At 49.1% G+C, this 140317-nt stretch overlaps 6 protein-coding genes across 8 annotated transcripts; 4 read left to right on the top strand and 2 right to left on the bottom strand.

The window, feature by feature from the left end:
• Window positions 1–37901: 37901 nt before the first annotated feature.
• On the top strand, window positions 37902–52501 carry RSPO1 (R-spondin 1). The gene is made up of 5 exons (XM_056846041.1): window positions 37902–38010; window positions 44554–44745; window positions 47544–47693; window positions 49449–49637; window positions 52353–52501. Exons 1-5 carry the CDS (start codon window positions 37914–37916, stop codon window positions 52499–52501), a joined length of 777 nt encoding a protein of 258 aa, XP_056702019.1. The 5' UTR covers window positions 37902–37913.
• Window positions 52502–61528: 9027 nt separating this feature from the next.
• GNL2 (G protein nucleolar 2) lies at window positions 61529–81197 on the top strand. The gene is made up of 16 exons (XM_056846034.1): window positions 61529–61597; window positions 61698–61782; window positions 65959–66053; window positions 66288–66427; window positions 68420–68604; window positions 70234–70300; window positions 71746–71904; window positions 72217–72330; window positions 75389–75517; window positions 76178–76282; window positions 76583–76741; window positions 77172–77279; window positions 78371–78804; window positions 79301–79371; window positions 80672–80775; window positions 81042–81197. The coding sequence occupies exons 1-16, from the start codon at window positions 61534–61536 to the stop codon at window positions 81189–81191; spliced, it is 2169 nt and encodes a 722-aa protein (XP_056702012.1). The 5' UTR covers window positions 61529–61533; the 3' UTR covers window positions 81192–81197.
• A 2245-nt stretch (window positions 81198–83442) lies between these two features.
• Window positions 83443–87281, bottom strand: DNALI1 (dynein axonemal light intermediate chain 1). Its single transcript, XM_056846048.1, has 6 exons — window positions 87183–87281; window positions 86957–87093; window positions 86680–86849; window positions 86064–86242; window positions 84317–84481; window positions 83443–83542 (listed from the first exon to the last, which is right to left on the bottom strand). Exons 1-6 carry the CDS (start codon window positions 87261–87263, stop codon window positions 83507–83509), a joined length of 768 nt encoding a protein of 255 aa, XP_056702026.1. The 5' UTR covers window positions 87264–87281; the 3' UTR covers window positions 83443–83506.
• A 441-nt stretch (window positions 87282–87722) lies between these two features.
• Window positions 87723–91713, top strand: SNIP1 (Smad nuclear interacting protein 1). Its single transcript, XM_056846039.1, has 4 exons — window positions 87723–87870; window positions 88108–88195; window positions 89379–89956; window positions 91452–91713. Exons 1-4 carry the CDS (start codon window positions 87788–87790, stop codon window positions 91711–91713), a joined length of 1011 nt encoding a protein of 336 aa, XP_056702017.1. The 5' UTR covers window positions 87723–87787.
• A 5015-nt stretch (window positions 91714–96728) lies between these two features.
• On the top strand, window positions 96729–104542 carry MEAF6 (MYST/Esa1 associated factor 6). Of its 3 annotated transcripts, none has more exons than XM_056846044.1 (8): window positions 96729–96851; window positions 97034–97149; window positions 98716–98803; window positions 100491–100536; window positions 101173–101365; window positions 102988–103017; window positions 103720–103753; window positions 104498–104542. In XM_056846044.1, exons 1-8 carry the CDS (start codon window positions 96747–96749, stop codon window positions 104504–104506), a joined length of 621 nt encoding a protein of 206 aa, XP_056702022.1. In that variant the 5' UTR covers window positions 96729–96746; the 3' UTR covers window positions 104507–104542. The 3 variants fall into 3 exon arrangements, with proteins under 3 accessions (XP_056702022.1, XP_056702021.1, XP_056702023.1); XM_056846043.1 differs by having other exon boundaries at window positions 98701–98803; XM_056846045.1 differs by lacking the exon at window positions 102988–103017.
• Window positions 104543–120657: 16115 nt separating this feature from the next.
• On the bottom strand, window positions 120658–134757 carry ZC3H12A (zinc finger CCCH-type containing 12A). The gene is made up of 5 exons (XM_056846035.1): window positions 134255–134757; window positions 124453–124592; window positions 123397–123631; window positions 121769–121875; window positions 120658–121650 (listed from the first exon to the last, which is right to left on the bottom strand). The coding sequence occupies exons 1-5, from the start codon at window positions 134755–134757 to the stop codon at window positions 120662–120664; spliced, it is 1974 nt and encodes a 657-aa protein (XP_056702013.1). The 3' UTR covers window positions 120658–120661.
• Between the last annotated feature and the right edge of the window lie 5560 nt (window positions 134758–140317).

Here is a 140317-nt window from a genome sequence, read left to right as displayed (position 1 = left end):
TCGGTCAGAAGGCCATGATGACCACAGCTTACACAAAATGTCACCGTTTGCCCTCGTTCAAGAAGCCACACTGGGGTGTCCCAATTTCTCCTCCACTATGTCTATCTTGATGGAATCGGCTGCCAAGTTCTTAACTCAAGCCATGTAACGGGCACATTCCGAAACGAATGGCAAGGAAAACACAAAATCAAGATGGTTTTGCTTTGATCCTAATTTCAGGCATGTTGCTGTTTTGCCGCATAAGGTAAAAACACCCAGAGGCCAAACTGTTTGGAGACATTCCGCCACACGGCTTGCTACAATGGCAACCAGTCTGCCATGACAGGCCAGATGGAGCTGGAATGGATGCATGCCTTTGCATTTATTTATTTAAATCGTGCTTCTCTCCCTAGTTGGGACTCAAAGAGGCTTAGAACATCATTTGCACCTCCTTCATTTTCTCATAATAACAACCCTGTGATGTAGGTCAGGCTGAAATGGGCCCAAGGTCCACTAGCAAGTTTCCATTGTAGAAGTGGAGATTTAAACCCAGTTCTCCCAGGATCCCAGTCCAACATTCCATCCTCTACACCTAGGGTTGCCAGCTCTGGGCTGGGAAATACCTGGAGATTTTGGGGGCGGGGCCTGAGGAGGGCGGGCTTGGGGAGGGGAGGAACTTCAATGCTATCGGTTCCAATTACCAAAGCAGCCATTTTCTCCAGGTGAACTGATCTCTGTCAGCTGGAGATCAATTGTAATAGCGGGAGATCTCCTGCTAGTACCTGGAGGTTGGCAACCCTAACTACACCAGACCAGCTCTTGGAAGCAGGATGGCCAGAAGCAGGACACATGCAAGGCCGGTGATTGATTGGGACTCAGGGCTAGACTTAGACAATACCATGACCCCAAGTCAATTTAGACCCTTCAAAACAGCATGGGGGAAGGAGGAGGCCGGAGTCCATCAGCTCCCTGCTGTGCAGTCCCCAACAAGATTAGGCTCCTGTGGCATTGGGAAAAGTAAAAAATCAAGGCTCTAAAATGGCAGAGTACCCCCGCAATGGAATTGGGGATGCTGTATTATCTAGCCAATGTGGTGTAGTGGTTAAGAGCGGTGGTTTGGAGCAGTGGACTCTGATCTGGAGAACCAGGTTTGATTCCCCACTCCTCCACACGAGCGGCGGAGGCTAATCTGGTGAACCAGGTTGGTTTCCCCACTCCTCCACATGAAGCCAGCTGGGTGACCTTGGGCTAGTCACAGCTCTCTCAGCCCCAACTACCTCACATGGTGTCTGTTGTGGGGAGGGGAAGGGAAGGTGATTGAAAGCCGGTTTGATTCTTCCTTAAATTGTAGAGGAAGTCGGCATATAAAAACCAGCTCTTCTTCTTCTTCTAGTTTGGCCCTCTGTCACTAGCAGAAATGGGACAGCATCTCTTAACTTCTGTGTTGCTTCAGGATAATTCTCTGCTCGCCGTCAGCAGGCATGGACACTTTTGCTTAATTTGGGCCTGAGCATCAATGCAGGTATGAACGCAATCAAACTGGGGAGTGGGGAGAAAGGCAATTTTTGCTGTTCTCTTTTCAGACTGTGCCTCAGCAAACTTTCTGGACAGTATGGCCACACATCCAGGCCTAGCCACCCTCCAGGGGCTGCCTGCGTCTGTCAAGCTGCTGCTTAGAGGGACTCCAATCCCCCCAAGGGGACCTCATTGTTGGGCTTGGGGACGTCTGTCCTAGGAAGCCCCCTTCCTGACCAGCTACAAGCTGTTCCCTTGTTTATGAAAGAGCATTCTGGTGGGCTGGACCCCTTCAGAAAGACCCGGAATATTTTCTGTCTGCAAGGGGAGATAACGCCGAGATGGATATGGAAGGTGTCTGAGGTTAACTGGAGGGAGGAGAAGGGAAGATGTAAAGGCAAGGCACGGAGTGGGTGGTCTTTCCCTTTCCAAAAGCAATGGGTGGTCAGCGCAGGGAAGACGGGCGCTTTCTGGGGAGAGGATAGTGTGTGTGTGGGGAGAAACTGTTGCCCACCATGCCACAGTGTATTGCTTTCTTCATCCCTGCCTCTGGGGCTGAGGTCTTTTTTTTCCCTGCACAGATGACTGCAGGTTGGGCCCAACAAACCAGCCTTACCAAAACCAGTGTCCCACTTCCAGTTAAGCTTGCTATGCTCATGTGTGCCTAATGTTGCCAGCTCTGAGTGGGAAATTCCTGGAGATATGAAGGCAGAGCCTGGGGAGAGTGGGGTTCGGGGACAGAGTTGCCAGGTCCCTCTTCGCCACTAGCGGGAGGTTTTTTGGGGTTGAGCCTGAGGAGGGTGGGGTTTGGAGAGGTGCTTCAATGCCATAGAGTCCAATTGCCAAAGCAGCCATTTTCTCCAGGTGAACTGCTCTCTATCGGCTGGAGATCAGTTGTAATAGCAGGAGATCTCCAGCTAGTACCTGGAGGTTTGCAACCCCATTCGGGAAGGAGAGATTGTAGTACCATAGAATCCACCCTCCAACGTTGCCATTTTCTCTGGGGGAAATGAACACATGAACACATGAAGCTGCCTTATACTGAATCAGACCCCTGGTCCAGCCCCACCCCCGCAGGCTGGCAACCCTTCTCCACATACATATACAAGCACATATTTATGCACTTGCTTGAAGATCACAATTGAGATCTCCACAGGCAATGTTTTGCTATGGAGTCAGTGGGTTGTGTCTCACTTGCCTGTTCATGGATGATGGTCATGGGACTTTCCCCTCCAAGCCCGGTATCGCTCATTTCCATGCCTGGGAATGGGGTTATTTTGGTTTCTCGTCCACCACAAGCTCATCTATTCCAGCACTCTGTGATATTTCTCCCACAGCAGTCTCTGCATTTGTTCATCTTTGCCCCTCACTTCCTGTCTCTTCTCCCCCTACCCATTATCAATTTTAGAATGCCATCAACTTGGGGAGGGGGATCAAAAACTGTTTGTTTACAAAGCTCCATAAGCGATCCCTCCAACTGCAGAATAATGTGGCCTCTTCGCTCTTATGGAGATAGTGGTATCTCCCCCCCCCCGCCGCACCCCCGGTGTTCCAACACCCTAAGACAGGGGGGTCGAACTAATTAGTTATGAGGGCCGGATATGAGATAAATGTCAATTGGTCGGGGCGGGCCATGTGTACCATAAAATTTAATGCCAGATATCGGAGATACAAACTTGACAGAAGACACAGACAAAGCCCATTAATGATTTAAAAAAAAAAACTTTACTGTTTACTTCAAATACAAACAGGCTTAAAACAATAAAACTCTTACAGTATTTTCTTTTATTTAACAGTCTTTGATCATTGATACCTCCGGAGGGGAGGGGTGGCTGGCTCGCGGGCCTTATAAGAGCTCTCACGGGGCCCGACCCCCGGGCCTTATGTGTGACACCTCCGCCCTAAGAGAATTCAACCCAGAGAGAGTTCATGCAACATTTCCTAGGACGAACGTAGCCCGCCAGAGGCTCCTGAAAAAGAGAACGGCGAACGTCATGCTAGGCCGCATGGAAGCATCCCCTATGCTACTGAGTCATCCCGAAACCCCTCAGTCATCTCGGCTGTGGAGGGCTGCTGCCGACTGAGCTCAGCAGCCAAGGGAAATGGGTCCAGCTTTTTTCTTGTCCGGCCTCCTGTCTCCTCCTTCCCCGTCACCGTGCAGCTCCTGGCCCGGCTCACAGACGCAGGCAGGGCGGCCCTGCTTGTGTTCCCTTCCAAAGCGGTATTACAGAACTTCCGATGCTGCCTTCCTCGTGGCGGGAGGCACGTCAGCTGATTCCGCACATCGTCGGGATAATATAATAGGGGGATCAGGCTGCTGCCCAGACACGTTAATCCTCCAGCAATTGTGTGGTGTTCCTGGTGGGGTTAGGAAGCTCAATGGAGGCTCTGCAACTGTCGCACAAATTGTAATCTATGCAGAAGGAAACAAATTAAGTCCTCTTCCCCCCACCCCTCATCCTGTAAGGGTTCGTGACAAAATGCGATGGCGTTTTGTCACAGTAGATGGAAAATATTCTCCAAGATGTGTGGGGGGATCTGATAGGGGGGTGTCTTTGCTAGTGAGAGTCTTTGACCCTGAATAACCCTGAATAATGATGCTGTTTTATGCTCCCTGCTCTCCAGATATCCCAGGGGTAATGCTGCCTTGGTTTGGTATCCTCTGGGTCAAAGAGTACTGGCACTAGAATGCTAGGACAAATATTTACACACACACACACCCTTCAGTAGGGTTGCCAACCGCCAGGTAGTAGCTGTAGATCTCTTGCTATTACAACTGATCTCCAGCCAATAGAGATCAGTTCACCTGGAGAAAATGGCAGCTTTGGCAATTGGACTCTGTGGCACTGAAGTCCCTCCCCTCCCCAAACCCCGCCCTCCTCAGGCTCCGTCACAAAACCTCCCACCGGTGGCAAAGAGGGACCTGGCAACCCTGCCCTTCAGGACAGAAGAAGTGCTCATTAAGGATTGATTCACAAATGCTAGCCTGTCCTGGAGAACAGGAAGGAATTAATGGAGCTGGGAACAGAAGGGAGGGGTCAAAATTTCAAGGGCCGGTAGGCCCCAAGAAAGGTCAATGGCACTTGGGCTTTCACACAGGACAGGCCGGTATTACAAATGAATCTGAAGTTTTAAAGCTAGCCATCAACAATGTCTGAAAAAAGATGAGAGGATAACAGGGAACACAATGGAATGTAACAGGAGAGTGACCATATTCTGGATTCTAGGGGTGGTGTCTGGCTGGCTAGGGAAACAAATTGAACGGGGGAACGGTGCAGAGTGGTAAGTTGCAGTACTGCAGTCCAATCTCTGCTCATGACCTGAGTTTGATCGCGACAGAAGTTGGTTTCAGGTAGCCGGCTCAAGGTTGACTCAGCCTTCCATCCTTCCGAGGTCGGTCAAATGAATACCCAGCTTGCTGGGGGTAAAGAGATCACTGGGGAAGGCACTGGCAAACCACCCCGTAAGCATAGTCTGCCTAGTAAACGTCATAATGTGATGTCACCCCATGGGTCGGTAAAGACCTGGTGCTTGCACAGGAGACTACCTTGACCTTGACCTCCACGTGGCCAGCTTCTTTTGGTTTCTCTTTACAGCTCCCAGCTCATAACATACAGGAAGTTAGTGCTCTGGATCCCGCCCTTTATAGACAGGCTGCACAGCCTGTGTTATGCCGTCTCGGGGAACTTGAATTAGAAGACTTCACAGGCTGAGGCTGTTGCCAAACCATTTCACCATGTTAGGATGATACTTGTTGGGAAAGCTTTGATCCTGTGGTTGGTACAGATCTGGACTACTACTCCAGCTTGAACCAGAGCCTATTCCGGTAAAGAGATAAATGTTCCTCTTTGTGTCCCACCTCTAAGCCTTGGATAGGGTTGCCAACTTCCAGGTAATAGTTGGAGATCTCCGGCCATTAAAAACTGATCTCCAGCTGACAGAGATCAGTTCACCTGGAGAAAATTGGGCAATTGGACTCTATGGCATTGAAGTCCCTCCCCTCCCCAAACCCCACCCTCCCCAGGCTCCGCCCCAAAAACCTCCTGCTGGTGGAGAAGAGGGACCAGCCAACCCTAGCCTCGGAAGGCAACAGGACTTGAACAACAGCCCCCCCCCTTGCCATGGCACCACCCTGCTGGACAGCTAGGCAAAGTGCAATGAAGGGTTAAGTGCCCTCCCATTCAAGGTGGTCCTGTACACTGCAGAGGCAGCAGCTGGTTCCTCAGTCTGAGGTAATTTTGCCTCAGGGCTGCTTGGCAGAGGTGGTTCTCTTTTGGTTAGCCACATCCCCAACACACACCCAGTTGAAGGGGGGAAATTCAATGTATGGCATTCCAGTAGGGTGGGGCCTGGAGATCTCCTGGAATTACAACGGATCTCCAAACGAAGAGATCAATTCCCAAGGAGAAAATGGCTACGTTGGAGAGGAGACTCTATGGCATTATACTCCACTGAGGTCCCTTCCCTCCTCATACCTTGCCGTCCCTAGGCTCCATCCCCAAATCTCCAAGAATTTCCCAACTCCAAGTTGGCAACCCTATCAAGGCCTTTGGCCAGAAGCATGGAAACATCAGTACGTTGGCTTTTGCCCCAGTTCTAGAACATTCCGACAGCTTGGTCTGTGCATATGGAGTCCAAAGTGATGACTGCGTGACGCTTGTTTGGAGAACGGCAATGGCCTGTTTCTTCCGCACATCCTTCCTTCCATCAGCTACTGTCAGAATTTGCTCCAGATGGCTTTGCTCTGCCATCTTTGAAGTCATCTGGACACTTTTGTGTTTATTTTCGGTGGAATATCCACTTAAGCAGAAGCTGTAACTCTTCTGTAATGAGCAGCAGCCCATTTCTGCCTCCAGGGCTGGTGACGGAATGCTGAGGCCAAGCCCGGTGACTCACCCGCCAGAAGCTCACTCAGGGAGAGGAACGAAAGTGGGAAAGGAAGGGGTGTGTGGACTCACAAGTGGCGGTGGAGTGGCTACTAAGGTGTTGCTTATGCTCACTGTGGCATACAAGGGAGAACCACAGCCAGCTGGCCATTTGCCCCTTCTCCCTCACACCTGATAGTGATGTAGGGTTGCCAACCTCCAGGTACTAGCTGGAGATCTCCAGCTATTACAACTGCTCTCCAGCCAATAGAGATATGTTCACCTGGAGAAAATGGCCGCTTCGGCAATTGGACTCTATGGCATTGAAGTCCCTCCCCTCCCCAAACCCCGCCCTCCTCAGGCTCTGCCCCCAAAACCTCCCGCCGGTGGCGAAGAGGGACCTGGCAACCCTATAGTGCTGTGATGGTCAGGGATTGCCTTGGGCAATCCCCTGACAGACTGGATGTCCGCCTACATGCAGTCTACATGCAAAGTCAGTTGGGTGGGAAGCATGAGGCCAAAGTCTCCTGCACAATCCAGCAGACACCAAATCCTCACATACCTAAAATGAGAACCAGATCTTGGAGCCAAAAAGACGGTTGCCCAGGCAACGCCTAAATCTAACCCCGAAGCATTTCAGAGCATACCAGAAGGAGATGCAAAGTCACTCTGAAGTTACTCTGAAGCCTCCAGGGTGGGGCCTGGAGATTTCCCTGCATTACAACAGATTTCCAGAAGACAGAGATCAGTTTTCCTGAAGAAAATGGCTGCTTCGGAGGGTTGACTCCATAACATTATACCCCACTGAAGTCTCTCCTTGCTCTAAACTGCACCCTCTCCAGGGTCCACCCCCCCAATCCCAGGTCTCTTTTGGCCACTGGCGGGAGGATTTTGGGGCAGAGCCTGAGGAGGGCGGGGTTTGGGGAGGGGAAGGACTTCAATGCCATAGAATCCAATTGCCCAAGCGGCTAGTTTCTCCAGGTGAACTGATCTCTATCGGCTGGAGATCTGTTGTAATAAGCAGGAGATTTCCAACCAGTACCTGGAGGTTGGCAACCCTATAATCCCAAGGAATTTCCCAGCCTGGATTTGGCAACCCTACTCTGAAGCCAAGGAGGCAGGATGCATAGCCATGAGAACGGTTTCCTTTGAAGCCCTGACTGCAAGCCACTTTGGAGCTTTCCCAAATGGAGCCCCCAAACGTCTTAGTTGGGGAGAGGCCTGGAGGGCCAGTAAGTCCAGCTTCCTTTATAATCAGCTTGCCAACCTCCAAGTGGGGCCCAGAGATTTGCCAGAATTACAGCTGATCTCCAGATGACAGAGATCAGTTCCACTGGAAAAAAATGGCTCCTTTGGATGGGTGCCTCTATGGCATTATGCTGAGGCATTATGCTGACACTGCTGAGGTCTTCCCCTTCCCAAAGTCCTCTATCCCCAGGTTCCACCCCCAAATCTCCAGGAATGGCAACCCTACAACCTAGCAAAGCACTTATTATTTCACAAAGCTACGTGTATGTTTGACCTGCATGTGCACTTTAAATTCCACCTGTCAGGCTCTGAAAGCAATGAAATCCTCCTCTTTATTAGTCGGTGCCAAACTGCATGGAGGTACGACTCCGCTAGTTTCCCCTCTGTGTTTGCAAACCAGAGCTGCCATTTGGCTGCCCAGCTCCTACTACTGACAGAGATCCCCTTGTAACTTCTCATAATCTCGAATAACTTAAAAAATCTTTTAAAATAAAACACATGATGCTGATATTATCTTACTGTTTCTCCACTATTAAATAACAGTTTACCAAGAAAAGCTGTACCAAGAAACATCTGGAGTATCCTGCTGTTTGCCTCTTTCCTTTGCTCCTTCCTTGGTGCCTGATCCAGCTGAAATGCAACAGTGTAAAGGCCTGCTGATATCTGTAGGACACCTAAGCATGCATGGATCATGCCCATGCTGCTGGTTCCTGATCCTCCACAAGACATTCCTTTCTTGTCTTTTTAATGGGAGATGTTTAGAGAGTTCCTTTTAAAACCTCTGTTACCCTTTTACATATGCAATGAAATATAGAATAAACTGTCAATGTACAGCTGGAAAGTTACAATCCCCTCCACCCCTCAGATTCTAGCATATTTCACCTTCTTTTTGGGAGAGCAGCAGGCACTCCAACTGACCAAATATTCACATCTCCTTCTGCCCTGACTCCATACTATGTCACAACTAACTTATGGTGACCCCAGCAAGGGGCTTCCGAGGCAAGCGGTTTGCCATTGCCTTCTTCTGCAGAGCATTCCTAGGTGGCCTCCCATCCAAGTACCGACCTTGCTTAGAAGATCTGATGAGCTCAGGCTATACTAATTAGGGTTGCCAGCTTTGGGTTGGTAAATACCCAGAGATTTGGGGGGTAGAGCCTTGGGAGGGCTGGGTTAGGGAGGGGAGGGACCTCAGCAGAATATAATGCCATAGAGTCCACCCTCCAAAGCAGCCATTTTCTCCAGGGGAACTGATCTTGGTCATCTGGAGATCAACTGTAATAGCGGGAGATCTCCAGGTGCCACTTGGAGGTTGGCAACCCTAATATCAATCCACCTGCTCTCCCCCAACTCCATTGAGCAGCACAAACTGGAACTGCAGAAGAGCTTGTGTGTGCAGGTTGCAAAGGCAAGGTGTACCCCACCCAGCAATGCAGACTATGAGCAAGAACAACAGCTGTGGGGACCAGCATGCAGCCAAGCATGCATGCTTAAGGTTTGCCAGCTCTCTGATCCAACAGGGCTCCTGTACCTCTGCAAGCTGCTTAATGGGCAGTACTGTTGTTATCCTACTGACTAGAGGTGGGGCCATGGCCCAACGGTAGGGCATCTGTCTGGCATGCAGTTTCAATGCCCAGCAGCTCCAGTTTATGATTACTCCGGCACAACAGTTTAAAGAGGATCTTGTAGCAGGTGATGTGAAAGGCCTCTGTTTGAGAACCTGGAGAGCCGCTGCTTGTCAGGCTGGACAGAACGGCCCTTGATAGACCAAGGAAAGTTTGATTCAGTAGAGGGCAGCTTCATGTGGCTTCTCCTGATATCACTTCCTACAACTGGTTCTTCCGTCACATTCCTCATTCAAGCTCCCTTCCACCTGTCTTACTTCCTGCTAGGAGGGCTGCTTGCTCATCCCTTTTAAGGATTCAGGCCTGGGAAGGGGGGTTGGGGCAGCTTCCTCTTTTCCCATGGCCATCTCCTCTACTGCCTGGTCTATCCTCATTGGCCTCTCTCTGACTTTTAAAGGCCAGCCTGGAGTGGGGGCGGGTCTCTCCACAGCTTCCTGTCACTGCTGAGAACTGGAAGCCTGATTGGTTGATAGAACCACATCCCTTTCTGTTTAACCCCATAATTGCCTTCCAGATGCCTGTCCATTTACTGGGTAACGTTTGGGTGGGTGGTCCCCTGCTGAGTGGACAACTGGGTTCCTGCCATGGCCAGAACACTGCCACCTAGTGGAGAAAGTGTCTGCCCCCCTCAGCAGCTGAACCTCCACCCCTAGTGGTGCTCTGTGAACTCCACCAGCACCCTCAGATTGGAACGGACTAGGGTTGCCAGGTCCCTCTTTGCCACCGATGGGAGGTTTTGGGGGTGGAGCCTGAGGAGGGTGGGGTTTGGGGAGGGGAGGGACTTCAATGCCATAGAGTCTAATTGCCAAAGCGGCCATTTTCTCCAGCTGAACTGATCTCTATCGGCTGGAGATCAGTTGAAATAGCAGGAGATCTCCAGGTAGTACCTGGAGGCTGGCAACCCTAGAATGGACTGCTTTGCAACATGTGTGTGTCTTCTGTGAGTTAAATTATCCATCTCCATCCCTGGCCAGCAACATGGCCCAGGGCAAATTACACATGTAGAGCACCAGTCCAGGAAGCCCACGGCCACATGGAGTTCAGCCCGGCACCCTGCAGAGCTTGCCATGGAAAGAGACAAGAGGACTACAGGTGCTTGAAATCGGAGCTTATTTTTCATGGTCAGTGGGGAAGTGATCATATAAAATATGTTCAAGTTTGGTTTTATGCATTTCAGTGTTCTAGATGGAGGGGGGAAGATGTTTTATCTACATTTGGGTTGCTAAAACAAGGAAAGCAGAATTGTTTTTAAAATGTTTAGGTTAAAATTAAGCGCTCCACAAAAGTCACTTTTCACACATCAGAAATCTCCAGCACAAGCTATATGACTTGTTATTACTGAACAGGAATCAGAAGAGGGCATTTGTAATACAAATAAGCATTCGGGCCAATGTAAGTTTTATACTCACATTAGAAAGCAATTAGGGGTGAGGGGGAAAAGAAAGACGTAAGCCTCTTGCATGTAATACTCAAGGGGAGGGGGTAGATCGGAATGTTGTTTTGCTGTGCAGTTCATTCCTGATCTTGTCAGAGCTTGGAAGCTAAGCAGGGTCGGCCACAGGGTACTTGGATGGGAGACTATCAAGAAAGACGGGTTGATATGCAGAGGCAGGCAATGGCAAACTATCTTTGCTCATCTCTTGCCTGGAATGCCCTGTGAATGGGGTCGCCATGAGTTAAATTGAGGAACTCCCTGCCCCAGGATGTGGTGATGGCTGCCAACTTGGAAGGCTTTAAGAGGGAAGTGGACATGTTCATGGAGGAGAGGGGTATTGATGGCTACTACGGTAGTTAAAATGGATACTAGTCATGATGCATACCTATTCTCTCCAGGATCAGAGGAGTATGCCTATTATATTAGGTGCTGTGGCACACAGGCAGGATGGTGCTGCTGCAGTCATCTTGTTTGGGGGCTTCCTAGAGGCACCTGGTTGGCCACTGTGTGAACAGACTGCTGGACTTGATGGACCTTGGTCTGATCCAGCATGGCTTTTCTTGTGTTCTTATGTTCTTTGGAGTTGATTGTGAATTGACGGAACCTTCTTTAGTCAAAGCATGTGCACATTTCTTCTCATTTCCATTTTGTGCTTCACGGGTAACTGAGCCTGGACTGACGGCGGGTAAATCTTCGGCTCTTCTTTATCAAGGGTGATATATAGAGTCACTATTAAGGGCCAGCTGCTTAGCTAAGATTGGTCACAGAGCTTTATGGCAAAGTGGGGGTTGAAGCCTGGCTCTCTGCTGGTGCCGAGTCCTTTTTCAGCTGGTCTGAAGTGCATTACTCACGAGGGACAATAAGGATTTGATTTTGCTACTTGATACTGCCGTTTCTTCAGGCAATTTGTGGGTTGTAAAGATAGCTCTCTCTCACACACACATGCACACACAAGACGATGAAATGTCAAGAGATGTGGAATGTTGGTTGGTAGCCTGCTAAGCATTCTCTCCACTTTGTTACCATTTAAGAAGTTGATGTGGTAAGATTTATTGGCTACTATGCTAAAGTAAATCGTTTCCTCACACTGTAAACATTTTAAAATCCTTTGTCTGAAAGGAACTCAGCTTGTACGTCCCACTTGCAGTGGAATGTCAACTTGGTTGTTGCTTGCTCCTCTCATTTTAACCTCCTCCCCTTCTGTTGAGATGGGAAGGGAGGACTGTTGCTTACAGCTCAGTAGCCAGAGGTATGCCACTGCCATCAACCAGTTTCTAGATGCCGGGTGCTGTCCCAGGGAGAATCAGAGGGTGGGCCTTCCAGTCCAGAGGCAGCCCAGAAAACCTGAGAGGCACTCAACTTGCTCCCTTCCTGCTTCCCATTCTAGCCTCCTGCTTCTAGTATCTGCAGCCCTGCCTGCCTGCCTGCCAGCAAGTGCAAGAAACACCTTTGTATCTAGGGTTGCCAACCTCCAGGTACTAGCTGGAGATCTCCTGATCTCCAGCCAATAGAGATCAATTCACCTGTAGGAAATGGCCACGTTGGCAATTGGACTCTATGGCATTTATGTCCCTCCCCTCTCCAAACCCCACCCTCCTCAGGCTCCGCCCCAAAAATCTCCAGGTATTTCCCAATCTGGAGCTGGCAACCCATCGTCTGCAGGGCAGGGCAGAACAGGACAAAGGGGCTCTCTGTTGTGAGGGGAAACCCTAGCCTCTGCCTTGATCCCTCTCTCTTAGTTTTCAGTCATGGTATCTGTTGTGGGTGGGGATGGGCAGGTTAAACCTTCTGACTCTATTCCTTCCTCAGTCATTCTACCAGTGGGTACAAGCAAGTGTTGACTTGTCCTAGAAGGTGTGCAAAAAAATGGCTCCTTCAAGCAGAGGACACATGCTTATGGAGAATCTGAAACAAGTGAAACAATGGCTTCTAACAAAGCATCCATGTATGGAAAACACACAGAACTTCCCTCCGTTCATCTCCATTACTGAAGCTCCTTCCACCCCCCCCCCAAAGGATCGTATCTGGGGCTATAGAACACACGCAGAGGAATAGCCACACATAGGGTTGCCAACCTCCAGGTACTAGCTGGAGATCTCCTGCTATTACAACTGATTTCCAGCCGATAGAGGTCAGTTCATCTGGAGAAAATGGCCACTTTGGCAATTGGACTTTATGGCATTGAAGTCCCTCTTGTCCCCAAACACTGCCCTCCTCAGGCTCCACCCCAAAAACCTCCCGCCAGTGGCAAAGGGGGACCTGGCAACCCTCGCCACACATGCTGGAGGCTGGAATGAGAAGAGGGGATGAGATTGCCTGCTCTTCTTAGCAGACTTGTGTTTGTAGAAGACATTACAGGAGTGATTTCACCCCCTTGTCCCTCCTCCCTCCAGCCTTTGGCCCATCTGGCTGTTCTTTTGCGTGGGTTCTACAGTCCCAGACATGACCTTTCTATCAGGGCTCAGAATGGCGGCAGGAATGGAGAAGAATGCAGGGAAATGCCACGTTCCACGCACAGATGGTTAGATACAGGCCAGCACAATGATTGATAGAAAGTAGAAAGTCTCCACAGAAATGCCAATCAGAATAAATCCTGTTTGGCAAGAAGATTGGCAAATTATTCTCATTGGATGACATCCTAGTCTTCTCTTCTTGATGCCCCTCCCGGTTTCCGCTGCCTGGGAAAATGAAATCAGACAGTGGGGTGCCAGAATACACAGCATCTGGGAGCCAGCGCTGGACAAAGCCTGAGATAACACCAGAAGTAGAGTGTGCCTCAATAGCAACAAACCAAAAGAACCTCCAGCAAGCAAGTGACACTGATCTCAAAGCCATAGGGTTGCCAACCTCCAGGTAGTAGCTGGAGATCTCCTGTTATTACAACTGATCTCCAGTTGATAGAGATCAGTTCACCTGGAGAAAATGGCCCCTTTGGCAATTGGACTCTATGGCATTGAAGTCCTTCCCCTCCCCAAACCCCACCCTCCTCAGGCTCCGCCCTCAAAACCTCCCACTGGTTGCGAAGAGGGAAGCTGGCAACCCTACAAAGCCAGCAAATGCCAAGCCATGTCTCCAGCAATGATAAGAAATGGCACACACCTAAGGACTTGGCAGGCCCTGGGCCAGGCTGGCAACACTTATGATTAGGGTTGCCAGTTCCAGGTTGGGAAATACCTGGAGATTTTGGGGGCAGAGCCTGAGGAGGGCGGGGTTTGGGGAGGGGAGGGACTTACAATGCCATAGAGTCCAATTGCCAAAGCGGCTGTTTTCTCCAGATGAACTGATCTCTATTGGCTGGAGATCTGTTTTAATAGCGGGAGATCTCCATCCACCACCTGGAGGCTGGCAACCCTACTGATGATGCTCAGCTGGCTGTGGGTCTCACAGGAAGATGGGGTGGCTGGATGGGATGGCAGGAGTGTGGGGAGGCATTCAAGCAATGGCAGGGCTAGGTGGAGGAAGACTCTTTGAATGTGGGTGCCCAAAGAAGCAGCAAGGAGAAGAGGAGGATACAGGGTAGTAGCGCAGGCCTCTTCCATGCCCATAGGTGAGAGGGAATATCCAACCAGGGGTCATCTGAGAGCCCCAGAAAGGGCTTTGTGAGGCCTCCAAGATAGGCTAGTAACCCTCCAAGTGAATGCAGGTGATACTATTCACTGGCAATTGAGATAATCATCTCATGCCCCTTGACAGCCCGACGGACAAAGCCTCAGCGAAATAGGACTTTTACCGGAAGCCTATCTCGGGCTATAAATTAATTTCCAAGAAATAGAACTTCTGAAGGATCTTCCAATTATGACCTTCTTACAAAAATATAATTTCAGCCAGGAATCGGCTTGCAATTTATTTAATTTCAACCTCAAATCGGCTTGCAACTTATTTTGCTTCACTGATGCTGAATCGACACGCGGCTACTCAAGCCTGCTGGTGACGTGATGCTCCTTGCCAGCACACATCGGGATCCTTTACCCGGTGTCGGTTTCATTATATAGGACTTTTTGTATCCTGCTTTATGAATGTATTCAGTTTAACCAACTGGGAAGATTTATTTTATAGATAAAGTGTAAGCTGATATGTTATATAGCCATCAGTACTTGCGTTTTTCTTCTAATCTCCATATAACAGCTGGAGATCTCCTGCTATTACAACTGATCCCCAGTCTATACAGATCATTTCACCTGGAAAAATGGCCGCTTTGGCAATTGGACTCTATGGCAATGAAGTCACTCCCCTTCCCAAACCCTGCCCTCCTCAGGCTCCGCCCCAAAAACCTCCTGCCAGCAGCGAAGAGGGACCTTTCAACCCTAGCCACCACTCTGGGTTGCAGCAGGAGAAAAATAATTTTTAAAACCAATTCCAGCTGCATTGCTATTTCATTTCAGGCTATAGTGGGAGACCTCCTAGCCTGGACCCATCTTCCCCACCACTACTCATCAGGGTGGTGGAGAAAAAATGTGGTGGACGGCATTGCACCAGTGTGCTATGTCACTTCTGGCACAGAACTTGAAGTGACATCATTGTTTCAGGATGATGCTCCAAGATTCACCCCAAAAATCTATGGTTTAACCATAGTGTTTTGGGTGAACACTAGAGTGGTGCAATGACATCACTTCTGGTTTCATGCCGGAAGTGATGTTGTGCATTGGCACAACACCACATCCTTTTACCCTGTTCCCCAAGGTGCCTGCTAGCCAGCCCTATTCTAGGATGATCAGACACTCGAGAACCAGCATGGCATAATGGTTAAGAGCAGAGGACTCTAATCTGGAGAACCAGGTTTGATTCTCCGACTCCTCCACATGCTGCGTGTGACTTGAGCTAGTCACAGTTCTCTCAGAACTCTCTCAGCCTCACCTACCTCACAAGGTGCCTGTTGAGGGGGAAGGGAAGGTGATTGTGAGCCGCTTTGAGACTCCTTTTGGTAGAGAAAAGTGGAGTATAAAAATGTCTTCTTCATGATAGGCAACATGGGTCAGTGTAACCACAGTGGTAGTACCAATTTTGGGTTGTCCATGGTAATGCACGCCCTGCCCTGTTGTTCGCTTTTACTTCTTCCCTCTGTTGGGACAGGCTCGGCAGGACTTTCTCTCTGCCCTGTCCTTGAGGTCATTTTATGGACCTCAGCCTTATTTGGTTCCAGATTCTCATCAGGCTGTCCCAGTTTTCCGTTCTTTTCTTCCCTGCCCTGCTCATGTCAGACCGCTTGCCTGAAATTTGGTTTCTCTCTCATTCTGGTTGGAAATGACTGATTTCTTCCAGCAGTTGGGCAACTTGGTACAGCCTGATCAATGGGAACAGATTCCTGGCCTTCTTGGCCACAGTGGCATCTTGCCTGGAAGCTGTTCCTTTTGATTTGACTTGAACCCTGTGTGGAGTACCAGGTCTGGCGCAGTGCCTGCCAAGCAGAAGGAGAAAGTGCCATCCCATCGTAAGACAGAAAGGCATCGACTGTCTTGGGTACAAGCCAGAGCGAGATAGAAAATAAAGGCACCCTGACGATCAAACCACTGTCTCACGCAACAGGGTAATATCAATTAATTAAATACCATTGTGATAACACCATGACGCCTTCAGAAAAGCCTCCTGAGCTCTTTCTGGAAATTAATCTGATACCCGAGCCCCCGCAGCAACATCCAAACGGGAACAAATGAGTTGGCCAGACACCTACTGAAAGTCCCAGCACAAAACCCCTTTTGTTATTCTGAGAACCAGCAAAATCTGGGGCGCACTCCAAAATCCATATCAATTAGATTGCATGCGCTCCCTGTTGCTGTGCGGTCATATCCACATTCCTATTCAAACGAGATGTTTTTGACAATTTGTCTGGAACGAGTTAAGCGGTTTGGTGCCAAAAAATGAATGAATGGCTAGATGAAGGAAGATGAAGGAAGACAGAGACATCATTCCAGGGAGCGGGGAGAGGACATAGGAATTAAATTCCCCTACCTCCATTTTTTTGATGGAAATCCTTTCTATTTTTAAAAAAGTCTGTGTGCAATTCAGACACACCCCATACCCCTGCATCCTACACAAATAATTGGAAAAGCCTAGCTGGGTCAGACTATCTAGTTTAGCATCTTGTTTCCAGCAACGAGCAGGCAGATGTGAGGACCTCACAGGACATGACAGTAACCCCCCCCCCACTTGTTTACTCTCAGGAGATGATATCTGCTATACAGGAGATGCCCATCCCGTCTGTTTATTTAAATACTTAATAAATAATTGTTTGCTGTCAAGTCACAACCGACTCATGGCTGCTTAGCTTCCAAGCTCTGACAATATCGGGCAAGCCTGGGCCATCCACGTCAGGGCACACAGAGGTGGTTTGTCATTGCCTGCCTCTGCACAGCAACCCTGGTCTTCCTTGGCGGTCTCCCATCCAAGAACTACCCAGGGGCAATCCTGCTTTGCTTCGAAGCTCCAATGAGATCGGGCTAGCCTGGGCCATCCAGGTCAGGGCACACAGAGGTGGTTTGCCATCGCCTGCCCCTGCATAGCAATCTCACTCTTCCTTGGTGGCCTCCCATCTAAGTACTAACCAGGGTTGACCCAGCTTAGCTTCCAAGCTCTGACAAGAGGAGGCTATTCAGGATGCTATTTAAATACTTATATCTAATTTTTCTTGCTGACAGCAGTAACTCAAGGTGACTTATAAGGCCAGCAATCGCTTGCACTAGATTATATTTAAATGCCTTAAAAATCAGCTACAAATTACCGGTAACAACAGTTCTGCTGCTGCAGAGATCTACACGCCCATCACAAAGGCACTTTTTACTATACTTGCAAAGCTTTCCGAAGTGGGCCAGTGAAAGACGACTCCTAGCCTCCTCTGCAGGCTGTTCCTGAGGGCCGACTGCACAGCTCAGAAAGACCAATTTGTCTGTAGGTGGGCAGCTGTATTGGTTCACAATAGAAGAGCAAGATTTGGGTCCAGTAGTACCTTAAAGATGAACAGAATTTCCAGGGTATAAGCCTTAGAGAGTAACTGACGAAGGGAACTTGGACTCTTGAAGCTTATACCCTAGAAATCTTGTTGATCTTTAAGGTGCTACTGGACTCAGATCTAGCTCAAGTTAGTTGTGTAGTAGATGATCTAATCATAATCACTCCGAGGGAGGGAGCAGACAGGAGGGACCTCTGAGGGTCTCACATGAGTTCATACAAGGAGAGATAGCTTCCCAAAGATGTAGGTCCTAGGTCTGTGTTGGCGAACCTATGGCACGCATGCCAAGTCCGGCACACCGAGCCCTCTCTGTGGGCACGCGCGGGGGCAGCGGGGGCTTTGAAGGGAGCGCAGAGCCATTCAAAGCCCCCCTTCCCTGGACTCCCCACTGCCGCCCCCTTGCCGAGCTGGGAGGAAACCTCAGTATTCAGGTTAAATTGCCGTGTTGGCACAAGAATACAAGCAGATATGTCAAACAAGAGGATGGAAGAGATGTTACTCAAACAAATGGACATGTTTGCAGTGCAACAAGATTTAGTCTTTGAAAAACAACAAGCGCTCTCACATCAAGTATTTCAACTAGCTGAGGTGATGAATATCCTATTTAAATCAATTAATGGAAAACTGGACGCAATTATTGAGGAGATCCACGATATGAAGACCCAAGATACGACAACAATTATGTCAATGGAAAAAAAAGATTCTACTGAGGAGATGACGATTGAATGCTATGTGGAAATGGTGATAAAATCTGGAAAAAATGACAATGAATTAGAACAATTTATTTTTAAAGAGGTAGCTGCAATTGACCAGCTGGCAATGAGAGAGAGCAACATGAGAGAATTCAATACCTCTACAATCTACTTGTCTGAGTTACTGCTGACAGGAGGAACATTATTATCCCAAGAAAACACTTCCTGGCAGCCAGCGATGGAGGGAGACATGACGAAGGATTTTACCAAGAAGCTGCTGGAAATTTTAACAAGAAGCCAATGGATACAATCACTGGGATCTTCTTTTGCATTTTCAGAGGCCAGAATTGCAGCTACTATCCTGAAAAACGGGGGGTGGGGATTGGGAAATAAAGAAGGACTGGCAGATCCCCTCCCAAAACAAGATAATGGCTAAGATGATGCTTATTTTTGGGGTGTAAGGGAAGCACGGTGGATTTACTTTGATGAATTTCTAATGGGAAAATTTGTTTATGTATTGATCTAATCCCTTTATTATAGAATAATAGAATGTTATATAGAGACAATGATGATAATATTATAACTAGGTAGGACTTGAAATTGCTTATAGAAGTAGTATAGATAGCTTAAAGCAAGTCTGTATGAGAGAAAATAAGGATTAGAAATTAATTTGAAATGCAAAAGTGTTAACCAGTAGAATTAGTGACTGAAGAAGATGCGGGGAAGTCATATATAGCAGATAGCATTGAATACTATAGATAACATATTCTCAGTAATAGCAATGAGCTTTTTTGTTACAAGTAGTTACAACTGAATATATTGTTGAGATATGTTTATTTTTGTTGAATTGTAGAAAATAATAAAAATAATTTTAAAAAAAATTGCCGTGTTGGCACTTTGCGATAAATAAGTGGGTTTTGGGTTGCAGTTTGGGCACTCGGTCTCTAAAAGGTTCGCCATCACTGTCCTAGGTCATATATGGCTTTAAAGGGAAGCACCAACAATTTGAATTTAACCTGGAAGAATCCGGGGAACCAGTGTGTGTGTGTGCACTGTCAAGTCACAGCCGATTTATGGTGACCCCATAGGGTTTTCAATGCAAGAGATGTTCAGAGGTAGTTTGCCATTGCCTGCCTCCTTGTGGGCTGAGAAAGTTCTGAGAGAACTGTGACTGGCCTGAGGTCACCCGGCTGGCTTCATGTGGAGGAGTGGGGAATCAAACCTGGTTCTCTAGAGTCCACTGGTCTTAACCACTACACCATTGTAGTGGTTCTTGGGGAACCAATACCATTGTTTTAAATGGGGATTGACGCTGGTCTTTCCCTGCTTCCACACAGTTTTGTTGTTCACCTTTCTGCATTGTTTGCAAATCTTTTTTTAAAAAATAAGATCATAGCTAAACGAATGGGTGGATATTTCGTGTTCCTGCTCATATTGGTGCCCTTTTCCTTGCCCCAAACCCTTGCGGTGGCCATTCCCTCTCCCACAACACAGGGGAGATTTTTTTAAAAAAATCTGCAATTGCTACCTTGCTATGTAATGTTTTTACAATCTCTCTACTAGGTCCTATGATTTCCCAGCTTTGATTTTTTTTAAAGTTAAGTCCCTTTGTTTTGGGAAAGGCATATGTCCACAACAAAAGGGCTAGAGGTAGAAAGAAAGAAAGAAAGAAAGAAAGAAAGAAAGAAAGAAAGAAAGAAAGAAAGAAAGAAAGAAAGAAAGAAAGAAAGAAAGAAAGAAAGAAAGAAAGAGGATCTAGTAGATAGATTGTAATAACATTTTAATGATATAGTGATGTAGCAATTGCCTATTTAAAACACACACACACACACACACACACACAAAGGCCTCCCCCAGGTGGCTGGAATGGGGGGAGCAGAAATAGCTTGGCTGTGACAGAGAAAATGAAGGAAGGAAGCAAGGAAACCTATCATGTGGAAGTCCTGTTGCCACTGTATTTATTTGGCAGCCGCAACAGCAACAAGAAAACTCTGGGAAATGGTTGCCATGTGGAAAACCCCGTGGTCACACCTGCAGGCTCTAGTCACCAGGCAAGCAGCTCCATTTTGTATCAACGGAGGCTTCTGGATTACCTTCAAGGTCAGCCCCACATAGAATGCATGGCAGTAATCCAGCCTCAGGGTTCCAAAAGTATGATAAGCATGCCTAGAGGAACAGAGTCTAAGGCCATTAATGCATGGTCTATTTTAGGAAGTGTTTGTCCTTCCTCTGTAGGGCCCCTTTGGATCGCGTGTTCAAAAAATTGAATGCAAGGACCAATAAGGCGCGCTGCCGGGGAGAGAGAGAGGCACGGTGTCTAGTGGTGGGTGGAGACGGGTGGCATGGCTCCGCGCACCTCCAACTCGCTGTCCCACCGAAAGTGCGTTAATGGCCTAAGAAGGAAGGCATTTTCCCTCACAAGATTCAGTTTAAAGAAAGATGTCTTCGCTCCTGCATTTATTTGGTTTTCAAACAACCAAGAAGGATCTAGTAAAATCCCCAAACTCTTCACAAATTCTCTAAAATTTTCTACCACTCTGTCCAAAGTGGCCAAAATCTTCTTTCCTCTTTATCTGTTGAAAAGATTTTGACCATACTTGAAGCACCCTACCAAATCAGTAAGACAAGATAACAATAGGATGATATCAATTTTTTTTTAAAGACCGAACAAACAGTCCCAGTCAACATGTGAAAACAACCCCAGGAGGCAGAAGAATCCCCAAAGCAAACATCAGATAAAACGACCAGCACTTAGATGAACTGAGAAAAGCCTCTTGAAAGGAGGCGCCTTACAAAGTTTGCAGAATATTAACAAAGAGGAAGCTTTACATACCCATTGCGGTGGGTGGAAGCCATACCAAAAAATGCCACGGATCTAATTAAGGCCAATTGATCCTCTTGGAAGAAAGGAACTTCTAACAATAATTGTTGGGCTTAGCTGAGTGGGAGAATGGGTCAATGGAGAGAGGCAGGCCTTCAAATATGAGGGTCCCAGATCATGGAGTGCCAGATCGTGGAGAGCCATGATCACGGAGGGCCAGATCATGGAAAGCAAGCATGGTGTAGTGGTTAAGAGCGGTGGTTTGGAGCAATGGACTCTGCTCTTGAGAACCGGGTTTGATTCCCCGCTCTTCCACATGAACGGCGGAGGCTAATCTGGTGAACTGGATTTGTTTCCCCACTCCTCTACATGAAGCCAGCTGGGTGACCTTAGGCAAGTGACTCTCTCTCTCAGCCCCACCTACTGAAGATCACTTGTCTGAGAACTGGGCCTTGTGGGACACCTCATAATAGTTCCCAAGTAGCTTCTCCCAGGGAAACTTTTTGCCAACAGTCTGACTGACAGGGAAAAGGGAGTCACAGAGAAGAGACTCCTGATTTGGCTTCCCATCTGCCCAGATTGCTTTGTTTTCTACTACAAAGCGGAACTTCAGCTAAAGTAGGCTTGCCAACTCCAGGCTGGGAAATTCCTGGAGATTTGAGGGTGGAGCCTGGGGAGGGTGGAGTTTGGGGACAGCAGGGAGCTCAGCAGGGGTGTGATGCCATAGAACTCCGCTCTCCAAAGGTGCCATCCCCGCCCCCTGGAAACTGATCTCTGTAGCCTGGAGACAAGTTATAATTCCAGGAGAAATCCAGGCCACACCTGGGTGTTGGCAAGTCTAGCTAATGGGCCACTTGAAAATTAAACACCTACAAATGAGGAAATTGAAATTGTTCAAGTCTGTTCCTTGGCTCCACCATCAACCAAACGGGAGACTGCAGCCAAGAAATCAGAAGGAGATTGAGACTGGGAAGGGCAGCCATGAAGGAGCTAGAAAAGATTTTGAAGTGTAAGGATGTGTCACTGGCCACCAAGACTAGAATAATTCATGCCATCATATTCCCTATTACTATGTATGGGTGTGAAAGCTGGACAGTAAAGAAAGTTGATTGGAAGAAAATAGATTCTTTTGAAATGTGGTGTTGGAGGAGAGTGTTACGGATACCGTGGACTGCCAAAAAAACAAATCAGTGGGTTATAGATCAAACCAAACCTGAACTGACCCTAGAAGCTAAAATGACTAAACTGAGGCTATAATATTTTGGTCATGTCGTGAGACGACAAGAGTCACTAGAAAAGACAGTCATGCTAGGAAAAGTTGAGGGCAGCAGGAAAAGAGGAAGACCCAACAAGAGATGGATTGACTAAATAAAGGAAGCCACAGCCTTCAATTTGCAAGATCTGAGCAAGGCTGTCAAAGATAGGACATTTTGGAGGACTTTCATTCATAGGGTCGCCATGAGTCGGAAGCGACTTGACGGCACTTAACACACACACAAATGAGTATTAGTGCAGCAGCATTAGTGCAGTCGAGAGATGGGCTGCGGCCTCCCGCATGCCGCCACAGTGTTTCCAGGTCAGCCCATGTGCTGATCTCTCAGACTAATTTGCCAAGGATCTCTTCCCTTTATAAGTATGAGCCTTGTTCCCCTCCCTCCCTTCCAAGTAGGCAACAATCCTCATTGAAAGAGTGACAAGTTTATTAACAGTTGCGGCAGTGGTCAAGTCACACTGTGCCGGGTTACTACTGAAATATTAGCACCCACTCCTTGGCAGCTGGCTCCAAAGGGGACTGTGCAGGCTCCCCCATCCCTCTGTGGAGATCGACTGAGTTCCTGCTGGCTCTGGGCAGAACTCTGCAAGCTCCAGTCCAGGTTTTGCAACAGTCGCAATATTTTGGCAGGATATTGTCTTAGGAGGTGGTACGAGTGGGGTGGGATTCCCTCCTGCTGGAGTTTGCACTGGATGCCTTTTTTGCAAAAGCGGAATAATAGATATGTATGAAGGAGCGATAACGGAGATGCAAGGACAACTGCCCAGGTGAACAGAGGCTGGGATCCACAGCCCCGCAGCTGGGAGTTGATGAATAGTACAAATGGCTCAGATATGATCACATTCTTGTTTTGCTTAACCTACACCGAGAGCAGTGTGGGCTGATGGAGTACGAACGAGCCCAGACAGTCTTTGCAAGCTGCAATCTGGCAGATCGGAGACGGGATCACTTCTGTCTGCAAAGCTGGGGGAATCTTTAGTTTGCCTGGTTTTGGAAGGGGAAAGGCGAATCTCCCCTTTTTGTTTTTTTGCAACCCAAACTGAAGGTACATCGAAAACGAGCAGAGAAGAAAAAAACAGTGGCGCTGGATTACTTTTTTCCTGGAGGAGTTGCGATGGCCGTGCGATTTGGAGGCTAGCTAGCATAGCCGAGAGGACTGTTTCGGGCAAGCCGGGAACAACTGACAGTTCAGAGGTAAGGGTTTCGCAATGTGCGCTTGTTTGGAGGGGCCTGATGCAATCAGGCTGGCAGGGGTGTGTGCTTGAGGGGAACATGCCTTGGGAAACAGGATCACACCTCTGGTAAGAGTGAGAAGCTACCGCGGCATGCAGGATTCATCTCCTTGCCGGCAAACTAAGGGAAGAGAGGTTTTCTGTTTGGAAATGATTGGGAAATCCTGTCCATGCTCCTTGACGTGGGAACTCCAGTGGGAACCACATAAACGGTACACTTTCCAGGAACAGTGGCTTTGACACGCTTTATTCAATTTGCTTATCTAAGGAATACGTTCAGGCTGACAAACTGTATCTTTAGGTGTGTGAGCGATAGTGGTGGTAATTGCATGTTGCATCTAATTAAATTCTCCACACTGACCCCCCAAGCCCAGGGCTGACTTCTTGGAAAGGTTTCTTTTATCTCTCAAGCTAAAGCTCAACAGGTTGCCATCAAAGGGTGGTGACAGACAGTTGTTCGGAAGAGAACTTAAAGGGCTCCCGGAGTACAAACTCATTTTCCTTTCACCTTTGATCGGAACTTACCGTTGCTGTACTGAGACAGGTGTGTTCCTCACTGTTACCCCCCCCCCCAACCCCTGGCCACAATGATCCATCAGGCCACAGTCCACTTCCTCCAGTCAGAGGTGGGCAGGGAAGTACCCTTCCCCAAGGGGGTGACACTTGTTTCTATTTTTCCACTGTAATCTCTGGTTGAAGAGGTTTTTGTAGGATCACACTGGTGGGAGAAAGTGCACACTGAATTACTGATGCCGCCCTGCCTTCCTTCTCTCTCTCAAAAAAACCAAGAACCCTATCCTGTATCTCCAGTCCTGTCTTGACCTGGATGGTCCAGGCTAGCTTGATCTTGAAAGATCTTGGAAGCTAAGCAGGGTCAGCCCTGGTTAGTACTTAGATGGGAGACCACCAAGGAAGATCAGGGTTGCTGTGCAGAGGAAGGCAATGGCAAAACCACCTTTGTTTGTCTCTTGCCTTGAAAACTCTACTGGGCTGCCATAAGTCGGCTGGGACTTGACAGCACTTCCCACCACTGTCTCCAGGTAAAATTGGAGAGAGTCTTCAAACAAATGCTGTGTGGGTCTCCTGGGCTGTAAACAAGAGGGCAGACGGTGTGGATAAAAATCACTCTACAAATGCTGAAAATCCACCACACCTGTGCTCACAGATGTGGTGTGAATCACAGCAAGGTGAAAGAGACACTTTTGCCCCCAGATGAATAGCAGGTGTGCGCCTGGCACCAAAGACCCAGCTCAACCTCTTCCCCAAGGGCTGATCTTGCAAAGGATCTTGCTGAATCCCCACCTGCTGTATCCTAGAACCCAGGGTGATGAGTGAAGACGGAATCCAGCCCCAAAGCAAGATCTTCCACACCCAAAGAACCACACCTTGGAATCTGGGGGCGGGTGGTGAAATATCAGCAGGAACTGTTTGCAATTCCTCAGCACTTCTCACACAGAGATTCTCTGGCTGCCTGGAAAGAGGCAATCTGGTATTAGGGATGGGGATAAGGGGACCATGGGGAATGAGGGGGGGGGATACCAAATAGTGAGAAAAATCAACGGAAATGCAAGAATAGTTACTGGGGACATACAAGGAAAATGAACACTTTTATTACTTTAAAAAAAGAAAGATTGTGTGTGTGTGTGTGTGTGTGTGTGTGTGTGTAAGTGCCAACAAGTCGCTTCAGACTCATGGCGACCCTATGAATCAGGGTTCTCCAAAAGTACTGCCCTTAATAGCATTGCTCGTATCTTGCAAACTGAGGGCCATGGCTTCCTTTATAGAGTCAATCCGTCTCTTGTTGGGTTTTCCTCTTTTCCTGCTGCCTTCAACTTTTCCTAGCATGATTGTCTTTTCCAGTGACTCATGTCTTCTTGTCTTAAGAAAGACTATCAGCAATGAGTGGCATTGAAATTGGTGGATGGAAAGTGGTGGGACAGTGGCATCAGGTCACAGAGTTTTCAAGCCAAATGACAAACAGAGGTGGTTTGCCATTGCCTGACTCTGTGTAGCAACCTCAGACTTCCTTAGTGGTTTCCCATGCAAGTACCAACCAGGGCTGACCCTCCTTAGCTGCTGAGATTTGATGAGATCGGGCTAGACAAATGTATCAACAGCCAGCTCCCCCTCCTTAATGCCTCAAATCTAAACTGGTGGACTACACCCACTTGGCTTGAACACATGAACACATGAAGCTGCCTTATACCCTTGGTCCATCAAAGTCCGTATTGTCTATTCAGACCAGCAATGGCTCTCCTGGGTCTCAGGCAGAGGTCTTTCACATCACCTACTTGCCTAGCCCCTTTAACTGGGGAAGCCAGGGATTGAACCTGGGACCTTCTGCATGCCAAGCAGATGCTCTACCACTGAGCCACAGCCCCACCCCATCCAATGACAGCAAACACAAACTACCTGTAAACCCTTAACGCAGGGATGGGGAACCTCAGGCCTGGGGGCCGTACGCGGCCCCCAAGGACATTTTTTGTGGCCCTCGGGAGCTCCGGGGCCCCGCCGCGAAGGCGTGGCATAGGGCGGCCCTCCCTGAGGGTGTTCCTGGGGCCACGGCTTACAGGGGTGCTGCAGCGCCCTTTGGACCTCCTCTCACCGACTGACGGCTGTTGGTCGGCAAGAGGAGGGAGAGGGACGCTTTCCCCCAAGGTTGCCTCCTATAGCCGCAGCATGCAGGAATGCCGGGGCACACTCTTGCTGCCTGTTGGCTGTTGAGCAGTGAGGGGGGGAAACAGGCAGAGCATGCGCGCAGGAGCCAATCGGGCTTCAGGGGGCCTTTTGTGGACTCTGGAGCAGGGAGGGCATGGAGCCTGGGGCCAGGTCGCGTGGGGCTGGCGGGTGTGTGTGTGTGGGAGGAAGGCTTCTCTCTCTCCCTCTCTTTCTGTCTCTCTGTCTCCCTCCGTCCTTTTCTTTCTCCCCACTTTCCATTTCTTTTTCCCTCTCTCCCTTTCCCTCTTTCTCTGTTTTCCTTCCTTCCTTCCTTGCCGATTGACCGCGGGTTGCGCCTCCCTGGCGCCTCGTTTGCTTGGGCCCACCGCTGGCTGCCCTCCTGCCTGGAAGGGGTGGAGGACTGGGGGAGCCCTCTAGGCCTTCTCTGCGTGGCCTCCCCTGGGGTTGCCAACCTCCAGGTGGTGGCTGGAGACCTGGCAACCCTAGCCTCTCCCCCCCCTACACCTGGTATGGCCCCCAAATGATGTTATAAATGTGCAAATGGCCCTTGGCAGGAAAAAGGTTCCCCACCCCTGCCTTAACGAATGAGAACATTTGCCCTTCATCGCCAGTATCCTTTCCTCACAGCCAGCATCCTCCAAGAGGAATTACCTGTTGATTTTGTCATGTTCAGCCAGCCTCGCAAACCCACTAGGACACCCTTGGATCGCTGCCTGCCAAGCAGAGAGAACCTCTTTGCACGAGTGGTTCAACCCCATCCCTCCCTGCACTGAATGTGTGAACCCATCTGTGAGCCAAACCTTTGCTGTTCCAGCACCGTTGTGCTCGTGGCCAGACTGGGCAGCTGCCTCCCGTGAGAGATTTCAGAACAGTCGATCAGAGCCCTTTAGTGTTAACCATTCCTCAATTTGCACCAGGAATTTTGGCAGCTTTTCACTGGCCATTTATGCATGGGAGGTTTTGCCTTGGAATTGCTGCTCTCTAGGCGCACATTTTCCCCATCCGGATTCTCAAAACTCTGCATGGGGGGCTTATTGTTGAGTTTTGAGAATTTGGATGGGGAAAATGTACGTCTAAAGAGCAGCAAATCCAAGGCAAAACCTCCTATGCATAAATGGCCGCTGTGTGTCTCTTTAATTTTAGAGCCCCAAGCTTTTGTTTGGCAGCCAATTCCTTTGCTGCCGGTGTCAGAGAATAAAGTGCTGGGAAATGCCCTAGAGTTCTCAACCTTTTCCCCTTCAGGACATCTGCCTCAAATCACAACTGGAAAGAGGCAAATGTGCCCAGAGGGACATATACAACTACAAATTTGAGAAAGGACACATGAAGCTGCCTTATACCGAATTACACTATCTATCTGCCAAGGTCAGTATTGTCTACTCAGACTGGCAGCAGCTCTTCAGGATCTCAGAATGAGCTCTTTCACATGACCTACTACTGATCCTTTTAGCTGGAGATGCCGGGGATTGAACCCGGGGCCTTTTGCATGCAAAGCAGATGCTCTACCACAGAGCCACAGGCCCTCCACACAGGGCCTAGTAGGACTCCTCATAGGACTCTGGGAACATAAGAAAGAACATAAGAAAAGCCCTGCTGGATCAGACCAAGGCCCATCAAGTCCAGCAGGCTGGCTCCATTTCCTTTGGTTGCCATAGACAGTCCAGTCACTTTAGAAGTGCTTGCATGTTTATTCTACCAGGTGGGGAAAGACACAGCTGTTGTGCATTTCCAACCCTCAGGAAGGCAAGGAACCACAGACCAGGGAAAGTAAGATTCCCAAGGTGCTGCTCAAAAGGTTTGTGGCAGCGCAAGCCATCCCCAGTGACCTTGCTAGCTTTTGCCCTTTGGGCGGGGGGGGGGGAGATTGTTTGTGCACGTGTATGTGGGATGGGAAGAGGTCAATCCTAGGGGGGCCCCCTCCAAGCAAAGAAGGGGAGGCACCATGGCTCAGTGGCAGAACATCTGGTTGGCATGCAGGAGGTCCCAGGTTCAATCCACGGCATCTCCAATTAAAAAGGACCAGGCGGTAGGTGATGTGAAAGACCTCTGCCTGAGACCCTGGAGAGCCGCTGCCAGTCTGGGTAGACAATACTGACCTTGATGGACTGAGGGTCTGATTCAGTATGTGGCAGCTTCATGTCTTCAAGTGCTGGGAAGGTTAAAAGAAAGCAGTTTCGTAATGGAGTGGCAAGCAAGGCAAAGGCCACAGAGACCACAAGGGGTGGTGCCCTTGCCGGCTGGCTGCCATAGGTCCTCTGCAGCTCAGAAGAAGCCAGGGAATGGCACCGCATCCATTTTCCTGTGCTTAATTTTATGGTTCAGGATTTTACCAGGCCCGCTCCTATCTCAACCCAATGTACATCGTTTGGGTAGGAAACCCACCAGGGGTCTTGGTGGATGGGTTTTGTTGCTTGGAGGATCAAGTGTATTTTCAGCTTCACATGTGCATGGAGGAGGCCTCCCAGGCAAGCAACTTCTCCTCTGGTGTCCGTTGCCTTGTGCACTCTGGTGTCCGTTGCCTTGGGAGGCAGGGAGAAAGGCTCCATCCTATGGGGCGCCCTCTGCCATCAGGATCTTCCCCACACAGCAGGATGGGGATGACCTGCAAGAGGGAACGAGAAGGGTCAGTCTGAGCACGAGGCCAAGACTGGTGCTGTAAGGAAAGTGCACAAATATGGGGACTTGTAGGGTTGCCAGCCTCCAGATGGGGCCTGGAGATCTCCTGGAATTACAAGTGATTTCCAGACTGCAGAGATCAGTTCCCCTGGGACAAATGGCTGCTTTGGAGGGTGGGTTCTATGGCATCATACCCCACTGAAGGCTCTCCCCTCCACGAACACCGCCATTCCTAGGCTCCACCCCCAAATCTCCAGGAATTTCCCAACACAGAGTTGGCAGACATAACAGGGAGCAGTATAGGCTGTGTGTATGTATGGGTGTGTGTGTGAGAGAGAGGGAGAGGTAGGATTGCCAGGTCACTCTTCACCACTGGCGGGAGTTTTTTTGGGTGGAGCCTGAGGAGGGCGGGGTTTGGGGAGGGGAGGGACTTCAATGCCATAGAGTCCAATGGCCAAAGGGGCCATTTTCTTCAGGGGAACTGATCTCTGTCGGGTGGAGATCAGTTGTAATAGCAGGAGATCTCCAGCTAGTACCTGGAGGTTGGCAACCCTAGTGAGGGCGAAGGAAGCAGCACCCCCATCCTTGGTCTCAAGGGCACCACCCCTGCTGTGCAGATTCCTTGGGAATTCCAAGGTATCTTACTTGCCTGAAAGTCATTCCCCCACCCACCTTGGAATCTTTCTTCCCAAATCCACAGCAGGATGGAGGTGGCATGCCAGAGGGGACAAGTAGGGCCACCCTGAGTGCAAGAAGAGAGGGTTACTCTGAGAATGGGTGTGCATTCTGCTCCCCCTCAAATGAACCTTTTGCCTTTTTATTATTCCACATCCCGGGCCTTGGGTTGCCATCCTCGGGTGGGGCCTGAGGTTCTCCAAGAATTACAAGTGATCTCCAGACTACAGAGATCAGCTGGCCTGGAAGAAATGGCAACTTCAGAGCGTGGACTGTATGGCATCACATCCCTGTTAAGTTCCCTCCCTTCCCAGAACTCTGGCTTCCTAGGGTTGCCAGGTCCCCGCTGGCCACTGGCAGGTGAACTGATACCTATCAGCTGGAGATCAGTTGTAGTAGCAGGAGATCTCCAGCTAGTACCAGCTAGTACCTGGAGGCTGGCATCCCTACGCCTTCCCTAGGTACAGCCCCCAAAGCTCCAGCAATTTCCCAAGCTGGAGTTGGCAACCCTACATGGGCCAGAGCTGGAAAAAGGTTCTGGAGCTTAGCCCCAGGCTCAAATTAAATCCTGGGGATTAATCAGCACAGACGGTCCCCGGTTGCCACATGGGTGGCTTGCAAGGATCAGCTGTATCAGCACATCAGAGCCTCCCCCACCCATCGCTATGGGGACGTGCCCTGAAGTGTCCCGACTGATACTGGCAATAAACCTGACGGCTTCTCCTCTGCTTCCTGATACCAGGGCTGGGAGCAACAGTTCATGACATGCTGCTAGCAAAGGGGCCCTGGGGGTCTTGAGACCACCGCCAAGGGATCTCCTCCCTCATCAGACTGGGACATTGTGTGTGTGCATGTGAGCCGTACCAACCTGCCCTCCCTTTACCCGTGAGAGTGCAAAGCAAAGGGAAGCTCGCTGGCTGTAAACAAGGGATGAATCATCTGGTGAAGCTGGCCAGGAGCTTGTTTAGTTGGCGGAAATTTATTGAAATATCTATTTCTGAAAGGGTTATTTACTGATGCTGAGGACAGGGCTGTTTTGACAGATTGTGAGTCTGCACCAAATGCGCTTTGTAGGCAGTGAGCTTGGTGAAAGACCGCGTGCTGCAATTCTGTGGCTGAATGGAAAGGCCTGGAACAGCCAGGCCACAAGTGTGGTGGTCAAGGCATCTGGCAAAAGTGAGGCATCTGTCTCTGGCGATGGATTGCCCTAATGTTGCTCAGCAACCGCACGTTGGGTTCTCAATGGCACTTGAACACATGAACACATGAGGCTGCCTTATACTGAATCAGACCCTTGGTCCTTCAAAGTCAGTATTGACTACTCAGACTGGCAACGGCTCTCCAGGGTTTCAGGCAGAGGTCTTTCACATCATCTACCGCCTGGTCCTTTTAACTGGAGATGCCGGAGATCGAACCTGGGACCTTCTGCATGCAAAGCAGAGGCTCTTCCATTGAGCCACAGCCCCTCCCACAAACTTCTATTTGCGTTCCTCAAAAAAATGGAGGGCCAGCCATTCACCTCTCGGGCTAGCCACTTCAGGGATCACTTGCTGTCTCTTGTATTTGCTACTTCTGGTTTCTGTCCAAGGCTGTATTGTGGCCTTCATAGTTCCTTATAATATGCACATCTACACATACTTAGGCAATAGGGTTACCAGCCTCCAGATGGGGCCTTGAGATCTCTAAGAATTACAACTGAGCTCAAGACAACAGAGATCAATTCCCCCGGAGGAAATGGCTCTCTGGTATTATACCCCACTGAGGTCCCTCCCCTTCCCAAACCCTCCCATCCTCAAGCTCCACCTACAGATCTCCAGGAATTTCTGAATCCAGAGCTGGCTACATGAGACAGAGGCTGCAATCTTAATCATCTTTATTAGGGAGTAATTCAATGGCACGTGCCTAGGATTGCATTGAGAAAACTCAAGGATGAGAGAGAGCAGAAGGCAGCTGATCTTCTCTGTAGGTTGATGAACCTACTCCAGGAATCTCCAGGAATTTCCCAAGTCCAGGCTGGCAACCCTATGTAGGCAAGCATTGATCCTTAGACAGCATGCCTAGCGGAGGAAAGTGTGGTTGCAAAAGCAGATGGTGAGCAGAACAGTTTCAACTTGGGGCTGCCTCCAAAGGGGAGGAAGATGCAGCAGAGACACATGCCTGTATTTGCAGAGTGGCAAGATAGCTCTTAACGCTATGATTCCTGCAAGTCTTCCTCACTCCAGTACCCCTCCTTCTGTTTCTTCTCCTGGCAGATGGGAGTGTTGGGGTTGCCAGGTCCCTCCTGGCCACCAACAGGAGATTGAGGGGGTTAGGGTTGCCAGATCCAGGTTGGGTAACTCCTGGAGGTTTGGAGATGGGGCCTGGGGAGGGCAGGGACCTCAGTGGGGCACAATGTCATAGAGTCTATCCTCCAAGGCATCTCCAGGGAAACAGATATCCATAGTCTGGAGATGAGGTGTAATTCCGGGGGATCCTCAGGTCCCACCTGAAGGCTGACATCTCTAGATGTGGCTAGGGATGCCAACTCTCAATTGTAAAATTCCTGGAGATTTAGGAGTGGGGCTAGGGATATAATGCCATGGAGTCCACCCTCCAAAGCAGCCATTTTCTCCCAGGGAACTGACCTCTGTCATCTGGAGATCAGTGGTAATTGCAGGAGATCTCCAGGCCCTACTGGGAGGTTGGCAACCCTTATTGTGGCCCTCTCAGATCCAGGATCAATGTATGGTGGTCGTTGTGGACAGTTAGCAGAAAGGCCAAGAATGGAATTACATGTGTACCACTTCAGAATACAAGCTGGCAGGGTGTGCGTGTCACATTTTAATACTTCCCTTTGTCAGATCTCCCTGCAATTAAAATATTAGCACATCAGAGCCTTTGGGCCCCTTCTTGCTGGTTAGCCATTTTCAGAGAATGGCAGGAGGATTCCAAAAAACAGTGGGAACCACTGCTCTAAAGTATAGGGTTGCCAGTTACGGGTTGGGAAGTACCCGGAGATTTTGGGGCGGAGCCTGAGGAGGGCGGGGTTTGGAGAGGAGGGACTTCAATGCCATAGAGTCAAATTGCCAAAGCAGCCATTTTCTCCAGGAGAACTGAGCTCTGTCACCTGGAGATCAGTTGTAACAGCAGGAGATCTCAAGCCACCCCCTGGAGGTTGGCAACCCTACTGAAGAAGCCAATGTTGACCACACAGAAAGCCAAGGGAAGAGCTGAGCACCAAGAAGGGCCTTTGTAGGAAATAGAAGGAGGGAGAGGCCACTCGTGATGCTTACAGATGAACAGTTAGGGCTATTAGGGCCCATGTGGGGAAAAGCAGAGCTCAGTCACAAAGGAAGAGGAAGGAAAGAGGATGGGGAAATGTTAGCGGGCAAATTGCTCCCCTCCTGTTTTACCTCCACCTTCCTCCAAAAGAGGAACTGGATGCAACCAAGCGAAAGTGAGTGTGCATAGTGAAGGGGACAGGATTCTAGCTCAGGGTTGAGAAGGAGTTTGTCAGGGAAATACTTAGGTACCTTAAATGAGTTTAGGGCTGGATGACTTGCATCCTCTGGCATTAGGCTTGTTAACCTCCAGATGGGGTCTGGCAACTCCCAGAATTACAGCTGATCTCCAGACTACAGAAATCAGTTCGAAGAGTTGCCAACCTCGAGGTACTAGCTGGAGATCTCCCGCTATTACAACTGATCTCCAGCTGATAGAGATCAGTTCACCTGGAGACAATGGCCACTTTGGCAATTGGACTCTATGGCATTGAAGTCCCTCCCCAAACCCGCCCTCCTCAAGCTCCACCCCAAAACCTCCCGCCGATGGTAAAGAGGGACCTGGCGACCCTATCAGTTCCCCTGGAGAAAATGGCTGCTTTGGAGGTCCGACTTTACGGTGTTATACCCTGCTAGGGTCCCTCCCCTTCCCAAACTCTGCCCTCCCCAGGCTCCACCCCCCTAAATCTCCAAGAATTACCCTACCCAGAGTTGGTAACCCTATATGAGCATTTAAAGAAAACTTCACGATGTATTCTGAGTACCTCTATTGTATTTCAGACATTCTGGAAGACTAAGCAGATACGAGGAAACAGGGAAATGTTGCCCCAATCTTCAAGGAGGAGGATCTGAGAAACTACAGACATGTCAGTCTGAGTTTGATCCAAGGTAATATTCTAGAACAGATGACCAAGCAGTCAAGTCTGTAAGCATCTTGAAATCCATGCACTGATTGGGAGAAACCATCATGGATTTGGCAAGAATAAATCCTGCCAACTAATTGTATCCTGTTTTTGATCTGGTTACTAAGCTAAATAGATCGTGAGAATACTGTGGATGTAATAGATGATTTCTACAAGACATTTGGCACATGAACACATGAAGCTGCTTTATACAGAACCAGACCCACAGTCCATCAAAGTTTTTTCACTTGCTGGCTATTTGTAATGTCTGTGTTCTTTATGGGAAGAGAGGGTATAAGTAGGGTTGCCAACTCTGGGTTGGGAAATTCCTGGGGATTTGGGGGGTGGAAACTGGGGAAGGTGAGATTTGGGGAGGGGGTGGAGCTCAGCTGGGTATAATGCCAGAGAGTCTACCCTCCAAAGCAGTTATTTTCTCCAGGGGAACTGATTTCTGTCACCTGGAGATCAGTTGTAATTCCAGGAGATCTCCAGGCCCACCTGGAGATTGACAACCCTAGACTGGATGCTTCAAAATTGAACCACGAAAAAGAGGTGGGGAGAAAAAGATGTTTCAGGTAATGATTTTAAAGCCTTTTCTCACCAGCATCCCTTCCCACACAGTTACTGGGTGTACTCCAGAAGCGCCTTTACATACTTTTAAAAGCAATAGTGCATGAGGCAGCTGGAGAATTTGCTCTTACCCCAACCCCAATATTAGCTAGATCTGCCCTTGCGTGGGACTCACACAACATGGGAAGGCACTGCCTCAATGAAGACTTTTACCCCCCCCACACCACACACACAACTAAAAGTTCACAACATGATGAAAGCCTTCTTGTGGGCTTAGGACTCCTTGCCACACAAGCACATCAGTTTAGCTGTGCAGTCCTCCCAGACAACATTCACATGAAGCTCCCTTATACTGAATCAGACCCTTGGTCCACCAAAGTCAGTATTGTCTACTCAGACCAGCAACAGCTCTCGAGGGTCTCAGGCACGGGTCTTCCACATCACCTACTTGCCTAGTCCCTTTAACTGGAGATGCCAGGGATTGAACCTGGGACCTTCTGCATGCCAAGCAGATGCTCTATCACTGAGCCACAGCCCCTCCCCAACTAAGTCCCCCTGAAGCCTGAGAGTAGTACATGTGAAAAGGATCTCCAGTATAGGCATCCATGTAGTTGCATCCCTGTTAAAGACATGGGGGGACACCCAGTAGGAGGTGCTTGCCACTTAGCATCCTTGAAAAACTGCTCCACTTGGCCCAGATTGTCTTCTAGCAATGTCTGCTCTGGTGTAGGCTTCGCTTTAAATGTGCAACAGATCAATACCTGCTAAAGACAAGGGAAAACACTAGGGTTGCCAACCTCCAGGTACTAGCTGGAGATATCCTGCTATTACAACTGTTCTCCAGCCGATAGAGATCAGTTCAGCTGGAGAAAATGGCAGCATTGGCAATTGGACTCTGTGGCATTGAAGTCCCTCCCCTCCCCAAACCCCGCCCTCCTCAGGCTCCACCCCAAAAACCTCCCGCCAGTGGTGAAGAGGGACCTGGCAACTCTAGGAGACACCCAGTAGGAATATCCCAGTAGGATTCTTCTCTTGCACATTGAAATAAATTGTGTTTGCAAGAAAAGCTTGGAGTGGAGATACATTCCCAGATGGTAATTTTATTAAATGTTAAAAGTGTCTATAGAAGTCCATATCGATACAGATGTGTATTGGGTTCTCCTGATCTAGCTGCCTTCTCAGGCCTCTCTGCCTAACATTCTCCTTTGCCTTCCCCTTAATGGTGCAAACTCCAAAAGAAAGCTCATTTGGCTATTTCTGCTTGGCCTTCTCCGTGCATGAACCGCTCACCCCTTCTTGGTTTACATCGTCACGAAGCAGGGAAGGCCAAAGACGTTGAGGCCTTTGATAGTGTTTGCAACGCGGGCTGCCTCAGACAGCTTTCCAAGTCCAAAGCCAGGCAGAATTCAATATATACAAGCAGCTCCTTGTTTATTTGAAGTCTACAAACAGACACACACACAAACCATACACACCATAGACACCAGTTGAATGACGCAGTGTCACCCTAAGCGCAAACACATGATTGATCCCAACACAGTGCAGCAACCTTGGCAATTGCGTGGGCAGTGACGGCAGGGGAAGAGGACCTGGACGGCCTCTTGGACGGCCTCTGCCCACAGTGAACCGTGCTGCTTATCCCTATTGCCCTATTCTTATCCCAGCATTGCCTTGCCTGTGTTCCAAAGCACCTAATGTAATAGGAATGCTCCTCTGATCCTGGAAAGAATAGGTATGCATCATGACTAGTATTCATTTTTACTAGTAGCCATGAATACCCCTCTCCTCCATGAAAATGTCCACGTCCTTCTTAAAGCCTTCCAAGTTGGCGGCCATCACCACATCCTGGGGCAGGGAGTTCCCCAATTTAACTATGCGTTGTGTGAAGACATACTTCCTTTTATCTGTTTTGAATCTTTCACCCTCCAGCTTCAGTAGATGACCCTGCGTTCTAGTATTATGAGAGGGTCAATGGATCTGTTCAACCTACAGAGTGAAGGAAACGGAGTTTTTCTTAAGAATGATCCTGAGTCTCATTAAGGACTAAACAAAGTGAGTTTATTCAGAAATCACAAACTTGGTAACTGACTGAGAGACAGGCTTATTTCTAACTAGGGTCCATAACTAACAGGGCAACATGCGGCCTGTTGCTCCTCTCTTTCACTGTAACAAGAAGGAAGAGGAGGGAGAAGGATCACAACCTTTCTATCTATCTAACTCTCACACTTGCTGCCCCCTGCTGATCTTTCTTTCTTTAATCAATCTTTGTGCACTAGACATTGTATTTCCAACACAGAGAAGATCAGCTGCCCTCTGCTCTCTCATCTTTGCATTTTCTCCGTGCAATCCTAGGCATGTCCCGCTGAATTACTCCCTAATAAGTGTGCTTAAGATAGCAGCCTGAGCATTTCCATTTCTGGGTTCAGAGATTTCAGAAGATTTGTGGGTAGAGCCTGGGGAGGGTGGGGTTTGGGGTAGGGTCTCCAGCCTTGAGGTGGGCCCTGTAGTTCTCCTGGAATTACAACTGATCTCCAGCCTATGGAGAACAGTTCCTCTGGAGGAAATGGCAGCTTCAGAGGGTGGGACTCGATGGTATACTATAGAGTCTAAGAGACATTGAAGTCCTAGACCGACATCACATCCCTGCCGAGCTAGCTCTATTCCCCAAACCCCGCCCTCTCCAAGTACTGCCCCCAAATCCCCAGGAATTTACCAAGCCAGAGCTGGCAAAGCTAGTTAGGGGAGGAGCTAGGGTTGCCAACCTCCAGGTTGTGGCAGAAGATCTCCTGCTATTACAACTGATCTCCAGCCGATAGAGATCAGTTCACCTGGAGAAAATGGCCGCTTTGGCAATTGGACTCTATGGCATTTAAGTCCCTCCCAAACCCTGCCCTCCTCAGGCTCCGCCCCAAAAACCTCCCACCAGTTGTGAAGAGGGACCTGGTAACCCTAGGAGGAGCCTCAATAGTATATAATACCATAGAGTCCACCCTCTCAAGCAACCAATTTCTTCAAGGGAACGGATCTCTGTAGTCTGGGGATCAGTTGTAATTCTGGGAGATCTCCAGGCCCCACCTGAAGGTTGGCAACCATAACAACACAGACATCAAATCAAAGCAGCAGGAACTTGACTTGGGAGCTCATTGTTTTCACGAAGGCAGCTGTCCAAACCATCCTAGCAGGAATCAGTTGCAGGGATCTAGAGCAGCAGAAAGAGAAGGATGGAGAATAAAAAGGCTTCACTTCAGAATTAACCCACTTTCTCTTTCCCTTCCAGCTTCTTATTTAGTGCAAGTAGAGAAGCTCCCCGCGTCTCCGTGCTCGCTGTGCGCGGGCACCCCAGATGGGAGTTCGCTTTGCAAGCTCCCAGACTCCTTATGGGGACCGCGACCTAAGACTACTGTGGCTGAGTTCCTGGCTGGCGAAGACGGTCTTTTATCAGGCGTCATGTACAAACTCGTGCTTCTGATCCAGCCCCAAAGACATTAGGGGAAGGGGCAAGACACCTCCCCCCGTTTCTCCCACTTGTGGACCGAAGTCTGCCAGTCACCCTGCCTTCGAGGGCCCACGCTGCTGGGAAGTTACTATGCAGCTTGGACTATTTATAGTGGTGGTTTTTCTAAACTCAGTGGATCTCACAGGCAGTGGCAGCAAAGCACTGAAAGGCAAGAGGCAAAGGCGAAGTACGTATGAGAGCCCCTTTGAAAGGCGAGCTGCTCTGAAACAGGCCTGTGCTATGCTCTCCTTCTCCCAATACATGTGCAGGCATCTTAAGAGTCAGGGGTGACAGAAGACACCTGGAGGTCAGCACGCAACAGAGAATCCACCCTTGTCCTATCTTGTATGGATTGGCATCATGGCTGGGAAGGGAAGGGAGCTCTTCAAGAAGCAAGAGCAGCCCTTTTGTCCTTTAGATGCAGCCAAAGACTGCTTTCACACACATTGGATAGTGTACTTTCCATGCATTTTAGCAAGCCTTTGCTGCCAAATTTTCTTGCATGACACAGGAAACGCCAGTTGCAAACAATTGCTAAAGTGCATGGAAAATGCATTGTAAGTGCATCATCCAACATGTGTGAAAGCAGCCTTGTGCTCCCAAATTTTAATGTAGCTGTGTTTTTAGTGCCTCCCACTGTGGGGAAGAAAGTGTGGGTTTAATGCTGCAGTGAGAAGCTCTGTGCTTGATCGGGGATACCTTTTCTTAGGGCCTCACAAATCAAAAGGGGCTCTGTGTCTGTCTGTCTGTCTTATGATATGTTCAGGTGAGGGATACTCTGTGCGTGCGTGTGTGTGTGCAGGGAGTAGCAATCGTTGGACATACCAAGACGTTCCAACATCTGCCTAATGCACAGGCTGCAGCCTACAGGATTCCAAGATAATAACAAGGCCTTTTGGGGGGGGGGGTCTCTTTTTGCCCAAGATACTGAAGCTTGTTTTTTCACTTGCTGGCTATTTGTAATGTCTGTGTTCTTTATGGGAAGAGAGGGTATAAGTAGGGTTGCCAACTCTGGGTTGGGAAATTCCTGGGGATTTGGGGGGTGGAAACTGGGGAAGGTGAGATTTGGGGAGGGGGTGGAGCTCAGCTGGGTATAATGCCAGAGAGTCTACCCTCCAAAGCAGTTATTTTCTCCAGGGGAACTGATTTCTGTCACCTGGAGATCAGTTGTAATTCCAGGAGATCTCCAGGCCCACCTGGAGATTGACAACCCTAGACTGGATGCTTCAAAATTGAACCACGAAAAAGAGGTGGGGAGAAAAAGATGTTTCAGGTAATGATTTTAAAGCCTTTTCTCACCAGCATCCCTTCCCACACAGTTACTGGGTGTACTCCAGAAGCGCCTTTACATACTTTTAAAAGCAATAGTGCATGAGGCAGCTGGAGAATTTGCTCTTCCCCCCACCCCAATATTAGCTAGATCTGCCTTTGCGTGGGACTCACACAACATGGGAAGGCACTGCCTCAATGAAGACTTTTACCCCCCCCCCCCACCACACACACAACTAAAAGTTCACAACATGATGAAAGCCTTCTTGTGGGCTTAGGACTCCTTGCCACTCAAGACAAGCACATCAGTTTAGCTGTGCAGTCCTCCCAGACAACATTCACATGAAGCTCCCTTATACTGAATCAGACCCTTGGTCTATCAAAGTCAGTATTGTCTACTCAGACTGGCAGCGGCTCTCCAGGGTCTCAGGCAGAGGGTCTTTCCCATCACCTACTTGCCTAGTCCCTTGAACTGGAGATGCCGGGGATTGAGCCTGAGACTTTCTGCATGCCAAGCAGATGCTCTATCACTGAGCCACAGCCCCTCCCCTATGGCAGAGGCTCTCCAGGGTCTCAGGCAGAGGTCTTTCACATCACCTACTAGTCCCTTTAACTGGAGATGCTGGGGATTGAACCTGGGACTTTCTGCATGCCAAGCAGATGCTCTACCACTGAGCCACAACCCTTCCCCTTTCATGCCAGCACTGAACAGTGGCAAAGGATCTTCTTTCTGCAGATGCAAAAGTGTTGTATTTTGAGCGCTCAGAAAATGTGTGACTAAAGGGTAACCTTAAGTAAGTCTGAGGGTAAAGATAGGAGTGGTCCTGACCAGGATGGGCCAGGCTAGCCCAATCTCATCAGATCTCAAAAGCTAAGCAGAGCTGGCTTTGGTTAATACTTGGATGGGAGACCACTAAGGAAGTCCAGAGTTGCTATGTAGAGTCAGGCAATAGCAAACTCACCTGAACGTCCCATGCCTTGAAAAACCTACAGGGTTGTGATAAGTTGGCTGCCACTTGATGACACTTTCCACTAAAAATTGGATTGAGGTGTGGTTGTTGAGCAAGAAAGGGGGAAATAGTGTGGACAGGTCCTGAAATACCTACAAACGGGGTCAGGGGAGAATTCAGTTTGATGCATGGGACTGCTTCCTTAAAACATGAATCTGTACAACTGATGTTCAAAGTAGCCCTGAGTTAAGGAGCAGCGCCTGGTGCAGTGGCTATTGCCAATCTACTGGTGGGGCCTGGGCATCTCCCAGAACTACAACTGATCTCCAGGTGACAAAGATGAGTTCCCCTGGAGAAAAGGGCTGCTCTGGAGAGTGGACTCTATGGTGTTATACCCCATTGAGATCCCTCCCTTCCTCAAATCCCTCCCTCCCCAAGCTTCACCCCCAAATCTTCATGAACCTCCCAACCCAGTGTTGGCAACCCTACTTGTGATTATTGTCATTCTCTGGGACTGGGCTGGCAATTGGTGCTGCGGCTGCCCCAATAATGGCATGTCATGGAAGCCCTTGGTAGTAAGGTTGCCAGGTCCCTCTTCGCCAGTGGTGGGAGGTTTTGGGGGCGGGGCCTGAGGAGGGCAGGGTTTGGGGAGGGACCAACACCATAGAGTCCAATTGCCAAGGTGGCCATTTTCTCCAGGGGAACTGATCTCTTATCGGCTGGAGATCAGTTGTAATAGCAGGAGACCTCCAGCTGGTACCTGGAGTTTGGCAACCCTACTTGGTAGCCTTTTGCCTCGAGTAGGGGAACCCCGCCCCTGCCCCCACGAAATCACTCTTTGACTCTCAGGAATGTCCCAGCACTTGCTTTAGAGGAACAATAAATAATGTGTTTAAAATAAAGTCCCAAAGATGTTGACTGCCTATAAACAAAAGGCAATCCTTGCATAATTAACCAGCATAAATAACCTGAGACGGTTTGTTTAAAAAACCAGGCCGAGTTGTCTGTGGTAATTGATACCAGAAAGCAACACAGACGAAGAAACTGATGTTTTGGTTGGCCAAAACAGAAAAGGCCCCGAGCGAGTCTGTGCCTAGAACTGGCCCTGTGCCCTGACAAAGAGAGGCTGGAGTGCGAAGCAGGACAGAAGGGAGTGATGTTATGGCTACACAGCCTCTGTCGGACAGGGCTGGCCTGAACCCTTCCTGAACCCTTGCGGGGACTGAACTGGGGAGACGGCTGCAGATAGGACTGCCAACCTCCAGGTACTAACTGGAGATCTCCTGTTATTGCAACTGATCTCCAGCCGATAGAGATCAGTTCACTTGGAGATGAAGTCCCTCCTCAAACCCCGCCCTCCTCAGGCTCTCAACCTGGAGCTGGCAACCCTAGCTGCAGACCATAGGGTTGCCAGGTCCTCCCTGGCCACCGGTGGAGGGGGGGTAGAATGGCCAGCTCCAGGTTGGGAAACCCATGGAGATTTGGGGGTGCAGCTTTGGGAGGATAGGGACCTCAGTGAACTCAATGCCACTGAGTCCACCCTCCAAAGCTTCCATTTTTTCCAGGAGAATTGATCGCCTGTACTCTAGGGTTGCCAGCTCTGGGTTGGGAAATACCTGGAGATTTTGGGGGTGGAAGCTGGAGATGGTGGGGTTTGGGGGGGGGGAGGGACCCCAGCAGGGTATAATGCCATGGAGTCCACCCTCCAAAGCAGCCATTTTCTCCAAGGGAACTGATCTTGGTTGCATGGAGATCAGTGGTAATATCAGGAGATCTCCAGGTGCCATGTGGAAGTTGGCAGCCCTATTCCAGAAAGCTTTAGCAAAGGCTGTTCACTCAGCTCCAACTCTTTGTATAATGGTTGCTGTTCCTGGCTAGGGTTGCCAACTCGGTTAGAAAATTCCTGGAGATTCTGGGGGTGGAGGCTGGGGAGAGCAAGGTTTAGGGAGGGGAGGGACCTCAGAGTCTTTCCTCCAAAGCAGCCGTTTTCTCCAGGGGAACTGATCTCTGTTATCTGGAGACCAGCTCAAATTCTGGGAGATCTCCAGGCCCCATTTGGAGGCTGGCAAGCCTATCCAGCCATCCAACTTTGCCCCTCTCCCATTTTAGATTGACCCAAGCTGTAAAGGGTTATAAGATGCCTTTTTCTCATTGGTGGTGGAAGTAGGGTTGCCAGTAGCGTTGTCAACCTTCGGGTGGCACTTGGAGATGCTATTACAACTGATCTCCAGGCAATCAAGTTCAGCTCCCCTTAGGGTTGCAAGGTCCCTCTTTGCCACTGGCAGGAGGTTTTTGGGGCGGAGCCTGAAGAGGGTGGGGTTTGGGGAGGGGAGGGACTTCAATGCAATAGAGTCCAATTGCCAAAGCGACCATTTTCTCCAGGGGAACTGATCTCTATCGGCTGGAGGTCAGTTGTAATAGCAGGAGATCTCCAGCTAGTACCTGGAGGTTGGCAATCCTAGCTCCCGTGGAGAAAATGGCTGCTTTGGAGGGTGGACTCCTCCTCTCCTCTCCCCACCCTCCACAGGCTCCACACCCAAAATCTCTTGAGAAATTCCTAGAGATTGGGGGGGGGGGTGCGGAGCCTGGGGAGGACAGAGGTATTTTTTGCAGCGGGGGGGGGGGGGGCTCAGTGAATATATGGTTCCATAGTCTGCCCTCCAAAGCAGCCATTTTATCCAAGAGAACTGATCTCTGTAATGTGGAAGTCAGTGTTAATTCCAGGAGAACTCCAGGCTTTACCTGGAGAATAGCAACCCTGTGTGGCTAGGCTGCACTAGGAGCCTCAGCAAGCCAGCCTGAATTCATTGGGCAGGGCTGTAACCTCCTGGGCAGCCGCATCTCCCTAAGAAGTTGTCCACTAAATATGACAGCAATCAAAAGGATTTGTAATGGCAAAGCCTACTAACCGCAGCTGTGTCTTTTGTGAATGCAACCGCTGTTCCCTTGGGCCCACCTAGAAGCAAGTAGGAACCACATGGAAGGAGAAAATTTGGCTGGTCTCTAATCCTCCCCCCACCCCCCACCCCCACCCCCAGTCACAGGATGCTGTTGCAGCATTTATGCGCATAGGACATTTTTGTTCTGCCCAGGGTTGGCAACCTCTAATTTCCTGATAATTTCCTGAAATTACAACTGATCGCCACACAAGAGAGGTCAGTTCCCCTGGAGAAAATGGCTGTTTTGGAAGGTGGACTCTAGGGCTTTCGATCCTGCTGAGGTCCCTCACCCAAACCCCACCCTCCTCAGGCGCCACCCCTAAATCTCCAAGAATTTCCCAACCCAGAGTTGGCAACCCTAATCCTGCCTTCCTATGAAGCTCAAGGCAACATGTGTGCAAAACCTCCGTTCCAAAGACTGGCCACTTAAGAGCCTCCCCCACTGGGCCAGTGAAAAACAGCTGGTAAGTTGGTGTGCTTGTCTTGGCTTTTGGGAGTGATTGGTAGCCAGTACTGGATTTACCTGTAGGCTTGGCAGGCTGAACCTAGGGCCTCAAAATCTAGGAGGCCTCCAGCCAAGGTGTACAATATTTTTGACACTGTCATAGGCCTTTCTATTTTGGAAAGTTACAGTGCTATCACTGAGGCCCTCAGTCATTTGTACTCTGATGTTCATCAATGAGAAGGGTGATACTAGGCTTCCTGCTAACAACCTTTTTGCAGAAAATGGAAGAACTGGAATTTGTGTTTATGTTGCATTTTGGGAACTGTGTGCTAGGTCATTTTCAAACAGTCTTCCATCTTCCTCTAGCCGTGAGGGTGGGGGATTGGGAGGGGCCTCACAAGTGGCATAGCCTAGGGCTTCTCCTCATCTAAATCCAGCACTGGTGGTAGCCTTGCGGCAAGGTGGATTCCCAGTTGCATCCTAACATCTCCGTGCATTCCTTATTGTATGGATTCACTGTAAGAACCGGTGGCTGGAGAGCAGCAATTCAAGCAGGTGAGCTCAAGGTTCCATCTGAGGACTTCATTGGGCAGCAGGTTCATTTGGCTGAAGCTGACTGGACTTCTCCGCACGAGGACCTGAATTACTTGATTCTTTTAAGTGAAGAAAAGGCCAGGTCTCCCTAGAGAGAGAGAGACATGTAGTCTTGTTGGTGACCGGCCACTGACAAAGGGAATAAACAGGGAGGAAACTGGGCAGAAACCGCAGTAAGTGACCGTGCGTTTTTGCCCAAAGACAGGCTGTTTTCTAGGCATGAAATCCTGGTGTAAGGGTTGCCAGGGTTGCCACTGGCGAGAGGTTTGAAGCCTGAGGAGGGCGGGATTTGTGGAGGGGAGGGACTTCAATGTCACAGAGTCCAGTTGCCAAAGTGGCCATTTTCTCCAAGTGAACTGATCTCTGTCAGCTGGAGATCAGTTGTAATAGCAGGAGATCTCCAGCTAGTACCTGGAGGTTGGCAACCCTACCTGGTGTTGATAAGAAGCTGCTATGTTCCCAAGGAGGCGGCGTATGGTCTCGTCCTACAGTGCTAATAAATCTCTCCCTCTCTGCCTCTCACTCTCTTCCAGTCAGCACAGAGATGAGCCAGGGGTGTGCCAAAGGATGTGAGCTGTGTTCTGAATTCAATGGGTGCCTCAAGTGTTCACCGAAACTCTTCATCCTTCTGGAGAGGAATGACATCCGGCAGATTGGAATTTGCCTGCCCTCTTGTCCCCTGGGCTACTTTGATGTGCGCAACCCAGACATGAACAAATGCATCAGTGAGTGGGGAAGGGGAGGGGAGGGAGGTGGGGATCAGTATTTAAACCTCTCAAGCCAAGCTGGTGGAAAAGGCCCACAGCAACATCATTGTCTTGTGCCTTAAGTCAAGGTGCTTCTGACTTATGTGTGTGTGCGTAAAGTGATGTCAAGTAGTGATCCCTTATGGGGTTTTCAAGGCAAGAGACTAACAGAGGTGGTTTGCCATTGCCTTCCTCTGGAGAACAACCCTTATATTCCTTGGTGGTCTCCCATCCAAATACTAACCAGGGCTGACCCTGCTTAGCTTCCGAGATCCGACGAGATCTGGACTTATGACACCCTATGAATGAACGACCTCCAAAACATCCTATCATTACCAGCCTTGCTCAGGTCTTGCAAACGAAAGGCTGTGACTTCCTTTATTGAGTCAATCCATCTCATGTTGCGTCTTCCTCTTTTCCTGTTGCCACCTCATAGGACCTTATAAACACCCTATAAGACGTTCTTGTAGCTTCGTCATGAGTACGCCACCAAAATCACTCTAGTCATCTCAGTCCCCCCTTTTTCATCCGTAGCCCCATAGTACGCCAAGGGGCTTAGAACAAGAACAAAGAGGATGTCAGGGAGCAATCTCGTCAATGGCTTTAGAGAGACGGCAATGCCAATCCTCTGTCAGCACAACTAAGGAATCACTGGGGGTATTGGATCCCGCAGAGCGTTCTGGAAACCAATTGGATACATGAGTCTCCATGGGCGAGCATAAATCTGTTTGCTGCCTATGCAGGGAGGGGCTGGAAATCCCAGACGGGCCTTCAGGGCAAAGTGGTCTGACCATGGCACTATGTCTGTAGAGATCAGACCCACATCCACACCCGCACCAAAGATCAAATCCAGTGTGTGGCCTGCTTGACGTGTGGGACCTGAAACAATTTGGGAGAGTCTCCGTGCTGCCCTTGAAGACACTAGGTCCGAAGCCTGTGAAGAAAAGGCCACATCAGCACGGACATTGAAGTCCCCCAGAACTATCAGTCTGGGGTACTGCAAGGCCCAGTCCAACACTGCCTCCAACAGGCTTGACAGAGTATCCGCTGGTGCGCTAGGCAGCCGGTACACCAACAAGAGAGCCACACTCTCCTCAGCGTCTAACACCAGGCCCACACAACCTATGCCGGAGATCTCTGGGGCAGGAACTACTCTGAAGGAGAAGGACTCCCACATGAGCATTGCCACCCCATTGCCCCCAGCCCTTTGTCCGGGACTGATGAATAGGGTTGCCAACCTCCAGGTAGTAGCTGGAGACCTCCCGCTGTTACAACTGATCTCCAGCCGATAGAGATCAGTTCGCCTGGAGAGAATGCCCTGCCTTGGCAGTTGGACTCTGTGGCATTGAAGTCCTCCCCTTGTCAAACCCCGCCCTCCTCAGGCTCCGCCCCAAAAATCTCCAGGTATTTTCCAACCTGGAGCTGGCAACCCTACTGATGAAGGACCAAAAAACCGGGGGGGGGGTCTTTCAGGGCTACATTCTCACCCTCCCTCACCCAGGTCTCAGTCATGCATACCAGGCCCACTTTATGAGCTGCCAAGTGACTCTGCAGCATCACAGTCTTATTATTAGAAAGCATCAGTGTCAGAGAAGGACTTAAATTCCTAATCCCACCATCGTTGTTTCTCAGGATGGGATGAAGGTTGGAAGGGGACCCAGCATAACCATATCTCTGTCTCCTTCCCTTGTAAAACCTTCTCCCGTTCTCAAACTTCTTAGCTTTTTGGAACTCCAATGGAATAAAAAAAAAACTGGTGGGTTTTCCATAAGTTCCTTTCATTCAGTTTTCTTCCTATGAGTTGGGGAGAGAAAAATGTGTTATCCGTAGAAGAGGGCTGAAATAAATAGCGTTTCTTCCACTTGAGGAGGACCTACTGCTCAATTTTCATTCCACACAAAACTGTTTTCTAGATGTCCTTATTTATTTACTTCATTTATATCCTGTCTTTCTCCCCAATGGGGACCCAAAGTGGCTTACATTGTTCTCTTCCATTTTAGCCTCACAAGAACCCTGTGAGGTAAGTTGGGCTGAGAGTATGTGAGTAGCCCAAGGTCACCCAGCAAGCTTCCCTGGCAGAGTGGGAATTCAAACCCAGGTCTTCCAGATCCTAGCCCAACACTCTAGCCACGACACCACACTAGCTCTTTGTAGCAGTGTGCCTTCAGCCTTAGCTTCATCAGACCTCTTCCTCTGTCAAAGTCATCAACATTGGTGGGGGGAGCAGCCATCTGGGGCAATTGTTGCATTCCCCAAATAGGCAGGTAACAAGGCTGATGAGGACCTGTTTCCCCTCTCCTTGTTCTGGGATGGCCACATGTGAAATGAGCAAGCAGAATCCAGGGAACTCTCTTGGCCTTGGTCTTTTGATAGAAACCAAACTACAGGAGCCCGAGGACGCAGAGTGGTAAGCTGCAGTACTGCAGCCAAAGCTCTGCTCATGACCGGAGTTTGATCCTGACAGAAGTCAGGTTCAGGTAGCCGGCTCAAGGTTGACTCAGCGTTCCGCCCTTCTGAGATCAGAAAAATGAGGAGCCAGCTTGCTAGGGGTAAAGTGTAGATGACTGGGGAAGGCAACAGCAAACCACCCCGTAAACACAGTCTGCCTAGTAAATGTCGGGATGTGATGTCACCCCATGGGTCAGTAATGACCCGGTGCTTGCACTGGGGACTACCTTTACCTTTTTAAACTGCAGGCAGTGCAAGAAAGAAATGTTATGTTTGAAGGGCTAATTGCAGCTCTCTCGTTGTTGTTGTTTTCCTCCCATTGGACACAGAATGCAAAATTGAGAACTGTGAGGATTGTTTCAGCAGAAACTTTTGCACAAAGTGTAAAGAAGGCTCGTTCTTGCACAAAGGGAGGTGTTACACAGCCTGTCCCGAAGGCTCCTCTGCTGCCAACGGCACTATAGAATGCAGCGGTCCTGGTGAGTGATGTGATACAGCAGGGGGAAGTCTGTATGTCTATCTGGTAGGTCAAGCCCATTTTGTCTGGGTGACAGCAGAGCAGGATGAGATGCTCTTGCTGGACTCCTCCTCTTGCCCCCCCACTTTTATTTATGCCTCTTCTTCTGGACCACATCTTAGCAGCCACTCAAAAAGCTTCTACGTTTCTCGAGACAGAAGCAGGTCCTGCAGAAGGCCAAAACAGACTCCAGGTGGGCTTAGAGTTGCCAACTCCAGCTTGGCAAGTTCCTGGATGTTTGGGGATGGTGCCTGGGAAGGGATCCCAGGGGAGATCTGATGCCACAGAACCCACCCTCCAAAGCTGACGTTTCCTCCAGGGGAACTGATCTCTTGGAGATTGGTTGAAATTCCAGGAGAAATTCCAGACCGTCAAGTTGCTTCCGACTCATGGCGACCCTATGAATCAGTATCCTCCAAAGTGTCCTATCTTTAACAGCCTTGCTCAGATCTTGCAAATTGAGGGCCGTGGCTTCCTTTATTGAGTCAATCTATCTCTTGTTGGGTCTTCCTCTTTTCCTGCTGCTTTCAACTTTTCCTAGTATGATTGTCTTTTCCAGTGACTCTTGTCTTCTCATAGTGTGACCAAAGTACGATAGCTTCAGTTTAGTCATTTTAGCTTCAAGGGTCAGTTCAGCTTGATTTGATCTATAACCCACTGATTTTTTTTTTTTTTTTTGGCATTCCATGGTATCCATAACACTCTCCTCCAGCCCCACATTTCAAAGGAAGGCCCCACCTAGAGGTTGGTAAACCTAGGTGAAATGCAGGGCCATTTGCAGCATCGGTAACAGTGGCTGCTGAGTTTGATAAAACTCCTTGTTGCAAAGTTAACAGTTCCCACAAGCGGGGAAAGGGAAACATTTCTGAGAATGAAAGTCTCCCAAACGTTTGGAATGTTGACAATTAATATCTGGAGTTTGTTTATTTTTATATAATTTCATTAACTGTATCCCACTTTTCTCCCCATTGGGGATCCAAAGTGGCATACAATACAAAAGAAAAGAAATACAATAGAAATAAACATGAGAAAGAGGGGAGGGCATGGTTCAGAGTACATGCTAGGCTTTAATTACCTGTGAAGTAGGAAGAGAACAAAGTCAGCCAGATGTTATATAGCTGCTTGTGGCCAGGCCAGTGGGAAGGACAGGTGCTTCCCCATATCCTCCCTTCATGTTGATCTTCCACTATCCACATCTGGATGAGTATCAGTAACATTGGGGGAGACACACTTCTGGTTTCTCAGGAAGCCCATGCCTCTCTCAGACACTTATTCAACCAAGCATAAGAAGAAGAGTTGGTTTTTATAGCCCGCTTTTCTCTACTGAAAGGAGTCTCAAAGCGGTTTACAATCACCTTCCCTCTCCCACAACAGGCACTTTGTGAGGTAGGTGAGGCTGAGAGAGTTCTGAGAAAACTGTGACAAGTCACCCAGCAGGCTTCATGTGGAGGAGTTGGGAGACAAACCCAGTTCTCCAGATTAGAGTCCACTGCTCATGTCGAGGAGTGGGGAATCATACCTGGTTCTCCAGAGTAGAATCGACCGTTCTTAACCATGACACCACGCTGGCTCTCAACAGGGTAGTGGGAGCCCATTGAAGCAGCTCAATGTTCCAGAATGTGGGGTGGGGTGTGCCGCTGTTTGGGGCAATGGCTACTTCTCCCAAACAAGCAGGCTGAAAATGAACACACGGTTTTTCTTCTCTTCTTTGGGGCAGCACAATGTGAAATGAGCGAGTGGGGTCCATGGGGCCCTTGCTCTAAGAAGAGGAAACGATGTGGCTTCAGGAGGGGCAACGAGGAGCGTTCCCGCAAGATCCTCCAGGCCCCCGCTGGCGACGTTTCCTTGTGTCCAGCCACCACAGAGCTCCGGAGATGCACGGTCCAGAGGACCCCGTGCCCAGAAGGTGAGGAAGATGCCATCTAACCCCACTGAGAGCCCTTCACTGGATTGGCAGGAACGCTTGGTCAGACAGACCAGGTCCATTACTGTTTGTTTTGCCCATTGGAAAAAGTAGGCACATGAACACATGAAGCTGCCTTATACTGAATCAGACCCTTGGTCCACCAAAGTCAGTATTGTCTACTCAGACCGGCAGGGTCTTTCCAGGGTCTCAGGAAGAGGTCTTTCACATCACCTACTTGCCTAGCCCCTTTAACTGGAGATGCCAGGGATTGAACCTGGGACCTTCTGCATGCCAAGCAGATGCTCTGCCACTGAGCCATGGCCCCTCCTCCCTGATACATTCTGAAAATGGGTTTTAAAAGGCACGCCCAAAATTGGTCTTGTTCTTCCTGCCTACTCATCTAAAAATTTAAAAAGCTGCTACTCGGGCCTAAGATAACTGTAGAACACATCCTCTTTGGTTTCACTTCTGAGTCAGCCATTGGCTCCATCAGAAACGTTCCACACACCCTCTGCAGGTACAAGAGGCAGGAGCCTCCCATTCTGAAGCATTGCTTGTTGTCAGGCCTTTTGTTAATTAGGATCTTGCATGGGCCAACAACATTTGGGGCCAGAATGACCATAACTGAGCGTTGTCGAGTCACAACTGACTTATGGTGACCCTGTAGGGTTTCTAAGGCAAGAGACTAACAGAGGTGGTTTACCACTGCCTGCCCCTGCATAACAACCCTGGATTTCCTTGGTGGTCTCCCATCCAAGTACTAACTGTAGCCAACTCTGCCTAGCTTCCAAGCGCTGACAAAATCAGGCAAGGCTGGGGTATCAGGCTACTGATGGGGTCAGCATTAAAAACTATGAGGGACATCCCTTTGTAAAACTGGGTGGAGTTATTTGCTTCTGCCTTCATTAAGGCCAAAGCCTTAGAAGCCTTACAAGAAGCCTTAGTAGAATATTCCACTTGTTTTGCTGTACAGGCATACCTTATTTTATTGCACTTTGCTTTATTGCGCTTCGCAGATGCTGCGTTTTCAAGCAAGTCCATCGGCGCCATTTTTCCAACAGCATGTGCTCACATTTTGGTAATTCTCGTAATATTTCAAACTTTTTAATTATTACAGTACATTTTTAAGATAAAATGCTATTACACAACTAGTAGACTACAGTATAGTGTAAACATTTTATATGCACTGGGAAACCAAAAAATCCATGTGACTCGCTTTCTTGCGATATTCGCTTTATTGTGGTGGTCTGGAATTGATCCCACAGTATCTCCAAGGTATGCTTGTATGCTGGATGTTCCAGCTCTATTAAGCTCCTGACCTGGATGGCCCACATTAGCCTGACCTCATCAGATCTTGGCTGCTGAGCAGGGTCATCCCTGGTTAGTACTTGGATGGGAGATCACCAAGCAAGTCCAGGGTTGCTGTGCAGAGGAAGGCAATGGCAAACCCCCTCGGTTTGTCTCTTGCCTTGAAAACCCTGCTGGGTTGCCATCAGCCAGCTGCAACTTGACAGAACTTTATGCATGTACAATGGAATAGAGCCATGCTGTATAAGTGTAGCCAGTGTCCAAGGCCAAGCATTCTTTCTTGCTTTTGGAAGCCTTGTCTTTTCATGTCCCGACCAACAGAATTTCTGTCGTGGAAAACGTTTGGCCCCGAGCAGTGTTTTGACGTTTTGGATTGTGACTACAGAACTGAAAACCATCTGCCAATAACCCAAGTCTCACTTTGGGTGGACAAGTATATCCATCCCTGTTCTGAAACGTTGGCTGCAAACTTTGTGCCTGAAATTGCACAGGTGGAAAGGTCACCTGCTCAGTAACCCTCTGCTTTTGTCGGGTATCACTGTGGCGTTCCCCCATTCTTGCTTTCCTGGGTGAGCAGGACAGTGAGGCATCAGGGTTCACCTCTCCATGACCCCCTGGCACAACCACCAGCCAAACAAGGAGGGACTTATCTCTTACTAGCCCATCTATCACCATTCTCCTTGGCAGCCATCTTTTTTTGTGGCTGGTTCTGCTTCCTGCGGCAGCCATTTTGTTGCTGTGGCCACCAGGTTGTCAGAACTCTAAAGTTGCCCACAGGCTGAAAAGGATGGGGACCCCAGCTTAAGGGATAGGTGACCACCAGAGAGCATTATTGCCCCTTTCAGAAAATAATAGAGGAGAAGGCCATCTCTCTCTGGCCATTTATGCTTGGTAATTAGCAGCATGTTCCAGGCTGAAGTGCCCTGCAGCTTTTTTTGAATTTTTCATGCTGAACCGTCATTGAGGAAGTGACTGCGAAGCCAGCGCATACCTGCTTCACATTTCTTAAGAGCCCCTTTAACGCGACCTTTTTTGTTTGCTCCACCCTCGCCCGAAGAATCCCCTCAAGGAAGCATGCAAAATTCACAGCTGCGCGTTAGCTATGCAAACAGAGGTTGCTAATGGAAGGAGTGAAGGAGCAGGCAAGTGGGGTGTTTGTGTGGAATTTCTCCTTTTGCGTCCGGAATGTGAATAGGCATTTTAAAGGTTGCATTTTTAAAAAGAACTTTGAGCAAGCATCAAAATTGACTCTGCATAAATGGCCTCTCTGTGTTGGCTAGGTTACAGGCCACATTGTAGGGTGCTGATTCTACACTTTCGGAAATCCCGAACATTCTCCTGATGTGAACAACCACGTGGTTCCCTCCCTTCGACCCAATTCATCTGCCTCCTTTCACTTTGTTACAGGACAGAAAAAGAAAAAAGAAGACCAAGGCAGACGAGACAACACGAACGAGAACAGAAACCGAAAAGATGGCAAAGACAGCAGGTCCGGCAGTAAGAGGAGAAAAGGCCAACTAAGGGGAACGGCTGTGCCTGTGACTTCTGCCCAGTAGTTGCCCCTCCGCAGCAGTGCGATGGCAAGACTTCATTGCTGCTATGTATATGGAAGCTTTATCAAACCCGGACACTGCACCATGACACCACAAGACGCAGCCGGACTCAGCACACAGGCACCGGCCCACATCTATTCAATGTGTATCTGAAACATGCCTGTTCTTTGGGAGAGCAACGAGAGACTCTCCCGGGTGACCCATAAGCTCCACAGACATTCTGCTGGGGCCTTAGGGGGAAATTAACATTTCTCAGCCAGAAGGGCCTTCAGAGACTGAGCATCCCCAGCTGGAGCGGCTGGGACAGAAGACAGTATCTGATGCAAAGAGACTGGAAGCCGCTAGTTCAAAGCCTGGAACTGCACAGCGATTGCCTTTGTGTCTCGAGCTCTGTCGTCGATAATATATTTTAAATGTTTGCAATAAACATTCAAAACATTTCAGAATTTAAAAAAAAAAAAACCCCAAACAGTCAAACCCCTATTTTTGCAGATCATCTTCCAAGAAGCAACTCAGAAAAAGTCATTTACAGAAATCAGTAGAAAAGAGCAGGAGTCCAGTAGCACCTTAAAGACTAACAAAATTTCTGGCAGGGTATGAGCTTTCGTGAGCCACAGCTCACTTCTTCAGATACAGCTAGAATGTGATTCCATCTGTCCTTGAGTAGAGAAGAGTGAATTAGACACAAAATGGCAATGTAAATGTAAAAAGCAAGTAAATGACATTAGCAGGCATGATTGGATTAGGTGTGATATGCAGAGGGGTAGTATGCGTGGAGAAATCAGCATTGGTAATGAGACAGGAATCCCAGGTCTCTATTTAAAGTCCCAGAGAATGCATAGTCTTGAGCTTCGTTATTAGTTGTAATTCAGCAGAATCAGGAAGAGACAAGGATGGCACGGATCTGAGCTGCTTTCTTACAAGAAGACACAGTAGGGTTTGAAATAAAAGTAATGTGGAGGAGAACTGCTTGAAAAGAAGTCGTTTTCAAAAGTAGGATCATGGCCCCTGTCTATGTGGCAACATAGAAAGGGGAGGAAGTAGCTTTCACAAACCGTAGCATTTTCATGTGTAAAACGCTATGGATCTCAAATCTAATGAGTCACAGAAGGGTCAGAAATAATCTGAATGATAACGCAGCAAGCACCGTGCAGTGGTGAGAGTGACAGCCTAGGATTTGGGAGACTCAGGTTCAAATCTCTACTCTGCCTCAGAAGCTCACTGGGTGACCTTGAGTCAGTCACTCTCAGCTCAACCTTACCTCACAGGGCTTGTTATTGTGAGAATAAAGTGGAGAGGAAAAGATGTCGTAAGGAGACAAGTTGGGTGTAAATACATGAAGCTCAGAAGGTGACCTCTCAAGCCAGCGGCTCTCTGAGAGCCAGCGTGGTGTAGTGGTTAAGAGCGGTGGTTTGGAGTGGTGGACTCGGATCTGGAGAACCGGGTTTGATTCCCCACTCCTCCAGATGAGCGGCGGATGCTAATCTGGTGAACCGGGTTGCTTTCCCCACTCCTCCACATGAAGCCAGCTGGGTGACCTTGGGCTAGTCACAGCTCTCTTAGAGCTCTCTCATCCCCACCTACCTCACAGGGTGTCTGTTGTGGGGAGAGGAAGGTGATTGTAAGCCGGTTTGATTCTTCCTTAAGTGGTAGAGAAAGTCAGCATATAAAAACCAACTCTTCTTCTTCTTCCTAAACTACCTCATAGGGTTGTTGTGAGATCAAATGAGAACCATGCATGTTGCCTGGAAATCCTTAGAGGAAAAACAGGATTAAAATGTGATAGGATAGAATCAGAATGGAAACAAATTGGCAGCATGCTACAGCAGGCAGGGGAGGGAGGTGGGACAGGTGGGGTGGGGAGTGGCACACATGCTTGGTGTAGGCAGGCAGCGCTGGCTGGAGCACAGCATGGATCCCTGAAGGGGCTGGGATCGTTTTCAGGGCTTCTTCCTTACTGAGGAAAGAATTCTCAGCTCCTGAGCTGAAGCAAATCAGTCTTTCAGCTTTTGGGCTCAGTCTCTTGCCATGAAAACCCCAAAAAGGGGTCGCCATAAGTCGGCTGCAACTTGAGGGCACTTTACACACACACACAGCTAATGGGAGCCAGTGTGGAATAGTGGTTAAGGTGTCAGACTAGGACCTAAGAAACCCAGGTTCAAATCCCCACTCTGCCATGGAAACTTGCTGGGTGACCTTGGGCCAGTCATACACTCAGTCTCGACCCTGGCAAGTATTTGGATGGGAGACCTCCAAGGGATACCAGGGGTGTGACATGGAGGCTGCCAATGGCAAACCACCTCTGAACGTCTCTTGCTTTGAAAACCCTACAGGGTTGCCATAAGTCAGCTGTGACTTCATGGCATTTTCCACCACCACCACAGCTAATAGCCATGAAGCTTTTTCTACACCACTCTGTGGTCCCCTCCTACATTCAATGACTTTTCAGGCAAGGGAAATTACAGGTTAGAGCAACGTGAGCCCTTTCAAAGAGTTTGCTGCAACTCAGCTGCTTCTTACTGAAAACTGTAGGTGACTTTAAGAGAAGGTGGAAAGAGGCAAGTTCTTTTTGATTCAAGAACAAAGAACTTGACTCAAGGACAAAGAGCAAAAATGGGCAGAGATGGATGTAACAGTGACACATAATTTATTTTAAAACTTTCTCATTTTCGTAGTTTCTTTGCAATAATATTCAGCAAGTACATAAGACTGCCACAATAATTATCTCTACAGCAAAAGGGGCTGGAGATCTTAAAAGAAAGAAAAAAGCTGGGAATTCAGAGAACCCGATAGAGATTGTTACAACATGATATGTCAATTATATATATATATGATTTTCTTTGCTGTATTGTCAGCCACAGAGGCAACAGGAAAACACAGAAGCCCGTCCCTGTGTGGAAAATGCCTATGCAAAGGCAGCTGCAAGGAATGAGAGGCTCACGTGGGTGCTCGGTGTACCAGCCAGGACCCAGTGCAGGCTAAAGGACCACACACTTGTGAAGCAGCACACCTGCAGGTCCTGGCTGAACAAGCTCTTTGCTTTTCTTATGGAGGGGCTATGGCTCAGTTACAGAGAATCCGCTTGGCATGCAAAGGGTCCCAAGTTCAATCCAGTCAAAAGCATCCGGCAGTAGGGACTGAGAAACACCTCTGAGCACCTGGAGAGCTGCTGCCAATTCAAGTGACCAGTGCTGACCTGAACGCATGAAGCTTCCTTATACTGAACCAGCCCATCAAGGTCAGTGTTGTCCACTTGGACTGGCAATGGCTCTCCAGGTTCTCAGGCTGTGTGGTCTTTCACATCACCTACCATCTGACCCTTTTAACTGGAGATGCTGGGGATTGAACTTGGGATCTTCTGCATGCAAAGCAGAGGCTCCTCCACTGAGCCCTGGCCCCTCCCCTGGAAAGACCCATAGTTGGCTCAGGACAAGGCAGCTTCATTTAGGGAGGGGCCCCAGGGCAGAGTATCTGCTTTGCACTCAGAACGTCCCAACAATCTGGCTCAGTATGGGGCCATTTCATGTGCCCTCAGAAGTGCCTGAGGATAACAATGCCTCCTCTTTATTGCATCTGTGGCTTTCTTGACCTTCAAAGGGTAAGAGGGTCATCCATCCCATATAGGAGGGCTAGAAGTCACATAGGTCATTTATGCAGGGTTGAATCTGCTCTTCCCTCAATGCTGATTTTTAAAACCCGACCTTTAGAATGACTATTCACAGTCCAGATGCAAGAGGAGAAAGTCAAACAAATTCCACCACCCCACACTTGCCTGCTCCTTCGTTTGCATAACCATTAGCTAACCCTCAGCTGTAATTCTTCATGCTTGCTTGAGTGGATGCTTCCAGGCAGGGGCGGAGCAAATACAAAAGGTTGCGTTAAAGGGGCTCTTAAGAAATGCAAAGCAGGTATGCACAGCAGCTTGAAGAACTAAAAAAAATATGTGGGGCACTTCAGCCTGGAACACGCTGCTAAGTACCAAGCATAAACGGTCATAGGCCCAGAGATCACTGCTGAGTCAAGCCAAGAGCCAGTCTGACCACCTATCTGGGGATTTCCAGGCTTACTCCTTTTCACAGTCAAGGGGTTTGGCAGTGTCAGAAAAGACCAACAAGATCGTCTTCCTGGCGCCACTGGGGGTGGTGGTGGAGGAGGGGAGCTGTGTAGGTGTCTCAGCTACACAAGGATCCCCTGGACTCCTTGCTCTGCAAAGGACTGCCAGGCCCATCATCCACTCTGTGCATAAGTAAACACTGCGCTGCACTCTTTCAGGGGAGATTCCATTGCAGCACAATGATAAATGAGCCACATACCAGGCCACAAGTGGGCAAGAGCTCCTCCGAGTTCATCCTTTGAACTACGGAGAAATTGTGACAAATGAATAACCGATGGACCTCTCCCCGGCTCATGCTGGAGCCTCTCCCTGCTGGGATGGAGAGATAAGTAGCTGACTCAGCACCCTTCAGAATTCTTGGCCTGCACCTTTGCTTGCGTAGAGGCTCCAGTTGCCACCGGCCTGGCTGGCACACTGCTGGGACGAGAACCTGAGGTGGGGGTTGCATCCAGCTGTTCTGGTGCAGAAGAGCAAGCTGGCTTTGCAAGGCCATAACACCAATACTAACATCAGGTGGACCAGAACACCTACTGACAGTCAGGGGAAAAGAATCCATACACGGCAGGTGTGATTGAGCAAGTGCTGTCAGGTACAACTTCCATAAGTCAAAGTGGGAATGTGAAATCTCTCCTGTCTCTCACAATAATGTGCATTAGACAAAGAGGAACCTTGTTTTATGCCCCTTGGGGGCATCAGGATCATACACCCAACATTTTGCATTTATAAAGCACCTTGGTTTTTTGTTTTTGTTTTACAAAAAGCTTGAATAATAAAAGCACCTCTTTCCTCTCCCTTTCATGCATCCCAGCAGCAATCAATTTTCTCTGTTTTTAAGGAGTCTCAAACTGGCTTACAATCGCCTTCCCTTCCTCTCCCCACAACAGACACCTTGCACAGTAGGTGAGGCTGAGAGAGCTCAGAGACAACTGTGACTAGCCCACAGTCACCCAGCAGGCTTCATGTGTAGGGGTGGGGAAACCAACCTGGTTCACCAAATTAAGAGTCCACTGCTCTTAACCACTACATCGCGCTGGCTCCCATGACCCCTGATGTCCCCTGAGAGCATCCCAGACTATTCCTTCAACCTGGGCCAGATCTTTCCATCACATTTTTCGTATATTTAGGTAACATACAGTACAAAAGCAGTCAGACTGAAGTACATTCATAAGCTGCAGTCAAAAGCTCTGCTCAAACCTGAGTTCGATCCCAACGGAAGTCACTTTCAGGTAGCCGGCTCAAGGTTGACTCAGCCTTCCATCCTTCTGAGGTCGGTAAAAAGAGTCCCCAGCTTGCTGTGGGTAAGGTGTAGATGATTGGGGAAGGCACTGGCAAACCACCCCGTAAACATAGTCTGCCTAGTAAATGTCGGGATGTGACATCACCCCATGGGTCAGGAATGACCCAAAGCTTGCACAGGAGACTACCTTTACCTTTAAAACAACAGAAAAACAGTAGTGACTAGCAAAATATATATTGTGCAGCTCTCGGCACCTGACACTCGTTTCAGCATAATCTACCCAGTAGGTCAGTCCCATGTCCGACCACTGCGCTCCCATCCCCCTCCAACAGTGACAGATGGAAAGGATTAGCCTCTCCTTTCCCCGTCTCATATAAATCCCAACTTTTACCCACTCTGCTGGCAAGCCAGGGTTAACACGCTTGCAAGCAGCCTCCCAATAATAATTTACTAGCCTTCCTGCCTCCATAGCAACAACAGGGAATGTATATACCTTGCTCACTTATGTTTACATTAAAATGAATTTTCACTCTGAAGAAATCTCAGTTTATACATTAAGAGGGCCAAGGGCTCGTTTCTCAGTGGCCTCAGCCAAGGGGCACAGGAAAAACCAACCCCCCTCACGCACACAAAAAGAAAAGATGAGGCCAAAGCAATTCCTTTTAAGTATCAAAAATCGCCGCTTTGTACAAGCAGTCGCCCCAAATGAATCATTCTGATGGTATTTATAGGCAGAATAAATACATTGGGCCATGCAAATGCCCCACCTGGTTACAGAGAAGCCCCCACCCTCCCCGGCCTGCTGTCAGCAGCAAGGAGGGAAAAGGAAGAGAGCCTTCAGCTGGAGGAAGGCCTTCATTTTTAGGAGAGCTGGCAGTGGTTTGAGAGGGGCTTTGCTTCCAGGGTGCGCACACAACATTGCTTTTCCACAGCTTGCATTGCAAATAATATGCTTGCCAGTCACAGAAGTAGGTATATTAACATGCATCCCAACCAGTGACAATCTCCCAAACTGCTCTCAGCGCAACTCCAACGTCTTCTTTTGAGAGAGCAGAGCATGGCCAGGCCCGCTCCTTATCCAGCAGGCATAAGCAAGTTGAGTGGGCAGGGAGGACGGCTCAGGCTCACTGCATCCCAGCAGCCTCCAGCTTCCCTGGCCTTTGGCTGTGCCCAAACAAACCTGCAATTCATTTCGAGTTCCATTTCCTAGATAACTTCTTAACAGTTGCTCAGTCCCAGGGTTGTGAAGAGAGCGCACCAGCTTGAGACACGTGGCACTAGACCACGACATTCTGCTCCGATGCTCTGTAACAGGATAAGTGGGGCAAATGGGAAACTAACTGGGAGTTCAGAAGCACACTTTCCACTACAGGGCAGAAAAAATGCTGTTGGCAGAGCACAAATAGGGTTGCCAGGTCCCTCTTTGCCACCAGCGGGAGGTTTTTGGGGCGAAGCCTGAGGAGGGCATAGAGTCCAATTGCCAAAGTGGCCATTTTCTCCAGGTGAACTGATCTGTATCGGCTGGAGATCAGTTGTAATAGCAGGAGATCTCCAGCGATTACCTGGAGGTTGGCAACCCTAAGCACAAAGAATGAAAGGGCACAAAGCTACAAAGGAGTCCCCGGCACACACAAGAAGCAATCGCCGCGATCAAGAGACAGGCTAGAATGGAGCGTGCATTTCCACATCACTGACAGTCCCTGTTCCCCATTACCAAGCTTCCTTTGCAACCAATAGCGGGGGCCCAGCCGCTCCCGGTTGGTTATCCATTCGCCACACTCTGGACTGAATTATGTGGTTACGGAGCAGAACGCGACGGGCTCTGGTGCCCCATGGCTCAACCTGAGCAACCCCAAAGGGTCAGTCACTGCTGGGAAATTATTTCCATTTGCTGAAGGGAGGAACAAAGAGGAGGAGAGAGAAAATCAGAACTGTCTTAAGGAACAGGCAGAAGCAAATTAGAGGCAGTAGCCTAGCCAATTCTAGGCCAAGGAAACTCCTCCTCAGAGCCTGAGGAGGGCGGGGTTTGGGGAGGGAGTTCAATGCCATAGAGTCCAGTTGCCAAAGCAGCCATCTTCTCCATAGGAACTGATCTCTATCGGCTGGAGATCAGTTGTAATAGCAGGAGATCTCCAGCTAGTACCTGGAGGTTTGGAAATCAGCACAGTCAAGGTACAAAATTACAAAATTATTATTAGTGATTAGGACAAATTACAACAAGTGCTATACAACAAATACTTATCCTACTACTATAATACATAAGATTCACTTGATGTTAACCATTCAGGTGTACAATTATTCTTTGTGTTATAGATGCAAATATGCAATTTATCTTTATAGTATGGTTGAAAAAGTCCAATTCAAGTAGGATATCACACTGAATTGTATCCCTTGAGGAACTATGAACCTGATTTGAAATAGTATCGGATCAACGACAAATTACCAGACTTTGGATTTTATAATGGGATTTGATTGAACATGGGGCTGAAGAAAACATCTTGAAACGGCCGTCCCCCAGCTCATTCTTTTTGGATTATACCAATCATTGGATATCCTACTTGAATTGGGCTTTTTCAACCATACTATAAAGATAAATTGCATATTTGCATCTATAACACAAAGAATAATGGTACACCTGAATGGTTGACATCAAGTGAATCTTATGTATTATAGTAGTAGGATAAGTATTTGTTCTATAGCACTTGTTGTAATTTGTCCTGAGACAGCAAGGTAGACTTCCCCTGACTATGGAAGATCCACTGATTTAGCAATTGGTAATAATCTCTTTTCCTTTCTGTAAATGTATTGAAATGTATTAGGACAGCAAGGGAATAGCTTGTTGCTGGGCAGGATATCTCTGTGTGTGTATGTCTGTGTGCTAAGGAATTGGGGCAAGAGTCATGGAGGGTTACAGTAAACCATAACAAGAACTGGGTGAAACTGTTACTCTACTGCCGCCTCTATGTCTGTAGTGCTATCAGCTTCACCCTGAATGTTGATGGGTTGTCACATCTTGAATTTGGATAAATATCCCTCCCTCAGTACAATCGGGGCTCAGAGATTTCTGCCCATTAGGGCCTCTGAGTCAGCAGCTGCAAATAAACTGTTTTCTTGAAATAACGATCTCAGGTCTCTCTCTCCCCCCACGAACCCTTGTTTACTACATCATTTCTAATCACTAATAATAATTTTGTACCTTGACTGTTCTGATTTCCAAACCTACTTAGGTACAAGCATAGTGATGCCTTTATTTGTTTAATCTGTTAGTACCTGGAGGTTGGCAACCCTCATTATAACTGATCCGCAGGTTACAGAGATCAGCTCCCCCTGGAGAAAATGGCTACTTTAGAGGGTGGCTTCTATAGCACTACACCCCCGTCGAGGTCTCCCCTCTTCCTAAATCCTGTCCTCCCCAGGCTCCTCCATCCACCCACCCCAAATCTCCAGGAATTTCTTAACCCGGAGTTGGCAACCGTCCGTGACGAGGCCACTAGGCGTGACGTCATCACCCTCCCTCACTCCCCCCCCCGCGCCAGGCGCTTTCTCCGGCGGCGCGACCGGGAAGGCTCGCAGGAAGTACGTCACCGCGTCGCAGGAAGTCTCCGTCTCGTTCTTTCCGGGCTCGCTGCCGGCCGCGGCTGAGGGGTCTGTGGCGCTCCGGAGCCAGGCCTGCCCGCCGTCACCATGGTGAAGCCGCGCTTCAAGGGCCGCGCCAGCCTCAACCCGTCGCGGGCCAGCACCAACCCCGGTCAGTGGGGGCCCCGCGCCGCCTGGGCTTCCCTTCCCTTCCGCGGGGCGGAAGGCGCGTCGGCGGCCCGCTTCATCTTCTCCTTGCTTTCTCCCCCTAGATCGGCCGGCGGAGGCTGCAGGCGGCAACATGAGGGACCGGGCCACCATCCGGCGCCTTAACATGTACCGGCAGAAGGAGCGTAGGTGAGAGAGAGAGAGAGAGAGAGAGGGGGGGGGGAAACGGGCTGCGGGGCGATCCTACGCAGGCCGGGGTCTTTCCTGCTGCGGCCGGCTCTTCCATTCGAGATCCGAAGTGGGTTTTTTTTTTATAATAATTTTTTTTAATTTTCTTCATTTAACATATCAACAGAAACGATATCCAATACTAAACATAATAGTAATAATAAAAGAAAAAACAAGCAGTATCACTAATTTAACAATAAGATGACTTCCCCCTCTCCCATCTAAACATGAATTGTATAAACTAACGGAGCTAATCCCAATATTATTTTAATTAACCTGTTCTTCTCCTATCCAGCGTTATTAAATCAGAACCTAATATAAAGTTAATACAGAGTATAAATAAGGGATTAGATCAAAGGGTATCCTTTAAATGGTCCCATTGAAAATTGATTTTCACTGTAAGTTCTCCAAGCCTCCCATTCCCCTGAGATCTGAAGTGTTGAAGCCGGCCGGAAGGCCTTTCCGACGGTTTCAAGGCACTGGCGCCCCGGAAAATGCGGTCCAAGAGAGTCAGTCGGCTCCGGTCATTCAATCTCTCCATCTTCAGACAAGAGGACTGGCCAGTGGAGCTTTTTACAAGTCGCAGTGCAGGTTGTGCGTGTGTTAAGTGCCCTCAAGTCACTTCTGACTCATGGGGGCCCTATGAATCAATGTCCTCCCAAGTGTCCTATCCTTAACAGCCTTGCTCAGGTCTTGCAAATTGAGGGCTGTGGCTTCCTTTATTGAATCCATCCATCTCTTGTTGGGTCTTCCTCTTTTCCTGCTGCCTTCAAGTTTTCTTAGCATGGTTGTCTTTTCCAGTGACTATTTTCTTCTCTTGATCCACTGCCAAAAATAGTTTTTCCACCTGCCTTGCTGAAGTGTAGTTCTTGCTCTTCCCAGGGGCACCGGTCTTCATGCTTCCTTTAGGAGCATGACCCCAGCTGCACCCTGCTCTATTTCTAAGCTGTCCTTGAGGATAACTAGAGGGCAACTCCGTTCTCGCACCACAGAGCTTGGGATGCCTCTGAAGGCACTTAAAGGTAAAGGAAGTCCCCTGTGCAAGCACTGGGTCATTCCTGACCCATGGGGTGACGTCACATCCCGGCGTTTACTAGGCAGACTATGTGTACAGGGTGGTTTGCCGTTGCCTTCCCCAGTCGTCTACACTTTACCCCCAGCAAGCTTACCAACCTTGGAAGGCTGAGTCAACCTTGAGCCGGCTACCTGAAACCGACTTCCGTCAGGATCAAACTCAGGTCATGAGCAGAGCTTTTGACTGCAGTACTGCAGCTTACCACTTTGTGCCACTTCCTGTGGAAGTGTACTTTAGTGTTGCTGAGTGTGTTCAGCATCTGCTTTAAAACTTTAAAGCTGATTAGATCGGGGCTTTGGGACTTGCCAGGATTCTGACCGAAAATCCTTGAGATTCTCTAATGCTGTGGCTATATATGGATGGTTTTTTGTTTTTGCTTCAGCTGGGCTTCCTCAGCCAATATGACAGGCACAGACAAATGGGATCGCTGAAGAAGGAGCCTTTAGTGTTGCTCAGTTGTAAGGGTGAGGTTAACATCTGCTCCCCAAAAACTTGGATGCTGCTTCTCTCCCGTCGGTAAACAAGTCAGTTGCGTGCCCCGTTGGGTGCCAGGATGTGCTCTGTACCCATGAGCAGGTGCTAAATGGAAGCAGCTTTGCTCTGTTTTCTCAATTCTCTCTGCCTCTGAAAAGGTGCCAGCTGTGAAATGTGGAATCTCTTAGCAATGTGTTTTTCAGAGGCTCTGCTCCATCACTTGGCACAGCCTGTGGAAAACCATCAGCCCTGAATAACAGGCGTTCTTGTGTTCACCTCTGGGACCTGTTGCCCTTTTGCCTGACGTGTGGCCAAGGAACCTTCATTGCTTCCAGTTGTTCACGTAGAGGTGCTTCGCTGCTAGCATGCTCCGGGTAGTGCTTGAGCTGTGTTCTGCTTGTGTTGGGTGAGTGGTAGGTGCGCCAGCTTTGAGCCCCTGTCTCGCAGTGCAAACTTGCATGTTTTGCAGGACACGCTCTTTATGGTTGGGAGGGACCCAACCAGGCCTCTCAAATTGTCCCATGTCTCCAGGAACAAGTCAGGTAGCTGTCAACCTGCTGAGCAGATTTCCTTCTTGAACCATCTGTGTCCACAATATGGGAGTGAATGAAAGTTTTCCTCTGTCATCTCCCAAGTTCTAACCTGAAACCTTATTCTCCCGTTTGGCAAGCCTTTAACGCTGGTGTGTGAGTTTTTTGCATTCACTGAATGAGGGTAGCTGCTGGTGTTCTCAGGTAGGATAGCTTATAGATGCATATTTTGCCCAAAACAAAATTGATGAAATACCTCTGAAGATGAAAAAAAGGTGACAGAGAACGGCAAGCTTTTGAGTTCTCTGGAACTATTTATCAACCTGGATGTTTAAAAAAATGAAGAAGAAGAATTGGTTTTTAAATGCTGACTTTCTCTACCACTTAAGGAAGAATCAAACCGGCTACAATCACTTTCCCTTCCCCTCCCCACAACAGACACCCTGTGAGGTAGGTGGGGCTGAGAGTGTGACTAGCCCAAGGTCACCCAGCTGGCTTCATGTGTAGGAGTGGGGAAACAAATCCAGTTCACCAGACTAGCCTCTACTGCTCATGTGGAGGAGTGGGGAATCAAACCTGGTTCTCCAGATCAGAACCCACCGCTCTTAACCACTACACCACCCTGAGGTGGTGTGAAGAAATTTGTTTGAATCTGAGGGAGGCTGTTGGTCTGCTCCTGTTTGGAGAGTCATGCAGACTTAGGAGGAACTGGGGTACAGGACAGTTGGCACTGGGCACTCTCAGCCCTGTGGGGGAAAAAACAATGAGAACAAGGACAGCCTTCTCTGTGAGTATAAAAATGTGTAGTTCATCACCAGTTCTAAAGACACTTGATACATCTAGGTATTATTTATTTAAACCATTTTTATCACACCTTATCTCCTTCGACTTGAGGTGGTGAACAATGTAGCAACCAAGTTGCAAGGACATAAATAGCTAGGATACACATGAAGCATTCTTATACTGAATCAGACCCTTGGTCCATCAAAGTCAGTATTGATACTCAGACCGGCAGCGGCTCTCCAGGGTCTCAGGCAGAGGTCTTTCATATCACCTACCTGCCCATTCCCTTTAACTGGAGATGCCAGGGATTGAACCTGGGACCTTCTGCATGCCAAGCAGATGCTCTACCACTTAGTCCCAGCCCCTCCCCAGTCCCAATTAACAAAATTAAAACAGATTAAAATATACAGTTACTAATTTTAAAGCATTCAGATTTAAAACCCACAGGATCAACAAACTTGCAGCCAAATCTTCTGAAAAATTCACCGTCCACCAAATGCTCTCTGGAATAAGAATGCCTTACATGCCTTTGTAAATGCAGCGAGTGAAGCTTCCCACCTCACCCTAGAGAAGAAAAGGCCCAGGGTCTCACTGTTGCCATACAGACAATCCTAAAGGTGGGTATCTTAAAGAGGGGGCTGTCTGCAGAATGTAACTGGCACAGAGATACTCTGGGAGATCAAACTCAAGAGCCCTTGGCTATGGATGGCTTTAAAGATAATAACCAGCACTTTGAATTAGGCCTGGAAGCAAATATACAGGCTGTGCATCAAAATCCTCAAGGGTATGACTTTCAATAGTTTTAACAATTCTTGATCTACTTTATTCACACCTTAAACTGTAGGTTATTGATCTTAGGAAGCCTCAACCAAGAAAAAGGTTGACAGTTCCTGAGACCCCTTGTAATTGCCTCTATGCCCAGGGTACGCCCCCTGCTCTATGCCACCCAGCACATGTGCTGACAGGTGGCCACAGGGCCATGAGTATCTCCTACAAACTCTGCCCTGTGCCCTAGCACCTCTTAAATCTGCTTGATTCTCCAACAGAAGCAGACTTAACATCCAGCCTTGTAAAGAATTTTGAAAGACTTTAAAACTGGCGCACTATTTCATGTCATTTTGGTTGGCCTTAATAGAGAGTGCCACGTGGATTTTGTTTTCTTTTTTTTTTTTTACTTTGACCAGCGTGGCTACTTGGAACTCCTCTTTACTTTGCCAGCTTGGTTCTTGAACTTGCATCTCCCAGATCCAAGGTCAGCTTTGTTTTTATCCTTAGGAACAATCGTGGGAAGTTGATCCGGCCGCTCCAGTTCCAGTCCACGGTGGCACCAGGCACAGTGGCAAGAGTGGAGCCCAACATCAAGTGGTTTGGTGAGTCCGCCTGCAGCCTTCCTGCCTGCCAGTTTTCCTGGGATGTGTTACTGAGAGACCCTGGGCAGCCTCCAGTGTCCTATGTGTGAGTTGGGAGAGGGTGGGATGGTTGGCCAGAATGCTGCAGGACTGAAGAGCAGCTGCTTTTGTGGACTGTTTCCTGCTGCTACTATTTCAGTAGCAGTGGACGCCAGAGTGGCTCTGAGGTGTGTATATGGCTGTCGCCCAATGCAGGAAACACTCGTGTGATCAAGCAGTTGTCCCTCCAGAAATTTCAAGAGGAGATGGAGACTGTGATGAAGGACCCCTACAGAGTGGTCATGAAGCACAGTAAACTGCCTATGTCCCTCCTGCACGACCGAATTAAGCCTCACGTGAGTCCTCTAGTTATTTCTCGAAGCTAGCCACTGTGCTGTTTTTCAAGAGTATACAAAGTGTGGGGTGTGTCTGGAGGGGACTGTGTGTGTCCTGGGGACAGCCTCTTGGCTTGCATATGCACACATGAGCATTCTCTTGTTGTGAACTTGGAATCCTTCCCGTTGCTAGTACGGGAAGTCCTCGTGGAGGTGTGTGAGCTGGTTTTGCAAAGGAAGAAATGTGCTCTAGTTTTCCTGCTCCAACTACATTTTTGGTCTAAAGGAGAAAAATGGCCAGTTTTTATAAAGCTTCGTTGCCTGAAGGAGATGCAGAGTTTTTGCATATGCCCAGGCAAGCGGCTGGTTGCAAGCCTGGTGTAATCTGCCCTTCTGGTGCAGTTTTCCAGAATGGTGTTCCAACAGAGTGCCGAAGAAGAGTTGGGTTTTTATATACACTTTCTCTACCACTTAAGGCGGAATCAAACCGGCTTACAATCACCTCCCCTTCCCCTCCCCACCACAGACACCCTGTGAGGTAGGTGGGGCTGAGAGAGTTCGGTGAGAACTGTGACTGGCCCAAGGTCACCCAGCTGGCTTCATGTGTAGGAGTGGGGAAACCAACCCAGTTCACAAGATCAGTGTCTGCTGCTCTTGTGGAGGAGTGGGGAATCAAACCCGGTTCTCCAGATCAGAGTCCACCGCTCTTAACCACTACATCATGCTGGCTCTCCTTAGCAAACTCAGCATGGTTTGTCTTTCTGTAAACCTTTCCTGAGGCTCCTTCCTGAGTCCCACCAGGACCTGATTGCTCTCAGCTCTGCAGAAAGAGGTGGGATGACTTCTTTGTTGGAATCATTGTTTATCTGCCGTACTTCTTTCCCACCTTTCTGCACTGCAATATTCAAGGCAAATCCAAAGTATTTATTGCTGATGTGTCTGTGTTTATGGTGTTCCCTTGGATGCAAACTGAACTGTGATGTGGCTTCTGCCCCTGACCCTGTGGCTATGTGTAGATCCTTGTCAGGATTGGGTAACTTTGGCGGCAATCAGCTGGTCTTGAGGCTAAGCATGGCTGACCCTTTGCCCTTGTGTTAGATTCTGAGAAGAGAAGAGTTTGTTATACCCTGCGCTTCTCTACCAAAAGGAGTCTCAAAGTGACTTAAAATCACCTTCGCCTCACCCACAACAGGCACCTTGTGAGGTAGGTGGGCCTGAGAGAGTTCTGAGAGAATATGACTGGCCCAAGGTCACCCAGCAGGCTGCATGTGGAGGAGTGGGGAATCAAACCTGCTCCTCCAGATTAGAGTCCGCCACTCATGTGGAGGAGTGGGGAATCAAACCCGGTTCTCCAGATTAGAGTCTGTCACTGTTATCCACTACACCAGTGTGCATTTGGAGAGGATTCACTTTCCTTGATGAAGAGGCCCAGGAGGGCATGTCTGTAGGTTTTCCTCTAGCCTAGGTTTCTTTACCTTTTAAATCCCCCCCCCCCCCGGTTTCTCGGGCTCTTACTGTATGACTTTGTTTTCTCAGGAGTTTCCATGTGTCTCTAATAAAACGAAAACATTCCAAATTAAGAAAAGGGTTCTGTGTAACTCGAGCGCACATCACAAAACAAGCCGTTCCTCCTAGCTGTAGAAGATGCAGTTCCCAAGAAAAGGACTGGCACTCGCAGATAGCCTTTCAAAGGAAAAAATTCAAAATGGGAGCCAGATTATCCTTGACAAATCTGAATTTTGGCAGGCTCTGGAGCTTCATTGATGAAGCAAAGGAGCAGGCAGAGATAACAGTTGGATTTTCATTGTGTTGTTTTGATGTCAGACTGGGTTAATGAGTAGAGCAGGGTTGCCAGGCAAAGTGAGGCTGGGTTTGGGTTTGCTGTGCCGCTGCTTAAGCATTGAAGCCCCTCTCGTACGAAAATGCCAAGCTGATAGTTGGACATACTGTCCTGATCCAGTGAGCCCAAGAGGGACAGCGTGCCAACTTCTCCCTACTCCTCTCCTCTTTCAGAATGCCAAATGTCACATTCTTGACACTGAAACCTTTGAAACAACGTTTGGCCCCAAATCGCTCAGGAAGCGGCCAAACCTCTCAGCGAGTGATGTGCAGTCGCTGCTGGACAACGCCGTGGCCGAGGCAAGCAGCTACGACAAAGACAAGGACCGGGATTTAGTGGTGGAGGATACAGGAGTGAGGTAAAGAGTTGGAGGAGTGCAACTTTCCCCCTGGTTTCCTTATTTGCAGATTTGCTATTGCTAGAACAAGTAATGCAGGGGGCGGAGCTCAAAGAAATGCAACATCCCCCCTCGGGGTGAGTCTTAAGCCTGCTTAGCAGCAGGGACTTTGTGCTGTCCAGAGTCAGGCTGAATCCCTTCCTCCCAAAGGGTAGTGCTTTCTTCTCCAGGGCATTTTGCTGTAAGCCCCTTTAATATCATTACACAGCCTTCATCTCTGTGCAGGCGGTTGTGCAAAGATGGACAGCCCCGAATGGAAATACATGCCTTATTTTGAACGTGTATGTTTTTAGCTGCACCTCCAAGGCTGTGTTTGTTGCTTTGTGTTGCCCCCCCCCCCCTTCCTACTCTGGGAGAATACTAGTTTTCCCCACACGGGTGCCATGTCCTGTCTACGCTCCCAGGTGGGAGAGGGGCCTCAGATGCAAGGGATGATTGCTTTGACCTGGCCCCAGCAGATGTGGCATGGGAAAAATTGGCAAATAAATTTTTGTCCAAGGATTTTTTCCTCAGTTTTTCTGATGGGAAATTTGGAAGGTGGTCTGAAGGGGGAAAAAATCCCTCCCTTCAAAATGAGCTTTTAAAGACAGTTCTGTTCACTCAGTGTATCACATGAAAATATCTGAAGACTTTTATCCCATTGGAAAAATTGGAAGCAGTGAACAAAACTAATATACAACTTTTTGGTGGACCTTGGCCCCAGAACCACCTGGCTGTCCTCGGCCAGGGCCTTTTCGGCTCTGATCCCGGCCTGGTGGAACTCTCTGTCTAGTGAGACTTGTGCCCTGTGGGACTTACTTCAGTTTTGCAGGGCCTGTAAGACAGAGATGTTCCGCCAGGCATATGGTTGAGTTCAGCATTGGCTAAGTAGATCAGCTTAGCCTCCCTTTCCTTCCCCCCTTTCACTTCCCATTCCTTTTTTCTTCTCTTTTCTCCCGTCTCTATTCCCTGGAAGACCTGTGAGTTCCTTGGTTGTTGTTGATCTCCTGATTACCATCCTAAACCAACTCCACCATTGAGGTCAATTCCACCTATATGAGATGGTCACGTAGTTATAGGATGCCATCTGCTAAGTTAAACTGGGATCTATGGTTTTAAACTATGTTTTAATTTAATATTTGATACTTGTCATTTATTATTGTTGGAAACTCCCCTGAACCCAGCTTGGCCAGGAAAGGGCGGGGTATAAATAAAATAAAAATGTGTATGTGTGTGTGTATATAAAATTTCTTTTAGAATGAGTGAAATGTGCTAAGATAGCAGAAGATGTGACACTTTTTAGATGTCTCAAGTTCACTTGTCATTTGGGTAGCAGAAAACAAGGGCTTTTATTTTTAAATTCCACAAATAAGCTAATTCATATAATGTCTATTCTAACTAAATTATAAATGATGTATGTTATGTTATTAAAGCAGCAGAGTAGGTTTAGGAAGGTAGGTTGATAGGAAGGTAACTATTGCAAATATTTCAATTTCCCCAAATTTCTGGGTGTTTTCACCCCTCTGGCTTCAAAATTTCTGGAAATTTTACATCTCTAGGAATGGGGGGAGGCTTTTGAGCTGCTGACATTTTCATTTGCCCCTTTTGTAGGGAAGAGGCACAAGAAGAGATATACAAGAAGGGGCAGTCCAAGCGGATCTGGGGAGAGCTTTACAAGGTACGGACGTGAAATGAGGGGGGGGGGCTGCATAGCTTCCTGCTTCCCTAAGGTTTTGCTCATTGTGAAGCTGCAGTTGCTGCTTCATGTTGGCTGATTATCCCGAGCAGCATCTGGAAAGACCAGCCCCTGGTCTGTTGCTGTTATGGTGGTCTGTATTCTGCTGCTTGACTCTTTTATGAAGTCTACAGATGGCTGGCCTCCTGGATTGTGGGAAGGTTTGTGGGTGCCTGTGTCAGTCTTCTGCCTTCCCCCTCTCACACTGCACCCAGTGGTCCTCTCTCTTAAACTACTGCACCGGAGCATGGAGGCACAGAGTGCTGAAAGGAAGGGAATGCATCTGTTGGGGTGGAAGTGTGGGCAGGTGAAAGGCCAGAGGAGAGAGATGGGCAGGGCTTCTCTGCAGTGAAACATGACCCACACTTTCTGGGGATCATCATGGAAAGACGTTGGGACTTGAAAGGAGTCCTGCCATAGTCTTACTTTTGGGAGACTGCTGGCTGGGTTTCCTCTCTAGAAAGCTTAGCATAGTGTAGCAGGGGCTGTCTGTTGTGACTCTCTTGCATCTCCCCTCACTTTTCTTTGCTTTCAAGCCTCTGGGCCATGGCCACTATTTTGAGAGAGTCTGAGAGACCGACTTGTTGGACCCTGACCTGGATCTCCACAGATCTCGAAAGCTAAGCTGGGTTGACCCTGGTTAGTCCTTGGATGGAGAGACCACCAAGGAAGTCCAGGGTCGCTACGCAGAGGCAGGCAATGGCAAACCACCTCTGTTTGTCTCTTGCCTTGAAAACCCTATGGGATGGCCATAAGTTGGCTGCAACTTGACGGCACCTGCCACCACACCACTTAATTGGAAGTCTCTGATCATGCTAAAACAGCATAAGCAGTTCCACTGTCAGATACGTGGGTAGAAAGATGGGCTGGGCTTCTCTGCAGTGAAGCATGGCCCACTTTTTCTAGTTGGGACTTGGAAGGGGTCCTACCAGACACTTGCTTCTGGGAAGCTGCTGGCTGGGTTTTCTGTCTGGAAAGCTCAGCACTCAGTGCAGCAGGGACGGTCTGTTGCCTGCATTCCCCCCTTTTCTTTGCTTTCAAGCCTCTTGACCACGGCTGCTCTTTTGAGAGAGCTACTTTGTCGGAAGTCTCCAATCCCAATAAAACAGCTCAAGCAGCTCCACTGTCAGAATTGCGTGCCACAACGTGAAGCCGAGCCTGGAGACCCAGGAGGCTGTTCCTTTCCTATTTCCCATTTATCAGAATCATGAACTTGTTTCACTGTAATGCTGCTAAGGCTAGAACATGAGAGGGGTGGGGCCATGGGGCCCTCAAGGGGTGGGGCCATGGGGCCCTCCATGGCTGCACACGATGCCTGTATTCTGCAGAGCTCTGCTTGGCAGTCTGTGAGAGCCCAGCTTTTTCTCCCTTTCTCTCTCGACTGCCAGGTGATTGATTCATCTGATGTAGTGGTGCAGGTGCTGGATGCGAGAGACCCAATGGGAACCCGCTCCCCGCACGTGGAGAGCTACCTGAAGAAAGAGAAACACTGGAAGCATCTCATTTTTGTCTTGAACAAATGTGACCTTGTGCCTACCTGGGCCACGGTGAGTCCCGGCTTTTTTTCCTCTCCCTCTCGACGCCACGCAAGCAGGGATTTCCTGCAAGGAGAGGACATGCACTCTGTCGCTTGCTGCCACTGCCAGGAAAACACTGCGCTTTGGCTCCCTGTCCAAAGTGGCTCCCTGGAGTTATGTGAAGGGTGAAGCCCTAGCTGGGGTGATTCCTGTGATCCGGAATGGAAAGCTTTGGCTTAGCAGCAGCTTTTGTTAGAGTTGCTGGACTCTCCAGGGCCTGAGACGCAGCTGAAGGGCTGTGTGAGGGGCGGATGTTGAAAGACAGGCTGTGCTTTCTTCCAGAGACGCTGGGTGGCCATTCTCTCCCAGGAGTATCCCACCTTGGCCTTCCATGCAAGCCTCACAAACCCCTTTGGAAAAGGAGCCTTCATCCAGCTTCTGAGACAGTTTGGCAAGGTACGGTACGTTTCCGCGCTGACAAGGTGCAGGCCTTGTTGGGAAATCTTAATTTGTGGAGGGATGGCCTGAATCTCCCATTGAGACATGGGCAAGAAAACATGGTACTTTCCTCAAGGGTTAGCACATGTGGCGTTCTAGTTGCTGACATTGGGAGCCTGGCTGTGGTCCTGTCAGACCAAGCAAGAGATGCCACTTCTGCACATAAGCAGGAAGAGGAGGAAGCACCGCGTGTGTGCAGCACCCCCTGGCTCCTGCCCCTGAAGCATTCCCAGCATTCCCTTCTCCTCCCATGGAACGTGGTGGCACTTTGAAAGAGCCCAGTGCAACGCTGCACATAAGACATTACAATGGGCAGGCATCCACTAGACCTGGACTCCTTTCAGACAACCAATTTTATACTCTGCATTCCTTGACAGAGCATTCTAAGGAGAAAATGGTTGATTGAAACTACCCTTATTTCTATTTAACCATTTTTTACCCTTCAAAGTAGCACTTATGGCTCTCCCCACCCCACCCCCTTTTATCCCCACAACAATTTTGTGAGGTAAATCAGCAGAGACTGGTTGAGGAGGGATTTGAACTTGATTCTCTTTGGCTGTAACCCAACACTATACTCATTCCTCTTCTGGGATGCCTATGGCAAAAACCAATAAAACTGCACCAAGTGGATTAGTTTTAATGTCAGATAACACTGGTTTTTATTGAATTGGAATTATTTTATATAGTATGTATTGATGTTATATGAATTTTAATGGATGTTAACCGCTCTGAGCCCGTCTTTGGGCCAGGAAGAGCAAGATATGAGTCTAAAGAATAAATATATAAATAAAGGAGAGGAGAAAAGTCCAACCCAGAACAGACTACCGTATATACTCGTGTATAAGCCGAGTTTTTCAGCCCAAAAAAAGGGCTGAAAAAGCCGGCCTCGGCTTATACACGGGTCAATACGGTAGAAGGGAGAAGGAGGGAGGAGGGAACTTACCACCGCTGCCGAGCCACCGCCATTTTCTCCTGCCGGGAGGGGTCTTGGGCAGCCTCTCTGCAGTTGCAGAGAAGCTGCCCTGGCCCCCCCAGGCCCCCGCCGCCATTTTCTCCCGCCGGGAGGGGCCCTGGGCAGCCTCTCTGCAGCCGCAGAGAAGCTGCCCTGGCCCCCCCCAGGCCCCCGCCGCCATTTTCTCCCACCGGGAGGGGCCCTGGCCAGCCTCTCTGCAGCCGCAGAGAAGCTGCCCTGGCCCCCCCCCAGGCCCCCGCCGCCATTTTCTCCCGCCGGGAGGGGCCCTGGGCAGCCTCTCTGCAGCCGCAGAGAAGCTGCCCTGGCCCCCCCAGGCCCCCGCCGCCATTTTCTCCCGCCGGGAGGGGCCCTGGGCAGCCTCTCTGCAGTTGCAGAGAAGCTGCCCTGGCCCCCCCCAGGCCCCCGCCGCCATTTTCTCCCGCCGGGAGGGGCCCTGGGCAGCCTCTCTGCAGTTGCAGAGAAGCTGCCCTGGCCCCCCCCAGGCCCCCGCCGCCATTTTCTCCCGCCGGGAGGGGCCCTGGGCAGCCTCTCTGCAGTTGCAGAGAAGCTGCCCTGGCCCCCCCCAGGCCCCCGCCACCATTTTCTCCCGCCGGGAGGGGCCCTGGGCAGCCTCTCTGCAGTTGCAGAGAAGCTGCCCTGGCCCCCCTAGGCCCCCGCCGCCATTTTCTCCCGCCGGGAGGGGTCTTGGGCAGCCTCTCTGCAGCCGCAGAGAAGCTGCCCTGGCCTCCCCAGGCCCCCGCCGCCATTTTCTCCCGCCGGGAGGGGTCTTGGGCAGCCTCTCTGCAGCCGCAGAGAAGCTGCCCTGGCCCCCCCAGGCCCCCGCCGCCATTTTCTCCCGCCGCGAGGGGCCCTGGGCAGCCTCTCTGCAGTTGCAGAGAGACTGCCCTGGCCCCCCCCGGCCCCCACCGAATTTTCCCCGCCGGGAGGGGCCCTGGGAGGCCCCTGCCCGTCGCGCCGCTACCGCCCACGCGCCTGGGCGCCCTTCGCTGCCGGCTGGAGGGGCCTCCTGCCAGCCCAGGAAGGACGCGCCGCCGCTTCGCCGCCTCTCCAGGTAAGTAGTGGGTTCAGGGGCTTTTCCCCCTCCCCCCCCTTGGATGGCACTGGGGTCGGGGTGGGTCGGGAGGGCCTGGGAGGCGGCGGGAGGGCGACCTGGGGCAGGGGCCCTGCGCTCTAAAATGGCGGCCGCCATTTTAGAGCGCAGCATTGCGGGTAAAGGGAATTTCTTATTGCCCCTCGGCTTATATGCGGGTCAATAAGAAATTCCCTTTTCTGGCCTCTAATTTGGGGGGTCGGCTTATACTCGGGTCGGCTTATACCCGAGTATATACGGTATGTAACCAGAAAGGCTAAAGAAAGAAAAAACCCTCTGTATAAACTTATCCCTGTTAATTTAAAAGGTAACATTATAATACAAAAGTTTTAATCAGATTACTAATATTAAAACCGCACATCACAGTACAACAATCTTTTGCCAAAATACTTTTGGTTTGGTTTACATGTATTTTATGTGATTTGTAAATGTACCTGGTCATAGGAGTAATGCGTGCAACTGTATGACATCCCCAAGTATACAAATGCAATTTTACTAAAACGGTTTTGCCTCCTAGGGGAAGGTACATATATATATGTAACCAACGATTGTTGTATTGTGATGCATGGTTTTAATATTTGTGATTTGGATAATGCTTTTGTATTTTAATTTTAGCTTTGTAATTGACAGGGATAATTCTGCACATAGGGCTCCCCCCCCACCCTTTCTTCAACCTTTCCGGCTGCCTATGGCAGTGCTGACCTGGATGGCCCAGGCTAGCCTGATCTCGTCAGGTCTCAGAAGCTAAGCCAAGTCAGCCCTGGTTAGTAATTGGGTGGGAGGCCACCAAGGAGTGCCAGGGTTGTTGTGCAGAGAAAGGCAGTGGCAAACCACCTTGCCTTGAAAACCCTACGGGGTTGTCATAAGTTGGCAGCGACTTGAGGGCACTTTACACACACATAGCTATGGCAAGCCTGTTTTTTAGGTGTGTTTCTCTACATGTTTCTCAACAGCTGCATGTGGACAAGAAGCAGATCAGCGTGGGCTTCATTGGCTACCCCAACGTGGGGAAGAGCTCCGTGATCAACACGCTGCGATCCAAGAAGGTCTGCAACGTGGCTCCAATTGCTGGCGAAACCAAGGTGGGTAAATTGGGCAAGCATCACCCTGGTGGGGTCAGGCTTAATATCTGATGTGACCAGTGCTATGATGACCTAGCTGTGGGTCAGAGAGGATATTGCTGTGAGAGGTCCTGGTGCAGGACAGTGTCTCCCATACATACATACATCCAGAAAGTGAGAGAGGACCAGGCAAATGAGCTTGGCCTGGACAGGACGCAAAAATTTGCCCCTGCTAGGAAAGAGATGTAGCAGCCCTAATTGCTCAGGCTTGGCTGAACTCATCAGAACCTGGACACTAAGCAAGGTTGGTACTTGGACAAGAGACCACCAAGGAAGACTGGGGCTGCTATGTAGAGGAGGGCAGTGGCAAACCACTATCTTTTGCCTTGAAAACCCCGTGAGTTGGTTGCGAATCGATGGCATGCTTTCCTTAGGAAATAGATCTCTCTTTCCCCACTGGCTTAGAGCAAGCAACAGTATTTTCTGTAACTCAGATCCTTGTTAAAGTAGTAAATTAGACTGTGAGATGATGAGTGTCATAGCCAGGTTCCTGTTGGGGCCTGCCTACTCACCTTTCTCTCTGCCCTTAAGGTATCCAGGCATCCCCGTGGCTGTCTCCATCTCAATTTAAGGGACCTTTTTCCTTACCTGCTAGCTGCATCTTGCTCTTTTCCTCCACAGGTGTGGCAGTACATCACCTTGATGCGCCGCATATTCCTCATCGATTGCCCAGGAGTGGTGTATCCGTCGGGAGACACGGAAACCGACATTGTGCTGAAAGGAGTGGTGAGTGTTCAGGCAAAGCATTTGAGGCTCAGGAGCCAACTTAGGTCTGCTGTGTGAAAGACTCCCATATTTCAGGATGGTGGTGAGACCACCATCCTGAACAGTGTCTTCACACAGACCTCTTGTCCCTTGATGCAGATATGGCGCCATGGCAACTGATAGAGATGCAGACCTATAAGGAAAGCTTCTTAGCTCCCCCGCCCACCCATTCTGGCTGCTGCATCTGTTCTTGAATGGAGTTGCTGCACAAGGCCTTGGGGTGGGGGGAGAAAGGTGTTCTAATTTCCTGCTTCTTTCCAGGTTCAAGTTGAGAAAATCAAGTGTCCAGAAGATCACATTGCCACAGTGCTGGAGCGAGCCAAGCCAGAGTACATCAGCAAAACGTACAAAGTAGATGCCTGGGAAAATGCGGAGGATTTCCTTGAGAAGCTGGCCGCCAAGACTGGGAAGCTGCTCAAGGTGATGGAGCCAGGCGGGGTGTATGGCAGAGTGTAATGTGGAAGGACTGCCATGGAGAAGGCAGAGTCTGGTCAGAGCGGGGCGGAGAGCAGGCTAGACATGATCTCGAGAAGTGATGTTAGGGAGGAGGTGTTTCAGCAGAGGGAGAGGAGAACGCAGGCAGGCCCTCTGAACCGAGGGTTGGGCTGGAGTCTGTTTCCAGGAATCCAGCGAATTTGAGGGCCAAGATGATGAAGAGAAAACGGAGGGGAAGTGACTCTTGGAGAAGAATCCACTCCCCTTCCCGCAACGATCCTATAGTCATGGCCTGGCGCCATGCTTGATTCATGGGACCCAGAAGGGATTCTGTTCCCCATGTTTGCTCTTCTGCCTTTGCCCTTCAGTGGGGCTTTGGGTTAGTGGGCTTGAAAGAGCACTCCTGTCGTTTCAGGGGGGAGAGCCCGATGTGCGCACAGTGAGCAAGATGGTGCTGAACGATTGGCAGAGGGGCCGCATTCCTTTCTTCGTGAAGCCCCCAAATATGGAGCAGGGCCCTCAGGTAAGGCGGTGTGTGCAAAGGTAGGAATTGCACATTCAGCAGTTAGAATCGTGCCCGTTGTCAATGATGCAAAGGCAACAGGAGCAGGATCAGTTTGACAGCAAACAACATTTGAGCAAACGAAATGAGCCCTGGCAGCAACCATATCAGCTGCCTTTTAAAACTGGGACAACCTTCAGAGTTGCTCACAGAAATCGAGAAAGATCAGTGCCGTATTAATACCCCTAATTCAGCTGAAAACCCTTATTAGCGATCACTGTCTGGATGCAGAGTGGCATCGCTGCTGAAAGCCTTTGCACTGGCTCAGTTCAAATTCATATCTAAATAACTATGTTGACTGCATTAGGGCCGTCTATTCTTGGTGCTACGCAGCCAATTAGCGTTCTTGTCAACCAGTTGGCATGCTTTCTGGCTAGTGCTGCGACATGATCTGGAAGCCCAGTAGCTGGGGGTAGTAGCAGCTTGGAGATCTCCTACCATTGGAAAATAGGACGCAGGTTCTGTTCCTTGTCCCTGCTCAGAAAATTTACACGGCTGTGTATCAACCTGGAGGTCATGAGAGCTGCTGTCCCTGTCCTTTCTAAGGATCCCTTGGAGTGCTCTTGCCACGCCCCCTGAGGCCATGGATCTTGGATGGAGAAGTGCTAACCTAATAGAAGTCATTTCAGTTGGATTCTTTCCTGGACACATATTCTTTATGACCCACCACAGAGAAGATAGGGATACCTAGACCACCTGTTAGAGATGCGATTGCCTTCCTTGCCAAGTGGGATGGTTAAGACGGTTTATTGCTTTTGAAACAGAAGTGTTGGTCGTTGAACGGGGCTGAAATCCGCACCCATTGATCTGAAATCCCTGCCCTCTAAAAGATATTACCTAGTAATGTGTTTAGCACCTGAGAAATCAGACTACAGGGTCTTGGAAAACCATCAGCGGGCTTAGGTATGTTTCAATTCAAATTAATCCCTGATTTAAACGCATCTGAGAAAGTGTGCTAAGAAAGTCTGGAGTGGAATAGGCACAGCAATGGGATGAGGGAGGCATGCTTTGATGCTCATAACTTTCAGAGAGGTTTCCTTTCCATCTTCCAGGCCACAGCAGCTGCCTCAGCATTCACAACCACAAGCCAATGTGAGGAGTCTGGGGAAACCACAAGCCAGTGTGAGGAGTCTGGAGAAACCATGAGCTCGACAGAGACACCCAACGAGCAGGCTGTGAGGGACGACTGCCCCAGTACAACAGCAACGCCGTGGCCTTTGTCGCACGTGCGGCAGAACTTCGGGGAGATCCATGTGGTTCCTCACTTCTCGCAAGAGGACTTGGTCCCTGTGGACGTGTCAGATGGCAACGAAACAGACAGCGACCCAGAGGAAGGTGGCCAGCTTCAGGAGGCAGACAGTGGGCCTTCGGGCAAGGCAGACAGCAGGCAGGATTCCAAGGCTGTGCTGAAGTCTCTGGAAGAGAAGATTGCCAAATACAAGAGATTCTTGGAAAAGGCCAAGACCAAGAGGTTCTCTGCAATAAGGTAATCCCTTTCCCCTCCCTTCTGGAGACAAAGGGGATCCGGTTGAACTCTGGAGGACACAGCTGGAAGGGCCTATGGGGCAGAAGCTGCCTGCCACAATCACTGGACTGTCCAATAATTCTCTGTGCGTGCCTCTCCCATTTCAGATAACAGCTTTCGGGATCACAGCAAGCCACATGCAGGGATCAGGTAGATCCCAGTGGCTTGAGAAACTGAGCCAAGCCACGTCCTGCGGAGGAGGGGGCTACACCCTCTTCAGACTGGGCCAGCGGCGTGGCTCTGAGTCACAGCTCGGTTTTCCGTGGTATCTGACTGTTGTGCAAGCAGGCAGTATTTATGTATGTGATTTATAGTCTGCCTGCCTTGCTGAGGCTCAAGGCGGATTACAAAGTGTGAGTCAGTGCACTCAACAGGACCCGGGGGCGGGGCTTGAATCTTGAGTGGGAAGAGCAGAACTTGGCAAGACTTCCAATGCCTCCTTTGCTTTGTGTTGTAGAATCCCGAAAGGGCTGAGCGAAAAAGTCTTTGCAAAGTCTCAGTCGAACGCAGCGAATGGCAACACCAGAGGTGAGGTGGCTTTAGGACTTGGGGGTAGGGTGGGGAGTCCTGGCCATGCAGTTAGCCTGTGCTTTGCTTTTCCACTCTGCAACCTCCAGTGATTCTCCTGCTCCCCCTCTACATTCCATGCCAAGGAGGCTATATTAATTATTACTGACGTAGTGACTGGTTTGTTTCTGTAGTGCCATCTGGGCACGTGGCGCTTTCCAGAGGACAAGAAGTGCATGCAACCTAAAATCTGAGGCAAGGGAATGTGACATAAGGAGAGAGGCAGGGAGAAACGGGAGGGCTCTGTATTTGTTCCAGTTGCTGCATGGGAATGGATCCGAGTGTGGAGACTGAAGCGGGGGTAGAGAGAAAAAATGGACAGAAGATGTCCGAGAGGAAGACGATGCACTCCAGGTGCATCAAGTAGGGGCAGGAGGTGGGAGCTGGAACAGAGCAGAAGGCGAGTTGGACAGTCTTGAACTGGCCTTTGTATCCTGCCTTTCCTTCATTGTGGATTCTAGGGGAAGGGGCCATGGTATTTGCAAGGAATGTCCAGGCACAGACCAGCACCTAAGACTGCTTAGGCATGGGCATTGCGTGTATCTGCCGGCCAACCACATCCTGAGCCTAAACATTGAGCAAGAAAGTGCGACAGGAACGGGCAGAATTCAGAGGTGTGGCCAGGGCCCCCACCGCAGCCTCCAGTCTAAGGAATAGGAAAGATCTCTGAAAGAGGACAGCCACGGTGGCCACATCAGGATGAAGGAGGGCTGTGTTTTGTTGAAGACAGGTAGCTGGAAGCCATGAGAAAGGAGGAGAGCCTGGGGATGGCTGCTTCCTCGGTGATGAAGAGGCAATTCCAGGAGATTTGGAGAAGGTGGGCAGATGCTGTAACGCTGGCAAGGAAAAGGGAACAAAAGTGAACTGACGGTGTATGGCAAAGTTGATTTGGGCAGACATGGGTGACGAAAGGTTTAGCTATTTAAAAAATATATATAACTGATCTCAAATGCACCCTCAGTAAGTGGTTTCCTTCAGCAGCCTTTTAACTCTTGGTGAATGGTACTGAGCTGCCTCCGTCCCTTGGTGCTGAGCAGTGACAGGAGAGTTTGTTTGCTGTTGTGTGCATGGGCGTGTTGTAGCGTAAGCCCCTGGGAAGCTTTACAGACTCATTTTCACATGTGAGGCTAATAGTTACTACTTGGCACGAAGTAGCAATATCCTGGCATTTTTCTCTGAGATAAGCCCAGGCCATCTGCCGTATCAGGGCTGGTGCTGCAGAAGGTTTTGCCACACACAGTTTTTGAAATACTTCTTTCAGGGAATCGGCGGAAAGCTGAGAAAAGGAAGAAACAAGAGGAAGACGAGGAGGAGGCCGATGCTCATCAGATGAAGAAGCCTTGCAAGAAACTAAGTTCCAAGGAGGTAAGAGGCGATAACCATCTTAGAAGCCCTGAGCCTTTTAACTTCTACCAGCGCAAACTAGCAGTTCTAGGCCTTGTGGAGGCTTCATTTATGCAGGTCGCTCTGCAAATAAGCCTTTCCTCATCTTCTTAGGCAGCATGGTGTGTGTGAGTACCTCTTGTGTGCACTTGGGATGAGCAGCAGCCCACTTTGTGTCTTTTTTCCTTGTGCTTTTCAGTTTGGCTTTCTAACTTAAATAAGACAAGTGTTTGATTTTACTTTTGCAGCGGAGAGCAGAGCAGCGGCAGCAGCGGCCCAAGAAAACTGGTGCCCGTTATTATGACACTCACAATGTCAAAAATAAAAACCAGAACAAGAAAAAATGCAATGGGGAAGGTCAGAGACCGAAAACAAAGAGAAATAAAGGCAAACAGTAGTTTCTTACTTTGTGAAATATCTGTTGGCTTTTGCCAGGACTATGGTGAGTAAACAGCTGCACCTCACTTGCTGTGTATGATTTTCCCTCTGGCATGATAGGCTGAAGGAATCATAAGTCTTTCCAAACCTAACCACTGGTGGAGAGTTGAGACTTTCCTATTGTCTCAATGCCAGATCTAATCCTTCACCTACACTAATCAGGAAATCAACAGACATCTTACGGCCCTTGCTATTTTTTTTTTTTTTTGGTTGTTAAGTCACATCTGACTTACAGCAACCCCGGTGGGGTTTTCAAGGCAAGCAATGTTCGGAGGTGGTTTGCTATTGCCAGCCTCTCTGTCATGACCCTGGTATTTATTGGAGGTTTCCCATCCAGATACTTGCCTGGGTTGACTCTGCTTAGCTTCTGAGATCTGATGAGATCAGGCTAGCCCAGGGGTCGGCAAACTCATTAGTCAAAAGAGCCAAATATCAACAGTACAACGATTGAGATTTCTTTTGAGAGCCAAATTTCTTAAACTATATAGGTAGGTACACTGTTTATTAACTTAATAAACTTTAATTAAAGTTTTAAGTCTTAATTAAACTATACGTACACTGAATAAAACTTGATATCATACTTAATAATCTTTTTTATTGATAAAAATTAAATTGCAAGTCCCTGCCATTTCCCCCCGTCTGGAGGCCTGGTCTACCGCCATAAAAGCCTATTGGTAGACCTGGCCTCCGGCTGAGTCCCATTGGGAGACCAGGTGTACCCATTGGCTTTCTTGGCAGTAGACCTGGCCTCCGGAGGCCCATAGAAGCCAATTGGTAGACCTGGCCTCTGAAGGGGGACTGTTTCCCCTCCTCGGAGTCCAGGTCTACCGCCAAGAAAGCCAGTGGGTAGATATGGCCTCCCAATGGGACTCAGCCGGAGGCTAGGTCTACCAAAGGAAGCATGCCCTGCCCAACAGCTGATAGGCGGGGGGCAGGAACCGCCGAGCCGCCCGCCCAGCAATTACGCGGCTAGAGGGGAGGGGAGGGGAGGCTTTAGCCTCCCAACTATTGAGGGAAAGGGAAAGGGGGACCTGGCCATTCTCCACGGCGGGGGTGGGGGGGAGACAGCGCACCCGCTCGCCTGCTCTCTCGCGCTCGCTCTCTTTCTCAGGCGCGCCGGCTCCGCAGCCCGGCTGCCGGCGCGAGCGGGTTTGAGAGCAGGGGCTCTGAACCGAGTTTGGAGAGCCGCACTCAATGGGCCAAAGAGCCGCATGCGGCTCGGGAGCCGCAGTTTGCAGACCCCTGGGCTAGCCTAGGCTAACCAGGTCAGGGCCCTTGCAATTGACAGGCCTAAATTGTCAACTTTCTGGCTCAGGCTTGAAACAGGTTGAGTTTACAGGTTGAGATCTCAAAATACTCTCCCTAGTAAGATGCTCCAGAAACCAACACAACAAGGCCACCTACAGACAGGCAAAAAGATAGCTTCGCTATAGGGGGAGAAAAACTTTATAAATTAGCCCCAAGTAGGATAACCCCCAGAAATAGGTTTGTGAGAATTACACATACTGTTGGTTGTGTGTGTGAAAGACTATCCTCAGCTTCCATGCCTCTATATTTGGATGGAGTGTGTGTCAAATTCTTTCATCAACCAAGGGTGTTTCTGGTTAAGTTTAGCTGAATATATATGTAAGAGGTGAATCCACAGGCAGCCACTTTCGTGGTTTTACTATATGGGGACTTTGAACGCTGGCTTAAATGACATCTGCAAATGGTGATAACATAAGAGAATTATCTGTGAAATTGGTACTCCCCCCCCCAACTCTTCAATACAATGCATGTGTCTTAACTCATCCTGCAGCCATCATAGAATGATAGAGTTGCAAGGGGCCGTACAGGCCATCTAGTCCAACCCCATTCAATGCAGGATTAGCCTAAAGCATCCCTGACAAGTGTTCGTCCAGCTGCTGCTTGAAGACTGGCAGAGAACAGGAACTCACAACTTCCCTAGACAGCTGATTCCACTGCTGAAGTACTCTTACTGTAAAGAAAATTTCTTAATGTCCATCCACCTAAGCTCCTTACTGAAAAGCTCACAGAAGGGAAAACAGCAAGAGTGTGAAGGTAACCTTAAGGACAGCCTCTGTGTCCCCAAAGGAGTTTCAGAATTCCAATTTATTCTTGTACAAATATAGATAGGCCCTTTGCCTATGTATTGGGGCTGAGACCTGCCCAGCATTCTATGCTTCCCCCTTCAAGTGTATGAAACATTTCCATTGTAAAGTGGGAGACAAGGCCCAAAGCAGATGAATTCTTGCTTGAGAGATGATGGAAAGGTCTACTTCTTCGGAGCAATGATGCCTTCAAGCTGGGCCTGAGAAACAAAAACAGACTGGTTAAGGAGCGCTCACATCTAATTTTTATAGATGTACAACTGACTGTTGCAGTACTTGAGAAAGGCACTAGCCAGGGGACTGTGTTGATTCTTACATTCCTCTCCCCATGTTTAAAAGATTAGTTGCTCTCATTCTTGGCATGCAGACCTGTTGCATTATGAGAAGCAAGTAGAGAATTGGCACAGTTTCCTGGCAATGAAACTCATTTTGGAATGTAAAGCACTGAAGAGGAAATTGAATCAAAGCTGCTGAAATGGCAGTTTGCATTCTCCACTTTTAGGCCTGGCTGTGAAGGCACTGCTTGGGAACAGCAACTCAGGGACTGCCACAACTCAATGTTCAGGCAGTGAAAAGGAAAGCGGTGGCCGCTGCACAAGGGGAGCAGCTAATAAATGCCACACTCAAGTACCTTGCTAGGCTCTTTCGTTTGGAGCTGCAGAAAAGGTCCTGCGCAAGACTGTGATAAAGAACAAACCCATCCCTTTCCCACAAGGAAACCCAGTAAGGCCAGGTGCAGTAGCCAATCTGATCTGGGAAACAGTCTCCCTCTTAAAGTACATGCAACACCCTGGTAGACCTTGAAACCATCATGCACCAATAGTCCCAGAGAAAAACATGCCTTAGGCCTCTGGGGCCACTACAGCCTCCGTCACGACTTGAAAACACTAGTCTTCCTTCACAAATTGAGACCCGTTTTAATCAGGACATAAAAGATGTCTCCCTATACAGCTGTTTCCTTCTCCACCACTAACCTTCAGCTGCTGATTGGTTCGCTTAAGGAACTGGACTTCCTCACTGTGCTTCTTCTCCTCCACCTGCCGCCTTTCAAGCTCCCGTTTTTCAATGGCTTCACACTTGGCCTTCTGCTCATTTACTTGCCTCTCCAAATCTCTCTTCTCATCCTCTAACTCTGCAATCTTGGACAGAAAATTTTGTTCTATCAGTCAGTTAACCTCAGTAAAGCAATGACCTGTCTGTTCAGGGCTCCTGGAAGTATCTTTAACACTACCTACTTCAGGCAGGCAGGATATGGATGCAATTCTGATTAAAACACTTTCCTTCCCCCCCCCCCCATTGAAGCTCTTTGAGACCACGCTCTTGAGCAGCAGAAATAGCTATAACTTAAAAGGTGAAAGGACTGAAAAAAAACTAGCTACAGACAAAGTAATTTGGGGTTTTTTATCACAGCGCATAAAATTCAAAGCTGCCAAAATTGAAAGTTCAAAATGGGATAAGAGTTCTATGATCCTCATAAAGTGGAAACTCAAGAAGAAAAGAACTATCAATTTTACCTAATGGTCATGGGCAGAGTCAATCAAAATATGGGATGTTCATAAATCTACCATGGTGAACCTGAGAAGGATTAGCATTTAACCTAGCCAGACAGAAGCCCCTCGCATGTTGAGGGATGGACAAACAATATACATATGATGAAATATTTTTGGGAGGGGAAATGCCAAAATATTGAGAAGCAAACATGACATGGCCTGAATCTGACACTTCGATAATCAAGGTTAATAATATATTTCTTAACCAGAGCACAAACTTTGTGTTTGCCATGACTTTTAATCAAATATGATGTTATACCAAGGACCATCAAGTTTTCATCAAACTTTTCACCCATGATCTAACAGAGTCCAGTCTCAATACCTGTAGGTATTTCTTCTCACTAAAGACCCACTTAAGCCTTAAGATAAGCGCAGAACAAGCCCTGGCTTCCAATTATTTTTGGCCAAATTCCACACATAGAGCAACCGCAGATACACAGTATGGGGCATTTACAAAGCAGTTTCCGTTGTTTTACCAAGCCTTTTACAACTGTAGCTGGTAGTTTTTCTTGCCAAAATAGCTAGGGCAAAAAAGATGTCTGTACGTGTATATCTTAGATAATTAAAATAATATAGATCGCTTTTGTGAACACTATATACAAGGAGATATGAAAACATGACAAAACTTCTGATTATGTACTTGTTTTAGACCTTCCTTAGATTTATACAAAAGCACCCCATTCCTGGACATGACTTGCTAAGGGAAGGCAGCAGAATCCTAGTCCTAAATTGGTTGTACAGCAGTGAGAAAAATGAGCCCTGATGTCATTCAAGGTGGATATAATTTTTCAATGGTCTAAGCTTAACCTCAGACTTGAAACTGTATCAAACTCAACTAACCACAGGGGGAGTCCCACTCTTGGTTAAGTTTCATCTCTGAGGTTAAACTGTGTTTAGCTTATTTTCCTGTCTTCCTGTATATGGTGTTCCCAAAGCAGTTTCAGTACTTTTCTACTAAGTACTTGTAATACATGTTTATCTTCTTCCTTGGATCCCTTATTTTTGTATTAAGGGCCTACTCCTTCTTTTTGGGGGGGGGGTTGTTGCTTGAAAGACACAACCCCACACATGGCTGCTCTATTCCTGGGCAATGGCAGAATATAGCCTTTGAATGCTTTCCTCCAGTAGCCTGCCTGTACCTGCCCCCCTCACTGCAGACAGGCCCACTTACTCTTCTTTCCATATCAGACTTTCCCTGCTCAGCCTGTAGCGCCTTCCGCATGCCAAAGGCAACGCTGCTCTCATACAGGGTTTGGTAGGCTGCTATTGTCATCCGGATTTCATCCCGCACACGCAGCAGCAGGAGCCCCCGCTCGGCACAGTTGATGGTCACCTGCCGTATCAGCTCATCTGGAAGGGGAGAGCTAGCCATCAGGCTGTGTGCAGGAGTGCTGAGCCAGCAGCCCCTTAAGTCTGTTTTCTCTCATGCCTTCTTCCACAAAACTTAGTGGATGCTCAGGGTAGCATCAGAACCCAGGAGTACTTCACCAGAGAGTGGTGCGTGCCTCCTGTGCCTCTGGAGCAAAGCGCAGGCTGTCTTCCAGCCCTGCAGTGGCTACTCTGCATGCTTCAAGGCTATGCTTACAGGAGAAACGCAAAGAAACTGTGGCAGATCCCCACTTTAAGGTCCTCATATGTAGTAAGATGCTCTGGAGCTGTTTAGCAGCCTGAGCATAAACCAGGAAAGGAAAGGATAGGCACTCTCCCATTTGAGGGATACTTTTTGAACAAGCAAGGTGCACTTTGGCCTAAGGGGAGGGGGCAAGGCCAGGCCCCACCATGCTTACCGAAGCACTGCGAGTAGAGCTCCCGCCGCACAGGGCAGATGCCTGTCTCCCGGGCTTGGCGCTGCTGGAGCTTGAGGTCCAGCTGCTCCTGCAGATGCACCACATCCATGCGTGTGCTGGGGGTGCTCGACACCTGCTGGATCCACAGCTGGTTTTCCTCCACCCATTCTCTGCAGGGAAGCAAGACGAAAGAGCAGGGTGGCTGCGCTCCCCACTCCCACCCCCGTCCAAGCCCAACCCGCCTCTCTCCGCCACTGCAGCCCATCCCGGGGCTCACCTAGGCGGCAAAATGGCATTGAGGATTTCCTCCGCTTGCTTGCTGGGATCGACGGTGGGCGACGGCACCTTGCCCTTGCTGGGAGGGATGGGCCCTGCGGGCAGCACCAACTGAGGGCTGGCCTTCAGCGGCCGGGCCTGCGGAGAGGGAGGCGTGAGGCCGGCGGAGCCCCCACCAGGGCGATGCCCGCCCTCTCTCCCCTTCCCAGGCCAGCGCCCTCACCTACCTTGGGTGACCGCTTGTCGGTGTTGCGGCTCACCAGCACCGGCGTCTCGTAATGGAGCAGCGAGTCCGCGGGCGGGATCATGACGGCTCCGGCGTGGCCTCCACTAAGCCCGGCCTTCGCTGCCGGGCCTGTTGTGGCGCCGTTGCCATGGCGACAGAGACGCTCTCTCGGAACCCCACGCTAGGGGGCGCCCCGCGGCGCTTGCGCACTAGAGCGGCGCCGCGAGCGGGCTGGACGGGCGCGAGCGCAGTTAGGGGATCACGTGACCTCCGTCATACAGGCGAAGGGATGAGTCGTTTAAAAACAAAAACAAAAGCGTCCTCTCTCCCTCTCCTCGCCCTCAGCCCGTTTGTCTAGTCACAGAAGCATCCCGAGCCCCGTTTCCATGACATTCCCCCCCACACACACACACACCGCGCTTGCAAAGCACCCCCTGTAACAGGAAAACCGGCTGGCCAAGAAGTCCCGCCTACAAACAAAGTCGTCATTGGCTCCGCTGAGAACCCTCATAGAGACGCGGTGGTAGAACGGCCCCGAGTGATATCACAAGCGTTTCCGGGTAGTGGCGGAAGGCGAAGCTCGAGGACGGCCGTCGGGCGGGCGCAATGGAGGAACCGGAGCGCCGGCGGCGCAGGAAGCGGAGCCCCCGCGGAAGCCGCTCGCCGCCTAGCCCGCCAGATGAAGCAAGGTAAGGCGCCCCCTCCCCTTCTTACTCTCCTGAGGCAGCCTTAATGTCGCCCCCCCCTTCGCGGCCCGGCCTGGCCTCTGTTTCGCCCCCCACGGGCTGAGAGAGCCGCCGGGCTAGATGTCCCTTCCCCGGTCGATAGGCCCTCGACCCGTGTCCTGAGCCGTGCCTTCCCTTTTGTCCGTTTGGGCTCCCCGAAGTGGGTTTCAGCTTTGCTCAGTCGGTGCTGTTTCTTTGCAGGCTGGCTTCCAAAAAGAAGAGCAAGTCCTCGAACAAAAGACGCAAGAGGAGTCGAAGCCCCCGTCACGTGATAGGCAAAATAAAGCAGGTAAGTGGCTCTTCTGGAAGAGGATGCGGAGGGCGGTTTCCGATGGGTCGGAGCATGGTGGGTGGAAAGAGGATTGCGGCTGGAGGAGGTGAACTGTGATCCTGGCGGGTCCTGTATCCACTCTTGGCTCTGCCAGGCTCATTTTGTGGTCTTATGGGAGCTGTAGGGGAAGAATAAGGGACAGAGCAAAAAACAAAAGCGAATAGAAGTCTAGCAGCACTTTCAAGACTATCGCTGGTGACTCAGATGCAATGAAAATAAATTATTTTCCTCGTTTTTATCAGGAGAATTACAGGGTGGGGGAGTAGAGAGATCTGGTGGTGTGAGTCTCTGTATAAAGAATTGGAACAAGTTACGTCGTTACATGTAGATGATGATGAGAAAGGCCAGAGGATTTAGCTTTTCTCTCGTGAGGTGAGGCAGCCAGACAGTTCACCATCCAGGAAATAGCCAGCTGAAACTTCTGTCCTTTTCATTGAAGTTTTCATTGTCCTCTGAACTGTTTTAGGAGCTGTTTGCTGAAAAACAGGATACAACTGTTAACAAAATTAATGTGTGTGTTAAACGCTGCCAAGTTATTTCTGACTTGTGGCGACCCTATGAATTAATGACCTCAAACGTCCTATCATGGCCTTGTAAAAGGAGAGCCATGGCTTTCTTGATTGAGTAAATCCGTCTTGTGTTGAGGATTTTCTCCTGCTGCTTTCAACTTTTCCTAGCAAAATTAATAATTGGTTTATAGCGCAGAACTGTTTAAAATATTACAACAAAACTATATGAAGACTAATAAATAACTCTTATATATTACTGATACCAAGAAGAAAAGAATTGCTATCTAAAATTATGTATTGAACAAATATTAGTGCTACTGGTGGTCTAATTAATTTAGTTAAATGCCTGATTGCATGTCAGCACTTGGGAAGAGATCAGATGGTAGTGTTTTATGCAGACTTTTTAAAGAGAAGAAAATAATGTGGTGTTCATTACATTTATGAAGTAATACCCTTGATTCTTAGAGTTTGTGGCTTAATAGCAGTTTCTAATTAAAGCTGATGGGAAAAATGATTCATTATTTTCTTCATGACAACATATCAATGCAATCACTAATTCAATTGGACAATCGTAGGAAACATCCTCGCAAACATGTATTTGTGATCCCATATTGGATTTTTTTCTGTTGCAGGAGCGACCCGATCACTCCCGAAGGAGGCATGAGGAACGTCAGCATCGGGACCATTCTGAATTGGAGCACAGATGGGGGAGAAGCGGAGATAGAGACAGACACCGAGACCAGTCAAGCCGACGGAAACCACATAGAGAACGCCCTGGTAGCCATGAAAGGGAAGCTGATCATCTCCAGGAGCAGCAGGCAAAGAGGGAGTTTTATAACGAGCGAAGGCGTGAACATCGTCAGCAGATGGAAGCAAGTGGTGATGAGGAGAATCGAAACTCGGGAAGGCCCAGTAGTAACAACACAGAAAAAGAATCAGGGAATAAAGAAAAACCAAGCTTTGAACTGTCTGGTGCGCTTGTGGAGGATACCAACACTTTCCGTGGAGTGGTGATCAAATACAGTGAGCCCCCTGAAGCACGTATCCCAAAGAAACGGTGGCGCCTCTATCCTTTCAAGAATGATGAGGTTCTTCCGGTCATGTACATTCACAGGCAGAGTGCCTATCTGCTGGGCAGACACAGACGCATTGCTGATATTCCTATTGACCATCCCTCCTGTTCCAAACAGCATGCTGTCTTTCAGTACCGGTAAGTCTCAATTCACGTGGCAAAAAGTAAACTATGAGTGACCCATAGTTTGAGATTAATTGTTTAACATGCCTGGCTTGTCAAAAATCTCTGTGGTACAAAGCAAGGGGTTAGACCTGTGGTTCTCAGTCTTTCATGTCTTATATCCCACCAGTCACTCTATCAAATATCCTGGGTCCCACCACAACAGAAACAAAAAGGCCCACTGTCCTCAAGAAGGACATATATTTATAGGCATTGTGTTTCTGTATTTATCATTTAAGTTAAGTACATAGCAGAAGCACAGTGAATATTCCCTGGCAGGTATGGTTGGCAGAAAGCAGCACATTAAAGACACTTGGTGGTGGGCAGCAGGCGTGGTCAATTAGATGACTCGCCAAGTGTCCAAAGTTGCTGTTAGCCTGCCAAAAAGTCACAGGTCGATAATCTGTGGCAGGAAGGGTTGCCAGGAGACAACATATCACACTTACAGGTGGATATGGGGATTGAGGGAGAGCAAATTCTTAGTAATTGTTATGAAAAGCCTGCATTCCAAGATGTCTGTGTCCCACTGATGGAACACACACCACTGTTTGAAAAACATTGATCTAGGCTGGGACTTCTAGTACAGCTTCCTTCCTGTCCTTTCTCCAGAAAGTCTCTGCTAAAAACATGTTCTCGTCATTTTGACCATATTGCTTTGTTTTCTTTAATTAGCTGCCTTGTCTTACTGAGTCTTTTTCAAGAGAATAGTCTTTACTTGAAAACTTTCTTCCTGCCATGTTTCGTCTTTCACCTTGTTTCCCCTTTTAAAGCACACCTAGTTCCCTCACCAGTTGTGTACTTGTTTTATTTCTTTATTTGCAAAGTAGGAAGACAGGATGGTGGCTGGGATGTGACCCTAATAGTGTATACGAATGGCTGAGAATTCAGGTGAGCTAGCTCACCTTAAAAGGGCTAGAACAGCTTGTTTTGTGATTTCTCAATTTACTAACGTCATCTAGACAACTCCCTTTCATAAAAGACGTTTTGAGCTTAGTTCTCACAAGCCCATATTGCTATGGGAGGCTCTGGGAAAAGGAAGTAATGCAATGTTTAGAGCAGGGTTGGTTCTAGGCTTCATTCTGCCATGGGCAGAGAATACCTGGAGGTGCCCTTCCCTCCTATGCTTGCCATTGTGCCTCCCACCACTCACACCTCCTTGTACACCTGTGTTCTTCCTCCCCCCCCCCACTGCCTAGCCATCCATCTTTCCCCCACCTACTTGCTGATTTTCCAGTCCTCCCCATATGCACTCTTCCTTGACTGTGCTGGGCAGTGTGTGCAGCTTGGAACATGGGTGGTGGAAGGGCTCACAACAACCAGATAGGCAAGGGGCGGGTTGCATAGGGCCTGGGCAGCTGCTCTACCTCAAGGTATGCTGATTCCAGCCCCAGTTCAGAGGCATGTGTATGTCTAGCACAGCTGTGCATCTAATATGTATGCTGCTAATCACCACAAATCTGTTTTGGGCCAGGCTTGTGGAGTATACTCGCCCTGACGGCACAGCAGGTCGAAAGGTAAAACCCTACATCATTGATCTTGGCTCAGGCAACGGCACATTTCTGAACAACCAACGCATCGAACCTCAGCGCTACTATGAACTGAAAGAGAAGGATGTCCTGAAATTTGGGTTCAGCAGCAGGGAGTATGTCCTCCTACATGAATCCTCGGACACGTCAGAGGTGGACCAGAAGAAGGAGGAGGACGACGAGGAAGAGGATGAAGAATCAACATGACAATAGGCCGGAAAGGTGGACAGAACTTTTCCTGCAGCGGCACTTGCATCCTTGTTTAGGTGCTGGAGTCTCGCTGTTTGTCTCTCACTGCCTTAAAGTCTGCTGTCTCTTGACTCTTTATTTCAGGAGCGCCTCGTACACATGTGGCTTTTGTGGTGCTGGACTTTTGGGCAGTAAAGAAAACCACTGTTTTTCAGGTGGCTTTTATTAATCGAAAGATGCGGTCTGGCAGCTCTTCAGTGAATGGTTTTTATATAAAACTTTGAAGCAACACACAGTTGTGTACACCACAAAGCTGCTGCTTTTCTCCCTCCCCTAAAAGCCCATGTGAATGCTTTTTTCTTTTGCTTGCAAACTGTTAAAAAGATAAATGCTACTTTAAAAAAAAGTAGGGACTTGAGATAGAAAAAGCCAGATGTTGTTCTGTAATGTCTATGGTTGTCTGATTTATTCATATGTTAAAGTTATGAGTTTGTATGACTTTTTATGCTTTGTATAGGCAATTGGTATCAGGATAAGTTTTCAAGGATACGGTTTGCAATGTATGTATAAAGTATCCTCAGTTTTCTCTCTGGCTTTTTGTCGTTGAGGTGAAGGGGTTCAAGCTGGTTTTTGAGACTCCTGTTCTACTCATGAATATCTGATAGGATGGTATTTTCCAACAAAACATTAAGGGCAGATTCCTTTGTGTCTAATTTTAGCAGGAGGCAGATGGTGTATTATGATTTGGGAATGGGAAGCAAGCTTATTTCACTGAACTGTTTTGTGCCCTGAAACCACTCATTGTACAATACGTTTGATGTACTTGGTTAGTAACTTTCCTTACTGCCCGCATTTTCTGAGAGCACTTTCTATTCGCCGAGACATGTTGTATATATAGGCCTAGAACTAGGGTGTTTGAGCTGAAATGCAATTCATAACTAATAGCAGAGAGGGGACCCTTCAGGACAGCAGCATCTTTACTATAGTTCCTCTTTTTATTTGAAATAAAAGGTTTGTAAATTAACTTGGATGTATTTCTCCTGGATTTTTATTTTCTCTCCCTGAAGTGGATAAGCAGCCTGAATAGCCCTGCCACAGTTAGTACTTGGATGGGAGACCACCAAGGAAGTCCTGGGTTGCTAGGCAGAGGAAGGCAATGGCAAACCACGTCTGCTCAACTCTTACCTTGAAAACCCCATGAGGTGGAGCTTCATGGGGTCACCATGAGTTGGTTGCGACTTGATGGCAGTTAATTATTGTTGAAGTGGATAACAACCTCTTATGTTTCTTCTAAAATACAGCTAATAAAAATGCAGAAAAGAAGCCAAGGGATGGAAGGAAAGTAACATTTACTTTTTTTCTGAGCAACTTTGTACAAAAAAGCTGCGATGTACATAACAATCCTCATTTTACAGTTTAGCCATTTATGCACGGGAGGTTTTGCCTTGGATTTGCCGCTGTCTTGATGCAAATTTTCCCCATCTGAATTCTCAGAACTCTGCATGGGGGCTTATTTTTGAGTTGTGAGAATTTGGATGGGAAAAATGTGCATCTATATAGCAGCAAATCCAAGGCAAAATGTCCCGTGCATAAATGGTTGAATTTGTTAGCACGGGGGGGGGGGGCAGCTCTCTCCACTGCTCCTGTTTCTAGACAGGTGAATGCAATTTCGGTAGCCAAAATCTTCTTTTCCGTGTAACACTATTGTGACCAGGGGACAGCAGCTGCAGCCTTCAGAAACTGCATGTTGATGAAAAGGATTTTGGTCCCATCTTGCTCTGCAAAACTGTTTATAGGAGTAAACTTTTCTAGACTCTGGAAGTAGTGGCTGGGTCCCTCCTCCATGGCAACTATAGAACACAATTCACATACTCTGAATGTATGGATATGGACCGCCAAGCGTGATATGTCACCGTTTGCATGGCTTGTATGCAGCACTACATCACACGAGCTCACAATATTGTAGGCATTTGGCTTGTCTGCACACAGCCTTTAGGGTAATTTTTAAAAAATTGTCTAGTTTAACTACTCTCAACCTTGCACCCATCATCCTGTGAAACCCGTGTCACAACATGGACCAATCCTCCCCTTGTACTGTCTTGTCCTCTGTGGCTGCTGGAGAAGCCTAGGACAGAATTTCTTCTCTTCGTGGCGTAACATCTCAATGGTGAATGCTCAGTGATGTCACTGGAAGCAGCCTCCTAGGGCTACCTGCCTAGCCACCTCATTAGTAGCGTTTAGGTGCAAAGCTCAAATCTTACTACTGTGTGCTTTGTAGCATGTTTTTAATTTGTAACGCTATCTGCTATTGTTGGTGCTTTTTTGATTGAGAAGGGGAAAGGGGTGGAGGAAGGAGAGCTGGGAGATGTTAGAAAATTGTCAGTGGATAGTTTCCATTTTAATACCGAAGGAGAAGGCAAAGTTTTGAGTGACAAAGAGATGAGCATTAATTGGAGTGTTGCTGAGAGTTAATGGGGAGGTGTAGTGATGTTTAGCCCGCAAGTCTTGCGCAGCAGTAGACGATGACGGGGAGGGGGGCTGACATAAGCCAAGGCGCAACAGCTAGGAGTAGACATGGAGCTGGGGCTGCTTCTGAAGCTGGGAAGGGGACCAAAGTCTCAGCAATCCTACTTCATGTGTCCCACAGTTTACAGGTGCATGACCCACACCATGGTTCCAAATAGCCTGGGATGCTGGGGTGAAGAATCCCCTTTTGCAGCTAACTGCTTTGCAGAGCCAATTGGATCGGTCCATGCTGCGACAGTGGAAGGCCCTGCATGGAATGCGGCCCTTTAGGTTGGGATGGATCCAGTGGTTTCTGAGTCCTTTGAAGGAGGCACTGACTTGCAGAGTGCGGCGAGGCTCAATGCTACAACCAATGCTCACTAATATTTACTGAAAGCTCCGTCTGCAGCACCCAAGTTTTGTCCATGGGCTTCGGGTCCGGCTACAGTTGCCAGCTCTGGCTTGGGAAGTTCCTGGAGATTTGGGGCCGGAGCCTCGGGAAGGTGGATTTTTAGCAGGGGATTCCACAGAGTCCACCTTCCAAAGCAGCCATTTCCTCCGAGGGAGCTGATCTCTTGCCTGGAGATCAGTTGTAATTCCGGGAGATCTCCAGCCACCATGAGGAAGCTAAGCAAAAAATACAATCAGCACAGTGGCCAAATGCAAGTTAGTACATCCAATAGACTATTAATGAAGACAAGGACCCAAACAGAACTATACAATGGCAAGAATGCCAAGAAGTCCGGTTTCGAACCCTTTTCAAAGTACTTTCATCAGTCCCTCATAGTTGCGTGTGAAGAGGAAATTGACCCACAGGTGCTCAACGTTCCTTCAGAGCAATCCTGTACAAATGCTTCTTTGGCACTCAATGCCTCAGTCATTTAATTGGAGACTATCCAGCAGTCTTCCATGCTTCCCTTTTCGCATTCTGCAAATGTGCTGAAATTGATCATGATCGACTGCATTTGACTACAGGATCGCACTCTGGAATAGTAGTACTGGCATTGATCATAATTGTCTGCAGTTGACTACAGGAGCATTGGAAACATTTATTATTTAGCTTCTACAGACTGTGTGTGTGTGCTGTGTGCCGTCAAGTCGCTTCCGACTCATGACAACCCTATGAATCAATGTCTTCCAAAGTGTCCTATCTTTGACAGCCTTGCAAATTGAGGGCTGTAGTTTCCTTTATTGAGTCAATCCATCTCTTGTTGGGTCTTCCTCTTTTCCTGCTGCCTTCAACTTTTCCAAGCATGATTGTCTTTTCCAGTGACTTTTTTCCCCTCATAATGTGTCCAAAGTACGACAGCCTCAGTTTAGTCATTTTAGCTTCTATGGGGACTCTATTGTCAATTATATATTCTGCGTGTCCTATCCGCCCTGTTGGATGTTGTTTTGTATTTACCTTGTACACCAATTTATCTTGGCATTCTTGCATTGTATAGTTCTGTTTGGGTCCTTCACTGTTGCAGTAAAACAGGGGTTCGTGGGGGAGAGGGAGGCCCAAGATCGTTATCAAGAAAACAGTTTATTTGCAGCTGCTGACTCAGAGGCCCTAATGGGCCGAAATCTCTGAGTCCCGATTATACTGGGGAAGAGATATTTATCCAAATTCAAGTTATGATACATCAACAAGTTATGCATATCTGATTGTATTACAGACAGAAAGGCGACTCAGTACAGTTGCAGTTTCATCCAGTTTCTCCTATCATTGTTGATCGTTCAGTTTGACACTCCATGACATTTCACCCACTGCCTTCACACACCGTTATCCTGCCCAGCAACAGACTTCCCTTGCGATCTCAATACATTTACAGTACATTTACAGAAAGGGGAAAAGATTATCACAAACTACGAAGCCAAAATACTTAAGTGGATCCTCCACTGGTTCTTGTAGGTTATCCGGGCTGTGTGACCGTGGTTTTGGTATTTTCTTTCCTGACGTTTCGCCAGCAGCTGTGGCCGGCATCTAAGATGCCGGCCACAGCTGCTGGTGAAACGTCAGGAAAGAAAATACCAAGGCCACGGTCACACAGCCCGGATAACCTACAGGAACCAATGAACTCTAACCGTGAAAGCCTTTGACAATATTTTGGATCCTCCACACTCAGCGAAAGTCTACCTTGCTGTCTCATGAATAGAGTCTGTTGGATGTGCTAGCTTGCATTTGGCCCATGTGCTGTTTGTATTTATTTATTTATTTTGCTTTGCCTCCTTAGTACGGATCCTGATTCTCGTATGACCACGAGGAGACTGGACACCCTCCGTCCAGCCCCGAACCTCTTGGCCTGGAGGCTGAGCTCTTAAGGCAGAGCGGGCGGGCGGGGAACCATGAGCCTGGGATACCGCTCCCCTGGCCCGGCGGTCCCTCCCGTCGCGCGTGGAGGGCAGGGCGCCCCTGCTGGCCGGAGGCCGCGGGGCCGCGCCGGAAAAGGAGCGCGCGGCGGGCCGGGAAAGGGCCGGGCTGGCGGCGGCGGCGGCGGCTGCTGCCCCCGGCGGCGCGGCCGGGCATCGCCACTCCCCGCCAGGCTCCGCTCGGGCCGGCCATGGCGGCGCTTCACGGGGCGGCTGCCAAGGCCGGCGCCCCGCCGCAGATCCCGGACACCCGCCGCGAGCTGGCCGAGCTGGTCAAGCGCAAGCAGGAGCTGGCGGTGGGTGAGCCGGGCCGGGAAGGAAGGAAGGGCGGCGGGCTGGGCTAGGCCGCGGCGGTTGGGCGGCGGTTGGGCGGCGGTTGGGCCTCGCGCGGGCGGGCGGTTGGGCGGGCAAACGGGGCGGGGCGGCCTGCTCCAGCCCGGCCGCTGAGCGAGGCTCCCTGCCCCTTCCCGCCCGGCAGGAGACGCTGGCCAACCTGGAGCGGCAGATCTACGCCTTCGAGGGCAGCTACCTGGAGGACACGCAGATGTACGGCAACATCATCCGCGGCTGGGACCGCTACCTCACCAACCAGAAGTGAGTGCCGCCGACGGGGGGGGCGGCCTTGCAGGGGGTCCGAGAGCGGGAAGGGACCTGGCAGGAGGGCTTCGTCAGCATGGCGAACAAGGCCGCTGAAAAACGTCAGTGCTTCCTTTGAAACCACGTCCTGGTGCAGAAAGCATAAATCCAGAAGCTGAAGAACTACACTGAATGATCCCCTTCTTTTAAAAGGAGCGCATTCCGAAACGTTCCTGCTTGGATTCAAATAGACACTTTGCTCAGACGGATGGAGCTGTTCCTAAAACCTAGTCCAACCCCCTGCACAATGCAAGGATATTCACAACTTCCTCCCCCCCACACACACACACCCCAGTGACCCCTGCTCCATGCCAAGGGGCCCTCCCTTTCATCATCATCACAGAATCAGCATTGCTGACAGATGGCCATCTAGCCTCTGCTTAAAAACCTCCAGGGACGGAGAGCTGACCACCTCCTGAAGGAAGCCTGTTCCACAGAGGAACGGCTCTAAATGTTAGGAAATTCTTCCTGATGTCTAGATGGTAACAATTTTGATTTAAAATACTGTCGAAAGCTTTCACGGTCAGAGGGTTCTTGTAGGTTATCCGGGCTGTGTGACCGCAGTCTTGGTATTTTCTTTCCTGATGTTTCGCCAGCAGCTGTGGCAGGCATCTTCAGAGGAGTAACACTGAAGGACAGTGTCTCTCAGTGTCAAGTGTGTAGGAAGAGTAATATATAGTCAGAAAGGGGTTGGGTTGAGCTGAATCATTGTCCTGCAAAAAGTATCAAAGGTAATGTGCAAATCATTGTCCTGTAAGTATCAAGATAATGTGCTAATGAGTGTGTGGTATGTTCATATGGAACTATTGTATCCTGAAGTGATCTGTTAATGTGTGAAATCCAAAGCTAATCCGCATGGCTATTGTGAAATTAAATCTTTTGATTTAATTTCAACCCCATTGGTTTGGTCCAATTGTCCGGGACAACAGAAAACCACTCCGCACCCTCCTCTCTATGACAGCCCTTCAAGTACTTGAAGATGGTGATCTTATCCCATCTCAGTCTTCTCCTCTTCAGACTAAACATACCCAGCTCCTTCAACCTTTCCTCATAGGACTTGGTCTCCAGACCCAAGGCAGCGTGGCAGGGAGCAGTGCTAGGGGTTGCCAGGTCAGGGTTGGGAAATTACTGGAGATTTGGGGGTGGAACCTGGAGAAGGCAGGGTTTGGGGAGGTAGCTCAGCAGGGATGTTATGCCATAGAAGCCATGCCCTCCTGGGGAACTGATCTCTGTAGGGTGGAGATCATTCATAATTCCAGATCTCCAGGCCCACCTGGAGGTTGGCAACTCTAGGGAGCACTCTCCTCCTCCTCCCGTATCTTGTTCCTGTGCAGGGGCTGCCCTGCCCAGTTCAACAGCCGAAGGACTTCAAACCATGCCCAAGTGCTGTTTGTCCACTTGGGGGCTGCTGGGCACTCTGCCCCAGAGAGCCTCCCGGGACCCTCGCAGCACATCATGGCAGGTGGCATGAGGGCTTCCTTTGATGGCTCTATCCTTCGTTCATGGCAGTTGTTCTCTGTCTAGGAACTCCAACAGCAAGAATGATCGACGGAACCGGAAATTCAAAGAAGCTGAGCGCCTCTTCAGCAAGTCCTCTGTCACCTCAGCCGCTGTGAGTCCCTTCCATTCGTGTTCCCTTGGCTTGTGGGAGGCATGCATAGGATGCTTTCCATGCCATGCCAAAGCCTGGCATTGCTGCTCCTGAGCATACATGAAGCAGGCTGCCCACCAACCTCTACATCACCCTCCTAGGGTTTCTCCAGCAGAGGCAGTTTCTGTGATGCTGGCAGGAAGAAGCCACTGAACTTGACTATCTGCGTTCTTGAATGTCTTGGGCGCCAAGTCAGGATTCTGCAGCCGGTCTCCAGGTTCACAGGCAGCAAACCTCTGAAACCCAGGGCTTGGAGGCAGCATCGGGGGAAGGCCTTGGCCTCTGAGCCGTTTTTTTGGCCCTCCATGGCAACTGATTGGTCACTGTAGGAACTAGGATTGTGCATTAGATGGACCACTGGTCTGATCTAGCAGGCCTCATGTCCAGGCATGGGAAGTTCCACCCATCTATGCCACATTGCTTTTGAATCACCACTGCCTGCCACTGTACTTTACATTCTATTGTCATTTCTCCATTCTCCACAACCAACCGCTTCTTCATTGATTGGCTAAACAACATATACTGAGCCTGTGCAGAACAACCAAGCACATAGATGTACCTGCCCCCATTGATTATCTGTTGATTCTGATTCTCCTGGATGCCTTTCCTTTGGGGGGAGGGGAATGAGTGGAGCCAGGATTCTCAGGATGCTGGATTTCGTGCCAGGAAGCAAAGGCTACACACATGTAATACAATTGCAGAGTATAGTTAATATTGTGTGTTGTCAGTTAAATGCTGTATTTTTCAGATGTAGCTCAAGGTAACTCACAAGTAAAACAAGACAAAATAACGTAACCTGTAAAAAGTCACTATAAAACCCAACAGCAGTTAAAACCAGCGAAAAGCACAAAACCATTGCAACTAAAACTTGGGGACAAAACCTTTGTTTTGGTCCAAGGCTTTCTGGAAGAAGTTTTCTAGTTGTCTCAGGAAAGCCTGCACTGAAGGAGGTAAGAGAATTTTCTGGAGCCAGGGGAGAATTCCAAAGCTTGGGGGCAGCATCTGATTGCTTTTGCACAGATCTGTGGTTGGTCTACCTGAGACGGGGCAGATTACCACAAATTGGGGCTTTCAGCTGATCTCTGAGCAAAAGGTTATATAAAAAGGATATTTGTGCTGAAAGGATGAGTATAGCAAAAGAGAACAGCACGGTTCTCTGAGCAAAGGCAGGAGTTTATGAGGCCCAAGCTGTTAAGGATATTAACAGTCACCTGAAGCTGCCTTATCCCAAATCAGACCATCAGTACATCAAATGCAAAATTGTCTACTCAGGCAGGCTGCAGCTCTCCTGGGTCTCAGGTACAGGTCTTTTACATCACCTACTACCTGATCCTTTAAACTAGAGATACCGGGGATTGAACCTGGGGCCTTCTGCATGCAGAGCAGATTCTCTACCAATGAGCCATGCCCCCTCCTCTGATCCAGCTTGGAAACCTACCAGGAGCTTTTGTAGTTGGCATAGAATTGGCTTAATGTATTAATTGCAGCCAGCCCCAGTTAACTTTCCAGCTTCCGTGTTCTGGTTCAGATGGAGTTTCTGGACAGTCTTCCAAGGTAACTTAGGTTCCTGTGGGAGTGCTCAGAGAAGCGAGCGGAATCCACCTGGAGGTCTCAGTTCTGCTCACTCTGGTCTTTTCTGGTTTTGTAGGCAGTCAGCGCGCTGGCAGGAGTTCAAGACCAGCTAATTGAAAAACGTAAGTTCAGCCCCCCTCACACAACAGCCCCCCCCCTCGCCAACGAGACAGTCCTGCCGCTTCTGGGCTTTCCCCCCACACTTTATGCTTCTGAGCTTTTAAAGAGTGGAGTCAGAATCCTGCAGATGTGTACAACTGCAATGAAATGCAGCTGGCACACTCTCCACAGCTAGCCCCTGCTGTGCTGGGGAGAGGGCTCAGCCTCGCATTGTCCAGCCCCTCTCCATGTTCACTGCTTCATGAACACATGAAGCTGCCTTATACTGAATCAGACCCTCGGTCCATCGAAGTCAGTCTTGTCTACTCAGACCAGCAGCGGCTCTCCAGGGTCTCAGGCGGAGGTCTTTCCCATCACCTACTTGCCTATTCCCTTTAACTGGAGATACCAGGGATTGAACCTGGGACCTTCTGTATGCCAAGCAGATGCTCTGCCCCTGTTGTACTCTGAACTTTAGATGGGTTACAAATATACTTGACCCTAACCAATTACTTAGATGTGGGTAGAAACGCACCATCTGCTCTGCTTGGTGCCAGGTCTGACCAGAGGGGCTGCTCTGATTTTTTTTTTGGGGGGGGGGCTTCTTGAGGAAGGCTCCTCTTTCCTGGGCTGCACTCGTCTGGCTTGTCCCGTTGCAGGGGAGCCTGGGAGTGGGACCGAGAGCGACACCTCCCCAGAATTCCACAACCAGGAAAACGAGCCAAGTCAGGAGGAAGCGGAAGAGCTGGACGGCTCTGTTCAAGGTGTAAAGCCCCAGAAAGCCGCTTCTTCCACCTCCTCGGGCAGCCACCACAGTAGCCACAAAAAACGGAAGAACAAGAACCGACACAGGTGAGCCGGTCAGGCAAGCACGGAGCGGAAGGAGGCAGGGCGGGAGTCCTGGGGAAGGACCTTTCTTTTGGAGGCTGCCTGCTGGTTTTTCTGTTGGTCCTGAGTTGCACCTGGAGGTGGGGGATGATTGGTGTCAAGGGAGAGACCTGTAGTGGAAAAGGTGGTTGGGCTGCAACATACAGCCTCTGGGAGTTGGGGTGGGGGGAAGGCTTACAGAAACTCAGGTGTTTTAAGCAGTGACACTGGATATTGGATCAGACCAAGGTCCATCAAGTCCAGAAGTCTGTTCACACAGTGGCCAACCAGGTGCCTCTAGGAAGCCCACAAACAAGATAACAGCAGCAGCATTATCCTGCCTGTGTTCCACAGCACCTAATAAAATAGGCATGTTCATCTAATCCTGGAGAGAATAGGTAGGCACCATGACCAGTATCTATTTTTACTAATAGCCATGAATACCCCTCTCCCCCATGAACATGTCCACTCCCCTCTTAAAGCCTTCCAAGTTGGCAGCCATCACCACGTCCTGGGGCAGGGAGTTCCACAATTTAGACAGAAGAGAGCCTTTCCCTTCTAACTCCTATTATTGAAGCTGCTGATTAAATGAAGTGAAATGGCAACCGACAGGCAGTGAGTTCACTTCTTCACCATTCATATAAAAGAGGCTCTTTTTAGAATAACCGGCGGAAGGTGTGAAACTCACCGCAGCAGGAAGCAAACGCAGGTGAAGCCATAAACAGGAAGACGTTACTTTTTTAAGGCAGGGAAGCCTTCATACCAGTAATGTTGGGAGGCAGGCAGAAAATGGCAGATGGTTGGGCCACCATCTTTGTGCGACACCGGGATCTGACCTTTGCTATGATCCAGGCAGCTGAAACAGACCTGTTCGCCATCCCACAAGCCCAGGTTGCGCCTGATGTTGTGCACTCTGCCTCCCGAGCCCTGGTGCCCAGTGGGTGAAGGGGTGGCCCCTTCCGTTCTTGGTCTCCAGAGTCACAAAGGGTGAGCTGTTCAGGACTGGGCCTAGGCTCGCTTGTTTGCCGCCAAACTACTGACCAGTGAAGGAGTCACTTTTGGGGAGTAGGCCCAGGATCTTTTCCTCTTCAGCAGTTGCAGGGCCCTGAGGTCAAGATCTGGCTCTCGCCGTACAAATTTTGGGTGGCGTTTTTTTGTGGGACATTCCCACCTCTCCTCCAGTCTCTAGCTTGTGGATTTTGCTGTGTTTGACTTTTCTTCTCTTGGTTTCCCCAGACAAATTACCCACATGCTTCCTTAAACATTTCCAAATTCATATGGGGCCAAAGAGGTCCATTGTTGTCCCCATGGGCTTGTGGTTGCAAAGTGTCCGTCCCCCCCCCCCCCGGTTCCTTTTCCCTTCCTGCTGCCCCTGCATTTTTCTAACCTTGCTGCCCCCCCCCCCATGCCCCAGGGCGCCAGATGGAGAGGGTTCTTCAGGCTGGCGGTGGGGTGAGAGATTCTGGGGGTCTGACTGTGTAGCACCTTGTCATTGGCTGTCTTTTTATTTTGGAATACTCTCGCTAGGGTGGCTAATCAACTAATGGATTTAATTCCTTAGTCAATTAATTTCTGTTGCTTTCTTCCTTTCAAATGCTGCCACTCAGTCCGTCTGGCATGTTTGATTATGACTTTGAGTAAGTTTGACTCGACTTTGCTTTTTGTGCTGTGTTGTTAGTCTGCAGACCCTCCCTTCCTCCCTCCCCTCCCTCAGATCCCCCCTCCTCAAAATTATTCTAACCCATAGTTTATCTGTTTAATTGTAGGTATGTATATTAGGTTAGGCTGGCACGTTTTAAAAAAAAACAGACAAAAGCGTTACTGGAGGTAATACTTTATTTAATAACTTTGGCAAAAATAATAATAATTAAGTCGGCTTCATTCTTCCGCTTCTTTACATTGTTTTCAAAAGCAGATAAACTTCTCTTGAGTTTTTTTTTTAAACTGATTTTTTTTCCTGCTTTGCTTTCTAAAGTTGATTAGCTGTGCAGATGTGGTGATTTCCCCACCCCCCTACTAAAGTATACCAGGCTCCCCCTTGGGTGACTGCGAGTTTATCCAATTCCTCTTGACTTCTGACAATAAATGATCGGTCTTCTCAAAGCTGCATCGTTAACATGCTAACCTAGTGCATGACTTGTTCTCTCTGCCTGATTGTGTCTGTGTGGGTGGAAATCTACCTATCTGTGCAGGGTCGGGGTTGGGAAAAATTCTGCTTTGGCTTGGCTGTGTTGGTGAGTGGGGGATGAACTGACCACCCGCCCAGTGCAGCCGCCGGGGCTTTGGAGCTCTCTAGGACCCCAGTCTGGGCTGACCGCTCTTCTCTTCTTCCCTTGCAGGATTGATCTCAAGTTGAACAAGAAGCCCCGCGCTGTAAGTATCAGCCTGGATATCTTGAATATTTCGGGCTTTCTTCCCTCAACCTCTGAACCTTTCCTCAGGCTTTCTGTCTCAGGCTGCAGCATCTTCCTAGACCTGCACTCCTCTCTTGTTTGTTTGGCTGCAAACTGTCGGGTTGGGGCCTGAAAGCATCTTGTATTTGTTAGAAACTGCTTTCTTTAAGGAAAAATGCTGTAGTTTGCCCTGGAATATTTCCTTTCAATTAATCGGAGGGGCGTTGCCGTTATTTATGTATTTACTGTATTTACTTCATTTGTACCCCGCCTTTCCCCATAATGGGGACCCAAAGTGGCCGACATCATTCTCCCCTCCTCCATTTTATCCTCACAACAACCCTGTGAGGTATGTCAGGCTGAGTGTGTGTGAGTGGACCACGGTCACCCAGCCAGCTTCCATGACAGAGTGGGGATTCGAACCTGGGTCTCCCAGATCCTAGTCTGACGCTCTCCCTCCCTGCCTTCCCCAATGCTTTGGCAGAGCGGGCACTCGAACCTGGGTCTCCCAGATCCTAGTCCAGTGTTCTAACCCCTACACCACGCTGCCTTTCATTGAGAAGTTGTGGTCTGTGCTATATTTCCCCAAGTACTGGTTCTGTTACTGCTGTGCTGAACTTCTCTTTCCTCTTATTATCCCCTTAGATCAGTGGGTGGGGAGGATCAGGTTAGGTCTCTGTGTCATCCTCTGCATTGACACCCTGCCTTCTCTCCTCACTTACAGGACTACTAGACTCCTCTGCAGTGAAACTTCCGGGGTTGGCCCCTCTCCCCCCCAGTAGTCCAGGCCAAGAGACTGAATAAGCACAATGCCAGCTCCTTCCTAGACCTGCGCACCTAACTTGCTTGTAGCCCAGACCTGGTGGTGACAATCCCCGGCTCCCGGTGCGTCTTGCTTCCTTGCTGATCAGAAATCGAAGCCCCTCCTCTCATCGGCAGCGCTTACCGTTCCATCGTGCGTGTAAAAGAATCCTCGGGAGATGCTCCTGTCGATGTTTCTGCGTGCCCACTGCCGCCTACTGATTGATTTTTTTATTTTTATTTTTGGTCTCATGTATTTTGGGTAGTCGATGGTTGTCTTTTTAAAATAAATCTTGGTATTTAATTTTCAATTTTTTTAAAAAAAAAATTGACCCAAACGTTACAGGCCGACAAAGACAATCAGCCAGAGGGTGAGCTACTTGAAACCAAGAACGGTGCCTTTATTTAATTCACCAGGTGCGTCTGCTTCACACTGGAGAGAAAGGGGTGGGGGGAGGATAGTGCTTGGGTGAGCCTGTCTATCGTCCACTTGCCTGCTTTTTGGAAATAAACACACTAAAGCGCACCTGTCTCCTCTGAGCTGGAGGTGAATCTTTTCCGTGTGTCAGCCAGGCCTAGAAATGTGCATGTTAGTGCGAGGCTGGTTGGGCTGCAACATACAGCCTCTGGGAGTTGGGCCAGGGCAGGGCTTACAGAAACTCAGGTGTTTTAAGCAGTGACACTGGATGCTGGATCAGACCAAGGCCCATCAAGTCCAGCAGTCTGTTCACACGGTGGCCAACCAGGTGCCTCTAGGAAGCCCACAAACAAGACAACTGCAGCAGCACCATCCAGCCTGTGTTCCATAACACCTAATATAATAGGCATGCGCCTCTGATCCTGGAGAGAATAGGTATGCACCATGACTGCATCCATTTTGATTAGTACCCATGGATAGCCCTCTCTTCCATGAACATGTCCACGCCCCTCTTAAAGCCTTCCAAGTTGGCGGCCATCACCACATCCTGGGGCAGGGAGTTCCACAATTTAACTATGCGTTGTGTGAAGATTTGCATAAAGAGTAGGGTGAGGTCCGCTAGGGGAGGGGCCTTGGTTAAAAGCAGTGTGTACAGTAGGAGCTGAGGTTGTTGCCCTGCAAGAGCTCCGTCCCCTCCAGCTCCACTCTGTGTTCTTTCTGCTCCAGAGATTATAGGGGAAGGCCTGCTACATGCCTGCAGCTCACACCCCCGCCCCAGAATACCTCACCTCACAGCCTGGGGCAAGATGCTTTTAGCCCTGGTGAGGAAAGCCCTGGCTGGATTGTTTCTCCTCTGGCGGACAACATGGGTTAGTAAGACGGATGGTTGTCAAAAATGGGTGGGAGCAGGAAGGGGAGACCACTTTTGGGTGTGGGGCTGATGGTTGGACTCTAGTCATGGGGTCCCAGGGCTGGGTGGAAATCTTCACTTTCTGTTTTTTTTTTAGAGAGGATGAGGTGAATAAGTTAGCGAATTTTAAGGGCACTGTGAATTCCGCCTTTGTGGAAAACTGATTGGGCAGGTAACATTTCCTGAGCTGCCAGATTTTAGGCAGGAAGTCCTTGAAAAATGCCACCCCCCTCCCTTGAAATCCAAACGGAGTTTACAACTGCTTCCAGTAAAACAAAACAATTCCCCTGACCCTCAAATATGCTGCTAAAATCCTTTTGGGGGGAAACCGAGAATGATTAACTATTTGCAACAACCCAATGAAAAGCAAAGCGCACATTTATTTGTGATTGGCTTGACTTCATGAAATTTGGATATTAAAAAGAAAGAAAAAGAAAACACATGCATTTTTAACTTGTATGTTTTGAATCTGTGTGAGAGCAGTTAAAAAAACCAACAGCTTGTCTTGGAAGGTACAACATTTCTCAAACTGAGTTTGTTTACCCCAAGGATGATACAAACAGCTCCCTGTGTGGTGTAGTTAGAGGAAAGAAGGTGGAGTAACCTTGGGGCATTTCTACACCCACAAACCTAAACCAGTTCAATCATTGTTTTAGTCTACCATATGGTTGTTCCCTTGTCCCAGAAAAGGCCAGGGGCTATATGGGGGCGTGGGGTGGGGCAGGATGGCTCTCTAGCAAGAAACCTTCAACATTTCAGCAGGCCAGGATTCCCAGGAGAAGCCAAAGCGTTCAATGGATTTAAAATGGTACACGTTTGCAGTGTAGCCATTTCTCAGGCACGGATATGGAAACATGGCAGGTAGGCCCTGCTGTGTGGTAGGACGGCCTTTCTCACTGTTTTCTTCACACCCATCTAGGTGGTCTTGTTCTGTGGGAAGGTGTCTTCCATCTTGAGAAGGTAATGGTCCCCAGCCTTGAAAGAGAGATGTAAAAACCTCTTCTTGCTGCCTCCTGTCCAGTGTGTGTGTGTATGTATGCGTGTGTGATCTGCACTTCATGGGAGCAAAAGCACTGCTTTAATAGGTGAAAGCGGAGACCAGGTGTTTGTCTTAAGACTGGCCAGGTGGCTTAAAATCCTTGGGATCCCCATTGGGAAAACACAGGAGGTTGATGCAGGAGTCACAGTGCAGAGTGAGAGGGTAGAGGCGCTGGATAACAAGGGTTGCCAACCTCCAGGTGGTAGCTGGAAATCTGGGATTGCAACAGACCTCCAGGCAAAAGAGTCAAAGAGGATCAAAACTGCCCAGAATTCTAAGCGCAGCTTCAGAGTTCTCCTGGGGGCCATGCTATGAATATAACGGTCTGTGGAAGTGAAAAAAGGGGCCAACACTAGCGAGGAGGAATCTCTCTGCAAAGGTTGAATTTCACTGTTTGTGCAGAAGCCACTGGGGCCCTACAGCACCCTCCCTTGACCTGTTTTTACTGTTATCGCTGTTCCTTTAGTGCTGTGAGGGATCCTGCCAGTAGGTGGCACCCGCAATTTGTTCCAAAACTTCAATCTGATTTTTGCTAAACAGCTGCCAAATGGGTCAGGCAACTTTATACCGTGGGGGTTGCTGGAGAGACACCAAGACCAGCCTGCTTATGGGGAAAGGTCCAGGTGGGGGAGTAGGGTTGCCACCGTCCAGGTGAGGTCTGGAGACCTTTTACTGGTATTGCAACTGATCTCCAGAGGACAGAGATCAGTTCCACTGGGGAAAATAGCAACTTGGGCAAGTCAACTCTATGGCATTATACTTTGCTGAGGTCCCTCCCCAGGCTCCACCCCCCTGCAAAATCTCCAGGTATTTCCTAACCCAGAGTTGACAATTCTATAGGGGAGGGAGGCTGATGTTTTCTCCTTTGCATACATGGCAAATTCTGAGTATTTTGCATCTAACGTTTGGGTGCAAGAGAGAACGAAAGGAGTTCAATTTTCATGCACTGGCAAACTGCGCTGTTTCCGGAAATCATTTATTTCAATTCTGAACAGCTTGGAGTCAGTTTACACCGTGAGGAAAGATTCTGGGAAGAACTTTAAAAACTGGAGAATCTTTGGGCGGACATTAAAGTGAGTTTTGTAATATCCAGAATAGAACAAACACTGTTGTAAGGATGAATCAAATGAATTTAGTAAAGCTCTGTTCTAATAACTACAGTAATTCAGAAATGAACAAGTGTGGTAAAACCATGAAAGGGGTAGGAGTTTGTTTCTATGACGAAGGATGGCCTGACTTCCTGTTCCCTCTCCCCAGAAGGTCTGAGGCAGCCAGAAGGTGGTCTTAATGCATGGGAGGCATCTCTTTGGGAGAGGTTTTGAGGGTCAGAGCAGAAGTCCATGTCAGCAAAGCACTTGCCTTGTGCCAAATGCAGCCCAACAGATATCTTCTGCAGCCAGTTGGATAGACTATGATAGACTAGGATTTTTCATTTATATTCATTTATTTAAGTTTCATATACAATAATATTTAACGATGCTTTTTTCTCCCACCTAGGATTATACCTAGGATGGATGCTTTGTAAACAAAGGGCACAATTCAGCCAAAATGAAGAATGTTTTAAAAAATGCATGGAAGAAAATTAAGCATGTGCTTAACTCTTCCATTATAATGAACAACTCAGTGTTTAACTTTGGGTATCTCATGCCTTGAAATTATAGGCATATAGCAGGCAAAACTGTTGGAGGAATCATGAAGTTAACATACACAATTGTGTAAATAAAAGTTACTCTGCCATGGAATGGAATGTCAATCAGTTATGCCGTATAGAATGCATGTGCTTTTCACAGGATAGATTTCACTGTTTGCATAAGCAGGCCTGAAACGGCAATGGCTTATAGAATCAGCTTGTGATGTTCCCTGAAAAGTTACAAGCTGGCAATTTTCTCACTGTTCCAGTATGCAGAGATAATGTCCTTGAGAAGAAAAGAGTCACTCAGCCAGTGAAAACAAGTTTCTGCTGTTACTTACTAAGGGTTTGGTCTTCAGCCAGAACAAATTCCAGAAGAAAGAATAATGCGCATGGTTACTTGTGTTCAACTTAGAGTATCTTGTGCATGCCCAGAGGAATGTCATGCTTTGAATGGTGAGAAATCCGGTGATTCAGTAGAGGCATGATGTTTTACATGTTAGCACACCCTATGTAAGCTGTGAGGTTAATTTCTCAAATCTAGAATTCAGAGAAGCTGCTTGCTTCTCTTTTGTTACAAAGGCTCTGGGTAAGAGGCTCCACAGTCTAAACTCTAACTCGTTCTTACATCCAATTTAGGTAGAGAAATGTCCTGTGTGCTCATAGAATTTTAATTGCCCTTTTTCTATGCCATGCTTTCTGTGGGTAACCTTTCACCTTATCATAGCTAGAATTAGTACATAATTTTCAGTAAACCTGGGAACAAAAATAACAAACTTCTGGCCTCCCCTTAAAGGCAGAAAGCTGGGTCCTGTTGAAAGGGAATGTTCAAAGGATTATTCACTTTCCATGCGGTACAGTGATTTGTAGAGGTTAGTGTGTTGCTCTAATTCAACCGAAGAGGCTTTTAGTTTCCATGGGAATGTGTTAAGGTCATGCCCCCTTACCATCTCTGCTCTGTTTTAAATCTATCACCTCTTGGCTGGGGACTGAGGGTGGAATAAAAAAAAAAATCTAAATAAATAAAGAAAGACACCCACAGCACTCTCCAACACGGAGACTGTCTTCTAGTTATAAGAGGGTGGGCTGTAACTACCTAACAGTGTAGTGGTTAAGGTGCTGGGCTAGGATGTGAGAGGCCCAGGTTAAAATCTCCACTCTGCTATGGAAGCTTGCTGGGTTACCTTGGGCCATTCACATGCTCTCAGCCTGAGCTACCTCACAGGGTTGTTGTGAGGATAAAATGGAGGGGAGGAGAACAGTGTAAGCTGCTTTGAGACCCCACTGGGGAGAAAGGTGGAGTATAAATGAAGTAAGTCGATAAATGCAGTCTGTACATACTCCAAGTCTGTGGTGTCTATCGGCTCCCCAAAATGTAATTACCCCATGTGGTGGATATCCAGACGGCTTACCACCAACCTCACACAGGATTTTTTCTTCCTATCTCATTCAATTTCCTGCCTACCCCACTGCTCCAGGATTTGCAGCAGGACATTAAGAAGAAGAATATAAGCCAGGCTTGAGGGGCTAGGATCTGGGCCCAAGTATAAACCACCCAAGCCTGGAACAATTGCTGAGGTAACACTGACCGGCACGGGATGGTTTCTTCTCAAAAGTGAAGAACAAAGTTTATGTTGAAAACCACACACCCTGAGTTCAATATTTAATGCTCCTATTAAACGCACCCTCAGAACCTAACGTTTTCTTCGCCTCCAAATCCTCTTGCTCCAACTTCTACCTGCTAGCCCCGAACTCCCCCAGTTCAGCCCTCTTGGTGGATTTACAGAAGAGTTGGTTTTTATATACTGACTTTCTCTACCACTTAAGGAAGAATCAAACCGGCTTGCAATCGCCTTCCCTTCCCCTCCCTACAACAGATGCCCTGTGAGGTTGGTGGGGCTGAGAGAGCTGTAAGAGAGCTGTGACTAGCCCAAGGTCACCCAGCAGGCTTCATGTGGAGGAGTGGGGAAACCAACCCGGTTCACCAGATTAGCATCCACTGCCACTCATGTGGAAGAGTGGGGAATCAAACCCAGTTCTCCAGATTAGAGTCCACTGCTCCAAACCATTGCTCTTAACCACTACACCATACTACAACTACCAATACACTACACTGCTCAACAGCTGCTTTCGCTGTGGGGATACTTTATCAGTTCTACCTGTCACACACTCTTGCTCTCTCACTCACTCACACACACATACACACAATTCTAAGAAGGGAGGTCATGTCGATCTTTTCATGCCTGGATGATCAGCAGCGGAGAGGCAGGGAGGGATGCAACCGACTGAAAGCTGCCTCCTCCAGGCCCAGAACAGGTGAGTCATGGGAGGGCATGAAGTGTCTCGTTCTGTGGGTGGCTGCTGAGAATGGGATGAGCTGCAGGCCCTTCAAGCAGGGAGGTGATGCCGAGAAGTGCCACGCTGGCCTAGGGCAAAACTGCAACCGTCTAACCAAACTGCCAAAGGTGCAACTGGCTGGTCTTGCTCTGAGGAGAAGTTGCTGGCACTCTGCAATGACACGTGGGCCTTGCCAGCAACGGTGTTCACACTCATCTTTTGTTGGCCGCCTTCTCTCCCTCCTGCAGCTGAAATAAGAATTGTAGGCTCCTATTACTATGTATGGGTGTGAAAGCTGGACATTGAAGAAAGCTGATAGGAAGAAAGTAGATTCCTTTGAAATGTGGTGTTGGAGGAGAGCGTTACGGATACAGTGGGCTGCCAGAAAAGCAAATCAGTGGGTTATAGGTCAAATCAAGCCTGAACTGACCCTAGAAGCTAAAATGACTCAACTGAGGCTATCGTATTTTGGTCACATTATGAGAAGACAAGAGTCACTGGAAAAGACAGTCATGCTAGGAAAAGTTGAGGGCAGCAGGAAAAGAGGAAGACCCAACAAGAGATGGATTGACTCTGTAAAGGAAGCCACAATTTGCGAGATCTGAGCAAGGCGGTCAAAGATAGGATATTTTGGAGGACATTGATTCATAGGGTCGCCATGAGTCAGAAACGACTTGACAGCACTTAACACACACACAGGGACCTTTTTCAGGGGTACTAGTGTTGACCTTTAAAACCCTATATGGCTTGGAGCATACAGCTTGTTGAGGGACTGTGGCTCAGTTGTAGAGCACCTGGCATGCAGAAGGTCCCAGTTTCAATGCCTGGCATCTCCTATTAAAAGATCTAGCAATAGGTGATGTGAAAGACCTCTGCCAGAAACCACAGAGAGCTGCTGCCAATCTGAGTGGGCAGTATTGACCTTGATAGACAAATAGTCTGATTCATTATAAGGCAGCTTCATGTGTATGTACCTTAAGAACTGCCTTCTCCCATATGGACCTACCTGTCTACTCTGCTCATTGTTGGAGGTCCTGCTTCGGGTGCCCCTGCCAGCTGAGGCTGGACAGGTGGCAACCCAAGAAAGTCATGATACCAAAACTTTGGAACTCTCTTCGCAGGGAGATTTGACTGTCTCCTTAAGTTGTTGTCTTCCACCAGTGGGTGAAGACTTTTATTTTATTTGCATAAAGTGGCACTTTTCTCCCTAAAAAAAGGACTCGAGTCCACACATGTTCCAATCCTCACTCTGCTGTGGAAGCTTGCTGGGTGATGTTGAGCCAGTCACACACACTCAGACTAACCCACCTGACAGAGCTGTTGTGAGGATAAAATGGAGGAGAGGGGTATAATGATACAAGCTACCTTGGGTCCCCATTGGGGAGAAAGGTTGACTGTCAATGAACAAACCTATCTCAGAGCCTTCACAAAATATTTTAGGTTGTATCTTCTCTTAAGGTATAGAGCAGGGGTGTCAAACTCATTTGTTATGATGGCCGGATATGGCATAAATGTCCCTTGGTCAGGCCATGCCTCGCCAGCCCAGCCCAGGACTGGGAAGGGCGGCTGCCTCAGCTGGCTCACACGCGGATAAGAGCTCTCAAGGGGCTGGATCTGGCCCATGGGCTGTATATTTGACAGCCCTGGTATAGAGCGAGGCCAGGGATTGAGAGAGGCAACTCTGCAGCTGGAGAATCATGGCCAGTGGTAGCTTTCCAATTAAACCCAGAACTGTAGTTCTAAAACCAGAACTTTAGTTCTGAGTAACCAACTATAGGCATTTTTTTCTTTCTGTCTTTGGGACCTAGGACTGTCCTAGGCTCAGCCCTCAGAATGTCTTTAGGCAGGCCCGCAAATCAACATGCACAATGCTGGCTCCTACGGCGGGCTGCAGCATGGCGTGGATGGGCCAGCTGTAAATGCCGAGAGGTAGACCGGCCCTTTGGTGCTTCAAAATGGCCTCTGGGCTGGAGGATGAATTCCCATAGCTAGAGGTGGGACAGCCTGGCTCTGAAAAAACTGTGCTCTACATGTCACTGGGGAGGAGGCACGGCTTCCCAAACCTGAGCTCTAGCACATTCCTTGAAGTGGAGCTATCATATGCCCAGACTGTCATCCATTTGTGGCTGTCCTGCTTCCAGCCGGTTTTCTAGTTGCAGATTGTTTTCCTTTCATAGCCACCAGGATGAGAAACGTTTCAAGATATTTTTACTTTCGGAACTTGTAAAGGATTTTTTCTCCCACTCACTGGGTGTCAGTTCAGATCTCCATTTACTATGTGCAACTCAGATTCCTCATCTGTAAAATGGAAATGATAGCATAACTCTCAGAAGTTTGCACACTGAAACGGGAGACTATAAATAAACACCACGGTTTGCTTAGCCTTCCACAAAGCTTCCTAACCGTCTCCTAACACGCTCCCTTTTCAGAGGCTAGTTCTCTAGACTGTTCCCGAGGCCAAAAGATCCAAGCAGAACCTCCTACAGAGGGATCCATGTTCACTCCCTCAGCCCTTCCCCACGGGCCAAAACTAGTGGAGGCACATGGCTCCTGGCCACAGGAATTTAGATGCTCATCTGTGCCCTGGGGATTTCCCTTTCACTTTGGCTTGGACTGGGTGAGGCCATCTCTAGGCAACGCAATGGAGAGGAGGGAGGCACCCACCCTCTACAGCCACAGAGAGAAGACTCGTGTGTGTCATTTTGCAGAGAGGATCAGGACATATACTCCTGAAACAAAGAGACCACCAGCCCGTTGGATATGTCCCACTCAACCAGGCAGCCTGAACAGCCCTGTGCTCTCAGTCTTTATTTTTATTTACTTTATTTATAGCACACCTTTCTCACTTGATGAATTAATACCTTCTAGGGTTGCCAGCTCGGAAATACCTGGTGATTTTTTGGGGGGGGGGGTGGAGCCTAAGGAAGACAGGGTTTGGGTATGGAAGGGACTTCAATGGGGTACGATGCCACAGAGTGCGCCTTCCAAAGCAGCCATTTTCACCAGGTGACATCAGTTGTAATTGCGAGAGATCTAGGGTTGCCAGGTCCCTCTTCGCCACCAGTAGGGGGTTTTGGGGGCAGAGCCTGAGGAGGGTGGGGTTTGGGGAGGAACTTCAATACCATAGAGTCCAATTGCCAAAGCGGCCATTTTCTGCTGGCGAACTGATCTCTATCGGCTGGAGATCAATTGTAGCAGGAGATCTCCAGCTAATACCTGGAGCAACAGTTCGAAAAAACTGCAACGGAATCTCCAAATACAAAAGTCGCAAAAAATTCTTATTGGTGCTTACACATAAATGACAATGACAGAACAGTACTCAGTACTCGGCTGCACTTTGGAGTATCCTTCGGGGAACTGAGAACTGAGTGGAATATTTAATTGAGTTTACTTTTGGAAACAGAACTTTGATTGGGGCCGAAGACTTGAAACGGCCGTCCCCCCATCTTTTTCCAAAAAGTGTCTCTTTTGGGACTGTACCTATTTATGGACTTAATGAAGAAATGAGAGAAATATATATACCTTGAAGAACATACCACTTGGTGCATAAAGACTGCACTTAAACTGTATATATTGTACATATCTTCCAGAATTCTTGTGTATACTTTTCATTCTGTTCTGTCATTGTCATTTATGTGTAAGCACCAATAAGAATTTTTTGCTACTTTTGTATTTGGAGACTCCGTTGCAGTTTTGTTCCAACCAACTGGTACTAGCACAGAGGGGCCGATTTTGGATAATACCTGGAGGTTGGCAACCCTAGAGAGATCTTCAGCCACCACCTGGAGGCTGGCTACCCTAACCCCTCCCCTTCAGCTTCATCCTAGCTCACGGTGTTAGCAAAAGTCTATACAATTCATTTTTAGATGGAAGAGGGAGAGGGGGGGGAAAGTCATTTTATTGTTAAATTAGAGATATCACTTGTTTTTTTTATTATTACTATTATATTGTTTTTGTTGATATATTAAATGGAGAAAAAAAATCAAAAAAAAAATCCTAGCTCATGGTCACTTCTTCCCATTTGGTTGTCACCATTTTCAGCCTTTGCCTTTTCGGTAACTGGCTTTGCTCCTGGTTTGACAGCCCCCACCCCCCCTTCCCTTTGTGCGCCACCCACTCCCAGATGCACACCGTAGGACCTCCCGGCGATCTGTACACAGCCTCCCCACTCCCCCAGGCCTAACGCTTCATATTCCTATCCTTGGACACGGGCAGCCTGAAAGCAGCTCCTGCGAGCCGCCACCACCTCCTTTGAAGCCCAGCCTCCGTTTCCACCCACGCATCCGCCTTCGGGAAGTTGCTTCTCAATCAGGTGATTTCTGGCGCTGGGAAAACCCCTGGCAGGGTTCAAGGGAGAGTTCACACTCTGCAAGAGTGACCCGAGAGGCCTTGAGAAGGGAGAGCTTCCAGACCAACTCTAGAGGACGGAACCTGCCTGGATGCATGCATGCGTGCGTGCGTACACACACTGTCATAGAGTCCAGTGGCCAAAGTGGCCATTTTCTCCAGGTGAACTATATCGGCTGGAGATCTGTTGCAATAGCAGGATCTCTACAGCTTAGGGTTGCCAACCTCCAGGTCATGGGGAGAAAAACGGCACCTCTGTACTAATACCAAGAGGTTAGGAAAGCAGTACAGGATAATATAAACAAAGTGCAGGTTTTATGAGCTACTGTAGTGAAACAAGGACCATATACATGACACATACAAAGCACAAATATATACAATCCGCACAAAGCAGAAATGATTCCAAAGGTCTCAACCGAGTACCAGGTAAATAATATTATTGTAATCTTTGTGTATAGAGTCCATATAGAGCCACAATCATCAATGGATACGGCCGTTTCAGATCCACAGCAGTGGAAATCTTTCTTCAATCCTTCAAAAAGAAAGTGCTGTTATACATTCATAATTCCTTCCCACACAGGGTAAGTGCAAATTGTTACAATCAGATGTCAGCAAAGTACATCACGTAGTGCAGCAAGTTGAGACCTTTGGAATCATTTCTGCTTTGTGCGGATTGTATATATTATATATATTTGTGCTTTGTATGTGTCATGTATATGGTCCTTGTTTCACTACAGTAGCTCATAAAACCTGTACTTTGTTTATATATATTATCCTAACCTCCAGGTAATAGCAGACGATCTCCAGCCGATAGAGATCAGTTCACCTGCAGAAAATGGCCACTTTGGCAATAGGACTCTATAGCATTGAAGTCCCTCCCAAACCCCACCCTCCTCAGGCTCCATCCCAAAAATCTCCCGTGGATAGCGAAGAGGGACCTGGCAACCCTACTCCAGCTACTAGTAGTGCTGGAGGTTGGCAACCCTAGGGGTACACCACTCTCATCCCTGACGGTGAAGATTCTCTTCACCCGCTGCTCTCCAACCCCACAGCAGGCTTAACATTGGGAGGACTATTTAGAAACTTGAAATTTATCTGCTGGGAACTCAGGGGAGAATAATGCAATAAAGCATCTAGCAGTCATTCCCTGCGGGCTGAGGCTGGTAATAAGCAAGGGGGCTGGCAAAACACAAGGGATGGGTCCCCCAACTTCCCAAAGGGGGGTGTTGGAGAATCAATCTCCCACCCTTCAAAACTCACTGTCTGCTCTGGGCTGCCCTTAAAGCAAAATTCCCTGGCTTGTTTCTGGATTGGGGTTTTTTAAAAAATGAAACTGAGTTAGTAAAAATAGACTTTCAAAACCACCTCTTCTAGTGGCAGGAAGAGGACCCACCTTTCCATTTTCAGATCTGAATCTCCCTGATTTTTGGGGGGCAGTGGGGGGAGGAAAACAGTGAAGAGGCAAAGGAAAAGGAAGCTTTACTTGCAGGTAGCTGTTTAGATAGAACTGTAAGGATGCCCTTCTCAAACTCCCCCCTTCCACACCAAAGGCTGGGAAAGGTGCAAAGGATAAGGCTGAGAATCTCCACCTGCAATGCTAAAAGCAAAGACAAATCGCAAAGGTCTTCCCACGTTTCCCCCCCCCCCAAGTCTTTTGGTGCCAGGGATATCTGATGGCATACACCACTTCTTTTAATTCTCTGGCATCAAAAAGTCTCAGCCTCCCTTGGTATGGATTCTCACTTTTCTAATTAAGTGACCAGCATCCAGCAGGATGGGGCATCTGCCTTCACAGCCCATTCTCATTTTTCTCTGCATTAGCAACCTAAGGAATTCTGTGACATGGAAAAGCTTTGGTGCCTCAGACACCTTGATGGCCCCGGGAGACCAACACCAGAGCTGTCTTCTGCATGTACATGATTCACATGGGACACATAGAACCGAATCAGACCATCAGGTTGCTGTCTTCAACCATAACATCTTTCTTGCAGGTCCTGTGGAACTGGGCCAAGTTCTGCAGGGCACGAGTCTCATTTGACAGAGTTCCACCAGGCTGGAACCAGGGCCAAAAATGCCCTGGCTCTGGCTGAGGACAGACATTCTTAGGGCCAGGGATCAGTAACTGATTATTTCCTGTTGACCTTAACGCTCTCTGATGGGTATAAAGGGAAAGATGGTCCCGAAGATACAGTAGTCCCAGACTGTTTAGGGCTGATGAAACAGGCAGGAGCCAGGGTCCTAGCACTTCCTTTGCACACAGAGGGCAGGGGACCAGCCAGCCAAGCAACTGCTTGAAACCTCCATCTTAGAGTGGCTTGTGGCCATTTCAAATTTGAGAGCCTATGGCTGGGAATAAAAATATCATTTGGACAGCTCTGTGGCAGTACAAACAGCTGTTTGGCCAAGACGTCCTCACAGGTCTCTATGCTCGCAGATTCTCCCAAACATTTTCTCCATCTGCTAGGAGAGTCCGCTTCCTATTCAGAGTCCAAGCAGGGAGGGCAGCGAGAACAGCCTGCCTCCCTTCTGCTTGGGGAAGAGGAAGGGGAATCATCTCCGCAACCCTTTCAGGGGATTCTGCTGCAGAACAAAAGGCCTAGACACAATATGAGGAACCAGCAATTTTTTATATTTGTGCAACACAATCATCATTGCTTTAAAGAGAGAGTCAGAAGTCTGTTTTGTTTTTAAAATATATCTTTTAAAAAATGATACAGCAAGCTTCAAGATGTGTTAATTGTCCTAGTTTTTTAAAATTATTATTTAATTCAGCCTCCAGTTGCTGGACGGCAGCTCTGAACTGGTGTGAGTTCGACTAGGGATGGTCAAGTCCAGAACAGAATAAAAGAAAACCAGCAACAGCCGAGGCAGCTTTTGTATATAATACAATACCAGTAAAAACAATCTCTTCTGTAATTTACAAAAAAGGTGCAAAGTTATAAGGTTACAATTTAAGAAGCATTTTGCTTACTACCATGAAACATCACAGTTCTGTGGTGTTATCATACTTAACCAGACATACAGGGTCTCTGCGTCCGAGTGATTCCTGCAGCACACAGTGCTAGCGTGGCTGATCTGACCCTGCGGCGCACAGCGGAGGGAAGGGGCAGCATCCCACACACTAGCTCGGAGCAAGAGTGCGCCCTGCTCTTCCCTCCCCTCTGCGCCGCCCGGGACAGTTTCAGCTTCAACCACAAGACGGACTGTTTAAGAGAATACGTAACGTATACAGAAGGATACAATGTGCATCAACAGGTCAACTGCTCCTGGCCTGCAAGTGACTCCGGACACTTGTAAAAAGGGCAGGAACCAGAATCAATTGCTAAAAAGTCATTACAAAAAAAATCTCTAACTGTTAATAAGAATATAAGGAGAGGCCTGCTGGATCAGACCAGTGGCCCATCTAGTCCAGCATCCCCTCTCACACAGTGGCCAACCAGTTACTCTGGAGGGTCAACAGGGCATAGGGGGCAGAGGCCTATACCTGATGCTGATTCCTGGCACTAGGATTCAGAAGTCTACAGCCTCTGAACGGGGAGGTTCCCTTAGTCCACTGTTAGTAGTAGAGGACTTACTGGTCATCAAGACCAAGTCAACAGGAGGAGTATAAACTAAACCCAGCTTCTCCCCTAACTAGGTGGAGTGGGTTTAAAGGAGGCAGGAGAAGCAAGGACTTTCTTGGGGGCAGACAGCCCTTGTGCGGCCATCCCAGCTTCCTGCTCTTGGAACTAGTCTCAGCAAAAACATTTTTATCCCTGTGATACTCTTCCAAAGCCCCACCATTGTGCTTTGCTAACTACAGAATTGCTAAAGTGCTGCAGAGCGTGCCTTCCAAAGGGTTTTGCAGCCACAGATGCAGCACTTCCCACTTCTCTCCAGCCATGCTGGAAGCCAAGAGGCTCTTAAAAGCAAGTTTTTCAGAAGAAGCTTTCCTATAAGGAAGAGAGAGGAGCCTTCCAAGGAACAGCGTCCAAAGAAGGCAATGGATGACACTCTGGCTATTGACATTCTGCACAACTGGAACAGATGCTAGAAACGGGAGTCTTGCTTTGTATAAAATGTTTACTGATGCAAGTTATGGGGAAGAATGGCCTGAATAGCCTGATCCCATCAGAGCTTGGAAGCTAAGCAGGGCAAGCCCTGGTTAGTACTCGGATGGGAGACCACCAAGGAAGACAGGAGTTGCTGGGCAGAGGCAGGCAACGACAAATCACCTCTGCTCACCCCTTGCCTTGAAAACCCCTGGGAAGGAACTTCATGGGGTTGTCCTGAGTCGGCTGCAACTTGACGGCACACAATTATTATTATTTTTAGTGACAAGGAGAGAAAAGAAGCTATGCACAGTATTAAAGCCCCACAACCCTGAGTGTGCGCACTCTTGGGAGCATGTGAGGAGGTCTCACAAGGCACTTTCGAGCAACCGTTATGCTGTAGTTACAGGGCTAGAAGCGGATGCTTTTTTACTCGAAGGGGAAGCTGAGATTCTTGGAATGAGGAATGGTGTGCGCTAGATTCAAATTCTGTGGTTTACCCAAAGGCATGTTGCCTGGCAGACTTCAGCAAGGGGGAACTGGCTTGAGAGCCAGAAGCAAGGAACCAGCGACCTCTCCAAAGCCTCCTTTGTGCCTCCTGCTATTTTGCAGAGAAACCATCTATTCCCTTCCAAACTCTTCTCCACAGCCATGAGCACTAGAAGCTTGAACTGGAAAACAAAGAGGAAGCCCAGATCCAAACCTTGAATGCCCACCCCGACGTGTCTGGTGCGTGGCAAGCAGAAAGGCCACACCAGATCCAGCCAAACATTGCCGTTGTCAATGGGTGAAAATGCATGGTTGCTTTAGCCTCCTTTATTCTGTTTCAGTCAGGATTCAGCCAGGATTGAACGCATGCGTTTTCGCCGAACGTGCGTTCGATCCTGGCTGAAACAGGGAATAAAGGAGGCTAAAGCGACCATGCGTTTTCACCCATTGACTTCCTAAGAAAGCCACCATTTTAAAAAAAGGTCAGACCCCCACGCCCCAGTTCAACCCTTTCCCTCTGTTGCAAGAGTGGGGCCGGTTCATAGCTGATCTTTCACAAACGACCACGTCTCAGTAACTGCAGCAGGCTGATGCAGAGAAGGGGCATCCGAGAAAGTCCCAAGAAAACCGACAACTGGCAACCCCGTCCCTTAGGAGACATTCACCAGGGCAGTGCCCGTCCCATTCTTCCTGACCCACAGACAGACTGGGAACTCCCTTGGCGATGGCCCAGGCTGCTCATCAATGCACGCCAGAGCAGAACGGGGCAGTTACCCGTAGCCAGAGGCAATTTGTTTGCCAAGGCCTCTGGTGCGGCAGGAATCATCTTCCCCAGGGCATCCCTTAGGAGACGCCCCTCCTCAGGACCTGCTGCCTCTCCAGAGCTTCACACCCTGGGGTTCTGGGACTTGTATGTGAGGATCTCGGCAGCCAGCTGCTGCGGGTCCAGCATCTGCGGGAAGCGGCTCATGACAGCATCCACCAGGTGAGGATGGAAGATCCCACACAGCTTCACGTGCACGTTGGCACGCTCTTCGGCAAAGCGGTCGGGCGACGCCCACTGGCAGGAGTCGCTGTAGGCCAGCTGGGGGGCTCTGGGCAGATCCCGGGGCGCTGCAGGGGGAGGCTGGTAAGGCTCAGACCAATACTTCCGCCCATGGCTGAGAGACGCACCGGAGTCATGAGGCACGCCGTAACTGGAAAAGGAGTGAGCCGCTCTGGTGTGCGACAGATCTGTACTATACTGCAAGAAGCTGGCATTGGAGGCCGGTGCCGAGATGGCCTTGGGATAGCCATGGGGCTGGTAGTGGCTGTAGCTACTGGACTCGGGGCCAGGAGGTAGGTGGTAGGCGGGGCTCTGCCCCCTGTGGGCGGCCATCCCCAGGTGCTCCGGGTGAGAATGCTTGCCGTGGCCTGCCAAAGGGCTGGGCCACATCTCAGACAGCTGGTTCTCCAAGGAGCCGATGCCAGAGTCAAGGCGGTCCTGAGACACATAGGACAGGGAGTCCATGTGGGGGGAGAGCGGGGGTGGCTGGTACCACTCCGGAGGCCGGTAGCTGCTGCCAACAGGGGTTCCCCCTGTGCTGGTACTGCCTTTGGGCAAGTGGGGTGGTACGTCCCCGTGCTTTGCTTTAGAGACCAAGTTCTTCTCCGCAGCTTTCAGCAAGGCGATCTTGTCACCCTCGAGGGGCACAGAGCCCAAGATTTCAGCCTGGACAGGGCGCCGGCCCAGCCCTTCTTCCTTGGCAGCAGCAGCACTCCTGGTGGGAGACAGCCGCGCATTGGCCCGCAGCTCGTCGGCGACGGAGCGCTGCAGGTGGTTGAGGCGCTCAGGGTGGTAGAATCGGCACTTGATCCCGTACGTACATTTTTTGCCTGCAAGGGGAAAAGGACAGAACGTGGGACGGGAGCCCTCTGGCCACCCCCAAGGGACAGATGTGGCCTGAACAGTCTCCCTCCCCCACAAAGGCTACCGGAAGCCACTTGGCCTTACCATAGGGACACTGCTGCTTTCGGAGTTCGGGCAGCACCGGCTTCTTCCTCAGGAAGTTGTCCAGGCTGGGACCGTGTCGCCCTAGCGGGTCATCAGGAGGCATGAACCTAAAGCAAGATGGTAAGATCCCCGTGAGGTAGTAGTTGCCACCGGCCACAAATCCCACCTTGTTAGCTCTTTGAACACATGAAGCTGCCTTATACTGAATCAGGCCCTGGGTCCATCAAAGTCAGTATTGTCTACTCAGACCGGTAGCGGCTCTCCAGGGTCTCAGGCAGAGGTCTTTCGCATCACCTACTTGCCTAGTCCGTTTTACAGGAGATGCTGGGGATTGAACCTGGGACCTTCTGCAGGCCAAGCAGACGCTCTACCACTGAGCCATGACCCCTCCCCTTGACTCTTTACCCCAATGTGTACCACCAAACCTACAGATTTTTTTGTGTGTGCTGTTCAGTCACAGATGACTTATGGCGACCCCTGGTGGGGTTTTCAAGACACGTGGTGTTTGGAGGTAGTTTGCCATTGCCTGTCTCCACGTCATGGCCCTGGTATTCTTTGGAGGTCTCCCATCCAAATGCTTACCAGGGCACACCCTGCTTAGCTTTTGAGTTCTGATGAGAGCAGGCTAGCCTGGAGCTATCCAGGTCAGGAAAACTTAGAGATACCACCGCTGATAGTCAGGGTCACAGCAGTAGCCATAGATGAGGGTTAGAAATTTCAAGCCAGCTAGTGATGTGGGGAGGGGGCTCTGCCTTCCCTTGGCTCATCCGAGCAGCCTGGAACCATCAGCTCTGCAACCTCACCTCTCTGCTCTTGCTGTGCTTGCCTTTTGAATTGCACAGGCGGATCAGTAAGGGCTGGAGCAGCCCAGCAGTTAGATTTGTCAAGCACCTGATGGGGATGGAGAAGCCCACACCCCCAGATCTCATTGCCCGCCATTGCTCAGGGCAGCGGAGATGTTTTTAAAAAATGCAGCTTTGTGAACTTACTGGAAGTGACAAAGGGTAGCTCTAGGGATCAGAAACTCTATTGTCTCTGGCAATTCCTAGAGCTATCCAAACCGAAAAGGTTGAGCAAAAAAAAACTAAAATTACAAATATAAATTTTAATATGGTGCACAGTAAAGTTAAAAACATAAGGCCTATATCATAGGTGAGTGATTCACAATCAATAAATACATGAAACTCATACACAGTTGATGTGAAGTTGTACAATGACCAAAGTAGGACCAAATTCCTAGAGATACCCATTGTCACTTCTGGTAAGTACACAAGGTTGTACTTAAAAAGAAAAATTATCCCATGATATTGTGCCCTCCCAACCCTCCTCCAGTTGCTAGACACTGCCTGGCAACTTTACTGGCAGTGGCAGAAGCAGGGGTTGCATGCGTGTGTATCAACCAAGATACACAAGGATGCAGAGTACTGAGCACCAAGCAACCTGGACGCCTCTCTGGCTCACCCCCTCTCCCACCAGCCCACTTTGTAAGGCTAACAGGAACTGCCTATGCACCACCAAGCTTGAAAATCTCCCCCCTTTGCCCCAATTAAATGTAAAGAGATTTTTTGGGGATGCTTTCTTCTCTTCCCCTCCCACGTCCCTCTGCCTTCAAGTGCCCACAGACCTACTTGTCACTGACGAAGGAGTACATCAGCAAGCGCTCTTCGATGAACTTCTTCCACTCCGGGCGCTCCAACTGCAGGTCTCGGTAGGTGTCGTTGGACACGATGACACCGTCCGACTCGTAGGCCAGCTTCACAATGAAGCGGTCGTCGTAGCAGACCACCCGCTTGCCCCCCACCCGCCGCGAAGGCGTGAAGACAAGGATCTTCTTCTTCTCAAGGTCGTGCAGGATATGCTGATCTGCAACAGGAAGCACCGGAGTCATCCACTGCCAGAGGCCCCTTTAAGAGTCGGATATTGACACAGCAAACAAAGCCACTGGGCGCCTTGGAGAAAAACCAGTCGCCAGAACCACGGGGACAGGAAAGCGAGCAGCATAACCTGAGCCAGCTGAAGGCAACTGTCAATAACTCCCGAATGATGCTTCCTTTCACACCCACTGCACTGTCAACCTTCTCTCCCTCAACATTCTCTCTTGAGAACTTGGGTGCGGAATTATGTTTCTTCAGCTTTCTTTTCCTTTATCTACACTGCCAACTCTTCCCGTTTGTCTGAGTTGAAGCAGAGGACAAGGAAAACAAAACAAAACCAGATGATACACCCATTAAAAACACGAATTCGCCATCTTGATTGAAACAAGTCTTTAGCGATTCCTACCAGTATAACCTGCCCTATGAAGGGGGGGGGGCTAACATCCCTTCTGAAAAGGGTACAGGGTTAAACTTTGGCTAGCTTCCAGAGGGAGGGAGCTTTGCAGCTGTGGCACAACATCTGGCAGTTCTCCTTCACCCAGTATCTTCCAAATCCCTCTACCATCAAGTGAGATATTGGAGGTCACCGTGACCATGAGCGGAGGAGGCATTTGGCAAATGCACCAATGAAGGGTGGGAAAATCTGCTTGCCAACTCACCAGATGGCAGTAATACTTCACAGTTTAATCGTCGCCCTGAAGTAAAATCAAAACAGACGGGCCACACCCATCTCAATCATCTAAATCCACTCACTGAATCAACTGGATTGCCAAACCCCATGAAAAGCAGAAGGCCAGATTTTTTTTTTACCTGTGATGGGGACGTCTGGCCTCGACTGCTCCTTTCTCCAGGACGGCACGAAGACGGTGATATCCGTGTGTCCTCGGTCAAGAAACCAGTTCACAGCCAGCAGAATGCCTCGGCAAGAGAAGATGTCTTTATCCCCATGGCTGCGAAGGGAGGAAGAGTTCACAGACTCAGTGCCCTAGTTCTGACATGGGCAACTTATCACGGACAACAGACCCGCAACGGGAAACTTCATGCCATGTGGGTAATGCGCTGCTCTCCAAAGGAGGTCCACCTGGAAAGCACCACACTCAGCCACCAACGAGCTACTTCCAAAGATCTCGATTATTTTGTCAAATTGGCAAATGGGGGTTCAACTCGACCTCTTTGGCTGTCCACTCCTAGCCTCTCCACACATTTACAAACACACACCCTCCGGGAATTACAAAGAGCATGCAGTTCATCTTGTCTCTGGTGCTTTTGTAAGATCTCTTCCCAGCCTGCTTCCTCCTCCTTGTGGATGAGAGCCAGTGTACTGACTGATCTGCTGTGGGACCCCAGGGCAGGGCAGCGCATCCAACCTCTTTGTGGGAGCTCCAGAGAGATTCTATTCTTGCCCCCCTTCCGAGTGATGGCAACTAATACACTCCTCCCTGTCCAGCAAAAAAAATCTTGGACTAGGGAGCAGAATTTAAGAACATATGAAAGGCCATGGTGGAACAGACCAAGGTCCATCAAGTCTAGCAGTCTGTTCACACAGTGACCAACCAGGTGCCTCTAGGAAGCCCACAGACGAGACGATTGCAGCAGTATTATCCTGCCTGTATTCCGAAGCACCTAATATTATAGGCATGCTCCTCTGATACTGGAAAGAGCAGGTATGCATCATGACTAGTATTCATTTTGACTAGCAGCCATGAATAGCTATCTTACATGAACCTGTCCACTCCCCTCTTAAAGCCTTCCAAATTGGCAGCTATCACCACATCCTGGGGCAGAGAGTTCCACAATTTTACTACGCGATGTGTAAAGAAAAACTTCCCCCTTTCTAAGATTTTTTTTTTTTAAGGAAGCTGGGTCAGAAGCTCATTTGGGTAATTATCCTGTGCCAGCAAATTTGGGTAATTATCCTGTGCTGCAAGCCGCTCTGAGCCTGATTTGGTCGGGGAAGGGCAGCATAAAAGTCAAATAACTAAATTCCCCTTGCAATTTCATCAGAGGGTGAAGTCCATTTCCTGTTCCTGCAACGACAACGTGCAACAATGGCAAAGTGGCACTGCCACCCATGCTGCAGAGGCTCATTGAGCTGTAATGGCTCATGTCGGGACAGGCAAATTGGAAGACTTCTTGTTGTTGTTGTTTTTCGGAGGGGGGGGAAAGGAAATTAATCCAATTCCTTCTTGTGGGGTAATATCCCAGCACTGACTAGATGCAGCATATTCCACCTCTTTAACAGCAGAGTCCTTAAACAGCCAATTCTATGAATGTGGAGGAATTCTGAATAGCACACGTATCAAATGTTTAAGAAAAACTGTTTTAATAAATGTTCATAAAGTCTTTCGAAACGAACATTTTCTTTAAGAGGTTTCTGTCACTTTTGCCTCATCTTAACTAAAACAGTGTAACATCTTGAGAGAGAGCGTGAGGCAGACAGAGACAGGCAGTGGTCAGTGGCAGTTGGCAGCGTCAGTTAGTTTCAATAACTGTCAACAGAAGGGAGGGGCTGATTCCAGAGGAGGAAAGAGCCCTCTGTCACTCAAATTAGGCTCCAGAGATTTTTCTCGTTCTTCACTTCTTTCTTCATGCACAATTAAGAAAAAACACACACACATATATCTTAACATAGATTCAATCTGCTCATTTCTTCTGACAGAAATGTGGCAGTAGATCTGGCCCTGACCTGGACAGCCCAGGCTAGCCTGAACTCATCAGATCTCACAAGTGCCAAGCAGGGTGGGCCCTGGTTAGTACTTGGATAGGAGCCCATCACCAAGGAAGTCCAGGGTTTTTATGCAAGAGCAGGAAATGGCAAACCACCGCTGTGTGCCCTGACCTGGATGGTCCAGGCTAGCCCGATCTTGTCGAAGCTTGGAAGCTAAGCAGGATCTCCCCTGGTTAGCACTTGGATGGGAGACCACCAAGGAAGTCCAGAATTGCTATGCGAAGGCAGGCAGCAGCAAACCACCTCTGCTCATCTCTTGCCTTGAAAACCCTATGGGGGAGTTTTCATAAAGAAAAAACAACAACTTGGTTCTGGAATCATCCTCATTCTAAAAGGCTTTGAGGAGAGAGACAGAATAGCAGTTCGGAATGTGCCTTATTTTAATTCACTCTCCTCAAAGTAAAATATGTGTATGCGGGTAGAGTGAATGTTCCATTAAGAAAGCCTCTTGTTGATCAGTAGACACCATGGCCTTTTCCAGAGCTTTTCAGTTCATAGAAGATGGAAGGGGCCATAAAGGCCATCTAGTCCAACCCCCTGTTCAGTGCAGGAGCCGCCTAAGCCTCCCTGCCAAGTGTTTGTCCAGCTGCTGCTTGAAGACTGCCAGTTCAGTCGTGACTTCTAGAAACTTGCCCTCTGAAACAAAAGACAAGCCCATAGGCTCTCTGGAAGCAAAATTCTCCACTGCCCTAGCTTCAAATCCCTGGTTAGCCAGGATTAACAGAGACCTGTACTATGGACCCCTGGGAAGACAGATGGGCAAACAGCAAGTGCCCTCACAGGTCACCCCACCGGGGAATTTAAGTGTCTCCAAAGGCCCAGCCCCAAATATTGCCCCAACCAGCCCCAGTTCAGAGAGACCCTTGAAAAAGCAGGTGATTTCTCTGTGTGTCTTGTAGCGTTAGACTGCAGCTCGCTCAGAAACAACCGCTTGTGACCTGCTGGTCTGATACCTAATCCCAGAGAGGCGCTGCTTGTTCAGCTATGCAGGCCTGACTGAGCACAGCCGGGAGCAATTGTTGCATTAGAACCTGTTACGGGACACACAATCCCTGGGGAACCCCAGATCAAAATTAACCCTGCCTTCCCTCCCCCACCCCTGGCAGGAACCTGCACGCCCAGCTGTACTTTGAAAGCACAACAGCAGTCTAGCTTGTTGTAGACGGCCGTGTGTCAGAATGCCTGCCACCCACTTTTACCTGCTCGCCTCAGCTGCAGAACGCTGGGAGGAAGTGACAGGCCTTCCTCCCTCGGCTCAGAAGCTCCAGGAAAGGGCTGTGACCCTGGCTGGAAGATCCATTCTTGCTCTTCCCCTTCTCTGGGGCAACTAGGAACTACCGCCAAATGCATGCCACAACCCATCCCTTCCTTAAGTCCATTTACAGATTTACAATCGCAGCCAGTTTCAGGAGGGTAGCCGTGTTTGCCTGCTGCAAAAGGACAAGGTTTGACTCTTGCTCCATTGCAGTGCGTGCCCCTGCGGTGGATTGAATTCCCTGCAGAGAAGTTTAATGCAAGACGGAGCTCACCCCTAACCATGTGGAACCATAGGAGAGTCTGAGCATGTGCAGACTGCCTGCCACCTCACCCCCAACAGTTTCCCACAACTATTCTCAAGCCGCTTCAGTCTGAACCCCAGCCCCTTTTCAGGTTTATTTTAGAAAAAAAGCCGGCAGAGGACCCTCGGGAGAATCCAACGGCAATGCATCTTTGTCTCTTGAAACATCTGGACTGGATTTGTTTTTAGTGCCATTAAAGCAGTGTTCTGCTGGGCAGGGATCAGATCAGCCCAACTGTCCCTTCCCCATTTTGTGAACTTGGGTATTTTATTTATGTGAAGGCTCCACGCTTCCACTGTACAACTCCCACAAAAGAGGGGCGTGTCCAGCAGCGCTGAATAAGCCATGCAGGGGCAAACGCATGCACTCCCAGTAGTGGGGTGCTTCATCACTCCCCACTCAGAGCTTTCTCAGCCTTGTGTCCTTGGCCTTGACAGCAGTGGGGAAATGCATCCAAGCCCTTTGCTCACTGTGCTACAGGAGGGAGGGCTTATGGCAGGAATGGAAACAGACATACCCTTCTCTACTTATATAGGAACAAGTCCCTCTTGTTCCACCCCAAAAGCAAGGCTGTTTCCTCCAAAGGCGAGGCAGTAGGCAAGGGCTGGTCCACAGGCAGGAAGTCAAGCCTCAGCCCGGCCTTGAACTCACTGGCAGGGTTGCAAACTTTTTGTTTTGATAGACCATCTGCTTCTGTGCCTCAAAAGCACTCCAACGTGAAGCCATAAATCACGATGGGTAGTGGTGTTAGTCAGTCAATAGCAGTAGAAAAGAGCAAGAGTCCCGGTAGCACCTTAAAGAGTAACAAAATTTCTGGCAGGGCAAGAGCTTTCTGAAGAAGTGAGCTGTGGCTCATGACAGCTCATATCCTGCCAGAAATTTTGTTAGTCTTTAAGGTGCTGCTAGGAATCTTGCTCATGAAGCAATAAAGTAGATGAAGCGTTCTCTTTAACCTCCTTTAACCTTGCAGGATTGAGCTAGGTTTGAGCTGAGACTTGTTTGTAGGTCAGGCCTAGAGCTTGCTAGAGAAAACCCCTACCAGTCGTACTCACTTAATTCACAGACCAGAGGCACACCACCCCCTCCTGTCTGTAACAATACCAGAAGTCGTTCGCAGCCCTACTGGCCCACAAATAAATAAAACAAACCACAGTCCCCCATATCACCCCCTGTGAATTGTGGTTTGTAACGACACCAGCATGCTTTACAGAGGCACAGGCAGCTTAGTTAACATGTGCAAAGCCCTTAGGGAAAGTGCAGCTGCTAGACCAAACTGTATGATGCCAAAAATGACCGACCGATAAAGAAAAATGAATGCTGCCAAGAGATATGCTGCAGGGTAAGCCTTCGATGCAAACACAGAGGAGTTGGACCCGGTAGGGCTTGGAAAGGGGTTTCTCAGAGCCAGATGGGCTGCAATTGCCAAGCAAGCACTTAACTAGCGTCAAGAGAACTGAATGAGTTTTCCGGAAACACAGCTTGGCCGAGTTTTCTTCTCTGGTTTGAAAAGACAATGGATTTCCTGTGCCCCACCAGCCTCCCCAAACTGCGCGTAAGCAGAACTTCCTGAAAGAGGGGAAGCCACTACTGAACAACACACACAAACACACACACATTTTATCCAGACACAAGTATGGGTTTCTCTCTCTGCCAAGCACACTCTGTCTCTTTCTCACACGCAGAAGATTTGCATACTCTGCTTTCCACAAGCCCCATGGAGCCACAAGACAGGAGGTGAACAGGCTCATCTGATGTGGCAACAACTGTGAAAAATTCCCTTAGAAGGAAGTGGAGACCGATTCTTTCCCCGCGACACACCCACCATGATTTGCATGCTGTTGCTGAAGATTAATCCCAGGGGAATCCATAAGGTCTCTTTTCTCACTACACTCATTGCAGGAAGTTGCCCAGTAAAAATTCCCCTCCTGAGCAGAAGGAGCGAAGAAGGGGAGGGAGGCTGCTCAGAAAACAGCCAGCTCGGTTCCGGATGCAAATTGTTTGAGCGAGGGGGAATCCTGGAAGGATCGGCCAGAGCTACAGACTTACTGGGGCAACGAACACCTGGGGGGGGGGGGTCAGGAAAAAGGGGGAAACAGTTGATAGCCAAGCCAGTTCCAGAGGAAGAAGTTGAACAGCACCTCGTTTTTTGGGGTGTGTGTGTTTGGCTTCACTTGTCCACTTCTGTCCAAGGTAGCTGCTGCTCAGCCCCCCCATCAGATTCCCCCTCCCCCAAGTTCAAGCTAATCCCCAGCAAGTGCAGCACTTGTGATCCTACCAACAGTTACTGCTCTAATGGCTGGAGTGACCCATGAGCTCAAATCATGATCCCAGAAAGAAGGGGTGCTGCCAGCCCTAAAGCTGCATTAGAAACTTCTAAAAGAGGCCCCAAATCGTATCAACATCAGGCAGCAGAGAACACTGCCACCCCCTCCGCATGCTACAGACTTCTCTGTTGCAGAATCTAACTCTTGTTCCAGATGGGGGTGGGGGAAGAGAAGGGTGCAGCCTTCTCTCCCCCAGCATCACAGAACTTTGAGGTAGGAATTTTGTTCTAAAGGCTGGCACCAAACTCTACTTTGTGCAGTTTCTGAACATCTGTTCAGGGAACCGTCTGTGCACGGAATCAGACAGAGCATTTAGCAACCTAGGAACCACCAAATTCATTTATGAAACAATGGCGCTGATTCTTGTGAGGGTAAAAGAAGAAGAGCTGGTTTTTATATGCCAACTTTCTCTACCACTTAAGGGAGAATCAAACCGGTTTACAATCACCTTCTCTTCCCCTCCCCACAACAGACTCCCTGTGAGGTAGGTGGGGCTGAGAGAGCTCTAAGAGAGCTGTGACTTGCCCAAGGTCACCCAGCTGACTTCGTGTGTAGGAGTGGGGAAACAAATCCAGTTCACCAGATTAGTCTCCACCGCTCATGTGGAGGAGTGGGGAATCAAACCTGGTGTAACAATTTATATGCCATTAAAGGTTTATTATGATTATGAATCAAACCTGGTTCTCCAGATTTGGAGTCCACTGCTCCAAACCACTGTGCTTAACCACTATACCATGCTGGCAGGTGGAACCTGAGAAGACAAGGCACACGGGGAGCTTTATCAGGGCTTAGCCTATGAAGGGAAAGATGCCACTGCTCACGTCTATCTCAAAATCACAGCCTGTAAGCCCCGCCCCTCTAATCCCAGACATGTGAGAGGTGAATTGTGGGTTCTCACTGAAGGAAGTAAACTCTGAGATATTCTTGTATTCTAGGGTGAACCCTGAGCCATACCCAAGCACTGGCAGAAAATTAAACCCTGGTTGCAGCTCTTTCAGCCACTTCAGGGGGTTAGCCCTTTGCTCGGGGTAGCAATATTTTCGAGGAAGCATGACTTCGTCACAAAATAAGGTTAGAGCTTTTTTGAGGAAGCATGGCTTCGTCACAAAATAAGGTTAGAACTTCCTCCTGCCTGGCTTACACCTAAGCTCCATCAAGGCTGCCAAGAGCTCCCAACTGAGGTTTCCTTCTGGGCCCCTCTTCCCATTCAGAAGCACCACCGCGTGTGCACACACGTGTTCATGCCACTCTCCTCCACACTAACCCGCTACCGGGTGCTGCATTTTTAAGAAACTGGAATGGGATCAGAGAATGGCAATAAAGAGGGTCTGGGAAATGAGCATAACAAGAAATTGTCAAAAAAGAAGAGACCAAGAGGAGAAATGATTGCACCCTTTGAATATCTGTATGGCTGTCCCCGGAAGAGGGCAGCAACTTCAGCTAAACATCAGAAGACGCAGTATAACGGTAAGAGCCATTTCTGACCAGTGCTGTGCTCCTGTCATAGCTATGAATTACTTCCTACATACCTTTCTAGGCTGGAACTTCCATTTAATATGACCACAGTAGTGTGTTTGTGTGTGGGGGGGCATTTTGTGCATAAAGTATCATTAAGTTGCAACCCACTTATGGTGGCCCCATAGGCTTTTCAAAGCAAGAAACAAACAGAAGTGGGTTTGCCATTGCCTGCCTGTGTCGCAACCCTGGAGTTCCTTGCTTGTTTCCCATTTAAGTTCTAACCAGGACTAACCCTCCTTAGCTTAGATCTGATGAGACCGGGCTAGCCTCGGCCATCCAAGTCAGAGTGTGTATGGGGGGAATTATGGGAATAAAATTCACCAGTTTTTTGTTTTTTTTTTTAAAACAGAACTCCTGTTCAGTGCAGGAATCCAAACATCAGTCATTCCAGTTCTTTGGCAGCTTACAAAAAGTAAAAAAAAATGCTTTTATTCCAGGCAGCATATGGCACAGTGGGAAGCACAATTCTGTTGTATTCATTTGAGGCTCTCACGGATAAAAAGGACTTGTGTTGTGCATTTTGCAGATTTAGAGAGAGAAAAGAGAAATCAAGCCAGTTGGAGCAATACCCTCAGGATTCCCAACTCAGAGGCCTACTTCAGGAAGCCAGGTTAGAGTCTGCAAGCCAAACTATAGGCCCCAAGGGAAGAGAATAATCCCACCCACTCTGGGCACTGCACTGCCTGTCTTCCCTACAGTGCCTTCACACATTTATCCTGCCTTTCCGCACATGAACACATGAAGCTGCTTTCTACTGAATCAAACCCTTGGTCCATCGAAGTCAGTACTGTCTACTGAGACTGGCAGCGGCTCTCCAGGGTCTCAGGCAGAGGCCTTTCCCATCACCTACTTGCCTAGTCTCTTTAACTGGAGATGTCAGGGATTGAACCTGGGACCTTCTGCATGCCAAGCAGATGCTCATCCAAAGCGTCCCAGGGGGAACTTGCCCATTTCTCCCCACAGCCCTGCAAAGCAAGCTGGAGTCAGTCTATCTTGTGACCGATAGGGCAATCTTAAGCAGAGTTACATCCCTGCAAGTTCACTGAACTCAAAGGACTTTGAAAGCTACAACTCTGCTTAGGATTCCACTGCAAGTTTGCTGCTTGACAGAGCAAGGATATGATCCTGGGTCTCCCCACTGCTGTCCTGACCTGAATGGCCCAGGCTAGCTCGATCTCGTCAGATCTTGGAAACGAAGCAGGGTTGGCCCTAGTTAGGACTTGGATGGGAAACCACAAAGCAAGTCGAAGGTTGCTATGCAGAGGCAGGCAATGACCAACCACCTCTGAATGTCTCTTGCCTTGAAAACCCTATGTGGGGTTGTCATAGGTCAGCTGTGACTTGGCAGCACTTTCCACTATCTTCCCAGACCTAGCTAAGCACTGTAACCACTAATACCATACTTGCTGGCTCTCAGATTCCTTCCCACATATTGCACTCCTTCAAGCCAGGAAATTCTCTTCCACATGGATGCTGATGGGAAGTGATGGCAAAAACGGAGTTGGCACCGCATTGCAAGAGAACGGCTCGTCTGAACCCTCCCACATGTGTGTGTTGCGTAAAATGCCATCGAGTTGCAGTTGACTTATGATGACCCCCACGGGATTTCCAAGGCAAGTGAGAAGCAGAAGTGGTTTGCCATTGCCTTCCTCTGCCAACTCTTCTTGGGCGGTCTCTCACCCAAGTACCAACCCTACTTAGCTTCCGAGATCAGGCTATACTACACCATTCCACATCCCCAAACCCTCCCTCGCATGCAGCCTTATGACCAAAATTCAGAAACCACCTCCTTTAAAGACACGTAGAGGGAAATTACTTGCCAAAACGTCTCCTAAGCTACCTTACATAAAAGAGTAAGGCGACACGGAAATTGTGCCCTTTAGTCAAAGCAGAAAACTCACCCTTCCGCAGGGTAGGGCAGCCGGAGACTAGAACTGTGTGTTGCCGATATGGTCTATTGCTTTCTGCACACAGCCAATGACCCCAACCCCAGAGGTGCCAGACAGAGGCAGTCCACGGAAGCTGAGCTTATCAAGAGAGAGTTTTCCCAGAGTCCCCATGCCAGGGTTAGGACCAAAGCGGCCAGAGTTAATGCCCACAGGGGAGGGGAGCAATGGTGGACTGGGTCTAAAAATATTGGTTGCCAGGAGACAAAGGGGCCCACCCACAACTATAAGGCTATCATTTATTTTTTATAAGAAATAAAACAAATAAATCCCAGGCTGGGATTCCCAGCTAAGCTTCATTGCAGTCAAAATAGTAAAGATCCGAGCCTATATGACGCATATTAAAACAATGTAAATTTTAGTTGCATATAGTAGTAATATTGGAACTTCTATTTTCAAGCTACTAAAAGGTAATTAACATTTTTGACATATTGTCTAATGTTTAAGGGGCCCCACTTCATCAGGGGCCCACTTGCCATGGGGCAAGCGGACACCCTGGCCAGTCCGCCACTGGAAGGGAGACAGGAGGGGTCCTACCTCATGGCCACGTTGCTCCCATCTATGACAATGGGCCGCAGGTTCTGGTCCTCCTTCCCCTCCAAAAGCACGGCCGGCATGGGGCTCCTGTGCAGCGGAGCTGTGGGTGGCTCTGGGGCCTCCTGCGAGGCGTCGGCGGGCTCCCGCTCCCCCGCCGCCACCCCGTGCTTCACCAGCTCCCCCAGGACGGCGTTGGTGTCCGCGCTCAAGCCCAGCTTCTGGAGGACGACCAGGATCTCTTCGGAGGAGTAGCCCAGCTTGCGGAAGAAGTCCACTTTCATCTGCATCTCGGCGCGGTCCTGCTCAGGCCAGCTGTGTGACTCAGGGTCCGCGCCCTGCTCCTCCGGAGTCCTGCCCCGGGTACCGGGCGCCACGCTCAGGCTGAGGTAGCCGCTTTCCAAGGGCGCACTCTCGCAGGGCTCCTTCTGCGGACACTGGATTGAGGGCGCAGGGTCGCTCCAGCCAGGGAAGCCCCGGGCAGAGGGGATGCTGTCCAGATCCATGGCCGTCCAGCTGCCTCAGTCAGCCCCGCCACCTGCAAACCAAAGAGAAGGGCGCTGAGCTCTCGCCGGGCCTGCCAGAGCAAGGCAGATCCCGGCACGGCTCGGGCAGGAGCGAAACTGCCCGACAGCTGAGGTGCTCCCTTTAGGGTCACCAGGTCCCTCTTCGTCACCGGCGGGAGGTTTTGGGGCAGAGCCTGACGAGGGCAGGGTTTGGGGAGGGACTTCAATGCCATAGAGTCCAATGGCCAACATGGCCATTTTTCTCCAGGGGAACTGACCTCTATCGGCTGGAGATCAGCTGTAGTAGCAGGAGATCTCCAGCTAGTCCCTGCAGGTTGGGGGAGAAACAGGCACCTCTATACTAATACCAAAGGTTAGGAACACAGCATCCGAGCGAAAAACATTTACAATTTTTATATCGGCTACTGCGATTCCTACAAACACACAATGCACAAATACAAGTAACCACACTATAACCAACACACAGCATGTACAAAATATACAATAAGGGAGCAAAAAAAAATCACACAAAAAAATCTTCCAAAGGTCTCCGCAGAGTACCAAGCAGGTATAAGTTCAATTTTCAGATGAATAAGAAGCCACCATCTTCTTGAAGGTTGTATGGGTACATTGCATGTTTATAGGAATCGCAGTAGCTTATATAAAAAATTGCACCTTGTTGGTAAATGTTTTCCGCTCCTATGCGGAGTCCCTGGAGGTCGGCAACGCTCCCTCCTCCCTCCTCCCTCCTCCCTCCCTCCTCCCGCCGCGCACCTGCGCAAAGAGCGCCGGCTGGGGCCCGGCAGGTCCCGAGTCCCGGCCCGGGCGAGCCCCACAGGCTCCTCCGGTCGAGGCCCACGGAAGAGCGCCGGTGCCGCGCCCGGGCCCTCCCCTCCCCTCCCCTCCCCTCGGCCGCCCACCCTCCCGGCCGGAGGGAGGGAGACACTCCCCGCGGTCCCAGCGCCGCCGTCCGTACCCAGCTGCCGCCGCTCCTCCATGGGGCCGAGGGGAAGCGGGCCGCGCGCGCCGCTTTATACTGGAGCCGGGCAGGTGGCCTCCGAGAGGCGGAAGCGGCCGCCGCTTCCTGGCCCGCCCGCTGCCTGTGCCCTGCAGCGCCGCCTCTCGCCGCGCGGGGGAGCCCTCGAGCCCGCCGCCGGAGGAGGGACCCTGCCCGCCCGCTCGCCCTTAGGCCCTGCCCTCGGGGCCTGGCTGCGTTCGGGCCTCGCCTCTCCCGCGGAGCGGGCCTGGCGCTTTCCGGGGGCCCTGCAGAGGCGGCGTGCTCGCCGCTTCCTTCTCTCACCGAATCATACAGTTGGAGGGGGGGCCCCCAGGGTCATCTAGTCCAACCCCCCTGCACAAGGCAGGAAACTCACAACTACCCTCCCCCCCCGCACACACACACACACAGTGACCCCCCACTCCATGCACAGAAGGTGGCCGAGATGCCCTCCCTCTCTTGATCCGCCGGTGTGTTGTGTGTGAAGTGCCGTCAAGTCTCTTCCGACTCATGGCAACCCTATGAATGGAAGTCCTCCAAAATGTCCTGTCTTGGACAGCCCTGCTCAGATCCTGCAAATTGAAGGCTGTGGCTTCCTTTACTGAGTCAGTCCATCTCTTGTTGGGTCGTCCTCTTTTCCTGCTGCCTTCAACTTTTCCTAGCATGGCTGTCTTTTCCAGTGACTCTTGTCGTCTCATGATATGACCAAAATACAATAGCCTCAGTTTAGTCATTTTAGCTTCTAGGGTCAGTTCAGGCTTGATTTGATCTAGAACCCACTGATTTGTTTTTTTGGCTGTCCACGGAATCCGTAACCCTCTCCTCCAACACCACATTTCAAAGGAGTCTACTTACTTCCTATCAGCTTTCTTCACTGTCCAGCTTTCACACCCATACATAGTAATAGGGAATATGATGGCATGAATTAATCTAGTCTTGGTGGCCAGTGACACATCCTTACACTTCAAAATCTTTTCTAGCTCCTTCGTGGCTGTCCTTCCCAGTCTCAATCTCCTTCTGATTTCTTGGCTGCAGTCTCCCTTTTGGTTGATGGTGGAGCCAAGGAACAGAAAGTCTTGAACAATTTCAATTTCCTCATTGTCAACCTTAAAGTTGTGTAATTCTCCTGTAGTCATTACTTTTGTTTTCTTGATGTTCAGCTGTAGTCCTGCTTTGGCACTTTTCACTTTCACATGATCTGCCTAAGGTCATAGAATAAGCATTGCTGACAGACGGCCATCTAGCCTCTGCTTAAAAACCTCCAGGGAAGGAGAGCTTACCACCACCCAAGGAAGCCTGTTCCACTGAGGAACCGCTCTAACTGTTAGAAAATTCTTCCTAATGTCGAGACAGAAACTCTTTTGATTTAATTTCAACCCGTTGGTTCTGGTCCGACCTTCTGGGGCAACAGAAAACAGCTCAGCACCCTCCTCTATATGACAGCCCTTCAAGTACTTGAAGATGGTTATCATATCACCTCTCAGTCTTCTCCTCTTCAGGCTAAACATACCCAGCTCCTTCAACCTTTCCTCATAGGACTTGGTCTCCCCACATTCTGTGTCAACATTTTTCTTCGCACGCAAGAAATAGAAACTCTCACATTTAAAAATCACTGTTTTCGCATCAAATCACAGCCATGTTTGAGATGTTTATGACCTAAACTGAGACGCCACACACCCTAAGCTCAGCCTGCCCCATGTAGTGGTTACAGTGTCAGGCTAGAACCTTGAAGACCCAAGTTTAAACCCCTGGTCAGCATGGGTGACCTTAGGGCAGTTGCATGCTTTCAGCCTGACCTAACTCACAGGGTTGTTGTGAGGATAAAATAGAGGAGAGGAGGATAATGTCAGCCTTTGGGTCCCCCTTGGGGAGAAAGGTGGGGTATAAATGAACTAACTAAATAAAAAGGAACCACTTACAAGGACTTCTGTGTGTGGGGTCATGTTTCAACTTAAAGTAGAATGCAGAGTTTGGACACTGCTAATTTCAGAAGTGATCAAATTCTTAGATGTGAGGTCTTTTTGCTCCATCATGCAATTCCGTTTGAGAAAAGCGCTGACCTGTTTTCTGCTCTCCATTGCACCAGCCAGCATGGTGTAGTGATTAAGAGCGGTAGTTTGGAGCGGTGGACTCTGATCTGGAGAAGCAGGATTGATTCTCCACTCCTCTACATGAGCAGCAGTCTCTAATATGGTGAACTGGATTGGTTTCCCTCTCCTACACATGAAGCCAGCTGGGTGACCTTGGGCTAGTCACAGTTCTCTTAAGAGCTCTCTCAGCCCCACCTACCTCACAGGGTGTCTGTTGTGGGGAGGGGAAGGGAAGGTGATTGTCATCCGGTTTGATTCTCCCTTAAATGGTAGAGAAAGTCGGCATATAAAAACCAACTCTTCTTCTTCTATTGTGCATTGTGGTAACAAACCTTAGCAAGTCTACTCAGAACGAATTACCATGTTACTCCCAGTATCCTCAGGATTGCGCTGAGTGTGTCGACCTTTCTCAAATAAGCAGCACACTGCCAGCTGGCAGGAGAGACCCACCTTTGCTATCGTCTGCTGTACAGCAGCCACATATAAAGGGAAGCTGTTCCCAAATCAGTGTGTGCATATGTGATGCTCAATTTAAACATGCTTGCAGTGCAAAAGAAACTACCACATGAGCCCTTGCACGTGCACAATTTAAAGTGGATTGCTACATGTGCTGTGTAGCTGCTTTGCGCAAGAGTGGCCTAGTTTCATTGAGATTGTGTGAATGCAAAGATCCACAGGTGATTCCTTTTCCCTAAGCCAGCATCGTGTTTATTTATTGACTTACTTACAGCATGGTGTAGTGGTTAAGAGCAGTGGTTTGGAACGGTGGACTCTGATCTGGAGAAGCAGGTTTGATTCCCCACTCCTCTACATGAGCAGTGGATGCTAATCTGGCGAACTGGATTTGTTTCCCCACTCCTACACACAAAGCCAGCTGGGTGACCTTGGGCTAGTCACAGCTTTCTCAGCCCCGCCCACTTCACAGGGGCCCTGTTGTGGGGAAGGGAAGGTGATTGTTAGCCGGTTACCAACCTCCTCCTCCTCCTCTTCTCCCCCAATAGGGATCCAAAGCGGCTTACATCATTCTCCTCGCCTCCATTTTACCCTCACAACAACCCTGCGAGGTAGGTTAGACTGAGTGTGCGTGCCTGGCCCAAGATCTCCCAGCAAGCTTTCATGGCAGAGTGGGAATTCATACCGGGGTCTCCCAGGTCCTAGTCTGACACTTTTAACCATTACACCACACTAGATAGCTGCTTTAAGTGATTGGTTCAACGTTTATAAAAACAAATTGCAAAAATGAGATACGCTGCAGTTTGAAAAATTATTCCCAAGTCAGTGCATTTTGATTCCGCTTCAGTGCAAGGCAATTTGAGATCCTGCTGCTTCTATCTCCTTTTCCTCCCCCAAACGCAGTGACTTGATTTTGCTTTTTGAGCCTCTTGCTGTGATTTTAATCTCCAGCTGCAGAGATTCTTTGGTGGCACAGAAAAGCACAAATTTGAACCCCTATCAAGCCCATTTGATAGGAGGGCGGGGAGCTGTTCCTGTTAGGGCTGTTGAATTAAAAAAAATTCGGTATAGTTCGGATTCGGCCGAATTCAGCCCGTTTAGATTCGGGATATGCCGAAGTCCGAACTCCCCCACTTCGGATCCGTTCAATTCGGCGCGAATTCAAAGTTCGGGAAAAAATTGGGCCGAATAAAGCCATTAAAAACACAATCGTGCCTTTCCGCGGCTCTGGGGGGGGCATTTTTGGGGTTAGAGGTCCCAAACTTTCGGCAGAGCTTCAAAGGACGTTTATTGAAAGACTCCCCAAGTTTTGTAAAGATTGGGTCAGGGGGGGCTGAGATATGGGCCCTGAAAGGGTTCCCCCCCACCCTTAATGTGCATCTCTCAGCAGAGCTTGCCGCCCACGCACAAAGCTCCCAGCCCCGACAACAGCTGAGAAATTTGCAAAACAACTGCAAAACAACACAACCTTGTTAAACAACACCTTTGCAACACACAACTGAAACCTCCCCCCTCAAACCAGGGAGCGAGAGACTCGAGGGGGAACACACACCCCAGGCAGAACCGACGAAAGCCCCCTTTGGCTTCCCCCCCACCCACAGAAACTGCTCCCTCCCCACACACACACAGACTCTGCTTTCCCCCCCCACACACACACACATACACAGGAGAAAAATTATAGATTAAAGCCCCCAAAGGGGTCTTACTGTGGCTGTCTTCTGTTCCATCAAGAGGGGCTGAAGAGGACTTGTAATCCAAGATGATTCCAATTAGGCACGGGACGTTTTGCTCTGGAGATGCACAGGATCGGCTGATCCATTCATCCCAATAGGGAAAAGGGGAAAGGGGAAAGGGGAAAGCCCATATCTCGGGACCCCCTGACCCAATGTTCACAAAACTTGGGGGGTATCTTAAGAACACTGGTCTGAAACTCCGCTCAAAGTTTGGGATCTGCACCCCCAAAAATGCGCCCCCTGCAGCCATGGAAAGAGAAAAGGGGGGAGGCGATATTTCTGCCCCC

The sequence above is a fragment of the Euleptes europaea genome, chromosome 3, assembly GCF_029931775.1.
Source record: "Euleptes europaea isolate rEulEur1 chromosome 3, rEulEur1.hap1, whole genome shotgun sequence".
Classification (NCBI taxonomy): Eukaryota; Metazoa; Chordata; class Lepidosauria; order Squamata; family Sphaerodactylidae; genus Euleptes; species Euleptes europaea.
The sequence above is the reverse complement of the archived record's forward strand: the minus strand, read 5'-3'. Positions and strand labels throughout refer to the sequence as shown.

Coding starts and splice junctions, on each gene's coding strand:
- RSPO1 (XM_056846041.1), top strand. CDS start 37,914: ATGCAGCTTGGACTATTTATAGTGGTGGTTTTTCTAAACTCAGTGGAT. Junction 44,746..47,543: donor AGACATGAACAAATGCATCA/GTGAGTGGGGAA, acceptor CATTGGACACAG/AATGCAAAATTGAGAACTGT. Junction 49,638..52,352: donor GAGGACCCCGTGCCCAGAAG/GTGAGGAAGATG, acceptor ACTTTGTTACAG/GACAGAAAAAGAAAAAAGAA.
- GNL2 (XM_056846034.1), top strand. CDS start 61,534: ATGGTGAAGCCGCGCTTCAAGGGCCGCGCCAGCCTCAACCCGTCGCGG. Junction 66,054..66,287: donor GCCCAACATCAAGTGGTTTG/GTGAGTCCGCCT, acceptor CGCCCAATGCAG/GAAACACTCGTGTGATCAAG. Junction 80,776..81,041: donor AGAAACTAAGTTCCAAGGAG/GTAAGAGGCGAT, acceptor TTACTTTTGCAG/CGGAGAGCAGAGCAGCGGCA.
- DNALI1 (XM_056846048.1), bottom strand. CDS start 87,263: ATGATCCCGCCCGCGGACTCGCTGCTCCATTACGAGACGCCGGTGCTG. Junction 87,094..87,182: donor CCGACAAGCGGTCACCCAAG/GTAGGTGAGGGC, acceptor CCCTCTCCGCAG/GCCCGGCCGCTGAAGGCCAG. Junction 86,850..86,956: donor AATGCCATTTTGCCGCCTAG/GTGAGCCCCGGG, acceptor GCTTCCCTGCAG/AGAATGGGTGGAGGAAAACC.
- SNIP1 (XM_056846039.1), top strand. CDS start 87,788: ATGGAGGAACCGGAGCGCCGGCGGCGCAGGAAGCGGAGCCCCCGCGGA. Junction 87,871..88,107: donor AGCCCGCCAGATGAAGCAAG/GTAAGGCGCCCC, acceptor GTTTCTTTGCAG/GCTGGCTTCCAAAAAGAAGA. Junction 88,196..89,378: donor TGATAGGCAAAATAAAGCAG/GTAAGTGGCTCT, acceptor TTTCTGTTGCAG/GAGCGACCCGATCACTCCCG.
- MEAF6 (XM_056846043.1), top strand. CDS start 96,747: ATGGCGGCGCTTCACGGGGCGGCTGCCAAGGCCGGCGCCCCGCCGCAG. Junction 98,804..100,490: donor CCTCTGTCACCTCAGCCGCT/GTGAGTCCCTTC, acceptor CTGGTTTTGTAG/GCAGTCAGCGCGCTGGCAGG. Junction 100,537..101,172: donor AGACCAGCTAATTGAAAAAC/GTAAGTTCAGCC, acceptor GTCCCGTTGCAG/GGGAGCCTGGGAGTGGGACC.
- ZC3H12A (XM_056846035.1), bottom strand. CDS start 134,757: ATGGATCTGGACAGCATCCCCTCTGCCCGGGGCTTCCCTGGCTGGAGC. Junction 123,632..124,452: donor GCCAGACGTCCCCATCACAG/GTAAAAAAAAAA, acceptor TTCCTGTTGCAG/ATCAGCATATCCTGCACGAC. Junction 121,876..123,396: donor TACTCCTTCGTCAGTGACAA/GTAGGTCTGTGG, acceptor ATCTTGCTTTAG/GTTCATGCCTCCTGATGACC.